Raw genomic sequence first — 144,179 nt, 5'->3', positions numbered from 1 at the left:
CGACTTCCCTGCTCAAGCCTGGGCTATAAAACAATCGGCGTCCCGTTGCAGTAAGAGAACTCCGATTTGCATTAATTCATAGAATTACATAGAATTTACAGCACAGAAACAGGCCATCCAGCCCAGCAGATCCATGCTGGTGTTTATACTTCATACGAGCCTCCTCCCACCTTATTTCATCTCACTCTATCAACATATCCTTCTATTCCTCTCTCTCTCATGTGTTTATCTAGCTTCCCCTTAAATGCATTCATGCTATTCGCCTCAACTACTCCCGGTGGTAGCGAGTCCCATATTCTAACCACTCTGGGTAAAGAGGTTTCTCCTGAATTCCTTATTGGATTTATTACTGACTGTGTTATATTTATGGCCCTTAGTTTTGGACTTCCCCACAAGTGGAAACATCTCCATGTCTACCCTAACGAAAGCTTTCATAATTTTAAAGACCTCTTACTAGGACTCCCCTCAGCCTTTTGTTCTCATCAATGTAAATCTTTTTTGCACCTACTCTCGTGCCTCTACATCGCTTTTGTAATGTGGAGACCAGAACTGAGCACAGTACTCCAAGTGTGGTTAGAATTCCTGAGGCTCCTGCCTGCTTCTGTTGGGCACTGCAGCTGCCTAACTGCAGTGAGCAGTTAAAATGGTGGCCAGCGGAAGCGAGGTGGTAAGGTAGAACGATTTATTGCGGGGTGGTTAAAATAGACTACTTGGTCATTTTTTGAAAATTAATTCCTTTGAGTAAAAAAGATTGTTAACACAAATTGCTAGGCGGGGTCTTGGTTCAACATTTCATCCAAAAGAAGGCACCTCTGACAGTCCAATGTTCCCTCAGGATTGCACTGAAGTATGAGTCTAGATTATGTGCTCAAGATATGCACACTAAAGCTTCACGCAGACAGCACTGGTACGAACAGTTTTAAACATGCAAGTACAGCAAAAATAATATTCTACCTGTTTCCAATAACCAACAAGTGTGAAGAAAACTGCATAAACAAAATTTCAGCACATGTTTCTATCATGGAACTCCCTACTGCATCTGCCCCTTTAACTGAGCTGCTGCCTTCAAGGCCACAATGGCACCTGGATTTCCTTCCCCTTGAGTCTGCACCCGGTTGTTCTCTGCCATGTGCACCCCCTCAATATGGTAATTAGTTCCTGCAGGAAATTGGGGGTAAAAAATTATCCTTCCAGCAGCACTCATTACTCATGCGCTCTACCCATACTGCACGAGGAGAGCATCCCAAGAGGAAAATCCAGCACTTTTCACTTAAGCTGCTTTACAGAGAAACAGAAAGTTCTTGGTTTTGTTTGCTTGTCAGTTTTGTGCTTATTAAGTATGGGGGATGTCAGTGATGAGCGATGGAACATCATTAACGTTTAAAGTGAATTTAACTTGTGGCCTTGTGGAGACGAAGTCCCGTCTTCACGCTGAGGACACCATCCAACGTGTTGTGTGGCACTACCACCGTGCTAAATGGGATAGATTCAGAACAGATCTAGCAGCTCAAAACTGGGCATCCATGAGGCGCTGTGGGCCATCAGCAGCAGCAGAATTGTATTCCAGCACAATCTGTAACCTCATGGCCCGGCATATTCCTCACTCTACCATTACCAACAAGCCAGGGGATCAACCCTGGTTCAATGAAGAGTGTAGAAGAGGATCAGCATCAGACATATCTAAAAATGAGGTGAAAACCTGGTGAAGCTTCAACACAGGACTACATGCACGCTAAACAGCGGAAGCGACATGCTATAGACAGAGCTAAGCGATTACACAACCAACGGATCAGATCAAAGCTCTGCAGTCCTGCCACATCCAGTCATGAATGGTGGTGGACAATTAAACAACCAACGGGAAGAGGAGGTTCTGTAAACATCCCCATCCTCAATGATGGCAGAATCCAGCACGTGAGTACAAAAGACAAGGCTGAAGCGTTTGCAACCATCTTCAGCCAGAAGTGCCGAGTAGATGATTCATCTCAGCCTCCTCCCGATATCCCCACCATCACAGAAGTCAGCCTTCAGCCAATTTGATTCACTCCACATGATATCACGAAACGGCTGAATGCACTTGATACAATAAAGGCTATGGGCTCCGACAACACCCGGCTGCAGTTCTGAAGACTTGTGCTCCAGAACTAGCTGCGCCTTTAGCCAAGCTGTTCCAGTACAGCTACAACACTGGCATCTACCCGACAATGTGGAAAATTGCCCGGGTATGTTCTGTCCACAAAAAGCAGGACAAATCCAATCTGGCCAATTACCGCTCCATCAGTCTACTCTCAATCATCAGCAAAGTGATGGAAGGTGCCATCGTCAGTGCTATCAAGCGGCACTTACTTACCAATAACCTGCTCACTGACGCTCAGTTTGGGTTTCTCCAGGACCACTCGGCTCCAGACATCATTACAGACTTAGAATCATAGAATCATAGAAGTTACAACATGGAAACAGGCCCTTCGGCCCAACATGTCCGTGTCGCCCAGTTTATACCACTAAGCTAGTCCCAATTGCCTGCACTTGGCCCATATCCCTCTATACCCATCTTACCCATGTAACTGTCCAAATGCTTTTTAAAAGACAAAACTGTACCCGCCTCTACTACTGCCTCTGGCAGCTCGTTCCAGACACTCACCACCCTTTGAGTGAAAAAATTGCCCCTCTGGACCCTTTTGTATCTCTCCCCTCTCACCTTAAATCTATGCCCCCTCGTTATAGACTCCCCTACCTTTGGGAAAAGATTTTGACTATCGACCTTATCTATGCCCCTCATTATTTTATAGACTTCTATAAGATCACCCCTTAACCTCCTACTCTCCAGGGAAAAAAGTCCCAGTCTGTCTAACCTCTCCCTGTAAGTCAAACCATCAAGTCCCGGTAGCATCCTAGTAAATCTTTTCTGCACTCTTTCTAGTTTAATAATATCCTTTCTATAATAGGGTGACCAGAACTGTACACAGTACTCCAAGTGTGGCCTCACCAATGCCCTGTACAACTTCAACAAGACATCCCAACTCCTGCATTCAATGTTCTGACCAATGAAACCAAGCATGCCGAATGCCTTCTTCACCACCCTATCCACCTGTGACTCCACTTTCAAGGAGCTATGAATCTGTACTCCGAGATCTCTTTGTTCTATAACTCTCCCCAACGCCCTACCATTAACGGAGTAGGTCCTGGCCCTTGATCCAAACATAGACATAAGAGCTGAATTCCAAAGGTGAGGTGAGAGTGACTGCCCTTGACATCAAGGCAGCATTTGACTGAGTGTGGCACCAAGGAGCCCTAGTAAAATTGGAGTCAATGGGAATCAGGGGGGAAACTCTCTAGTGGCTGGAGTCATACCTAGCACAAAGGAAGATGGTAGTGGTTGTTGGAGTCCAATCATCTCAGCCCCAGGACATTGCTGCAGGAGTTCCTCAAGGCAGTGTCCTAGGCCCAACCATCTTCTGCTGCTTCATCAATGACCTTCCCTCCATCATAAGGTCAGAAATGGGGATGTTCACTGACGATTGCACAGTGTTCAGTTCCATTCACAACCCCTCAGATAATGAAGCAGTCCGTGCCCACATGCAGCAAGACCTGGACAACATCCAGGCTTGGGCTCATAAGTGGCAAGTAACATTCGAGCCAGACAAGTGCCAGGCAAAGACCATCTCTAACAAGAGAGAGTCTAACCACCTCCCCTTGACATTCAACGGCATTACCTTCGCCGAATCCCCCACCATCAACATCCTGGGGTTCACCATTGACCAGAAACTTAATTGGACCAGCCATATAAATACTGTGGCTACAAGAGCAGGTCAGAGGCTGGGTATTCTGCGGCAAGTGACTCATCTCCTGACTCCCCAAAGCCTTTCCATCATCTACAAGGCAAAAGTTAGGAGTGTGATGGGATACTCTCCACTTGCCTGGTTGAGTGCAGCTCCAACAACAGCCAAGAAGCTCGACACCATCCCGGACAAAGCAGCCTGCTTGATTGGCACCCCATCCACCACCCTAAACATGCACTCCCTTCACCACTGGTGCACCGTGGCTGCAGTGTGTACCATCCAAATGATGCACTGCAGCAATTCGCCAAGGCTTCTTCGACAGCACCTCCCAAACCTGCGACCACTATCACCTAGAAGGACAAGGGCAGCAGGCACATGGGAACAACACCACCTGCACGTTTCCCTCCAAGTCACACACCATCCCGACTTGGAAATATATCACCGTTCCTTCATTGTCACCGGGGCAAAATCCTGGAACTCACTACCCAACAGCACTGTGGGAGAACGTTCACCACATGGACTGCAGCAGTTCAAGAAGACGGCTCACCACCACCTTCTCAAGGGCAATTAGGGATGGGCAATAAATCCTGGAAGCCCACATCCCATGAACGAATAAAAAAAAACTTTTATTTTATTTTCGGGATTGTTTTCTGGAACAATATGTTCTTGAACCAACAAGAGAACAGGCCATCTTAGATTTAATAATGAGTATTGATCCTGAATTAACCAATAATCTAACAGTAAGGGAACACCGAGCTAACAGTGACCATAATAGAATTCGATACTAGATTTGAGAGGGAGAAGGGTGAGTCACAAACCATGGTTTTAAATTTAGGTAAGGCTGACTTTGGAGGGATGAGGCAGAAATTGACCACAATAGACTGGGCAGAACTACTAACTTATAAAACTAAGGATGAACAGTGGGAGGTGTTCACAAAAGTATTTGATGGAACACAAGACCTGTACATGCCCCTAAAGGGCAAGAGCTCTACTTGTGTAATTACACAACCTTGGTCAACAAGAGAAGTGAGAGATAGTATAAAACTAAAAGAAAGGGCTTTTCTGAAGGCAAAGAACAGGAAAGATCCCACAGACTGGGAGAGATATGAAGAACAGCAAAGGGATACAAAGAAAGTGTAAGAACTCAAAAAGGAATACGAGAAAAAGCTTGGGAGGGACTTCAAGGACAACACTAAAGGTTTTTACAAATATGTTAAGAGAAAGAGGGTGGCTAAGAATATTGTGGGCCTTTTAATGACAGACGCAGGAAATATTGTAATTGGAAATCAGGAAATGGCAGACTTACTAAACAGTTACTTTGTATCGGTCTTTACAGTAAAGGATGAGGAAAAGATACCAGAGATGCAAGGAAAACTAAAAATAAATCAAGGGGAGGAACTAACTAGATTCAGTATAAGTAAAAACATGGTGATGGAGAAACTAATGTTGCAAAAGATAAACAAACCTCCAGGACCCGATGGTTTCCACCCCAGGGTATTAAAGGAAGTAGATGAGAAAATTGTTGGTGCGTTAGTCATGATATCCCAAAACTCTCTCGATTCAGGAATTATCCTCTTGTGTAAAATTGCCAATGTCACTCCACTATTTAAAAAAATAAGAGAGATAAACTAGGAAATTATAGGTCTATTAGTCTAATATCAGTTGTGAGAAGTTACTAGAATCTGTTATCAGGGACAGAGTGACTGAGCATTTGGACAAATATGAGCTGATCAGAGAGAGCCAGCATGGATTTGTGAAGGGCAATTCATGTCTAATGAAACTAGTTGAATTTTTTGAGGAGGAAATTAATGTGGTAGATAAGGGAGTGCCTGCGGATGTTATTTATATGAGCTTTCGATAAGGTTCCACATAAGAGACTGTTAACAAAAGTAACAGTGCATGGAACTGGAGGTAACCTATTGGCTTGGATAGGGAATTGATTAGGAGGTAGGAGACAGAGAGTATGGATAATGGGTATTTACTCAAATTGACAGGATGTGACTAGTGGTGTCCCCCAGGGATCTGTACTGGGGCCGTAGCTTTTCACTATATTTATAAATGACCTGGATGAAGGAATAGGGAGCCGTATATCCAAGTTTGCTGACGACACTAAGTTAGGTCTCACAGCAAATAGTGTAGATGGGAGCAAAAAGTTTCAATGGGACATTGAAAGATTAAGTGAGTGGGCAAAACTGTGGCAGATGGAGTTCAATGTGGAAAAGTGTGAGGTCATCCACTTTGGACCTAAGAAAGATAGATGAGAGTTTTTTTCTAACAGTGAGAAGCTAGGAACTGCAAATGAGCAGAGAGATTTAGGAATCCAAGTACAGAAATCACTAAAACCTCGTGGACAGGTACAAAAAATAATTTAAAAGACTAATGGAATGTTGGCCTTTATCTCATGGGAGCTGGAATACAAAGGGGTGGAAGTTCTGTTGCAGCTGTACAGAGTTCTGGTTGGCCTCCATCTGGAGTACTGCATTCAGTTCTGGGCACCGCACCTCAGGAAGGGTATATTGGCCTTGGAGGGGGTGCAGCACAGATTCACCAGAACGATACCAGGGCTAAAAGGGTTAGATTATGAGGACAGGTTGCATAGACTAGGCTTGTATTGCCTTGAGTATAGAAGATTAAGGAATGATCTGATGAAGTTTTTTAAATAATTAAAGAAGTTGATAGGGTAGATAGAGAGAAACTATTTCCTCTAGTGGGAGAGTCCAGAACAAGGGGGCATAACTTTAAAATTAGAGCTAGGCCATTCAGGGATGATGTCAGAAAGCACTTCTTCACACAAAGGGTAGTATTAATCTGGAACTCTCTCCCCCAAAAAGCTGTTGAGGCTGGGTCAATTGAAAATTTCAAAACTGAGATTAATATATTTTTGTTCGGCAAGAGTATTAAGAGTTATGGAACCAAGGCAGATAGATGGAGTTAAGATAAAGATCAGCCATGATCTAATTGAATGGTGGAACAGGCTCGAGGGCTGAATGGCCTACTTCTGTTCCTATATTCCGGCTCGAGGGCTGAATGGCCTACTTCTGTTCCTATATTCCTATGTTCAACAGCAAGCATTCCCAGGCATTCCTTACAATATAACACTGGTCTTACACGGTCTCAACAACATCCATTTAACCCAGTCTTCACTGCACTTTAGGAAGAATGTAAAGGCCTTAGAGAGGGTGCAGAAAAGATTTACTAGAATGGTCCCAGGGATGAGGGACTTCAGTTACGTGGATAGACTGGAGAAGCTGGGGTTGTTCTCTTTAGAGCGGAAGAGGTTAAGAAGAGATTTGATAGAAGTGTTCAAAATCATGAACGGTTTAGATAAAGTAAATGAAGAGAAACTGTTTCTATTGGCAGAAGGATCGAGAACCAGAGGGCACAGATTTAACATGATTGGCAAAAGAACCAAAGGCAACATGAGGGAAAACTATTTTACGCAGCAAGTCGTTATGGTCTGGAATGTGCTGCCTTTAAGGATGGTGAAAGCAGATTCAGTCGTGGCTTTAAAAAAGGAATTGGATAAATACTTGAAGGGAAAAAATTTGCAGGGTTATGGGGAAAGAATGGGGAATGGGACTAACTGGATTGCTCTTACAATGAGCCGGCACGGGCTCAATGGGCCGAATGGCCTCCTTCTGTGCTGTAACCATTCTATGATTCAATCTCAAATGAACAATGTTCCTGCTGGGTAGTCGTATTTGTTGCACTTTTTGAATCCATTATCCATCAAGTGCTCACAGGTCAGTTGACTCTGCACTGCCCCAACAGAAGCCTCACTGAACAAATGTGACACTTCCGTTTCCCACATCAACCTCATTTGCCTCTATTGAGTAAGGAATTAGTAGAGAACTGGGGAAAGGTTTGTGCTGAGAGCTTGTACCCATTGGAAGCTGTTTCAGGCAGCCCAAATTAACTTCACCTTGGTATCCATGTAGCTAACATTGGGAAAGAAAGCTTATCAATATGGACTGAATTTGAAACTAGGTCTCAGTGATTAAAAGCCAGTCTACAAACTAAATATGCTACCTCAATCCTGATGTTATGTGGTCATTGTATTTTTTTAAGAACGGTAGAAAGAACTTTCTTTTATATTGCACCTTCCATGACTTCAAGCTGTCGCAAAGGGCTTCACAGCCAATGAAGTACTATTTGAAGTATTCGTCACTGTTGTAATGTTGGAAAACGTGGCAGCAAGGTACCACAAACAGCACTTAATTAAATAAATAACCAAATAACATGTTTAATGGTGTTGGTTGAGGGATAACTGCTAGACAGGACACCGGGAGAACTCACCTGCTCTTCTTTGAATAATGCCATAGGATCTTTTACATCCACCTGACAGAGCAGATGGGACTTCAGTTTAACATCTCACCAAAAAGGCGACACCTCCGACAGTGCGGCATTGAAGTATGAACCTAGATTATGTGGTCAGGTGCCTGGAGTAAGGCTTGAATCTATGACCTTCTGACTCAGGTGACACTGCCACCACTGAGCCAAGACTGACACCTAAACTGCAAAGTATTTGATTAGGACAAGAGTAGGCAAGGATGGTGCATCTGATTATGGAGAAAACAAAAGACCAACAACACATAATGGTTCTTATCCACATTTCTCAAAACCGATTTGTAGTACATTTTGAAAACCAACAGGATGCCCACTCTTACAATGGGTACAGAACTTACTAATTACCCTAGTTTCTAGAAAAAATATGATTGTAATTTATTGTTGAGTGTGTAATTTTTAAATCAACAGATGTGTTCAGCCTACCATTTACATTATGTGCATATATTGGAGCTGCCTTAGCTAAGTGCTTGTTTTCTGTAAATCGTTGCTTGCCTGCTACCCTTTAGAACATTACACAAAAGGTTGTTTTTTGTACAGGCAGCCACATCCCTTGGTATTTCCCCCTTGACGACCAGCCTCATAAAAATTAAACAGGACGACCAGCCTCATAAAAATTAAACAGAAGGTAAATAGACAACAATGGCTGTTCTGCTGTCCAGCAAGCATGTTCTTCTTCTCGATATGATCGACACAGGAATATTGGCTCCAGTCTGGCAGTGATCACAGTGTGAATGTTGAAGCCTTAGAGAAGTCTGGCTTGCCCTCCAACAACTCAGCACAGCTGTTGCCTATGTTCTGAAACTGACATTGTCACCTTATAACCATCTTGCAGCAGAGGAAAGTTATTTTTATAAACAGCATTTTTCATTGTAACCATAATATATAAAATAGTAGGGAAGGGGATTGATGAAGTGAGAGACTATTGCCTGTGGTGCTAAACTTGTGTTCTGGGAGGGACATGCTCAATATTTGATTAGCATGTGGTGAGCATTGATTGCCTCCTAGCCATTTATGTAGCTGGCAAATATTTCTTCTGATGTGCAAGCTTTGAAAGTGATATCATTGAGCTTTCAATAAGATTCAGTTCTGATATCTTCATTCTGGACAGATCAAACAGCAATTGTCTCCTCCCCAGTGTTGTTGTTCCCTGCTTTTCCACAGTAAAATAATTTATTGAGGCCCCGACTACAACAGAACACCCAAACTAATTCCCCCACGTGCTGCGTACTATTCCAGCTGTTCTATGCTGCATTAGACCAACAAAACCAATTTGTTCTTAAGATCCTCCATTGTCTCAAGTATAAGAATAGATGGTTTAATCTGAGGGTCCAGTCTGTGGTTATTTCATATTCTTTTGTCACTGAAGACACCAATTGACTCTGCTGTGATTTATCCAACAATGAGTTGGTGTCAGGGTCAACATTTCAAGAGATGCCTTTGCAGAAACCCTCCATCACAGGCACATTTCAGTTCATTGTGATGACTTGGCTGATGGCAGTCACCGCGGTGTTGAGTTTCTACATAGATGTACCAAATGTCTTCAGCAAGTTAACCAGTACCTCTTGTACAGATGACTATACCACGATCAATTGCTCTATTTTCTGCTATAAGGACATCAGAACAATGGACCATTTTTTGTAATTTATGCAGTGGTATGATTCCTTCAATTTTCATTTCCCATTCCCACACAACAGAAAAGGCAGTTTCCAGAAGCAGATCCATTTACTAAACTGGAACTTGCAGCCTTATGTGTGACACGAGTGAGATAGCTTGCCACAGGAATCAAAACAATTATCCTTTTAGCAGCAGATTATTCACTGCATACTTCAGCAACTGCTCACCATATTCTCCGGTGCACTCTGAAAGCCAGCTAACATAACACTGTCGGACAGCTAACATAACACTGTTGGACAGCTAATGTAACACTGTTGGACAGCTAATGTAACACTGTCAGACAAATACATTCAGGTTAAAATTAATCATCCAATTTATTTACAAGGAAAAAAGGTGCCTTTCAAATCATCAGGGTATCTCATAATTTTGAAATGTAATCACTGTTTTGTAGGCAAATGCAGCAGCCAATTTGCATACAAGATCCCACATACACCAAAAGAGATAAGTGATCTGTTAATCTGTTTATGGTGGTGTTGGTTGAGGGATAAAGGAGGGCACGGACATTGGGTGAATTCCTCTACTCTTCCTGAAATAGTGCCGTGGGATCATTTACACCCACCTAAACAGGTAGACTGCTTTTGTTTCACATCTCATCCAAAACATGACACTTCTGACAATGCATCACTCCCTCAGTACTGCACTGAAATATCAACATGGACTACGCTTTCAAGGAATTTGAACCACCATCCTCTGATAATTACACAGAAGCAGAACACTGCAACCTAACCAGCTGTATAATACAACAACTTGCATTTATATAGCACCTTTTAACATAGTAAAACGTCCAAAGGCGCTTCACAGGGATGCTATCAAACAAAATTTGACACTGAGTCATATAAGGTGATAATCAGGACAGGTAGGTTTTAAGGAATGTCTTATAGGAGAAGAGAGAGGTGGAAAAGCATGGAGGTTTAGGGAGGGAATTCCACAACCTAGGGCCTAAGCAGCTGAAGGAACGACTTATAAATACTTAAACCGGTCTAAAAAACAATTAAGGGCCTAAAATGTTAATAGTCATCTTCAATAACTGTCAATTGAGTTTATGATAAAATGTTACATGGATGATGACTCTATGGAGCCCCTGTTAATCACTTCAAGCGGAATAAACAGTGCAATGTATGGTACTAAGAATTACAGACAAATCCACAGATCTTATATAGTTTTCTGGGATTCTAAAGGCATATTGCTTCTGAAGATCAAATGGATTCTTCTCAGTGGTCAAGCAGTTAAGTATTAACCATTTCTAGTTCTTTTATACTTGTCAGTGCTTTTGAACAGCAGGAAACCTGACAGTTTAAATTAATAATAATAAATGGATCTCGGCAAAATGGACGATAGCGAATCGGATTTACATCCCACTCAATTTTCTTTTCTGCTGAAGTCAATGGAAAAGAAAATCAGACAGGTGTAAAATGACTGCTGATATTTGCTAAAGCTTGTTTTGTGCTACTGCCAAGACCAATTTTGCCCTCAAAGAATTTCAACTGCTTTTCTCAGTTTATGAACTCACATACATTAACATCTCCAGACACCAAAAAACCTTCTGGCGCAATTAATTTCTGAATATAGGCAAAATCAAATGAGGAAAACCAGCAGGACAGATGATGCTCATTCAAGTGCATCTGAAACAAGAGAGTTTTGTGTATTGCCTGCTTCTGACTCACAGAGACAAAGAAACTCTCTGACAATCAGGCCAGTTCTGTAACAGGTGGGCGATCCACTCTGCCATTAACTGCCCAAGCAGGGATGGCAAAAATTACCCCAGTGTCTCAGCTATAGCTAACTAAAGCCAGTCTTTAATCCATGCCACTAAAGTCATAGTGAAAGTTGATAGAATACAGAATCTTTCCTGTTTGATAGCTGGTGCACTTCTGCTTCTAACACATTTGCCTTGGTTCAAATCTAAGTCCCAGAGACAAAAGGAAATTTTCTCCCCCCAGCCCCATGCCTATCAATGCATTGAAAGAGCATTCATTTCAGAAAGGCAAATCTTGCCTGTAACCTAGAATTGCCCAAATGGAAATTGCAACCAAGATATGAATGCAGTCTTAAAAAATAAATAATAATTATCTATTGACTTGCCACCCATGTGGAGACCATTGACTAGCAGTAACCAAAAGTGAGCAAGGATGTCATGTCGAAACACCCTGAAGTCCTAAAAGTGACGTTCCAGTCCTATCCAGGAATCACTCACAGTTGTTTCCAGTATTTCTTACAGTTCTAATCTATATCATATATATGATGCACGCAATGTAAGTGTTTTCACTAACATTAATTTACAGGTTGATAAATTCCCAGCTGGCACCAATATCTATTTTTTTGGCTTACCCTGCTCTTTCCTTAGGCCTTTTATGAAACCGTGTTCATTACCCAACTGCCCTTTTGTTTTGTCTTTGCCTCTTTGGAAGCATGCAGCACATGAAACAGATGCAATGCATGAGAAATTTAACAGGAATATAAAACCAAACTGTTTTTCAAACAGACAAACTAAATTTCCAACATAACTGCACAGCAACCAGATTTAAATAATCGCTTTTCAGTCTTGCATACAGAGTCTGGAAAAGGTTAGGCACATGTGACCTATATTCAGCATATAAGTTATGGATATCAATACTTCAATAATCTTATTTTTTTCCATATGATATCAAATGTCCAACAACAAAAAGGGTTTCATGAATTTGGAAATTTATATTTTGCTGTGCCTGATGCATTATTATCTCCAGTCTGCCAGAACCTTAAGCCAGAATCTTTTATGATTTATTTTGCGTGCACAAGGGAAATGAACTGGTGATGATCCACTTGCCAAAAAATATTATTTCTAATTCAGTCACAACAGCCTTGAAGACAAAAAAAACTACACTTATGCAACAAAAGTTTAATACAAAGCAAATACTGAAAAGTTATATCCTAAACAGACAACGGTCCTCCCGGGAAACAAAAGCAGATTGTTGTTTTCTATTTACTTGTACATTATACAAAATACAATCTGATGCAATACTGGCATTAAAAATGTGGTTACCTTTTACTTAAAGATATTCCTGTTCACTTAAAACTGTGATTGTGTCAAGACTGACAGTATACTCGGAGGTTATTATGAGACAATGACCTTATTGAAAGGTTCAGATGATGCCATAGACTGCAAGATCTGAGCTGGGCCACTTTAGAAATAACTGAAGCAATAGGAACTGTCCATCCTATATTCCAAGATTCAATTCCTGCTTTGCGATTATTTTATTATATATCAATTATACATTCAAATTCTTTTGTCTGAATGCTCTTCATGTCTACAGAACCTTACTTCCTATTGGCACATTTTTAATCCCACTTTTGTGTCATTTTTTTCCATTATAAATTCCCATGTCCTCATTTATAATGGTAACTGCCTATGTAAACTTGTCATTTTGTAATTATGCTCTCCTGCCAGTGGTGGCACTGCAGCTGTTGAGTTTTGTGTCTCCCAGCTCCTCAGTCTATGCTTCAGAGAAACTCCACTGTTTCCCAAATTGCATTGAGTTTTCCTATTTAACTACCTTAATAATAATAATGGAAAGTCAAAAGTTTATTCTGCTTTTGCGTTTTTGGAAGTGGCAGGCATTATGACGGGCATTCAGTAATCCTTTCCATGCTGTTGATACGTGATGATGTCCAAACAATTTTGATGCATTCATAGCAAATCAATTGAACGAGAATGGAGAGTTGGTTAAATTTTTAATTCTGTTTTCACTCTTGTGGGTGCTGAAAGCTAAGAAAAAAAATTCTAATCTAAATGAAAATTCTAAACATGACCCAGGTATACCGAAATATTCAACAATTCAGAACGACTGCCACTGATGCCCCTCGGTATCTTATTTCTTGTTTACTTCAAGTTCACATGTAAAGGAGACTTATCCCTAATTCTTATAACCTGTGTTTCATGAACCAGAACAAGGGATGATGATTGTGTACTTCATTAAGTTGTAAATCATTACTGTTATTAGGAACATATGAACATAGGAACAGGAGTAGGCCATTCAGCCCCTCGTGCCTGCTCCGCCATTTGATAAGATCATGGCTGATCTGTGATCTAACTCCATATACCCATCTTTGGCCCATATCCTTTAATACCTTTGATTGCTAAAAAGCTATCTATCTCAGATTTAAATTTAGCAATTGAGCTAGTATCAATTGCTGTTTGCGGAAGAGAGTTCGGAACTTCTACCACCCTTTGTGTGTAGAAATGTTTTCTAATCTCGCTCCTGAAAGGTCTGGCTCTAATTTTTAGACTGTGCCCCCTACTCCTAGAATCCCGAACCAGCGGAAATAGTTTCTCTCTATCCACCCTATCCGTTCCCCTTAATATCTTATAAACTTCGATCAGATCACCCCTTAACCTTCGAAACTCCAGAGAATACAACCCCAATTTGTGTAATCTTGCCTCGTAACTTAACCCTTGAAGTCCGGGTATCATTCTAGTAAACCTATGCTGCACTCCCTCCAAGGCCAATATGTCCTTCCGAAGGTGCGGTGCCCAGAACTGCTCACAGTACTCCAGGTGTGGTCTAACCAGGGTTTTGTATAGCTGCAGCATAACTTCTGCCCCCTTGTACTCCAGTCCTCTAGATATAAAGACCCTGTAATTCTACAACTAAAAACCAAAATTAAAGTTTGGGTCACACATTTCAATCTCGTCTGGTTTCTCTAGATTTGTAGGGCAGTTACTGAAAACTATTGGACATTTAGGTAAAACTATGAGATTCTAAATTAAGCATGTCTGCAAATTTAAGGTATCATCTATATTATATTAAAAATGGTACTTAGGTCACAACATTCTGACCAATGTTTGTTAAGTCTTTCGGTCATACTGTGATAGGGCATTTCAAGTGGTTTTAACGTTACATGTTTTAAAAACACATGTGGTAGTGAAGTGTTATTTTGATTGATGAATAACTATCAATCATAATATTTTTTAAAAATTACCTTGTAGGTGGTTTTGTGTTGTAAACCCGCATCCTCAAGGAACTGGGTTCAGACTGTTCAAATTCATTTCACTCAGGATCCTTACAGCAATGGTAATTGGAAATGATCATCCCATCAGTATGGGCTGATTTGAAGTGATCTTAATTATAGCCTTTGAAGGAGAATAATACAGTGGAGAGAAGTATTTCCAAATGAAAATCAACGTTTAACTTAAAAAATATAGATTTGGGAAAAAAAATCTCCTAACAATTGGAGGAAGTTGGTTGTTTGAGTTTAGTAGGAAATAGACTTTTCTCCCAAACAAGTGGGACATCTTCTTTGAGCAGAACTTGTTCATTTCAGATTGGGTCTGGAGAAGAGCTGCCTCAATTTTGCTGTAAGAGGTCATTGATGACTCCACTGAACGTGGTCTCACTGAATATATTTGTATATAATTTCCAACCATTTCTGGTATATATTTTTTCCAAACATCACAATAGTTTTGGCCAAAATCTTGACAGGATAAAAGTAGCTACAGGCTATAAATGAGACCAAAGTAAAGCCCTTAACTGAAAGAATAACTGGAATGTTTACAGTTAATCATGTCTAACAGCAGAATCCAATCTTTGATAAATCACAATGTTTTAAATAAAATATATAGGTTACTGCGGTACTATCCGCAAACATTTGGTGAGAACAACGGGTAGTTTTGGATTCCTGATTCCAAAATGGCGGTTGTCATAATTTCATGGCGAAATCAGGTCCATTTTTATTTGTTTCATTAAGGAGCTACTGTAAGAATGAAGTAATAGGTTGTTCAGGCCAAGTCTGGAGATAGCTTTTAGTGATTTTAGTGATGGCCTTTTAAGGTCTGGTAGAATTCAGATCATTCAACTTGTTAAGAATTGTCCCAACTTGTTAATTTATTAAGTCACTGAAGTCTGGTTTAATGACGTATATTTCTTGAGAGAGATTGCAAAATGAAATATAATATCCTCTCCCTACACTTTTAATTTGAACTTCCAAGGAATTTATAGTTACTCATACTGGTTAAGACTTTGCTCCTCAAAATTCTGTTATTTTTGGATCAACTACATGTAGGCTTTTGACATATTCCCAGTAGAAATACAACCTTTGGCTCTGCGTGCCATTCATCAGAACTGTCCCAATGGCCAAATGCCTGGGTATTGTCTCATCTGTTATGACATTATCCATTCGTTCATAGTACATTCCTCTATGACGTTTCTCAAGTTCTACCAAATGTAACAGTTCCTGTGCGGCCTTCGTGTACCCACGCCATTCCTGTCGCATTAGTCTGCAGATCTATTCAGTCATCTCTGCCAGATACTAAGAAGTGTTTTGTAAATAAACATTGAGGTTAGATTGACTTGCCTTTAATGTACCACTGAGTTGTTATTGCATCATTCAAACAAGATTCCATCCATGTGAATGCAGTTAGCAGGTACTTATCTATGGAAAATCTTAAACAAGTTGATGTTTGTTGGTATAGGTCAGTGGGTGACTGTTTCAGGGATTATTTTAGTGCATTTTAATACAAAGACTCACTCAATATTTGGAAGCCACAAAAAAGGACATTGGTGAGAAGTGTATTACAGAGAGGCTACTTTATATAATTGCAGTATTAGTCAGGGACTCGTAAACAGTGTGTAATAGCAGAGATTACAGGATATCAATGGGGATTATAGTGACATGTGTTATATAGAGGATATTTTATCCTATTGACTGAACCAAACCTGGATCACCAGATGATTTGAGTGAAAAGATTTAAAAGCCTTGTTATGTCTATGATAGATTTTTATGTTCAAGAAAATCTGAGCCTAAAATTACTACTTGAGTCCTAAATAAGAATTCATTGTGCCTAAATTTAGGTTCATGAGCACTATTAAGTACACAGCTGAAGGTGTAAAAATGCTGTTTTTTCCCACGTGCACTAATCTGTGTACTATTGCACTTGCACAATGGAGCGACCAGCCAGATGGTGACTGCAGTCTAGCTTTAAGCAGCATTTTAAGGGTCTTAGTGGACAGTTACTGCATTTTAACAGTATATGCAAGAGTAGCACTTGTTTGTGGCTAATAGGTTGGTAGCATAATTGAAGTGCAGAAGAAGGAGAAAGTGCAGATTTCATGACAAGGCTCTGGAGACATAGGTCCAGGGAACAGGAGATCAATGGAAAATTATATATTGAAGAGAAGGGCAAACCCCATCCTCTTCCCTGGTGGTGCCAAGTTCATCAGGATTGGCAAGAAGTAGTTATGTTCGTGAATGTTGTATCCACCACCCCCAGGCTGTAGAGTGATACAAGGAGGAAGATGGCCGGCTTGAAGAAATCAAGCAAGGTTAGTTGTCAAAGATTTTTAAATTTGCTCTCCAACTATCAGACACTATAGAACTGTGGAACCATAGAAGTTTACAGAACAGAGGAGGCTGTTCCTCCCATTGTTTCTGTGCTAACACTTGGCTAGAACAATCCAAAGCTGATCCCACTGCCCTGCTCTCCTATAACCCTGCATTATCTTCTGCTTCAAAAGTTTATCTACCCTCCCTTAAAAAGTGCTGTGGTCTGTGCCTCAACTACCCCCTGTAGCAAAGCATTCCATGATCTAATAATTCACTCTACAAATACATTTCTTACAACCTCTCTCCTCACTTGGTGACAAATCTAAATTGATTACCAGAGGAAATAGTCTTTCCGTATTCGCCCTATCAAAACCCTTCATAATTTTAAAATCTCTATTAAATCTCCTTTTAACCTTCCCAGTTTCAGTGGAAATAATCGCAGTATCCCAAATCTCTCCTTATTACTATAGATTCTCATCACTGATATCAGACTTTTGAATCTACGCTGCACCCTCTGTTTGATTTTTATGCCCTTTCCATTAATGGAGTAGACAAATCTGTACACAGTACTCTAAATGTTAGCTAATCATTGCCTTGTACAAATTTATTACCTCTTCACTCTTGTAATCCGTACCTCCATGTATAAAATCCAAAATATTATTGACTTTTTTATGGCATCATCTCCCTGCCGAGCCGAGCGGAGGGAGCGTCCGATAAAAGGCGGGATTTCAGAGCGCTGAGAACAGCTGAGAGGAGCCGAGCCGAGCGGAGGGAGGGTCCGATAAAAGGCGGGATTTCAGAGCGCTGAGAGGAGCCGAGAGGAGCGGAGGGAGGGTCCGATAAAAGGCGGGATTTCAGAGCGCTGAGAACAGCTGAGAGGAGCCGAGCCGAGCGGAGGGAGCGTCCGATAAAAGGCGGGATTTCAGAGCGCTGAGAACAGCTGAGAGGAGCCGAGCCGAGCGGAGGGAGGGTCCGATAAAACGCGGGATTTCAGAGCGCTGAGAGGAGCTGAGAGGAGCGGAGGGAGGGTCCGATAAAAGGCGGGATTTCAGAGCGCTGAGAGGAGCCGAGCCGAGCGGAGGGAGGGTCCGATAAAAGGCGGGATTTCAGAGCGCTGAGAGGAGCCGAGAGGAGCGGAGGGAGGGTCCGATAAAAGGCGGGATTTCAGAGCGCTGAGAGGAGCCGAGCCGAGCTGCGACCGAGTTCGAAGTGACGTCAGGAATCAGATCGGGACGCGACACAGGGGAGGCACCTGATTGGTGAGTAGGTTCAGGTGAGTATTTCTACTTATCGACAGTAACTAAAGTAAAAGGAAAGGGAAGGTAAGGTCTGCAGGTCTTATAGGAAGTAGCGTTTATTTTTTAGTGAATCAAGGTCCCTAGTGTAGTTAACATTCTCTAAATTGAGAACAATTTAAAGGAGTAAACTCCTTAAAGGGAGTGGTAAGTAGTTTTTCTTTCCTTTTTTTTTCTCTTGACATTGCAGTTGTTCTTAAGCTAATTTAAGGGTTAAGTCATGGCAGGAGATCCCAGGGCCGTGTCATGTTCCTCTTGTGGGATGTGGGAATTCAGGGCTCCTTCCTGTATCCCTGATTCCTTCACCTGCGGGAAGTGTGTCCAGCTGCAGCTATTGTTTGACCGCTTGACGGCTCTGGAGCTGCGGATGGATTCACTTTGGAGCATCCGCGATGCTGAGAAAGTCGTGGATAGCACGTTCAGTGAGTTGGTCACACCGCAGATAAAAATTACTGAGGGAGATAGTGAATGGGTGACCAACAGACAGAGGAAGAGTAGGAAGGCAGTGCAGGGGTCCCCTGCGGTCATCTCCCTCCAAAACAGGTATACCGTTTTGGATACTGTTGGCGGAGATGGCTCACCAGGGGAAGGTGGCAGTGGCCAGGTTCATGGCACCGTGGCTGGCTCTGCTGCACAGGAGGGCAGGAAAAAGAGTGGCAGAGCTATAGTGATAGGGGACTCGATTGTAAGGGGAATAGACAGGCGTTTCTGCGGACGCAACCGAGACTCCAGGATGGTATGTTGCCTCCCTGGTGCAAGGGTCAAGGATGTCTCGGAGCGGCTGCAGGACATTCTGGAGGGGGAGGGTGAACAGCCAGTTGTCGTGGTGCATATAGGCACCAACGATATAGGTAAAAAACAGGATGAGGTCCTACAAGCTGAATTTAGGGAGTTAGGAGTTAAACTAAAGAGTAGGACCTCAAAGGTAGTAATCTCAGGATTGCTACCAGTGCCACGGGTTAGTCAGAGTAGGAATGACAGGATAGCTAAGATGAATACGTGGCTTGAGAGATGGTGCAAGAGGGAGGGATTCAAATTCCTGGGCCATTGGAACCGGTTCTGGGGGAGGTGGGACCAGTACAAATTGGACGGTCTGCATCTGGGCAGGACTGGAACCAATGTCCTAGGGGGAGTGTTTGCCAGTGCTGTTGGGGAGGGTTTAAACTAATGTGGCAGGGGGATGGGAACCGATGCAGGAAGTCAGTGGGAAATAAAGTGGTGACAGAAACAAAAGGCAGTAAGGGAGAGTGTACAGAACATGACCGGACAGATGGTCTGAGAAAGCAGGGCAAAGACCAAGGGAAGTCTAGATTAAACTGCATTTATTTCAATGCAAGAAGTCTGATGGGCAAGGCAGATGAACTCAGGGCATGGATGGGTACATGGGACTGGGATGTTATAGCTATTACTGAAACATGGCTAAGGGAGGGGCAGGACTGGCAGCTCAATGTTCCAGGGTACAGATGCTATAGGAAAGATAGAGCAGGAGGTAAGAGAGGAGGGGGAGTTGCGTTCTTGATTAGGGAGAACATCACGGCAGTAGTGAGAGGGGATATATCCGAGGGTTCGCCCACTGAGTCTATATGGGTAGAACTGAAAAATAAGAAGGGAGAGATCACTTTGATAGGATTGTACTACAGACCCCCAAATAGTCAACGGGAAATTGAGGAGCAAATATGTAAGGAGATTACAGACAGCTGCAAGAAAAATAGGGTGGTAATAGTAGGGGACTTTAACTTTCTCAACATTGACTGGGACAGCCATAGCATTAGGGGCTTGGATGGAGAGAAATTTGTTGAGTGTATTCAGGAGGAATTTCTCATTCAGTATGTGGATGGCCCGACTAGAGAGGGGGCAAAACTTGACCTCCTCTTGGGAAATAAGGAAGGGCAGGTGACAGAAGTGTTAGTGAGGGATCACTTTGGGACCAGTGATCATAATTCCATTAGTTTTAAGATAGCTATGGAGAAGGATAGGTCTGGCCCAAAAGTTAAAATTCTAAATTGGGGAAAGGCCAATTTTGATGGTATTAGACAGGAACTTTCAGAAGTTGATTGGGAGAGTCTGTTGGCTGGCAAAGGGATGTCTGGTAAGTGGGAGGCTTTCAAAAGTGTGTTAACCAGGGTTCAGGGTAAGCACATTCCTTATAAAGTGAAGGGCAAGGCTGGTAGAAGTAGGGAACCTTGGATGACTCGGGAGATTGAGGCACTAGTCAAAAAGAAGAAGGAGGCATATGACATGCATAGGCAGCTGGGATCAAGTGGATCCCTTGAAGAGTATAGAGATTGCCGGAGTAGAGTTAAGAGAGAAATCAGGAGGGCAAAAAGGGGATATGAGATTGCTTTGGCAGATCAGGCAAAGGTGAATCCAAAGAGCTTCTACAAATACCTAAAGGGCAAAAGGGTAACTAGAGAGAGAGTAGGGCCTCTTAAGGATCAACAAGGTCATCTATGTGCGGAACCACAAGAGATGGGTGAGATTCTGAATGAATATTTCACATTGGTATTTACGGTTGAGAAAGGCATGGATGTTAGGGAACTTGGGGAAATAAATAGTGATGTCTTGAGGAGTGTACATATTACAGAGAGGGAGGTGCTGGAAGTCTTAACGCGCATCAAGGTAGATAAATCTCCGGGACCTGATGAAATGTATCCCAGGACGTTATGGGAGGTTAGGGAGGAAATTGCGGGTCCCCTAGCAGAGATATTTGAATCATCCACCGCTACAGGTGAGGTGCCTGAAGATTGGAGGGTAGCAAATGTTGTGCCTTTGTTTAAGAAGGGCGGCAGGGAAAAGCCTGGGAACTACAGACCAGTGAGCCTGACATCTGTAGTGGGTAAGTTGTTAGAGGGTATTCTGAGGGACAGGATCTACAGGCATTTGGAGAGGCAGGGACTAATTAGGAACAGTCAGCATGGTTTTGTGAGAGGAAAATCATGTCTCACGAATTTGATTGAGTTTTTTGAAGGGGTAACCAAGAAGATAGATGAGGGCTGTGCAGTAGACGTGGTCTACATGGACTTCAGCAAAGCATTTGACAAGGTACCGCATGGTAGGTTGTTACATAAGGTTAAATCTCATGGGATCCAAGGTGAGGTAGCCAATTGGATACAAAATTGGCTTGACGACAGAAGACAGAGGGTGGTTGTAGAGGGTTGTTTTTCAAACTGGATGCCTGTGTCCAGCGGTGTGCCTCAGGGATCGGTGCTGGGTCCGCTGTTATTTGTTATTTATATTAATGATTTGGATGAGAATTTAGGAGGCATGGTTAGTAAATTTGCAGATGACACCAAGATTGGTGGCATTGTGGACAGTGAAGAAGGTTATCTAGGATTGCAACGGGATCTTGATAAATTGGGCCAGTGGGCCGATGAATGGCAGATGGAGTTTAATTTAGATAAATGTGAGGTGATGCATTTTGGTAGATCGAATCGGGCCAGGACCTACTCCGTTAATGGTAGGGCGTTGGGGAGAGTTATAGAACAAAGAGATCTGGGAGTACAGATTCATAGCTCCTTGAAAGTGGAGTCACAGGTGGATAGGGTGGTGAAGAAGGCATTCAGCATGCTTGGTTTCATTGGTCAGAACATTGAATGCAGGAGTTGGGATGTCTTGTTGAAGTTGTACAGGGCATTGGTGAGGCCACACTTGGAGTACTGTGTACAGTTCTGGTCACCCTATTATAGAAAGGATATTATTAAACTAGAAAGAGTGCAGAAAAGATTTACTAGGATGCTACCGGGACTTGATGGTTTGACTTATCGGGAGAGGTTAGACAGACTGGGACTTTTTTCCCTGGAGAGTAGGAGGTTAAGGGGTGATCTTATAGAAGTCTATAAAATAATGAGGGGCATAGATAAGGTCGATAGTCAAAATCTTTTCCCAAAGGTAGGGGAGTCTATAACGAGGGGGCACAGATTTAAGGTGAGAGGGGAGAGATACAAAAGGGTCCAGAGGGGCAATTTTTTCACTCAAAGGGTGGTGAGTGTCTGGAACGAGCTGCCAGAGGCAGTAGTACAGGCGGGTACAATTTTGTCTTTTAAAAAGCATTTGGACAGTTACATGGGTAAGATGGGTATCGAGGGATATGGGCCAAGTGCAGGCAATTGGGACTAGCTTAGTGGTATAAACTGGGCGACATGGACATGTTGGGCCGAAGGGCCTGTTTCCATGTTGCAACTTCTATGATTCTATCCTTAAGCCTTCCTGTTCCCCAGGCCCCTCAGTGTCTTTCTAGCCATTACTTTTTTATCTCCCAAAATGCATCACCTTACACTTCTCTGCATTAAGTTGCAACTGCCACCTGTCTGCCCATTCCACTCACCCTGTCTGCCCAGTCCACTCACTTGTCTGCCCATTCCACTCACCCTGTCTGCCCATTCCACTCACCCTGTCTGCCCATTCCACTCATTTGTCTGCCCATTCCACTCACCCTGTCTGCCCATTCCACTCATTTGTCTGCCCATTCCACTCACCCTGTCTGCCCATTCCACTCACCCTGTCTGCCCATTCCACTCACTTGTCTGCCCATTCCACTCACCCTGTCTGCCCATTCCACTCACCCTGTCTGCCCATTCCACTCACCCTGTCTGCCCATTCCACTCACCCTGTCTGCCCATTCCACTCACTTGTCTGCCCATTCCACTCACCCTTTCTGCCCATTCCACTCACTTGTCTGCCCATTCCACTCACCCTATCTGCCCATTCCACTCACTTGTCTGCCCATTCCACTCACCCTGTCTGCCCATTCCACTCACCCTGTCTGCCCATTCCACTCACCTGTCTGCCCATTCCGCTCACTTATCTGCCCATTCCACTCACTTGTCTGCCCATTCCACTCACCTGTCTGCCCATTCCACTCACCCTGTCTGCCCATTCCACTCACCTGTCTGCCCATTCCGCTCACTTATCTGCCCATTCCACTCACTTGTCTGCCCATTCCACTCACTTGTCTGCCCATTCCACTCACCCTGTCTGCCCATTCTGCTCACTTGTCCGCCCATTCCACTCACCTGTCTGCCCATTCTGCTCACTTGTCCGCCCATTCCACTCACCCTGTCTGCTCATTCCAACTCACCTGTCTGCCCATTCCACTCACCTGTCTGCCCATTCCGCTCACTTGTCTGCCCATTCCAACTCACCCGTCTGCCCATTCCACTCACCCTGTCTGCCCATTCCACTCACCCGTCTGCCCATTCCGCTCACTTGTCTGCCCATTCCGCTCACTTGTCTGCCCATTCTAACTCACCCGTCTGCCCATTCCACTCACCCTGTCTGCCCATTCCACTCACCTGTCTGCCCATTCCGCTCACTTGTCTGCCCATTCCAACTCACCCGTCTGCCCATTCCACTCACCCTGTCTGCCCATTCCACTCACCTGTCTGCCCATTCCGCTCACTTGTCTGCCCATTCCGCTCACTTGTCTGCCCATTCCAACTCACCCGTCTGCCCATTCCACTCACCCTGTCTGCCCATTCCACTCACCCTGTCTGCCCATTCCACTCACTTGTCTGCCCATTCCACTCACCTGTCTGTCCTCTTGAAAACTTTTTACTGTCCTCCTCACTGTTTGCCAAACCGCCAGCAAATACCGTGTCCCCCGTGCCCAATCCGAACCATCTTTATATATCAAGAACAAAAATGGATTGAGCACTGAACTCTGGGGGTCGGCTTCTTCAAACCTTTCTCCAATCTGAACACCCACTTACCCTAACCCTTTGTTCCTGTCCATCAACCAACTTTCTATTCATGCTGCTACATTGATACATCTGGCCTGAATTTTTGTAACAAATGTCCTGTGAGACAACTTAGCAAATTCCTTCTGAAAATCCATGTACACTACATCTTCTGTATTCCTTTTATCTATACAATCAGTCACTTTTTCAAAAAACTATATTAAATTTGTCAAACATGACTTACCTTTTACAAATCCACGCTTGATTGATTGTCTCAGGCATCTGTAAGTGCTTGCTAATTTGAAGTGTAATTTGAATTCTAAGAGTTTGCTTACAACTGATTAACTGGCCAACAATTAACTTGGTTATCCTTCTCTCCCTTCTTGACTAGTATAACTTCAAGTTAGCCTGAACAACATCTTATATCTTGCTGCTACAGCATTCAGGTTAACGTATTATGACATTAGCCATTGCACTTCTGCTAGAAACACAATGGGCCAAAGTATGCGCTCACAAGTACAATTACTATATTATGTGCACAGCAAGATACCTCCCAATCGGACAATTCACCATTAACGTGGCTTTGCACACACAACATTTAAATGCCCACAAACTATGCAGCTCAGTGACATTTTTAATATCTTTTCCCTCTAATATGAGTCTTCCCCTACTTGCAGGATACAATGACATTCAGTGGAAGGGAACAAGTGCACACTGGGGGAGGACTGTGAGAATATAGGCTCCTGAATATGTTCAAGGAGACTTTCCTACATATCGTTGGAAAGAAAACCACTGAAGGAATAAGGGATGCCAATGTTGTGGGTCACCACAGAACCCATGGTTGGTAACCTCATCTATTATGCTTCTGTCATGTCATGCAGCATGATACCATATCAGTGCCATACATCATCGGAAATGTTATGTATCCAAACTTCCAATATACATATGGGCTCCTCAGTCAGAACATTACCTCACTATCTCAAGGGAAGATGAAAAATGAAATGATCTGGCTAACTAGTTGGATACGAAATAGTTAGGGTACCAGTGGGATGAGCTGCAATGGGTGTAGTGGCCTTTTCTGGTCCTTAACTGCTCTTATGTCCACAAACTTTCTGGATCAGGTGCTGTTCCTCATTGGTTAATAAATGGAAACAACTTAATAACGTTTTTGGTTTTTTTTGTTTGTTCTATTCTTCCAATTTCTCCTGTATTTGAGATTATGGACACTCACATGCCATAAATCTAAAGGAGGTCCACTTTCCAGACAACAGGACTGGTAACTTAAAAAAACATTGTTAAAATTAGAGCTAGGCCATTTAGGAGGGAAATCAGGAAGCACTTTTTCACACAAAGGATGGTAGAAATCTGGAATTCTCTCCCCAAAAGGTTGTGTATGCTGGGACAATTAGAGTTTTGAAGACTGAGTTCGATAGACTTTTGTTAGGTAAGGGTATAAAGGGATATGGAGCTAAAGTGAGAAAATGGAGTTGTGGTATCGATCAGCCAGATCTAATTGAATGGGCACGAGGGGTTGATTGGCCTACTCCTAACCCTGTGTTCCTATGGTATTGCTTCCTTTGTCCTCAATCCCTTCTTCCATCCAGTTTCCTAAAGTGGAATACCCTGATAATGCGGAGTGTTCCTTTATTTAGCTTGGCTCACAACGAACAATAGAGGCCAATTTAAATCATTTCCTGACATTTAACATTGGATGTCAATTAAATATGTTTGGATGTCAGTCTAGCGGCAAACGGTTAGTCACTGTTCTAGGAAGCAATTAAAAACCATAATAATTTGATGTAGAAAAAGCTCCTTCTATTGAACTAAATGGCTTGTCTCAGTGGTTAACACAAATTGTCCGGAAGCATGTCATGTTTACAATAACATCTGCATGTGTCTACAAGAAGGCAACACACATTTTCAGAGAAAAGCAGTTAGAAAAGCACATGGGATCCTGAGCTTTATAGATAGCGGCATAGAGTACAAAAGCAAGGAAGTCGTAATGAACCTTTATAAAACACTGGTTCGGCCAGAACTGGAGTATTGTGTCCAATTCTGGGCACCGCACTTTAGGAAGGATGGGAAGGCCTTAGAGAAGGTGCAGAAAAGATTTACTAGAATGGTTCCAGGGGTGAGGGACTTCAGTTACGTGGATAGACTGGAGAAGCTGGGGTTGTTCTCCTTAGAGCAGAGAAGGTTGAGAGGAGATTTGATAGAAGTGTTCAAAATCATGAAGGGTTTAGATAAAGTAAATAAAGAGAAACTGTTCCCATTGGCGGAAGGGTCGAGAACCAGAGGACACAGATTTAAGGTGATTGGCAAAAGAACCAAAGCCGACATGGGGAAAAATCTTTTTACGCAGCAAGAAGTTACGATCTGGAATGCGCTGCCTGAAAGGGGGTGAAAGCAAATTCAATCGTGGCTTTCAAAAAGGAATTGGATAAATACTTGAAGGGAAAAAATTTGAAGGGCTATGGGGAAGGAGTTGAATGGGACTAACTGGATTGCTCTCACAAAGAGCCAGCATGGGCTCGAAGGGACAAATGGCCTCCTTCTGTGCTGTAACCATTCTATGATTCTAACCATGCTATACTATAAAACTCAGCAACCATAATCACAAAGGCAATGGAACAAATGCTGTCTGTAATGCGAGGTACATTTTTTTTCATTCTTGGGATGTGGACATCGCAGGTAAGTCCGGCATTTATTGCCCATCGCTAGTTGCCGATGAGAAAGTGGTGGTGGGCCTTCTTCTTGAACTGCTGCAGTCTTTGTGGTTTAAGTGCTCCCACAATGCTGTTAGCTAGGGAATTCCAGGATTTTGACCCAGCTATATATTAGAATGGAAGGAATGAACATAAGCAAAACCACAAGATTGTGGGAATAATAAACAATGAAAGTTAGCCAGCAATGTGTTACAGGCTACAACACAATTCCAGAACCCTGAAAATTCTTTCACATTTGAGTTTCTTGCTCACAGATCTTATTCTTTTCAAAGCCTTTTAACAAGCATGTGACTGATGCCGTGGTTACAAGAGAAAAACCTTCATCACTTTCCCAATGGAAAGGAGACACCAGTTGGAGACGGTACAGATCTTTTATTGCCTGGTAGTTTCTCAAGAGTCCATCACATTGTGAATGGAGCCCATGTAGCCATCAGGACTCCACATCTGAACCCCAGTGCATACATCAACAGGAAGGAGTACCAACCCACAAATGCACATCTGCTTTCAGCCAGAGAAATGTCATCCTGCACCTCAATGCCACGTATCTCATCAGCCATGATGTTTTATTCTGCAAAGATCCACAGTGCCTGGCATAATTTAACAAGCCCCAGAGCAGGATCATGTGCTTGCTCCAACCTTTGTGGCCAAGGCTGAGGACCCCCAATCAGAAAGCTCCATAACAGCAGCAGACTGCAGATACAATGAGGCCCATCCCACCGCCCGAGATAACGCAGCACACATGATAAAGGTGCTAATACAATGATTCTGTAGTTTGAGAGGGCTTAGGCACGGTGCTACAGTACAATATTATGTTGTCATTTCAGTTAAATCTATGTAATCACCGTCTGCTGCATGCTGCACAGTTTTGCTATCCAAAGAGGAGAGAGCAGCTCCACAGGAAAGGGATGAGGGAGAGGAAGAGCATGACTTGGACAGGAAGGATGTTCTAGCCGGCAGCTCTGTTATGGACAATTGCTTCCAGTATTAGATACCTCTAGTCACTGACAGACTTTGTTTTTTCATATGAACACCCACGCCTAGTAGCCTCCAGACGTGAGGCCCATTCCCTGTACTCAAGCTGACTTTGCATTGAGGTTGCCCTCTCACTGAGGGAATTTTACTGGGCACGAAAAATCAGGGCTAATGTCTTCCCTTTATGAAGATGTCTCTGATAGATTGATTTCTTAAAATATACAATCTGCCTCATTCTACTTCATTGAGATGAAAAATTTGAATAAGTCATCCTTGGTTCTGCAGTTTGAACTATATTCCAGCACTTACTTCCATGTTTTGGCATTTTCTATAAGCAGACCAAGTCACTAATGAACCAAAACCTGTCACCTCATACACCGCTGTGTATGGGCTAGTGCACAGAGGTATAATGATTAATAACTAATTGCAGGAAATCATTTACCGACGAGTACATGGAATGCCCACCATATTCTGCCATCACCCTTGAAGGCAGAAAATATGTCACCAGACCAATGCATACAACAACAATAGTTTATATAGCACCTTTAATATAGTAAAACATCCCAAGGCGGTTCACAGGAGCGGTATCAAACAAAATTTAACACTGAGCTACATAAGGCGATATTAGGACAGGTGACCAAAAGCTTGGTCAAAGAGGTAGATTTTAAAGAGCGTTTTAAAGGTAGAGAGGTAGAGAGATGGAGAGGTCTGGGGAGGGAATTCCAAAGATTAGGGCCTAGGCAGCTGAACGTATGGTCGCCAATGGTGGATCAATGAAAATGGTGGATGCGCAAGAGGCCAGAAATGAAGGAGCGCAGAGACCTCGGAGGGTTGTAGGGCTGGAGGAGGTTACAGAGATAGGGAGGGGCGAGGCCATGGAAGGATTTGAAAACAAGGATGAGAATTTTAAACTCTAGATGTGGCCGGACCGGGTGCCAATGTAGGTCATTGAGCACAGGGGTGATGAGTCAACGGGACTTAGTGCGAGTTAGGATACGGACAGCAGAGTTTTGGATGAGCTCAAGTTTACTGAGGTTGGAAGTTGGGAGGTTGGCCAAGAGAGCATTGGAACAGCCCGCTTGATGGTACCCCATCCACCACCCTAAACATTCACTCCCTTCACCACCGGCACACTGTGGCTGCAGTGTGTACCATCTACAGGATGTACTGCTGCAACTCGCCAAGGCTTCTTCGACAGCACCTCCCAAACCCGTGACCTCTACCACCTAGAAGGACAAGGGCAGCAGGCACATGGGAACACCACCACCTGCACGTTCCCCTCCAAGTCACACACCATCCCAACTTGGAAATATATCACCATTCCTTCATCGTCGCTGAGTCAAAATCCTGGAGCTCCCGACCTAACAGCACTGTGGGAGAAACTTCACCACATGGACAACAGCAATTTATGAAGACGGCTCACCACCACCTTCACAAGGGCAATTAGGGATGGGCAATAAATGCTGGCCTTGCCAGCGACGCGCACATCCCATGAACGAATAAAAAAAGTCTAGAGGTAACAAACACATAGATGAGGGTTTCACCAGCAGATGAGCTGAGGCGGGGCGGAGACGCGCGATGTTATGGAGGTGGAAGTAGGCGGTCTTGGTGGTGCCAAGGATTTGGGGTTGGAAGCTTATCGCAGGATCAAATAGGATGCCAAGGTTGCGAATGGTCTGGTTCAGCCTCAGACAGTGGCCAGGGAGAGGAGTGGAGTCGGTGGCTCGGGAACGGAGTTTGTGGCGTGGACCGAAGACAATGGCTTCGGTCTTCTCAATATTTAGTTGGAAGAAATTTCTGCTCATCCAATACTGGATGTCGGACAAGCAGCATGACAAATCAGAGGCAGCGGAGAGGTCGAGAGAGATGGTGCTAAGTAGAGCTGGCTCTTGCCAGCGTACATGTGGAACTTGACGTGTTTTCAGATGATGTCGCCGAGGGGCAGCATGTAGATGAGAAATAGGAGGGGGCCAAGGATAGATCCTTGGGGACTCCAGAGGTAATGGTGCGGGAGCGGGAAGAGAAGCCATTGCAGGTGATTCTTTGGCTACAACTGGATAGATAGGAATGGAACAAGGCGAGGGAAGTCACATCCAGCTGGACGACGGAGGCGAGGCATTGGAGGTCAATGGTGTGGTCAACCGTGTCAAAGGCTGCAGACAGGTCGAGAAGGATGAGGAGAGATAGTTTACCATCGTCACAGGATGTCATTTGTGACTTTGATAAGGGCCATTTCAGTACTGTGGCAGGGCAGAAACCTGATTGGAGGGATTCAAACATGGAGTTGAGGGAAAGATTGGCCCAGATTTGGGAGACAGCAACACATTCAAGGACTTTGGAGAGAAAAGAGAGGTTGGTGATGGGGTGGTAGTTTGCAAGGACAGAGGGGTCAAGGGTGGGTTTATGAGGAGGGACATGATGACAGCAAATTTGAAGGGGAGGGGGACAATACCTGAGGAGAAGGAACCCTTAACAATATCAGCTAACATGGGTGGTCAGCAGTTTGGTGGGAATAGGGTCGAGGGAGCAGGAGGTGGATCTCATGGACAAGGTGAGCTCGGAGAGAGCATCAGGGGAGATAGGAGAAGAAACTAGAAAAAGATGCAAGTTCAGAGCTAGGGCAGGGGGGAACCAAAGGTGAAGTTTGGCTTGGTGGCCTAGGGGAATGGGGGCAAGCAGCAGAGGCAGCTGAATGGATGGTCTCATTCTTAGTGACAAAGAAGTCCATGAGCTCCTCGCATTTGTTGTTGGAGGTGATGGTGGAGAGGGCAGGGGAGAGGGGTTTAAGAAGATGAAGAGAAGCCAAGGGTTATCTTTGCATACAGGCTAAAACTCCTTGGTCAAATTTACTTAGAGGTGAAATAATATACAGAAGCAAAAAGATATAGTTAAGATACTAATATAGTACTTAAAGGACATCAGAACTAGACTCAGTGCTCAAAGGGTTAACATTCCTTTTTATGATATTGAATTGTACAGGGTCTGACAAGCAGTTGGGTCTCTTTCATAGACCTTCAAGATGGAATGGTGTGGGTGGATGACATAAGTTTCATTTCATCCGTAGACTTTATTACTCTCATATCTGAACTGAAAACTTGAAGCCAGAGCGGCCATGGACATCCATGTTGTTTGAACTAAACAAACCTTTGAAGGTGAGGTGTTAATGGATGGAAATAGCAGCTTCATTCAGTAACTTCCCACCAGACTGAGTTCCACACCTTAAAATGGATTTTCCTCAGTGATCAGAGAGAGAGAGAGAGTGGTCCTGTCTGTCAAGCTTGTCCACAGAATAATTTGAACTTTTGTTCCCCAGCTATCAATAGGATCAAAGGCAATTATTTTATCAGCAATCTGTTTTTCCACAAACTGAACGTATGTCTGGCCATTCTGTGACTTAGCGGCAGTCTCTGTTTTAGACCCAAATATTTAAAACAATGTGAAATAAAAACAGAAATTCACAATTCAGTGACAGGGTGTTTCAACTTACTACTGTTCGTGAGTTAAGGTCGCCAATTTTAACTCTACCCACCCAGCGGAAATCGGTAAAAGGGGCAGTTAAAATAGCCGCGGCGACTTACTCCCTCTGATCCTGCCGTCCTCCTGCACTTTTGAGCAGGCAAGTACATCACTCTTCTTTAAATATGCAGGTCGGGCTCTGATGATGTCATTGGGGCCCAACTGTAATTTTAACCCGAGGTCTGTACAGGGAAGCCATCGTGGTTTCCCCACCAGGCCAACCTGGAGGCCAGCGGATCCAGAGGCAGAAGAGGCTCAGAAAGATAAGCACTTGTTGCATTTTTTTGGTTTCTTTGAGCTGAAGTGCTCCTGCAGACCCCACAAGGAAACCTTGGGCGTCCCCTACCCCGGGCTTCCCTCCCTCTCTCCTGACCGCAATGTCCTCCCAACCCCCCTCCCAAACACTTAACTGACTGCCGGAGACCGTTCGTTCAGGTCCCCGGCAACCGCCCCCTGCCGCCCGAAATCCCGCTTCCGCCCGCTGACCCGCTAACACTTCCCACCATGTTCGATCAGGAGACGGGATCCATACAGATGAGGCCCTAGAGTTAAAATCTCCGGGCCTCCATGCTGCGGAGAGCTGGACAATTTCCCATCCACCTCAGCACCTGCATGCACAACTCCCATCGGCAGTTAAAATCTGAGCCACTGTTATCTGCAATTTGCAGTGTCCCATTGAGACAAAATGTATATTTTCAGCACTTCAGAACAGACAGAAAAACGTAATTTAAAATTTGGCATCGGCCACTTGTATCTCTGAGTGAAGCCCCACTGTTTCTGTGGCAGTGGTGAAAAACACTGTAGAACTAGCTGCACAGTCAGACTGTGGCAATTGGAGATGTCGGTCCTCAATGGATTTTCTTTGCTTATGTTCCAAAACTAATTAAGTCGAAAGTTGCTTGAAGGCTAGAACAGTTAATGGTTGTCAGTTAACAGACTTTGGAACTGACTCTCCACCATTAAAGTGAGATGTTTGCTGGAAAATTGTAATAGCAAGACAGTTACATGCCACCTCACAAAGTGGGAAACTGACTTCAAAGGCATGGTTTGATGTGGACGGATCTGTGTGGCACAGGTCTGGTTGCTCAGCTTTAATTCTGTCTGGAGATCTGTATTCCAGGGATAATGAGGAGAACTTTTACCCAGTAGTGCTCATGGAGGACAACTGAGATCTAAATGGTCCATCCCACACCATTGCACAACTATTGCTGCTCTTTAACTGTTACTAGGAGGTCTAAGAAAACTAAATTGGTCATTTTTTCTAATAGCATCTATTTAGCATCACCCCTGAAATTTCTAGTTGGACGACCTACCATTCCATAGTACGGTTTGTTGAAGGACCTACTCGCTGCCAACCTTTGTTTTAAGGTATAACATTTACTGGACTCTGGCCAGTTAATTGTGACCTCAAAAAAAAAATAAGGACATAAGAACATAAGAAATAGGAACAGGAATAGGCCATATGGCCCCTCGAGCCTGCTCCGCCATTCAATAAGATCATGGCTGATCTTCGACCTCAACTCCACTTTCCCGCCCTATCCCCATATCCCTTGAGTTCCTGTGTCCAAAAATCTATCGATTTCGGTCTTGAATATACTCAACAACTGAGCACCCACAGCCCTCTGGGGTATAGAATTCCAAAGATTCACAACCCTCTTAGTGAAGAAATGTTTCCTTATCTCGGTCCTAAATGGGCGACTCCTTATCTTGAGACTATGACCCCTAGTTCTAAACTCACCAGCCAGGGGAAACAGCCTTTCAGTATCTACCTTGTCAAGCCCTCTAAGAATTTTATACATTTCAATGAGATCACCTCTCATTCTTCTCAAATCCAGAGAATATAGGCCCATTCTACTCAATCCTCACAGGACAACGCTCTCATCCCAGGAATCAATCCAGTGAACTGTATATCCTTGCAAGTGTATCCTTCCTTAGGTAAGGAGACCAAAAAGGTGCACAGTACTCCAGGTGTGGTCTCACCAGAGCCCTATATAGTTGCAGCAAGATCTCCTTACTCTTATATTCCAACACCCTTGCAATAAAGGCTGACGTACCATTTGCCTTCTTAAATGTTTGCTGTACCTGCATATTAACTTTCTGTTAATAACTGGCATAAGTCATGATTTTCCAGAAAATGGAATCCTGGGGTTGTTTATAAAATATTCTAAATTCGTAATTCCAAAAGCAAAATTATAATTGCATCTCACCAATCAGAAGTCTGCGCCTTCCTTTCCCATGTGTGCAATTAAACGCTTTAGTCTAGAAATGACTATTGGCGGCATTAACTCATTGGTAGGGCAGTTCTTTGACTGCTATTTTAGCAGAGGTGTTAACCCGTTTAAAATAAAGGTCTGATAATATCGCCAACAGTCATTCTTAGGTTTGTTAGTTTAGATTCATAGATTCGAGGATCACAGTAGCAGTCTTCTCTGGCTCACTCTGACCATCATGCTTAACTGTCCCATCTCAACCATCTCAATCCATTGCTACAAACTGACACAGGGCATGGGGAGCGATTTTTAAGCAGCGCCCAAAACGGGCATGAAGCGGGTGGAGTGCTGGCATAAAGCCCGAGCCATTTTGAGGCCTGAGCCTCATTAACATGTTGCCGGTGAGCTGGATGCACCGAGCAGGAGCCTGGCTGCAGGTCGCCGGGTTATGGGAGGGCAGGAAATCGGCCGTCTCCTACTCTGAACCTGGACACGCCTGGGGGAGGTGATCTGGGGCACGGGCCTTGAATGGCCAGGCAGTGGGCCGGGGTTGTGGTAGGGGTTTGGTGGCCCATAAGGAGCACTCCTGCTCCTCTTGAACCCATCAAAAAATAATTAAAAGCTTCCTGGGTTGTTTTCTGAGCAGCCACTGGTGATCCCTTTAGGGACCAGTGGTTAGGCTGCTCAGCACCTGGCACAAATGGACAGAGCCTGCATGGCTCGTGCTCTGCCCATTTTTACCTGAAAATTGCAACTGGGCTCATACAAGCGGCGTAGGAATCTGATTTGCATATTTTAACAGTCTCCTGCCTGTTTCAGGTGGGCAGGCTGCTCGACCATTTACAGGCCCATCTGAAAACTGTCTCAGGTGAGCCTTGATCATTAATGGGGTGACCGAGGGACTTCTTCACCCCGCCCTCTCCCACCAGTTTTCAATTGATGGCCTCCTGTTTGTCAGGTGAGAAATGGGTGACCGGCAGGTGAAAGTAACCCCCGGTGTTTTAACAGTTGATGTCAAACAGTCATTGACCTATTCATCATTCAGAATGCTGCATTGCATATCCTCGTTTTCTCCAGACAGTTAATTCCACTTATATGCATGGGTGCCAATAATGCAGCCTGGAGTTGTTCAGATGCCATCCAACACTGTCATTTAAACATCATTGACACTTGAGCACAAAACCTGGGAAAGCCATTTCAACAAGTCTTCCTCAGCAGCTTTCTAACCTTGGAAACTGCTCTGCCCTAGTGTCTCATGTCTCCCACACCAACCTCACACGAGCACATACCATTCCCTACTGTGACCAAACCTTAACATGTTTCCAAATAGCCATGGCGAATAAAAGGCATCACCACCTGAGTACTCTTCATCAATACCCATGGACAGTGCCAATAATCACCTGCTACGATATTTCTAAAGTTCTTTAATTAAATACTGATTACTTTAACAAATGAAGAGCTTCAGGATAATCAGTTAACAAACTATGTAGCTGTAGTTCACCCTGAGACCTGATGTGCAACATTTTTGGATGTATCCCAATTTTTAGTTTATCATCGACTCATCTTTAACTGGTTGACTTCAGATGCAAAGCACTTCCCACCCAGACTGAGAAACAGAAAATCTCAGCCAAGCCTTAAGATAATTCTCAAGTTACAGATACTGATTTTTGATTGAATCTACTTCACAAGTTCTCAAATGGCATGAACGCTGGATAGTTGAGAAATGAATGCGGGGCGGGGGAATGAACACAATTGCACTCTACAATTACTTCTGTGGAGGAGGGCTGTGATATCTTTCTCCACCTAAATAGTTTCAAAATAAAAAGACATGTTAGTGATCTGGTTACTATCACGCAATGCTAACAATGATGAATGTCACGAATACTTGTGGTTTGTGCAAGTTTCTCTTCCATCGACCACATTAACAAACAAGGTCTTACACCACTGCTGCCAACTTACCGTCCTGCTGAAATAAACTGTATAATAATCAAGTTCTGGCTTTTGTTGCTATTTGACTTTTTCGGTGTGATTTTTTTTTCCTTTTTATCGAACCCAATTTTCCTAATAGGGTTTATTCGAATATTGATCTTTATTAGTAATTGGAATTCTTCCATTCGCCACTCCCTGTCCCAGCCCTGTATCACGTCAATCCATTTCTTAATGGGACACACTCATTCTCTCCAACATTCCATCCAATTATTTTATACTGCACTGCAAATATCAGGTACGGTCGCATAGTGGTTATATTACTGGACTAATAATCCAGAGGTCTGGAATAATAATCCGGAGTCATGAGTTCAAAACGTGCCACGGCAGCTGGAGAATTTAAATTCAATTAAATAAATAAAATCTGGAATAAAAAAACTAGTATCAGTAATGGCAGCCATGAAACTACTGGATTGTCATAAAAATCCATCTGGTTCACTAATGTCCTTTAGGGAAGGAAACCTGCCATTTTACCCGGTATCGCTTATATGTAACTCCAGACCCACAGCAATGTGGTTGGTTCTTCATAGGCCTCTGAAAAGGCCTAGTAAGCCTCTCAGTTATACAATCTCGCTACAAAAAGTCATAAGAATAAAGCCGGACAGACCACCCGGCATCGGACCACTAGGCACCGGACACGACAAAGGCAAACCAAGCCCAGTCGACTCTGCAAAGTCCTCCTGACGAACATCTAGGGACTTGTGCCAAAATTGGGAGAGCTGTCCCACAGACTAATCAAGCAACAGCCTGACATAGCCATACTCACAGAATCATACCTTTCAGCCAACGTCCTAGATTCTTCCATCACCATCCCTGGGTATGTCCGGTCCCACCTGTGGGACAGACCCACCAGAGGTGGCGGTACAGTGGTATACAGTCAGGAGGGAATGGCCCTGCGAGTCCACAACATTGTCTCAGGACCTCATGAACTCTCATGGCATCAGATCAAACATGGGCAAGGAAACCTCCTGCTGATTACCACCTACCGCCCTCCCTCAGCTGATGAATCAGTCCTCCTCCATGTTGAGCACCACTTGGAGGAAGCACTGAGGGTAGCAAGGGCACAGAACGTACTCTGGGTGGGGCACTTCAATGTCCATCAACAAGAGTGGCTCGGTAGCACCACTACTGATGGAGCTGGCAGAGTCCTGAAGGACATAGCTGCCAGAATGGGCCTGCGGCAGGTGGTGAGCAAACCAACACGAGGGAAAAACCTACTTGACCTTGTCCTCATCAATCTACCTGTCGCAGAAGCATCTGTCCATGACAGTATTGGTAGGAGTGACCACCGCACAGTCCTTGTGGAGACGAAGTCCCGTCTTCACACTGAGAACGTGTTGTGTGACAATACCACAATGCTAAATGGGATAGATTCAGAACAGATCTCGAAGCTCAAAACTGGGCATCCTTGAGGCGCTGTGGGCCATCAGCAGCAGCAGATTTGTATTCCAGCACAATCTGTAACCTCACTCTACCATTACCGAGAAGCCAGGTGATCAACCCTGGTTCAATGAGGAGTGTAGAAGAGCATGCCAGGATCAGCACCTGGCGTACCTAAAATGAGGTGCCAACTTGGTGAAGCTACAACACAGGACTACATGCATGCTAAACAGTGGAAGCAACATGCTATAGACAGAGCTAAGCATTTCCACAATCAACGGATCAGATGAAAGCTCTGCAGTCCTGCCACATCCAGTCATGAATGGTGGTGGACAATTAAATAACTAACGGGAGTAGGAGGCTCTGTAAACATCCCCATCCTCAATGATGGCAGATTCCAGCACGTGAGTGCAAAAGACAAGGCTGAAGCATTTGCATCCATCTTCAGCCAAAAGTGTTGAGTGGATGATGCATCTCGGCCTCCTCCCGAAATCCCCACCATCACAGAAACCAGTCTTCAGCCAATTCGATTAATCCACGTGATATCAAGAAACTGTTGAGTGCACGGGATACAACAAAGGCAATGGAACCTGACAACATCCTGGCTGTAGTGCTGAAGACTGGTGCTCCAGAACTAGCCGCGCCTCGAGCCAAACTGTTCCAGTACAGCTACAACACTGGCATCTACCAGACAAAGTGGAAAATTGCCCAGGTATGTCCAGTCCACAAAAAGCAGGACAAATCCAATCCGGCCAATCTACTCTCAATCATCAGCAAAGTGACGGAAGGTGTTGTTGACAGTGCTATCAAGCGGTACTTACTCACCAATAACCTGCTCACCGATGCTCAGTTTGGGTTCCGCCAGGAACACTTGGCTCCAGACCTCATTACAGCCTTGGTCCAAACGTGGGCAAAAGAGATGAATTCCAGAGGTGAGGTGAGAGTGACTGCCCTTGACATCAAGGCAGCATTTGACTGAGTGTGGCACCAAGGAGCCCTAGTAAAATTGAAGTCAATGGGAATCAGGGGGAAAACTCTCCAGTGGCTGGAGTCATACCTAGCACAAAGGAAGATGGTAGTGGCTGTTACAAGCCAATCATCTCAGCCCCAGGACATTGCTGCAGGAGTTCCTCAAGGCAGTGTCCTCGGCCCAACCATCTTCAGCTGCTTCATCAATGACCTTCCCTCCATCATAAGGTCAGAAATGGGGATGTTCACTGATGATTGCACAGTGTTCAGCTCCATTCGCAACCCCTCAGATAATGAAGCAGCCCGTGCCCGCATGCAGCAAGACCTGGACAACATCCAGGCTTGGGCTGATAAGTGACAAGTAATATTCACGCCAGACAAGTGCCAGGCAATGACCATTTCCAACAATAGAGAGTCTCACCACCTCCCCTTGACATTCAATGGCATTACCATCGCCGAATCCCCCACCATCAACATCCTGGGGGTCACCATTGATCAGAAACTTAACTGAACCAGCCACATAAACACTGTGGCTACAAGAGCAGGTCAGAGGCTGGGTATTATGTGGCGAGTGACTCACCTCCTGACTCCGCAAAGCCTTTCTACCATCTACAAGGCACAAGTCAGGAGTGTGATGGAATACTTTCCACTTGCCTGGATGTGGGCAGCTCCAACAACAGTCAAGAAGCTCGACACCATCCAGGACAAAGCAGCCCACTTGATTGGCACCCCATCCACCACCCTAAGCATTCACTCCCTCCACTACTGGCGCACCATGACTGCAGTGTGCACCATCCACAGGATGCACTGCAGCAACTCGCCAAGGCTTCTTCGACAGCACCACTCAAACCCACGACCTCTACCACCTAGAAGGACAATAGCAGCAGGCACATGGGAACAACACCACCTGCACGTTCCCCTCCAAGTTGCACACCATTCCGACTTGGAAATATACGCCATTTCTTCGTCATCACTGGGTCAAAATCCTGGAACTCCCTACCTAACAGCACTGTGGGAGAACCTTAACTACTGGACTGCAGCGGTTCAAGAAGGCGGCTCACCACCATCTTCTCAAGGGCAATTAGGAATGGGCAATAAATGCTGGCCTCGCCAGTGACGCCCACATCCCATGAACGAATAAAAAAAAAATGAATCAATATGCCAGTTCAGCCATGTGAGACGGCAACTCCTCACAGCTAGTTAAATAGAAGATGTACCTCTGGCTGTTGATTGGGATAGAAAAGACACAAGCCACTGAGAAGTTCTGAACACACCATAAATCTTGTCAATAACAATGAGCCATAAGTCTTCATTTGCTGGTGGTCCCCCAAACACCATTTTAAATCAAGCTTCTGAGACACCTCAGTCCATTTTTCCTTGTTTTCAAAAAGGTATCATAATGTTATTTCACGCTTTTTTTCTTATTTCATTTTCCAATTTTATGTGTAATCTACGTTCTATCTTCCAGCTTAATTAAAATTCCTTTATCGTCAATAGTTCCTTGACCATGTGTCAAGGCAGCCATTTTGGGAGTCACTCACAGAGATTGAACTGGGGGCTTCCTCAGTGTAATTATTTCTGAGGTACAAGCTTCAAATTTGTGACTAATTAATAGAAAACACATATTATAAAAAGCCTTTTGCTCAGTGGTACCATTTCCACCTCTGAATCAGAAGGTGCAGGGTTCTAACCCTGGTCCAGATAGTCCCAGCGAGCGAAGACCAGAGCTCCAGCTCTGAATTCTGGGTTGACATCCAGTGAGATAATCACATCTGGTGGATGCAGGCGTTCCCCCTCTTCGTATGGGTTGGGGAGCCCATGAAATCCTCCTGCCATAAAGGACTAACCAGCCTATCGGCTGGTATAAAGATGATTACAGCCAGGGAAGGCCTGTCAGACTGTTAATCAGTCTGCAAATCCTTCCACTACTTCACACTATTCTCCAAGGGAAGAGTGTGAAGGTATGAAAACAACAGCATTATATAAAGCCCAGGGAGAATACAATACTGGAGTAAGAAACAGATTTACTGTAAGTCTTGAGACTGAAATTATTGTGGATTTGAACTCAAGAGTTAGACAGGAAAGTCATGTTGCTATTTCAGGTGAACATCTACTTCTTCCTTTCCAGATGTCCTGAATAGAACCTGCAACAATACCAGCAAAAATGGACACATCTTAGAATTATATGGAATGGAAAATGGATAGTTTAATTATATATCAGTTTGAACATGAGAATTTACAGATGCTTCTTTAATGATTCAATTAAGCACAACTGTTTTAAAACCAGACTGGAGAAGTAGATCAGCCTGCAAGGTAGAAGTTGTAAGTAAAACTTGTTCTGCTGAATCTTGCCTGAAAGCAAGATTATTTTTAACTGTAACAGTTCCAATTGTTGTTCCTTTAACATCCAACAATGGGTTATTATGAACCCAAAGCAGAATATAAATATAAGTACAACAACATACTCCTGAGACAGAATCATAGGGCTCGATTTTCGCACCCCCGATCGGGTGCGTTCGTGGCGGGGGGGGGGGCTGCGAAAATCGGGGATTCCCGGGGTGGATTTGGAGCCCGGCTCCAACCTGCCCACTTCCGGGTTCCCCAGTGACGCGCTGACATGCGCACGCAGCCCCCGCATGTGGGACTCCTGCCGGCTTGTGCCACTTAAAGTACTTAAACAGGTACTTCAGGTTGTTTACAGACCTGATTGACCTGATATTTTAGGAGGGCTGGGATTTTGAAATTAACTGAAACTGGTTCCCGTACTGGGGGAAACACTCCCAGTTCAAATGGACGTGTTGCAGCCATCCGCCTGTGGCAGCTGCAAAGGTCCATTTGACAGGTGGGGGGGGGGAGACCCTCACTCATTGCAGGAGGCCATTCTGTCACTTTGGACAAAGTTTGACCTCCACCACCCTCCTCCTAACAATAAAATTCACCAACTTGCACACTTACCCCAGTGTCCAGACACATTTACCTACCTTGCGGACCCCCTCAGATGTACATCTTCCGGATGGGGGCCGCCGTAGCTGCAGTCATGACCTCCTCGGAGGACGAACAGCATCACCAGCCTCGCAGGCCACGCCGTCCACCTCTGACACATGGAGCTCCACAACACAGTGCTGTGACACATCCACCTCCACAGCAGGAGGGAGGGCAACCGCAGAGAGAGATGCGTCACAGAGGGCACTACCCTCGGCACAGGGTCTACAGACCGAGGCTCAGCTTCCTGGACTCTCTGAGCAGCAGTGCACACGGAGGCTCAGAGTCACTCAACATGTAGTCGTGGACATCTGCAGCCTCCTTCATGCGGAGCTGCTCCCGGCTGGCCCGAGCACCATCTTCTTACCTATCGCTGTCAAAGTCACCACTGCCCTCAACAACTTCTCCTCCGCATCGTTCCAGGGTGCCACCGGGGACATCGCTGACGTCTCTCAGTCATCTGCACAAAAGAGCCCTGCAAATATACCTACACCCACTTTGCAGTGACACAATGGGTGGCATCAGTTGTGGGTCTTCATAGTGAACCTCAGGAAAGGGCATTATTGCACAAACCAGACAAGATTCGCAAAGACGTGGCAGTAGTGGTGCCAATATAATATGTGATGTGAGTTGATCAGAAATTAAATATAAGGAGAAACCATGACAAACCCTCAAACACCCTTGTGCATCCCCTTCATGCTCACGACACGTTTGCCTTACGCTTCCTACTGCACATATGTGATGCATGCCCTGTGGCTGCAGCACAGGTAGTGGCAGGTTGAGTGAGGCTGACCATGAAGGAGATGCATGAGAGGGTGAGTATGAGATAGAGCCATGAGATTGTATGAGGATTGGGTTGAGTGGTAGTGGCGGGATGAGTACTGGCGAGGTGAGTAAGTGCAGGTAAGATGAGGATGAGGTTTGAGTGGGTGTGAGGAGTGGTGCGACACAGTAGTGTTGGCAGTGCAGAAGGAGATGTGGGGTGGGGGCGGTGATGTGGCAGACGGAGTGTAGGGGAATGAGTAAGTGTACTCACTTTGGCTGACCTACTTAGGTCATTGGAGGCCCTCCTGCACTGTATGCAGGTGCGCGATATGTTGGTGGTGCAGGTGACCTCCTCTGCCACCTCAAGCCAGGCCTTCTTGGTGGCAGAGGCAGGCCGCTTCCTCCCGCCCGCTGGGGGGGAAGATCTCTGTCCTCCCCCTCCTCCTCACCCCATCCAGTAAGACCTGGAGTGAGGCATCATTAAACCTGGGAGCAGCCTTCCCCCTGGGCTGCTCCATGCTGTAATTTTGCCTATTTTCTGCAGCATCAGTCAGTGGAGGACTGCCCCTTTAAATAGGGCTCCTCCAGCTGACAGCCTATGCTGCGCATGCGCAGTCCGCCCGCTGCGCAGCTTTCCAGCGGGAAACCCGGAAGCACAGGTGAGTGGCTCCAATCAAGCTGCAATCGCATGCAGAGCACCCGATTTCACTGGGCGCGTTACCCACGCGCCCAGTCGACCCCCCGCTGAGAACCCGCCGCCCTCTAATATCGAGCCCATAATTTTTTTTCTGAACAATGAGGTGAACTGCACACCGATACATTTAGGGCAGAACTCTCTCTCATACACTTGTCAAGTGCTATTTATGCAATCGCATTTCCCTGTGGATTTAAGCAGAAGTAGCTTTATTGCTCTTGATTTTGTACATTCAATTGCACGCAGCAGTTTTTAGGCTTTGTGAATGTGCTAATTAGGAATGTAACCAACCATTTTGTGGACTTCATGCAATTTACTCCACCAGTGTTGTGTACACATTGTGTGAGCAGTTAAGTTAAGATTATGTATTACGTGTATATAAAAAATACAGAGGCAGCTCCAGCACTGAGCAGCAGAGAAGGTAGAGCAGGAATCTATTTCTTTGATGAAATGCAGAGACAGGACAAGGAAAGAAGGTGAAGAAAAAAAAAGATGGGACACGATCCAGAATATGTTTGAATGTGTGGAGGAATTTTGCTAAATGTTTGATTAATTTAAATGCGTTCGGCTAATGGAAACCACATGAAAAAACATTGCACAATATGCAGATTTGTTCATGCTGCTCCTCCGCCGTCTCCAACTGCTTACCTGACATTAATACCTGGATAAGGCAGCTCAGTGTTGGCAGAGCTGAAGCCCTCCTCTTCAGCTCCTGCAAACACCTATGTACCTCCAGCCTCACCTCCATCTCCCTTTCCAGCAGCCACCTCAGGCTTAACACAGAGGTTTGAAACCTTAGCATGTTGCTCAACTCCAAGCTTGGCTTTCCCCCCCCACCCCAATCCGATCTGTCATCCCAGACCACTCCTCTGTAACATTGCCCACCTCTGCCCCTTCTTCTCCTCCGCCACCAAAACCCTAATCCGCACTTTTATCACCCCGTGGCTGGACTTCTTCAACATTCTCTTTGCCCACTTCTACCATTCATAAACAATGGGCTCGATTTTGAAAGGGCGGAGGGATGGCAGCAGGGTGTGGGGGGGTCAATGGGCGCGCGGGTAACCCGACTTCAGAAATCTCACCGTTTCCCACGCAATCGCAAGTTAATTGGTGGCCCTTTACGTGGCTTCCGGTTTTGCCGTCCGAAAGCTGCGCAGTGGGCGGACTGCGCACTCACATGACAGGCTGTCAGCTGGAGCGTCTAGATCTAAAGGGCCATTGCTCCAACACACAATATGGAGCAGCACAGGGGCAAGGCTGCTCCAAGGTTCAATGATGCCTCACTGCAGCAGCTACTGGCCGGGGTGAGGAGGAGGAGGGAAGTGTTTTACCCTGCGGACAAAAGGAAGTGGCCTGCCTCTGCCACCAAGAAGGCCTGGCTCGAGGTGGCAGAGGAGGTCACCAGCAGCAGCAACATCTCCTGCACCTGGGTTCAGTGCAGGAAGCGCTTCAATGACCTAACTAGGTCAGTAAAAGTGAGTACACTTACTCATTCTCCTGCATTCCGTGTTCCACATCACTACCCACCCCCCTCAATTCATTCTGCACTGCCAAGGCTACTCCATCACATCCACTTAAGGCTCATCCTCAACGTACCTGCATTTCCTCAGCACTCCTCACCTCCCCATTAGTCACCCCACCACTACCACTCGTCCCAATCTCCACCCATTGTGATGCCTCTGTCTCATATGCACCCCTTTCATGGTCAGCCTCACCCAAAGCAATGCACTCATTGGCTGACCACTTCACCATCACTCACTCACATGTCTGTACTCTCTCCCCTTCTAGGAGAAGAGAGCACAAAATGCACGTGAGAGGGCGAGGACTGGAGGGGGGCTATAACAACTAGTGGTCCTCATAGACGCGGAGGAGGAGACCCTGCAGATCAGCTGCACCATCGAGTGCCTGTCCGTCGGGGACGCCGAGAGTGGCACCCCACAAACGTCTGGTGACACAACTTTAACATTCATCACATACAACGTGAATTGATCTTAACAATGCTTGCCATGTTGAACACTTCATCGCAACATGACACATCTATGATGATGCTTAATATTGCCTTCTGTTCTCTTACAGGCCATTCAATGACCACAGTGACGGCAGAGGGCGATTCCTCAGAGGAGCTTAGCGAGCCATCCACCAGCACAGATACTCACACCTCGGTGGGTCCTAGTAGTCAGTTAGTTGGGTTGGCACCTGGTGAGCCACCACACACAAGTGAGCATGAGCAGTCACTGGTGTCAGGGGCAGCAATGGAGAGTCCGTGTCGGTGAGCGCATTCCTCTCCAGGCTTTGCTCAGCTGGACGCAGATGCTGAACCCTCGGGGCCATCCTTTAAAAGGACAATGATCGAGGGACAGCAGCACATTTGCGAGGTACTGGAACAGGTGCCACACGCACTCTCCACAATAGTGCAGAGGATGGAGGAGTCCAACTCGTTCATGAGTGGAATGGTGGCACAGGTATGGGAGGGAATCTCTGAGTTACTGTCACAGGGACATGTGCAACTGTCTGAGACAGTGTCGCAGGTAAGTGTGGGAATGTCTGCGATGAAGAGAAGGCTAGCCTCCATTGAGCTTCAAGAAGGCTTACAAATGAGTCCATTTAGGCCCTGACAACGACCGTTCGGACTCAAGTAAACAACATTCACCGCCTTAAACAGGCTGACAGATACTTTAGAAGTGGCCTTACAAGACACCACACATGTCTTCCAAACTGTTGTCCAGCAGAGTGGTAGGAGTGATGTGGGTGTGGCCCAGGAGAAGGATGATGGCGAAAAGGGACATGGAAGTGGGGACGCCACTCAAACGCTCCCACATCTCACCCGTTGCCCCCTTTCAACCAGTACCCTCAATGCTGCCTCCTCCCCAGGTGGCCGAGTCTGCCCCTGCACAGGTGCAGTTGGAGCAGTCTTTGGAGGGGCCCTCACAGGCTCCAAAACCCAGTGGGTGGAAGCCCAAAGCATCTAATCAGTCAGGGCATGAACATGAGCAATCTGCCACTACCTCTGCTGCAGCCACAGGGGATGCACCACGTAGAAGTAGTAGGAAGAGTAAGGTACGGTTTTGTGATCATGAAGGGTTTGCACAAGGGTGTCTGACGGACTGTCATGTTTTTCATTTATATTTGTTTTTTGTTATATTCACATTAAATGTTATCATTCTCACCACTACTGCCACCTCTTGCCCATTCTTGACTGGCTTTGGTGACCGCGTCCTTTCATGAGCTTCACCATGCACTGCGACACTTGATGCCACCCATTGGGTCACTTTACAATGGGTGTATGTGTAGTTGCAGGACTGTTTTGTGCAGGGCGGGGTGGGGGGGCAGGTGTTGGTGCTGCTCTTTCCAAATGGTCTGAGGACTGGACTCGTCACACTTTCTGATGTTTGGAGAACTGTTCACGTATGAGTGACTCCCTGGCCTCACGAGCAGCCAGCTGAGCCATTGCTCTGGCCATGGGTTCATCCTCCTTCTCCGCCTCCTCCTTCTCCTCATTGTGGATGGCAGATATGGATGGGGCCTCCTCAAGTGGCACTCCTCTCTGTTGTGCCAGGTTGTGCAGGACACAACACACGACTAAAATGCGTCGCACTCTATCTGGTGCGATTTAAAGTGCTCCCCCAGAACGATCAATGCACCTAAATCGCATCTTAAGCAGCCCTATAGCATGCTCAATTGCAGACCTGGTGGCGGTGTGGCCATTGTTGTATCAACGCTGTTGCTCGGTGATGAGGTGCCTCAGAGGTGTCATGAGCCACGTGTGCAGGGGGTATCCCTTGTCCCCCAGGAGCCAGCCCTTAAGTGTGTTCGGTGCGTGAAAGAGGGGCGGGATGTTAGACTTCCGGAGGATGAAGGAATCGTGACAGCTGCCAGGGTATCTGGCGCACACGTGAAGGAATCTTTTGCGGTGGTCACAAATGAGCTGGGTGTTGATGGAATGATACCCCTTCCTGTTGATGAACAGTCCTGGCCCGTGTGGAGGTGCTCATATTCCTATATGTGTGCAATTGATTGCTCCCTGTACCCCTGGGAAGCCAGCCACAGAGTGGAACCCCACTGTCCTCTCTGTCTGGGTGATGTCGTCCATGGGGACGTACTGCGAGGCCCTGTGAAACAAGCCGTTGGTGACCTGCCTTATGCACTTGTGTGCAGACGACTGAGAGACGCCGGCGATGTCACCGATGGCACCCTGGAATGATCTGGAGGCGAAGAACTTGAGGGCAGTGGTCACTTTAACATTGACAGGCCATGAGATGCCGCCAGGCCCAGCCGGGAGCAGAACGGCATGAAGAAGGCTGCAGATGTCTTCGACTACCTGGCGACTCATGCTGAGCCTCCGTATGCACTGAGGTCCAGGAAGCTGAGCCTCGGTCTGTAGATCCTGTGGTGAGGGTAGTGCCTCCGGCAATGGCACTCCCTCTGTTGTTGCCCTCAGTGCTCTTGTGCAGGTCCCTGTGGTGCTGCACTGTGTTGTGGAATTCCAAGTGGTGGATGTGCACACCGTGCCTGGCGAGGCTGGTGATGTTGTTCGTCCTCAGATGTACTGATATGAATGCAACCATGGAATGATTGTGTCAGTTTGAGGGGGTCCAGAAAGTTGGTTAAAATGCATAAACAGAAGAATTATGAGTGTAAACCAAGAATTTTCAGTCTAAACACAATGATCTCCCAGCCAAAGGTTTGTCTGAGACGTCTGAGTGCCCTGCTGTAATAACTTACCTTTTATCACCATCTGTCAAACAGGCATTTAAATGTCCAACTGGCTGCTGCCTGAAACACATCTCCTTGAACATGGAGTGTTTCCCACAGCACGGGAAACACACTGAGGTTGAATTAAAATCACACCCCTGCCTCAATCTCCACAAATTAACAACTTAAACAAGATCAACGATATCAATAAGTGGTTTAACAAAAGCCGGTGGGACTTCCAGATTCGTAAAGCGCGCGCACACACAGGTACGTATGTGGCAACCCTGGAAGTCAGCGGGTTGGAGCCGGCTTCCGAACCCGCTCGGGATTTTCCCGATTTTCGCAGCCCCCCGCCCCCAGTGCACCCGCAATTTGATTTTAAAATCGGGGCCAATAAGTCATCCAGAATCCCATGGCCTGTGAACTCCCCCACACCAAGACCCACATTCCCATCATCCCTGTCATTACCGAGCTCCTCTGGTTTGTGTTTTCTGTTCCAGGTGTATTTGCTTTTTTTAATGGCTATCCCCTCTGTGCACCTCACTTCTTTTTTTATTGTGAAGAATTTGTTGGATGATTGCCACTGCTGCTGGAGGACTTCTCTGGAAGACCCCTGCACTTGTGAAGACAGAAGCATAAGGCCAGAAATTTATAAAACCAATTACCTGACAAGTTTGTTCTGGCCCCTTAAGCAGAATAACAGGACAAATCTCCTACACTCAGGTGTATGAGCAAGTGTTGCAAGAGCCCCATAACTCTATTGTTTAATCAGTCTATGCCTGCTCATTGAAAATTGGCTAGATTACAAAATCAAAATTAATGGAATAGCACTATTCTCGTCCTCCACATCATTATCCATAGCTCCCTCCAACTACATTACAGTCCAGCCCACTCTCTCCGAGCTACTTTCAGGGTAGGAGATGTTCTTTCCTTGCCAGTAGATGAGTAGGATACTTCATCTGTAGCAAAGTGGAATCTAATTCATCACACTGGAGAGGTATTTGGCTGGGTGAAGGAGCTTGTGGATATTTGCATGTGAGCCATCACATCCGTGAAGAAGAAACCAATTACTAATTGAAATGTTACAAGGTGCAGTTCTCATTTTAAATGATGACTGTCCAAATGTCAATATGGATTCTATTACTTAATAATGGCCAAAGTGGTAAGATCTTTGTTTGACTTCTTTACAAAGATAATATTACATTTGAAAGTTAACTATACCTCCAGCAGATTTGGCCATAATGCCCCTTTTGGACCCATGTCAGTGTTTTGACCAATATATTTGATAATGATAGAAATGATATAGTGCTGAAAAACTGGATGAGACTAAACTTGTGCTCCTTTTTGAATTATTACAGACCATTCATTTAAATCTGTGAGTCAGTTTCTGTCATTTGTCTTTCACCAGGGTATTGAATGATTTTCACTCGCATTTAATACACTGAAATGTGGGAGGAGCAGATTTCATATGATAAGGAAATCTAAACCTGTTCTTAAAGAATCCGTTTTTGATTTCCTTGCATTTGGCACACAGAGGAAGTCTTCCCCAGGGATAGCGAACAGAAGTCGACTGTACGAATTGATTGTGCAATTATTATTACAACATGTACTGTACTGTTTGTATATGTAATAATATGGTGCACACTCTCTGCTTGGTCTATGCATTATAACAGTACACATTCTCTTGTTTTTATCATTATCAAATATATTGGTCAAAACACTGACATGAGTCCAAAAGGGGCATTATGGCCAAATCTGCTGGAGGTATAGTTAACTTTCAAATGTAATATTATCTTTGTAAAGAAGTCAAACAAAGATGTTACCACTTTGGCCATTATTAAGTAATAGAATCCATATTGACATTTGGATAGTCATCATTTAAAATGAGAACTGTACTAACACCTTGTAACATTTCAACATTTTGTGTAGTATAATGGATAAAGAGAGGAGGGATTTTGCTCCGCAGTCCTGCCCGAAATCTACCGCCGTTTCACCACCCTGACCACCTGACCAGGATTTCCCTCCCTCCACCCCTGCTGGGACCATCCCTACCTGCTACTTCACTACCTGGTGCTGGCAAATCAACGGGAGGGGTGAGATCCCCAAAGGATTTCCCTCCTATCCCTATCCCCGCTGCAGCACCGTCAAGATTTCCCAACCTCGCATTGATGGCTTCCATCTTGATGGCGAGAAACCTGCCACAAATCGTCAATGAGCCCCCCCCCCACAACCCCGCAACCCAGGGAAATGGGTCAGAGTTGGGGCGGATCCAGAGGGACTGACGGAAGAGGAGAATCCTGGCAATGGTTTCTTGTTTCTCCATGTAGCAAAATGCTAGTGTCAGCTGTGGCTCAGTGGTAGCACTCTTGTCTCTAAGTCAGAAGGTTGATGCGTTCAAATCTCACTCAAGAAACTTGAGCACATGGTCTCAACTGATGGAGTGTTGCACTGTTGGAGGTATCATAATATGTTACAGCACAGGATAGAGGCCATTTGGCCCATCATGCCTGTGCCAGCTCTTTGAAAGAGCTCACCTGCTCTTTCCCCATAGCCCTGTAAATTTTTTCCCTTCAAGTATTTATCCAATTCCCTTTTGAAAGTTATTATTGAATCTGCTTCATCCATCCTTTCAGGCAGTGGATTCCAGATCATAACAATTCGCTGCGAAAAAAATGTTTCCTCATGTCGCTTCTGGTCCTTTTGCCAATTTGTGTCCTCTGGTTACTGACCCTTTTGCCACTGGAATCAATTTCTCTTTATTCACTCTACGAAAGCCATTCATGATTTTGAACCTCTCTATCAAATCTCCTCTTAACCTTCTGTGCTTTAAGGCGAACAACCTCAGCTTCTCCAGTCTCTCCACATAACTGAAGTCCCTCATCCCTGGTACCATTCTAGTAAATCTCATCTGCACTCTCTGTAAGGCCTTCGCATCCTTCCTAAAGTGTGGTGCCCAGAATTGAACACAGTACTCCAGCTGAGGCCTAACCAGTAATTTATAAAGGTTTAGCATAACTTCCTTACTTTTGTACTCTATGCCTCTATTAATAAAATCTATCAGCCTTCTCAACTTGCCCTGCCACTTTCAAAAATTTGTATACATGCACCCGCAGGTCTTTTTGTTCCTGTACCTCCTTTAAAATTGTACCATTTAGTTTATATTGCCTCTCCTCATTCTTCCTACCAAGATGTATCATTTTATACTTCTCTGCGTTAAAATTTATCTGCCATGCGTTTGCCCATTTCACCAGTCTGTCTATATCCTCCTGTCTATGTCCTCATATCAGAGTTTACTCAAGCACAATATATTTGAAATAAAAATCTGAGGCAAGACTTAAAAACTAAGGAAAAGGAAGTTGATTACTGCTGACTTGCCTTTAGATGCCGTCTTTCAGATGAGATGTTAAACCGAGGCCCCCGTCTGCCCTCTCAGGTGGACGTAAAAGATTGTACGGTACTATTCAAAGAAGAGCAGGGGAGTTCTCATTGGTGCCCTGGCCAATATTTATCCTTCAACCAGCATCACTAAAAAAAACAGATTATCTGGTCATTATCGGATTGCTGTTTGTGAGATCTTGCTGTGTACAAATTGACTGCCACGTTTCCCTACATTACAACAGTGACTAAACTTCAAAAGTACTTAATTGGCTGCAAAGCGCTTTGAGACGTCCTGAAGTCATGAAAGGTACTGTAGAAGTGCAGGTTCTTTCTTATAGGTTTCTGTAACTGTAAATATTCTCTTGTTTCATATCCAAGTTTATTCAAGCACAATATGTTTGAAATAAAAATCTGAGGCGAGTCTTAATAACTAAGGAAATGGAAGTTGATAACTGTTGACTTTCCTTTAGATGCTTGGCTTGAAGCCATGACCTTTAACTAATCTGTATCCCACCTTGGCAGTCAAAACCTCCGGTTTGAGGAACTGGATGTTAATTAGGCAATCTTTGTACCTTGGATTACTTCCTTTGGCTCTTCATGAAGACTTGATGTTCACCAGTTTATTGTTTCGTCAGTTTCTAATGTTCATCCACCTTCATTTCCAAGATAGCTTCACTCAGGGACAAGGGCATTTAACAGATTCACAATGTTCTGCCACATAACATTTGCCTCAATATCTTGGGTTAATTCAGTCTTACTGAGCAGATGAATGTGACTCCTCACAACAAAAGGAGCTATCCACTGCCAGGAAACTTCTTAGTGATGTGCAGAAGAATGCAAGGGAGAAGAATGTGCAGGAGCATTGTAAGCCAGGGCTTGAGCCCTTAGCAGTCATCTCGTGAAACATCTTGATATAATGGATTCACATTAAATAAAGGAATCAGGTGTTGACTGCGTGAAGCTGTCAGATGATATTATGAGTGATGATACCATCTACGTATTCAGAGACTATAACCCTTTGGGTTGCTGTATGATGTGGTATTGTGGCTTAATGCTCATATATCCACTTGAACAACTCCCAGAATCCCTCGCACTCATACCAGGAACTATTATTGTGTTGCGACATCTTGCTTTTTAGATTTTGGAAAATAACCCAGCCTGGAGATCTACTGATGAGCCCATCTGTAGCCATCTGAATGCAGTTACATATCATTAACTACAAGATACCAGTAGAGCCATCTTTTGGTATCTGAAAAGAGCCTTTGACATAAAAATTCATAGCTGTAGTTACAGGTAATGCACTTGCGAATAGTAAGACAAGAGTGATCGTAGGTCAGTATTCAACTCTAACATGTCAGAGATGCCAGCAGAAGTGTCTTTTCTGAGTTGGAATTGACCCAGATACAGCTGCTCTCACAAGATTAAGTAGTTAGTTAGAAACCTGTAAATCTAGATCTGTAAATATAGATAACTGTGAGGTGGTGCATTTTGGTAGGAGGAATAAGGAGGCCACATAATCCTTGGAAAATAAGAGTTTAAATGGAGTAGAGGAGCAAAGGGATCTAGGGGTACAGATACACAAATCATTAAAAGTAGCAACGCAGGTTAACAAAGCCATAAAAAATGCAAACAAAGCACTGGAGTTCATTTCTAGAGGAATTGAATTCAAAAGCAGAGAAGTTAGTTAAACTTATGTAGAACCTTGGTTAGGCCACACTTAGAGCACTGTGCTCAGTTCTGGTCTCCATATTGCAAAAAGGATATAGAGGCACTGGAGAAGGTGCAAAAAAGATTTACAAGGATGATATCAGAATTGAGAGGTTATAACTATCAGGAAAGACTGTACAAGCTGGGGCTCTTTTCTCTCGAAAAGAGAAGGCTGAGAGGTGACCTGATAGAAGTCTTTAAAATTATGAAGGGGTTTGTTAGAGTAGACATAGAGAAGATGTTTCCAATTGTGGAGAGTCCAAAACTAGTATAAGATAGTCACTAATAAATCCAATAGGGAATTCAGGAGAAATGTCTTTACCCAGAGAGTGGTTAGAATGTGGAACTTGCTATTGCATGAAGTAGTTGAGGCAAATAGCATAGATGCATTTTAGGGATAGCTAGATAAATACTTTCCCCTGCAAAACACGCACTCTGCACAAATGTGGAAGCAGTCTTGGGTGTGTGTGGGTGATATTTAAATCTACTTTAATTGAAACACCCAGGGTATGAGGTTTCAAATGTGGATAATCAGACCCACCTCCCAGTAATTTGTTTAATTGGTGCTTCAGTCATTCTGCGGTAATTCATTACAGCTGCTTTTAATTGCATGCAGAAAGGTAGGCTTTGGTAATTACCCGATACCTCAAATGACCACCGTTGGTAAGATACCGCAACACCACACGTAGGCTGGTGCCAGCAAGAGAACTTTAAAACCTCATAGTTTTTAATTGTGGCTTACTGTTCCATTTTGTTTCGCTTTTTTGTTCGTTACAGTACCACAGCACGCAAACTATTTTTTTATATAGTATATCGCAACAGGCAACAGTTCTCTCATGTGTTATTGGTTTGTCACAGGATGTAAATTAATAAAATGGATTTCAACAAATCATGCAGTTTTCACCTCAAGTTGGAGGGAGATTAAGTAGGGGAAATTGGCTGACCGCCTTGCTCTTTGTTTGGCATCGCAAACGACGGGCTGTTGCCAGGCCGCCATAAGGAATGCCTCAGTCAGGTGAAATCTGCTCCAGCAGCATCTTTGAAGTCTGACTTAAGAAAGAAACAATTGTGTTGTTGGAGCTGGTCAAATTGCCAGAGAATCTTCCATGTTAACTAGCGCTGTCCTACATTCCATAAAATTACCTTTGTAACTATTTCCTGCCTATAACAAGAACGTTTACAGCTGTATGTGAAAGGTATTGCACTAAATCTGCACCATCAGATGAAGCAATGCATCACGTTAAAATGACATTCAATGCCGGTATATTTAGTCCATTTTCTGCCCATCGTACCCATATCTGTAACACCAATCTAAAAGTAAGGCAGTCGATAGAGGGAAAGGTTTTGAGGCTTTTGTGCATTCCTATGATGTAAGAAGTGCTGAGTGTTCTTACAGTGTTTTTTTTACACATGAATCCTTGGTGAGTTTTTTTTCTTGATCTCTTTAAAGAGCAGGATGTCAGTTATGGGGAAAGATATGTATATTTTCCACTTTTTTTCCTACCTGACATTAGTTATAGCAACTGATTGGAGATAGGGAGAAAACGTCCTACTTTAATCTGCTTCTCACAAAACCACCTTCCATGGTCCCAAATATGGCGGCCTGTCTGGCTCCTGTTGGTTGAATCTGGCATGTAAGGATATGATTGGCCACAAAGGATGCTGTTTGTGTTACTGCGTGGTAACTTTTCAAAATCAAGGGATTTCTTTCCAAATTTTTTAAGTTTGTTTTTAATAAATATGTTGAAAATTGCATCTAGCAGCATGGTGGCATGGCAGAATGTGAGAAATATCATTCCTAGGTTTCAGTGGTAAATCTAAACATCCTTGGTCAAAACACCCATACACAGGAGGAATCCACATTTCTGGTAGGAAGCAGCTTCCCCCAACAATTTGCAGTGTGTTTAGCATTAAAACTGTTGATGCTCTAAGATCAAAGCACTAACATGAGAGTCTTAATTCTAGACTTTTCAATATTAATATACCAATGGAGGCATTAGATCAGCTAATTCGACCAGGTTAGGGCTCCAATAAAATAGCAGACAAAAGAATTTCATAAACATGCATTACGCTCATTTCCAAAAAGCATAATTTCAAGACATACTGAATCTAAAGTGTTTTCTTTAAGGTAGTTTTGCCGTTATATCTATCAAAAGATTTTGAGGTCAGGTTGTGTTAGGTTTGATTTAGTTGGAATCCAAGTATCACAACATAAATTTTATACATTACTGTCCCCTTGCTAGGGAGAATTCAGCCAAGGGTGCTCTCTGAGTATATATCACTGAGAATAAATATAAAATTGATTCATCCTGAAGCCTGTCTTAATGACTGTAATGAATAAACTTTGAATAAATTCATTGTCTCCTCACTCACCTTGTGCTTTGATTACATGTTTGTCCCTTATTGCAACTTAAACCCTGTCCTTATTGTACATCATTCACTGTTCCCTTTTAATAGGAAATTTTTATCACATCCTAAAGGGTCTGGGACCAGGAAATGTGCTAGTGACAGGTGGATATGAGCAATCAATTCTGCAAATTTCAACTTGATGTGCTAGTAAATGGAGAAAGTACATTTTATTAATTTTACATTGATGGGAATGATGAACCTCAGTGGCACAAGGGAATCGATGTAGAATCACTGTGGTCTATCTGTGAAGAAATCAAACATTGTTTATTATTATTATTTATCCAGAACACAACCAATGCTTCAAAATACCATCTGCGGAAACTCTGCATACTGTTGAACCCCAAGCTGAAATTCCTCCCTTCATCTCTTCAGTTCCCTAGACCATTCTCTTCCAACTCCACAATATTGCCTGATTCCTTCCCTCCCTCTTCCCCACTGCTACTTTAATCATCTCAGTTGCTACATCTTTAATGGCCTTGTAGCCAGCTCTCTGCCTCCACCCTCCACAAATTATGACTCGTTCAAACCCACAGCCCAAACCTTCACCTGCATTAAGTTCCACATTCCAATTGCCGCCATCCTCTCCAAGCTCCACTGGCCCCCTGTGCCAGTAAATTGACTTCAACATCTTTATCCTTGCTTTCAAATCTCTCTATGGCCTCGCCCCACCCTACCGTTCTGATCTCCTCCAGCCATATATTCACACGTGCACCCTCTGATACCAGGTAGGTGCTCTTTCAGCCACTGTGCTTCTGCTCTCTACACTCCCTCTTTAATTCTCTCTTCTATCCATCTCCTTCCCTGCTTTCAAAAACCTCCTGGAAACGCTTCTCTTTGATCCTGCTTCTGCCTCCCCCAACCTTCTATGTTTTCCCATTTCACCTCCTGCTTCGCATCAACTGTTTCCCCTCTGTAATGTAAAACTCTTTGAGACTTCTTCCTACACAAGGGGATTGCTTTAGAAATGTAAGTTCTTGTTGCTGTAAATATCTGGCAATGATTCATCATTTATGTTTGAATCTGTTGAATGCTATCAAAATACTGTTGTCATTTGTACTCTTATTTGAAAGAAAAACTAAGTGCACTCCCTGACCAACACATACTGATGCAGGAATATATATCATGACTTAAATGTAACCTGACTGAGGAAACTTAACAGATTCATTCCATTTAATCATTTACCTATGAAAGAACAAGATGCTTCCATTTACTATAACCACAAAAAGGAGAAACGAAAGAAAGACTTGCACTTATATAATATAAAATAAAAACAGAAAATGCTGGAAAAGCTCAGCAAGTGGAGAAAGAAACAGAGTTAACGTTTCAGGTTGAAACCTTTGTCAGAACTGGCATTTATATAGTGCCTTTCATGGCCTCAGGATGTCCCAAAGTGCTTTACAGCCAATGAAGTACTTTTCAAGTGTAGTCACTGTTGCAATGTAGGAAATGCAGCAGCCAATTTGCACACAGCAAGGTCCCACAAACAGCAATGTGATAATAGCTAGATAATCTGTATTAGTGATGTTAGCTGAGGGATAAATATTGGCCAGGAGTAGAAGTACCCATATTAAGAAAGACCTAGAGTTTTTAGAATGTAATTTTCCATTATTTTACAGTTATGGTGGCATTGTAAAATGCACCCAGGAGCCACACATGACATGCCTATAATCCCATCCAGGCTGTATGGGGCAGGGGCCATCCAGAGGTTGAGTAACTGCTGTCAGCTTCAGAGCACCTCCAGCATCTGGTAACCAAGTGGTAACAGAAGAAGTGCTTGGACCAGGCCAACTGCCTGAACCTCTCACCTAAGGAATGATGCGTGGAGTGGAGGAAAGGGGAGTGCGTTAAACGAGTGAGGAAATAAATTAGAGATACAAATTGAGAATAAGCTATCCAACATTTTAAATTGTTTGCATCTTAAAAATGATGGGGCCAGAATTTGCTGCAAAAATAATGGGGTGTGAACGATGAATGCTGTTATTAATGCGCAAATCGGCCAGCAACTTGCGGCGAGGAAGAGACACCCCGTGATTTGCAAATCGCCACAAGTTGCTGGACGATCTGCGCCGCTCCACCATTAGCTTCATGAAAACGGCATCTCGCACTTAATCTCTACGTGAGCTTCGTGAAGTTGCTGCATTTGCCCATTAATTGTCCATTAAACTTGCCACAGAAAGTTAAGTCTAGTAATTAATAGTGCAAGTACCCTTTTAACGCTTGATAATTGTTAATGATTGCCAATCAACCTCTCTGGCTCAGAAAGTGAATAATTAAACGTGTGACGTCTCATTCCTTCAGGTAGTGAATTGCTATTGGAGATTTTAAAAATGTCAGATTTAAAATCTTTACATTTTTCTTCTTACTTTTTCTTTCTGTCTCTTTTTTCTCTCTTAATCCGATCTTTCTTTCCCTCTCTTTATTTCTCTTTCTGTACCTGATTTGACATTGAATTCACCTACTCTAATTCACCCTCCTTCTCAGTCCTTCTTCTGTTTATCTCTCAATCCTTACATCCCATTGGTTAAGGAGATAGACTGTTGGTCCCGTCGTTCACCAAGGTCCCAGAAGCCCCGTTGCCCTCACTGTGCCGTTGTCAGCTCACACTTCCAGCAAATTACAGGGCAAAATATTTTTGGGCTGAAGGATGCAGGAAAATGTGTGTCTAACCGGGCGAGATGACTTGCTCCAGCAAATTCCAGCCCTCAATCTCTAAAGCTTGCCAATGGAATCAGAAGGGGGCTCAAAGGATAAATAATGCACTGACTTTGAAGGCACATGGTTGCATTTCCATCTATGGTATTCAAGCAAATCTACGTTGCACTGAAATCAGTTTATATAGTTTTGAAAAGAATCTATGTAGCCTCTAAGAACAAATTATGAAGGGAATAAGTGGAAGGATTGTTTATCCCATCCTTTGTTGATTGTATTTGGCAGAATGGTCAGAGCATCAGTTCATAGTTCCAACCCACCAGATGGGGACATGAGGTGGAGTTATTTCACACTAATTGTGCAAGGAGTTCTGATCTTATGGTGAGGTGTTAATTGAGCGGGGTTAATTTCTGCACACACTTCAATACTTGCTGCAAGGAGTAAATATTTCTAGTGTACAGGCCTGATGTTAACTCCTCTTTGTTTGTTAACTGCTTGTTATGAGCAACGTGCAAATTTACTCCGGGATTTGCTTCATTCCCGCATTGCATCACTTTCTCCCATTTATAGCCGGTGATAAAGCACCTGAGGGGACTGGCAGAATTCCAGCGATGAGCAGAGCGGGAGATCAGAATCTGAAGTGAGTGGTGCAGTGTGTTGGTCACTGGCCTTTCGAATCTGGGACTTGGGTTTGAACCCAGGCCAGAGTGAGGGGGTGAAAGTCTCTTCAGTCTGCTGGTTGTCAGGGTCCTAAGTGTTCAGGTAGTTTCAATCCACCGCACAAAACCATCCCCAATTTGGCACTAATTGACAGTCGCACTCAATGGTGTATATAAAAAGGCCGCACTGAAGCGGTAGCAGGAGCGTTTCTGAAGTTGAGGCTGAGACATGTTATTCGAGGAGAGGGATCTATAGCCTGCATTTAGCTGAGTTATACATGAACTGACGGTGCTAGACACTGACACTGGGTGGGGAAATTTTCACTTCTTCGCGGCGCTGGGCAGTTAAAAATGAGTGGCTGTTTTTGGCAGCGGATATAACGCCTGCCTAAATCACTCAGGGGCCTCATGTACATTGGGGTCCTAATACGTCAATGGTCTTTTACCTGCTGTCTACGTGGGGTGCCCACCACAACGGCCTCACTCAGTAAAAGCTGCTCTGAAGACTGAAGAGGCCACGGGAGGTATGTGTTAAACTTTCCTTTGTGCGGCCAGGAGGAGAAGGAGAGCTCCTCCGGGCCCCACAAGGAAAGTCTCAGGCCTAAGCTGCCCTGGACTCGCCTCCCACCGTCTCACCTGGAGACCCTGCCGAAACCCTCACCCCATCACTTACCTCTATATCTCCCACCATGTGCAGGGACCAGAACTGGACACAGTATTGTCAAAGGTCAGAGCATGTGGAGTCAGGGGACAGGTAACAGAATGGATAGCAAGCTGGCTACAAAACAGAAAACAGAGAGTAGGGGTTAAGGATAGCTACTCAGACTGGCAAAAGGTGGGAAGTGGTGTTCCACAGGGATCAGTGCTGGGACCACTGTTGTTCACAATTTACATTAATGATTTGGACTCAGGAATCTGAAGCGCAATTTCAAAATTTACGGATGACATCAAATTGGGGGGTGTAGTTAATACAAAGAAAGAATGCGTCAAAATGCAAGAAGACATTAATAAACTTGCAGAATGGTCATGCAATTCCATTCAATATAGGTAAATGTGAGGTGGTGCATTTTATTAGGAAGAATAAGGAGGTCACACACTGCTTGGATAGTAAAAGTCTAAATGGGATAGAGGAGCAAAAGGATCTGGGGGTATAGATATACAAATCACTAAAAGTAGCGACGCAGGTTAATGAGACCATAAAAAAGGCAAACCAAGCACTGGGATTCATTTCTAGAGGGATAGAATTGAAAAGCAGAGAAGTTATGTTAAACTTGTATAGAACCTTGGTTAGACACACTTGGAGTGCTGTGCACTGTTCTGGTCTCCATGTTATAAAAAGGATGTAGAGGTTTTAGAGAAGGGCAAAAAAGATTCACAAGGATGATACCAGAACTGAGAAGATATACTTATCAGGAAAGACTAAACAGGCTGGGGCTCTTTTCTCCAGAAAAGAGAGGGCTGAGGGGTGACCTGATAGAAGCCTCTAAGATAATGATAGGGTTTGATAGAGTAGACGTAGAGAAAATGTTTTCACTTGTGGAGGAGTCCAAAACTAGAGGTCATAAATATAAAATAATTGCTAATAAATCCAATAGGGAATTCAGGAGAAACCTCTTTACCCAGAGAGTGGTTAGAATGTGGAACTCGCTACCACAAGGAGTAGTTGAGGCGAATAGCATTGATGCATTTAAGGGGAAGCTAGATAAGCATGAGAGGGAGAAAGGAATAGAAGGGTATCCTGATAGGGTTAGATGAAGAGGAGTGGGAGGAGGCTCGTGTAGAGCATAAATGCTGGCATAGACCAGTTGGGCCGAATGGCCTGTTTCTATGCTGTAGACTCGATGTAGCTTGACGTAACTCAATGTATTCCAGATGAGACCTGTACAAGCCTGAGATCTTGTACAAAGATACTATGGTGCTTTTTGTTTCATATTGGATCATCCTAGCAATACATCCTAATTTGCTTTCACTATAGCCTCTTGGCACTGGTTGTCAACTTTTGGGGACTCATGCACTATAACATCTAGAGCTCTTTCCCACTCAACATGCTTTAATTCAGAACCCAGAACGGTATATACATGCTTGGCATTAGTCCTACCTACATGTGTAACACTACATTTATCTATATTAAATGTCATCCGCCAGATGCTGGCCCATTCCCCCATCGCATCTCGATCTGATTGTAATCTTTGTTTCTCTTCCATTGTTCTGACACTGGCACAAATCTTTGTGTCATCCACAAACTTGCAGATAGTATGCCCAACGTCTTAATCCAGATCATTACTATCGGTATTGAAGAGCAACGGTCCTAACATTGATCACTGCGGGACTCGACTAGTAACTGGCCTTCAAGCAGAACCACAATCCTCTGCCTACAAGAACAAAGAAAGATTGCATTTATTTAGCACCTTTCATAGCCTCAAGACATCACACAGCCAATAAAGTACTTTTCACTGTTGTAGGAAGGCAGGGTAGCCAATTTGCTCTCAGCAAGGTCCCAAAAACAGCAATAAGGTAATGGCCAGATAATCTGTTTTAACAATATTTGCTGAGGGATAAATATTCACCAGGACAAACCCGCTGCTCTTCTTCGAATAGACCGTGGGATGTTTTGTGTCCACCTGAGAAGGCAGACGGGACCTTGGTTTCACATATCAGCTGAAACACTACACCTCTGACAGTGCAGCACTCCCTTGGTACTACATTGAACTATCAGCCCAGATTAAGTGCTGCTGTGGGACTTGAACCCATGACTTTCTGATTCAGAGACAAGTGTGCTGCCACTGAGCCAAGGCTGACACGTGACTGCAACTAATTGCCGATCCAACCCAGGCCGTTCCTGCAAACCCACGCGACTCTCATATAGTAACCTATTGTGTGCCACTTTGTCAAAAGCCTTCTGAAAACCCAAGTGGACAATGTCTACAGGGCTATCTTTGTCCATCAGCCTAGTGACCTCCTCAAAAAGTTTAACCATGTTGGTAAGACATGACCTTCTTTTCCAGAAACCGTGTTACGAGTCTCTAATGACTCCTTCTCTGTCCATGTGGTCATACAGAGTGGCCCAGACTTTCCTGGAGGTTTGCGCCATTACAATGGCGCATCTACAGCAATGGAGTAAAAGAGAGAGGAAATTATAGAGTAAGTGGCTTACGCCATTAATTATTTCACTGCTGATTTTCCTGGGCCTTTTATGCTGCTCCACCGTTACCCTTGCTGAAAGCAGAAGGTAATTATCATAACTCCGCCCCCATTTAAATTAATGGCAATCGTGATTTTCTTACATTTTAGCCAGTTTTCACACCGCTGCCACTTAAGACTTAAAAATAATGGCGCTGGACACCTGGCAGCGGTGTGATTGATTGACTTTAAATAATTCTGCACAATTCCTCACAAGCTCAGTGCTCCATTTTGGACATTGCATCGGGGAGAGGTGACAAGCAATAACCCAGGCATCAGAAATGACGGAGGTGGGGAAATTTGGAGCGTAGCTCACCCATGCCTGCTTGTGTTTCCTTCCCAGGAGTTGGACTAAGGGCAGCTTTGGCAGAGGTTTAGCAGCTCCCATAGCCGGAGAAACAGTACGTGTTATGGAGAGGCCTGAGGAGGCCCAAGAAAAATGACATACAGAATGAGACAAAATAAGACATTTTAAAACATTAATTGCCAGCTAACTCCACCAGACTGTTTCTCCCCTTCTGTCTACATAATGCTTACTGCCGTTCTGCCCTTAATTTAATCCCAAAGAAATTAAGCCTTGACTATAGTTACAGAGAGGAGCTGGAAGGAAAGAGACAAAATTAGGATTCCGTTCACTTTGAAGGGTCAGGATAGAAAATTCTAAAAAGGAAAATAAAAGGCTGCCTGAAAAGCAGGAATGTAATATTTTCAAAAATCAGCGAAGCTGACAGACAAACACAGAAAGATGAAATCGAAAGATAATGAAAATCAATTACAGCTGAGTGAATACATTTCAAAATGGCAAAAGACAGGCTCTAGCGCCCTCTGTTAGACTGCAGGCAGTTACTGCAGCTCTGCCAACCTAATGGGGAAAATACAGGCATTATCGCAAGCACAGCTCACCTTGTCATTAAAAGTTAAAACAGGGAATACAGGGACTGCACAGCAGCTCCATCGCCACATCGTTCACCTGAGGAAGGAGGTAGCCTCCGAAAGCTTGTGAATTTAAAATAAAATTGCTGGACTATAACTTGGTGTTGTAAAATTGTTTAGAATAGAGAAAAGGCAGGCTTACATTTCTGGTCGAGCTCCTTCTTCAGAAATGCTCAGTCTGGTGAAGGGTCTGGACCCGAAAGGTGAGACTTTCTTTTCTCGTTATACACACTGATGGAACATGCTGTGTATTTTCAGAATTTCCTTCGTTTTATTCCAGATTTGCAGGTTTTATCATCTTATCATTACCTCGTTGGGTGGTATTGAAAGGTGGAAAAATGCCTGGTATTGGGTGTTTCAGTTTCGCAATGTCGGGACCGGTCCCTGTGGCAAGCAATCTGGCATATGTTCAATCATGAATTTATATATCTACCTACAAGTATTTAACTATGCATCTGTCCCTTGTGAGAGAGGAAATGAGCAGCATTGAAAGCTTAATCAGGCATCTTGACTTTTTTCACAGTGTCATCACTGTAGCTGATGGGTGAACAACACAATGCCTTAAACACATACACACACCAACTCCCCACACACTTACACACACTCACACACACACACACTCACACACACACACACACTCTCACATACAGACATCCCATACATAGACCACACACATACACATGCACCTCATACACTCACAGAGGTCGCACATACACACATAGAGACACCACACACACATCCCACAAACACATCCCACATATACACACTCACACATCCCACATATACACCACAGACGCACACACACACACAGATTGATCACACACACACATCTTGCACACAGGTCTCACAGACACACAAACATCACACACACACAGACACAGATCTCACACATCACACACACACAGATCTCATACACACACACACAGATCTCACACACACACACACACAGATCTCACACATCACACACACAGATCTCACACATCACACACACAGATCTCACACACATCACACACACAGATCTCACACATCACACACACACAGATCTCACACACACACACACACAGATCTCACACATCACACACACACAGATCTCATACACACACACACAGATCTCACACATCACACATACATCACACACACAAATCTCATACACACACACACACACACACGGATCTTACACATATCACACACACAGATCTCATACACATCAAAAGCCCCCTCAAGATGCAGATTGTAGAACTTTCATAACGCCTGCAGTGGTTTATAAGAGATGAGATCCAGTGCCGATGGGCAGGTTATATTGTATTTTGTTTATTTTTTTTGCAAGAAACGTTCTTGTGATGTGGGTAACACTGATAAGTCTCTATTATTGCCCATCCCTGTTTACCCTGAGGGCATTAAAAGTCAACCACATAGTGGGGGACTGGAGTCACATGGAGGCCAGACTGGAAAGTTCCCCTCCCTGAAGGATATCAGTGAACCAGTTGAGTTTTTATGACAACCCAGCAGATTTCGTAGTCACTGTCTGGTGCCAACTCAGAAATTACCAGATTTATTGAATTCAGTTAAAAAAACTTCCTATGGGAGAACTTGTACTCACAATCTCTGGGTTGCTAACTTAGTACAATAACCACTAGGTTACTGTACCCTTATTATACATATGTACGTCTGTGTGAACCCAAGGAATGATTTATGCAAAGTTTCAATTATTAAATGTTTGACAGACTAACGAATATTTTACTGTATTTCATTAAATTTACAGTTAATTTCTTAATGTTTTTGGGTGAACTTTGTATTATCAAGGTAAGAGATATCAGTGCTGGAAATGGAACAATTTGCTACTTTTTTTTTGATCTCAGTGTCAGGTGTAGAGTGAACTGAAATCATCTGCCCAAATGCAGAGTAAAGGTCCCTCTATTCCACCCCAGCAATGTGCCATTACCCCAACCTCAGAGGACTGCTTCTGTATGATATTGCCATTTACCAAACTACTAACCATATGCGAATTAGTACCAAACTATAGATGGCTTTTCTGCCCTGCACTCAAGCCCACTAGGAATTGACCCGAGGCTACCCTAAACCCATTTCCCACAGGAATTTTTAAACTGGCAGAGAGTGGAGGAGTTCATCCCAGCGTTTGGACTGTGTTGTTGTTGAAAATGTTATGTAAAACCGTAAACCAAAACTTTAAACTCATTGAGAACTTCTTTTTGCAAAGACAGCATAGAATTGGACCGGATTCAAACCTAGGTGCCAGAGGTCAAAGGATTTTGTGTTGAATGTACCACAGTCTTTGATCTTCCTACCTATATTTAACTACTGGTTGAATCAATCAGAGTGCCATATTTTCCTACAGCAGCAGTGGGTGGGGAATATCTGGTTTTGTGCCTAGTCATCCTCATGCACCTCCAAGTGATTATTGACAGAATTATATTGCCAGTGCTAGTCAGGAAATAGCGTGCATTGCAGGGAAGCTTAAATTGAGAAGGGGAGAGAATAAAAAGTGAAGGAAGCAAGGAAATGTCATTCCATTCATAATCGGTAGATAACTAACACATTTATTTCAATTTCAGTTGAGTAATCCTCTGTTTACCACTTTGTACATGGAAAGACTTTCCTTTAGCTTTTGAGACACACATTTGTTATGCTGTCTAAGTGACTCCAAGTAGCATAATTCAATACATGGGCACCTGGCCCGGCATCAGTCAGTGTGTATGTGGTGGATGTAAAAGTTCTCACGCTAAGTAAAGAGAAGGGAGTTCTTCCGGTACCTTTTCCAATATTTATCCCTCGCCAGCACCTCCAAATCAGATTAACTCGTCATTTTTCTTATTGCAGTTTGAGGGATCTTGCTGTGTGCAAATTGGCTGCTGCATTGGCCCGCATAACAGCAGTGACTGCACTTCAAAAGTAATTAATTGGTTGTGAAGCATTTCTGGATGTCCTCAGGTTGAATAAAAGCTCTTTCTTTATTTCTTTATGTGTGATGTGATGTGAGATCATTTGAAACCCAATGGTATCATGTCTGGATTCTATGCTGTCTTTGCAAAAAGAAGTTCTCAATGAGTTTAAAGTTTTGGTTTATGGTTTTACATAACATTTTCAACAACAACAGCTTGATTGGCACCCCATCCATCACCCCAAACATTCACTCCCTTCACCACCGGCGCACTGTGGCTGCAGTGTGTATCATCTGCAGAATGCACTGCAGCAACTCGCCAAGGCTCCTTCAACAGCACCTCCCAAACCCGCGACCTCTACCACCTAGAAAGACAAGGGCAGCAGGCACATGGGAACAACACCACCTGCACGTTCCCCTCCAAGTCACACACCATCCCGACTTGGAAATATATCGCCGTTCCTTCATTGTCGCTGGGTCAAAATCCTGGAACTCCCTACCTAACAGCACTGAGGGAGAACCTTCACCACACGGACTGCAGCATTTCAAGAAGACGGCACACCACCACCTTCTCAAGGGCAATTAGAGATGGGCAATAAATGCTGGCCTTGCCAGTGACGCCCATATCCCATGATCGAATAAAAGCTTGCATTTCAACAACAGGAAAGCAACTTGCAGTCCTACGGCACTTTTCACGTGTAGGAACGTGTTTCAAAGTGTTTAACTTTAGGAGGACAAATGGATGCTGAAAATGGAGAGTGTTGGATGGGGAAACCAAAGGTATGATTGAAGAGAAGGGTTGTAAGAAGATGTTGAAACGCAGGGAGGGAGATAGAAAGGTGAAGAGAACCATGCAAGAAGTATCATAGCAGGAGCATGGTATCTAAACAATTGGCCACCAATGGTAGAACATAGGGGTTGTAGGACAAGGAGAAGCCCAGTAATAGAGAAACAAAAGATATTTTGGGCATGAGGCAGGAGGAGATCACTCAGATAAGGCGGGAAGGATTTGAAAGTGAGGATGTAAATTTTGAAGGGAGCTAGCAGAGTGTGGAGAGGGCAGGGATGATTGGCGTGTGGGACTTTGTGCAGGAGTTGCAAAGCTTTGAATGTGTTGTGTCTTGTGGAGGGAGGTCAGCTAAAAGAACATTAGAGAACTTGAGCCTCGAGATAATGGAAACATGGACTAGGTTTACTGCAATGGGACAGGCGAGAGGTAAGGGCAGAAGCAGACAATGCTGTGGACGTGGTAGAGAGCAGTTTTAGTTTTGGAGAAGATGTAGGAGAGGAATCCCAGCTTAGGGTCAAGCAGTAAGCCAAGGTTCTGCACTTCCTGACAACCACGGAGGTTAATGGAGTCAAGATCAGAAGCACATAAATGCTGGCAGGAGTCAAAAAATGGCTTTAGTTTTGTTAACACTGAACTGGAGGAAATTTTGACCGATTGAGTTCTTGATGGCAGACAATGAGTTGGAGGTATAGCAACAGCCTTTGTATTGTAGGAAGGAAGCAGAGAGGTTTAGCTGGGTGAATCAGCATACACATGAAAACTGGTCCCAAGCTTCTTGATAATGTTGTTCAGGGATAGCATGTAGATTGTGAAGAAGAGGGGACCAATGGTTGACTCTGAGGTTCACCAGAGAGGTCCATGCTGGCAGTGGAGGAGAATCCATTAAAGGCAATGCATTGCCTGTATTGTAATGGATGTGAGCAAAATCAGAAGAAAGCAGTGCCTTGGAGCTGAACTTAAGAGGAGAGACATTGGAGGTGGATGGAACAGTCAAAGGTGGAAGAGAGATCAAAGAATATAAGGAAAGACAGAAAGCCAGAGTGGGAAACACATAGGATGTAATTTGTGACTTTGACCAATGCGGGTTCAATGCTGTGAGGAAAATGACAGCCAGATTGAAAGATTCGACTAAGGAGAGGTGGGAAAGCAGTTATAATTCAACAACGTGTTTCAGGACTTGGAGAGAAAGGGAATGTTAGAGATAGAGTGATGGTTGAAGAGAGAGGAGGAGTTAAGGGCGGGTTTCTGGAGTAGCGAATGATAACGACAGTATTAAAGTAAGTGGCGACAGTCCCAGGGAATTGAGACAGGTTGATGGCATTATTAAGCATGGAGCTGAGGAAGTGAAACCAGTTTACAAATTTTGCTGGTTAGACTTGAGAGAGGATTAATTCAAACTTAAACAATGCAGTGTGATTGGTTCTGTTTCAATATGACTGACAGTTGCTTTTTGAATTTCTGTGGCCAATTATTCAAAATCCAGTAAATTTCAGTAACTCTTTTTGGGACATTTTAAGGAGCTGTTGTTCAAACCAGGGACATAGTTTAAAAATCTCTGTGAGAAGGGTGAGTTGAGTGTGTTGAGGCCTAAAATTCAATTTGAAATTCCAGAGAGAAAATTAGTTGAAGCTTGCGAGGGATTGTTTCGATCAGAACAACAACAACAACAACAACAACCACCACCACGACGACGACGACGACGACGACTACTACTACTTTCATTTAAATAGCATCTTAAACATAGTAAAAGGTCCCACGGCGCTTCACAGGAGTGATTATCAAACAAAATTTTAAACCGAGCTACATGAGGAGATATTAGGACAGGTGACCAAAAGCTTGGTCAAAGAGTTTTAAGGAGCATCTTAAAGGAGGAGAGAGGTAGAGAGGCGGAGAGGTTTAGGGAGGGAATTCCAGAGCTTAGGGCCTGGACAGCTGAAGGTATGACCGCCAATGGTGAAGCAATTAAAATCGGGGATGCCAAGAGGCAAGAATTGGAGGAGCTCACAGATCTCGGAGGGTTGTAGAGCTGGAGGAAGTTACAGACTTGTTTTCAAATCCCAGTGGAGGGATTTGAAAACAAGGATGAGAATTTTAAAATCGTTCCCGGGCCAGGAGCCAATGTAGGTCAGTGAGCACAGGGGTGATGGGTGAACGGGACTTGGTGCGAGTCAGGATACGGGCAGCAGAGTTTTGGATGAGCTCAGGTTTTTGGAGGGTGGAAGATGGGAGGCTGGCCGGGAGAGCATGGGAATAGTCCAGTCTAGAGGTACCAAAGGCATGGATGAGGGTTTCAACAGCAGATGAGCCGATGCAAAGGCAGAGACTCGCGATGTTACGGAGATGGAAGTAGGCTGTTTTGGTGATGGAGCGGATATGGGGTCGGAAGCTCATCTCAGGGTCAAATGGGGCATCACGGTTAGTGGCCAGGGAGAGGGATGGGGTCGGTGGCTAGGGAACGGAGTTTGTGGCGGGGACCAAAGACAATGGTTTTGGTCTTCCCAATATTTAGTTGGAGGAAATTTTTGCTCATCCAGTACTGGATGTCGGACAAGCAGTGTGACAAATGAGATACAGTGGAGGGGTCGAGAGACGTGGTTGTGAGGTAGAGCTGGGTGTCATCAGTGTACATGTGGAACCAAACGTGTTTTTGAATAATGTCGCTGAGGGGCAGCATGTAGATGAGAAATAGACGAGGGCCAAGGATAGATTCTTGGGGGACTCCAAAGGTAACGGTGCGGGAGTGGAAAGTGAAGCCATTGTTGGTGATTCTCTGGCTGTGACTGGATAGATAAGAATGGAACCAGGCGAGCGCAGTCCCACCCAGCTGGATGACGGAGGAGAGGCATTGGAGGAGGATGTTGTGGTCAACCGTGTCAAAGGCTGCAGACAGGTTGAGAAGGATGAGGAGAGATAGTTTACCACGGTCACAGTCACATAGGATGTCATTTGTGACTTTGATAAGGGCCGTTTCAGTGCTGTGGCAGGGGCAGAAACCTGATTGGAGCCATGGTGTTGTGGGAAAGATGGGCACAGATTTGGGAGGCGACAACACATTCAAGGACTTTGGCGAAGAATGGGAGGTTGGAGATGGGGCAATAGTTTGCAAGGACAGAGGGGTGAAGGGTGGGTTTTTTGAGGAGGGGGTGATGACAGCAGATTTGAAGGGGAGGGGTCAGTACCTGAGGAGAGGGAACCGTTAACGATATCAGCTAACATCTGGACCAGCAAGGGAAATTGTGTGGTCAGCAGTTTGGTGGGAATAGAGTCGAGGGAGCAGGAAGTGGGTCTCATGGTCAAGATGAGCTCGGAGAGGGCATGAGGGGAAATAGGAGAGAAACTAGAGAAAGATGCGAGTTCAGGACTAGGACAGGGTGGAACATTAGGGAAAGTTTAGCTTGGTGGGCTAGGGGAAAGGAGGGAAGCTGAACAGATCTTAGTGACAAGGAAGTCCATGAGCTCCTCGCACTAGTACAAACTCCCGCAGTGGTAAGAAATATTTTTTTTAAATTATGCTTGTATATAAACAGATTCTACAAAAGAATACTTTATTATTCGATTGCAAGCTTTTATTGTTTTAATTTTGGGGAGACAGATGGAAAGATTTATACTGTATCAATGTGTATTATATCACAATTCGTTTTTCACTTGTTCATCTTTTGTAAAATAAATTTGCTTCATAATTTAAACTTAAACAAGATCTGATGTTGTGATGCTCTATTGTTCACTGAAGACTGGAAAGAGATTCTATGGGGTCATTGTATAATTCAATTAGCTAAAAGCAATTAACAGAAAGGTTGTTCTGCTCATTAACCTAGATATCAAGGCTAGGTAAGATATTCTCGGAGGCAGAGGCAGTTGGGACTCACCTTAGCCTTCAGGAATATCACACCTGGCTGCTGGTTTAAGCCGTCAGGTTTGTATACTTACCATCATCCTTAGCTTTCAGCCCTCTCCAAGGTAGCACTGTTCCACAGGACTACCCACCTCATGCTTGCTCCCGATTGCAGGCCTTCCCTCACCCACGACCTGATGCAGCTTGTAGCCCTAGCCATACCTCGTCCCCCACTTGCCAGCCACCACCTATGGCCTGAAAGGCACCTGCGATACCCTCGGTTGCAGCCCTGGCAGATCCTTCCCCACACCCCCCATCAGAAATTGCAGACTGCAGCCCAGATCCTTCCAGCTATAACCTGCAGCCCCTGGCCAGATCCCTTCCCCAACCAGCATCCCAACCCCCCACCCCACCAAAGAAAATGTAGTCCATGGCCCTCAGCAGCTCACCTCTCTATCTGATTGACACCCTGCAGACACCACCTGCAAAAATGCAGCCTCCGGCCTCAGGGGCTCCCACCCTCACTGTGCCTGGTCACCCACCACCCCCTACCCGAAAGGGCAAAAGGAGAAAAAAAGGAGAACAGAAAAAGTGGCAGAAAAGAACAAAGAGAGGAGTAAAGAAGACAGGCAGAAGTGGTTGAGGACAGAGAAAGAGAGAAGCAGAAAAGAGGAGAGAGAGAGATAGGGAAGCAGCAATACAAAGTACGTGAGAATGTATCTCCCGACTTACCATTAGCAATGCCATGGGAGATCCACTAGTAATGTATTCGAGGTCTTATGTATAGTGTGTGGCATTACACACTTCCTGTAACTCTTTTGTGTAATATTTCTTGTAACAGTTCTCTGGAACACTCCTCAGTCACACTTAATCATTGTCAAATTTATTCAACGACCCCTGGTTTTGGGTCACTCTTCCTCTGTGATTGATTCCAAAGGCCTAGTCCTGAGAGTTCTTCCCCATTTTCAAGAGCTGCATCAGACAATGGGTGAGTAAGTAACAAAGTTTACACTTTTCAAAGTTTCAACTTTTTAAACAATGATTCTTACAATCAGGATAAATGACATTTACTACTTCCTGCTCTCAGCTTTCTTTCATAGAGATACAAAGCTATTCTTAAAATATGTGTTTTAGTTCCCTCTCTCTTAGAATATTACTGGTGTCTCCCAAATTTTTAATTGATCTGTCAATCAAACAAAGCTGGGGTGCTGATTTGCAGACTGAGCCCAGCATTCATTTCAAGAATCTACAGTGATTAAACCTTTTAGCCTTAAAGTGACACACATCTACATTTTATTTTAAACGGTATAATGTTCCAATCCTTAAAACAGAGCATCTTCTAAATCACTATATGCAGTACCACGGGAGAACCATTCTTTCTTTACGTATATTTAAGAAAACTTGAATCCTGTCACTGCTATCCTGGCAGAGTCGCCTTTTTAAAGGCTGAGAAGACTGTAGCTGTGTGTTAGTGCTGACTTATTGCCAAGCCTGTTATATAGGAAGTCCATAGTACAGTTATGCAGGCGACATGCTCATTGTCGTGTCTGACATTCCAGATAATTTGGAGGGAGAAAACACCACGGCAGAGTTAGAGAAGTAATTTATTAAATGAAAGTTTAAAATCGTCCTCACAACTTGCTGCCTTGTGCTAAAATTTACTTTCTTTTGACTCTTTCTGAATAAAACTCATCAAATTCACTGCATATATTGCTCAGTAAGGCACATGAAGAGTGTTTTAGTCCCTAACATCTGGAGTGAAAATGAAGACTGACATTGGGGTTTAGTCCCCCTTGTCCATTAATCTCGCTGAAATTACTTTTGAGAACTTGGCACCTCCATTAACCCAATGGAGTTGGATGTATATTTTTTAGCGAGACACAAACGGGTTACTTTTTTTTTGTTAGTTCCAATATTCTCCCCTGCCTTCAAGGAGTTGCCTCTTTTCTGGAGAAATGATTCTATGGGCACAGGCCACCCTCCAGTACCTTGCTGAAGTGATTATTATTCAGGTGTTGGCTTGAAGTTGCACTGGCAGAATATTTAACTGTGGGGAATCGCAACTGAGCCCAATCCTGTTCACACATGCACACCTCCCAGTAGGGGACACTGGATAGTGATTCAAGAACAGGAAACATGGATGATTTTTCCCCCCCTTAACCTGGGATGCAGTACAGCAAATTTTAGACCCCCATTGAGGTCAGGGGTTCAAGCCCCACTCCAGAAACTTGAACACATAATCTAAACTGATATTTCAGAACAGCACTGAGGTAGTTGGAGGTGTTGTCCTTCGAATGAGATGTTAAACCAACGTTCTGAGAGTCTGCCCTCTCAGGTGGATGTAAAAGATTTGATGACACTGTTCGAAGAAGAGCAGGGGAGTTCTCCTGGTTTCCTGGCCAACTTTTATCTCTCAACCAACATGACTAAAATAGATTATCTGGTCATTGTCTCATTGCTGTTTGTGGGATCTTGCTGTGTACAAATTAGCTGCAACTTTTCCCTACATTAGAACAGCAACGGCACTTCACCAGTGCTTCATTGCTGTTTAGGTTAAAAGAGAGAAAGGACTTGAATTTATAGAATCATAGAATCATAGAAGTTACAACATGGAAACAGGCCCTTCGGCCCAACATGTCCATGTCGCCCAGTTTATACCACTAAGCTAGTCCCAATTGCCTGCACTTGGCCCATATCCCTCGATACCCATCTTCCCCATGTAACTGTCCAAATGCTTTTTAAAAGACAAAATTGTACCCGCCTCTACTACTGCCTCTGGCAGCTCGTTCCAGACACTCACCACCCTTTGAGTGAAAAAAATTGCCCCTCTGGATCCTTTTGTATCTCTCCCCTCTCACCTTAAATCTGTGCCCCCTCGTTATAGACTCCCCTACCTTTGGGAAAAGATTTTGACTATCGACCTTATCTATGCCCCTCATTATTTTATAGACTTCTATAAGATCACCCCTTAACCTCCTACTCTCCAGGGAATAAAGTCCCAGTCTGTCTAACCTCTCCCTGTAAGTCAAACCATCAAGTCCCGGTAGCATCCTAGTAAATCTTTTCTGCACTCTTTCTAGTTTAATAATATCCTTTCTATAATAGGGTGACCAGAACTGTACACAGTACTCCAAGTGTGGCCTCACCAATGCCCTGTACAACTTCAACAAGACATCCCAACTCCTGCATTCAATGTTCTGACCAATGAAACCAAGCATGCTGAATGCCTTCTTCACCACCCTATCCACCTGTGACTCCACTTTCAAGGAGCTATGAATCTGTACTCCTAGATCTCTTTGTTCTATAACTCTCCCCAACGCCCTACCATTAACGGAGTAGGTCCTGGCCCGATTCGATCTACCAAAATGCATTACCTCACATTTATCTAAATTAAACTCCATCTGCCATTCATCGGCCCACTGGCCCAATTTATCAAGATCCCGTTGCAATCCTAGATAACCTTCTTCACTGTCCACAATGCCACCAATCTTGGTGTCATCTGCAAACTTACTAACCATGCCTCCTAAATTCTCATCCAAATCATTAATATAAATAACAAATAACAGCGGACCCAGCACCGATCCCTGAGGCACACCGCTGGACACAGGCATCCAGTTTGAAAAACAACCCTCGACAACCACCCTCTGTCTTCTGTCGTCAAGCCAATTTTGTATCCAATTGGCTACCTCACCTTGGATCCCATGAGATTTAACCTTATGTAACAACCTACCATGCGGTACCTTGTCAAATGCTTTGCTGAAGTCCATGTAGACCACGTCTACTGCACAGCCCTCATCTATCTTCTTGGTTACCCCTTCAAAAAACTCAATCAAATTTGTGAGACATGATTTTCCTCTCACAAAACCATGCTGACTGTTCCTAATTAGTCCCTGCCTCTCCAAATGCCTGTAGATCCTGTCCCTCAGAATACCCTCTAACAACTTACCCACTACAGATGTCAGGCTCACTGGTCTGTAGTTCCCAGGCTTTTCCCTGCCGCCCTTCTTAAACAAAGGCACAACATTTGCTACCCTCCAATCTTCAGGCACCTCACCTGTAGCGGTGGATGATTCAAATATCTCTGCTAGGGGACCCGCAATTTCCTCCCTAACCTCCCATAACGTCCTGGGATACATTTCATCAGGTCCCGGAGATTTATCTACCTTGATGCGCGTTAAGACTTCCAGCACCTCCCTCTCTGTAATATGTACACTCCTCAAGACATCACTATTTATTTCCCCAAGTTCCCTAACATCCATGCCTTTCTCAACCGTAAATACCGATGTGAAATATTCATTCAGGATCTCACCCATCTCTTGTGGTTCCGCACTTAGATGACCTTGTTGATCCTTAAGAGGCCCTACTCTCTCCCTTGTTACCCTTTTGCCCTTTATGTATTTGTAGAAGCTCTTTGGATTCACCTTTGCCTGATCTGCCAAAGCAATCTCATATCCCCTTTTTGCCCTCCTGATTTCTCTCTTAACTCTACTCCGGCAATCTCTATACTCTTCAAGGGATCCACTTGATCCCAGCTGCCTATGCATGTCATATGCCTCCTTCTTATTTTTGCAGCGCTTTTTATGTTGCCCAGATGTCCCAAAGTGACATCTGGGCAACATAAAAAGCGCTGCATAAATTCAAGTCCTTTCTCTCTTTTAACCTAAACAGCAATTAGAAATAAGAAATAACTGACAGCAAGATTGAAAGCAACAAACCAGTCATGTCTTCTTTATTTCCAGTGACGTTTTTCGTGTGGGGGAGACTGTAACAACTTCCTCAAGTCCCGTTCACCCATCACCCCGGTGCTACAGTGGCTCCCAGTCCAGCAAAGCCTCGATTTTAAAATTCTCATCCCTCCATGACCTCGCCCCATCTTATCTCTGCAAACTCCTCCGCCCCCTACAATCCTCCTAGTTCTCTGCGCTCCTCCAATTCTGGCCTCTCGCACATCCCTGATTTCCTTCGCTCCCCCATTGGCGGCCGTGCCTTCAGCTGCCTAGGCCCTAAGCTCTGGAATTCCCTCCCTAAACCTCTCCACCTCTCTCTCCTCCTTGAAGTCGCTTCTGGTCACCTGTCCTCTAATATCTCCTGATGTGGCTCGGTGTAAAGTTTGTCTGAGAACGCTCCTGTGAAGCGCCGTGGGACGTTTTACGATGCTAAAAGCGCTATATAAATGCAAGTTGTTGTTCCATCTGCTCAGCCAATGTAGACTTGTTTCATTCTAAATGGGCTTGCTGCAATTTCTGTGATTGGAAAATGTCACTGATTTGATTGATGACCTCAGCAACAAGCAATTTGGAAACTGACTTGTGCAAACAAAAATTGACACATAATAGTTCCAAAAATATTAATATTAAACTGTTTGCAACTGCGAGGCCCCCCCCCCCCCCAACCCCAATACCCAATACCCAATACCCAGTACCCAGAGCACCCCGTGCAGCAGCTCCGCCCACGTGGCTTATTTAAAGCCCCATTTCCCGCGCGTCGCAGTTTGATGACGTGTGCGGCAGCGGTCGCAGGGTGATTTTGTCAGAGCGGCCACGCGGCGTCTAACGGCCGGTGCTCGAGCTCCAGGATGGTGAAAGCTCAGTACAAGGGTCGCGGCACCGTCAACCCGTCCACCTCCAGCACCAACCCGGGTAAGTGCAGGCGGCGGCGGCGGCAGCGGCAGCGGCAGAGTCCCTCCCCCGCCCCGGGGCCTAGCCTAGCCTGCCGTGTGAGCGGATCCCGGGCTCGGCAACCGATCCGCTCGGGGCCGACAGCGGGATCAGTCTGCCTCGGGAGTGATTGACAGACGGGCCCGTTAAAGGGGTAGGGGGAGGGGACAGTGGAGGGAGAGGGGACTGGGGGGGGGGGGGTAACTGTGGAGGGACACTAGGGGGTGGGGGGCTATTGACCGTCGCGATGATGTCACTCGGACTGTTGACACCACTGCTCGGGTGTGGCAGCTTTGGGGTTAAAGGCTGGGGTCGGCTGCTTTGGGGTTAAAGGCTGGGGTCGGCTGCTTTGGGGTTAAAGGCTGGGGTCGGCTGCTTTGGGGTTAAAGGCTGGGGTCGGCTGCTTTGGGGTTAAAGGCTGGGGTCGGCTGCTTTGGGGTTAAAGGCTGGGGTCGGCTGCTTTGGGGTTAAAGGCTGGGGTCGGCTGCTTTGGGGTTAAAGGCTGGGGTCGGCTGCTTTGGGGTTAAAGGCTGGGGTCGGCTGCTTTGGGGTTAAAGGCTGGGGTCGGCTGCTTTGGGGTTAAAGGCTGGGGTCGGCTGCTTTGGGGTTAAAGGCTGGGGTCGGCTGCTTTGGGGTTAAAGGCTGGGGTCGGCTGCTTTGGGGTTGGGGAATTTAGATTTGAGGGCTTAGGGTTTTGGAGCTATAGGGATTGTTATAGCTGAGCATTTTACAATATATGTGAGTAAGTAATCATTCTTTACATGGGATCCTTTTGTAGTGTGCTATTTGACTGTGGAGGGAATCACAAGGTAACCTGATTGTGCTCTCTCCTGACGTTCACACAGATGAACTTCCAAAAGGGGTGATTGGAAATGAGAATGCTGGCTGATTTTTATCACTTCATATCCCAGGACTGTTGAAGCCACTTTTAGCGTCCCTACTGAAACTCTGGTTGAGATCAGCTAACTCAACACAGACTGGTGGATCAAACCTGTGACCACCTTGGTCTGTATGGGTCCACTCCACACTGAACAGAGAATTTAAAACTGAGACATGTGAATAGCAGTGATGAGCAGAGTCACTGGAAAATTGTGGGGAATATATCATTCTTGCTAAATCAGATTATAAAATTAGTTTGTACATTTGCCACAGTGATTAAGCATCTTTCACTCCTCCCTATTCTTAATTCATGGAGGCGCTCTTCCCCTCCCATCCTTCGTCCCACTTTACAAGGGTACGTCCTTTCCCTCCCAGTTCACGAAGGCACTCTTCTCCCCTCTCCTTTCACGCTGACACTCTTCTCTGATTTGGCTTCACTGCTGCTCCTGGCTTCAACCTGATGCTGCTGCTTTACCCTGGGGATTGAATTCTACTGAACGCTGTGGATGGGAATTTCTTTTCTCTCAAAAGTACTGCAAAGCGGCAGCATCAGCTTGGGGATGGGGAGGGCGCACCTTTCACAAATTCCACCATAAAAGTTTGGTCACAATCTCCTGGTAGCCCTGATGTTGAGAGTCCTTACAGTACAAACTTCAACGGGAGGAGAACTTTTAAGAAGCACTGCTTATAGTTTTAGTGACACTCAACGTTCCTTTATAATGAATGAAAAAGCACAATTTCTATTTGCACTGACAATTGTGACTTGGGTGTTATGTTTTTCCAGTGATGCATCTGACAGAATAAATATGGCACTGTCTTGCTTTTTTGTTTATAATTTGGGATTTCAATTGAAATAATTCAATAATTACATCCAGACTGTTAAGATTAGAAAAATAATAGCATAGTCTCACTGAGGATGATGGTGGCACAGACTAGTTCAGGCTGTGTGGTGTTTACACCGTGAGTGGGTGACCTCGGTCCACTTTTTGGTATGCACGAGTCTGCAGCATAAAACTATCTTCAGCAGAGCGTTCACTGTTCTTCTCTAAGCTCGTAGCGAACTTCAAAATTTGACGACTATTTGAGATCAGCATCTGAGAATGAAGTGGATGCCAGTCTTGGCTGAATCGTTGTCGGGTTTTTGTGGAGTTTCAAGTCAAATTTAAGTTTTCTGCAAGCTTGGAGAGAGATTATTTCAAGTAAAGGTTTGAAGCAGCTGAGGAGAAAGGCTGTATATTCCACTAAAGGTACTCTTCTTCCAGCTCTCTCTTTCCAACCCCGCCCCCCCATGAAAAGCAATGTTCTATTAAATCATGCTCATGGCACCAACTAGTCATAGAATACACATTGGCTACAGAATATTGCACGGGTTACAGAGATAAGAAACATCTTTAAAATCTTAGACTGCCCTATACAGTCTGCGCCTCTTTGTTGAAAGTCACTTAATTCAAATTATCTGATAATTAAACATTTTCAGTACTCTGTTTCTACTTTGCTGTATTGATTACATTCCTTAATTCAAATAATTGGACAATTCTAATTTTTTTAGTGCAAGAACGATCTTTGAATTATCAAGAGTAGACTGTAATCCACATAAGGGCAGTTTACAATGTGGAATTTTAGTCAGTTGTATTTTATTGGTACTTTTGTTTCTGTGCAGATCGGCCCAAAGATGCAGGAGGCAACAGGAGGGACAGGGCGACTATTAAACGTCTTAATATGTACAGACAGAAAGAGCGAAGGTCGGTATCACATTTATCTTGTCATAAAATTCAATGCACTGTTTGTGGAATTGATCTGTACAATTGATCTGTCCAACTAGGGGGAAAGGGAGGGCAACCAAAGCCAGAGCTCTCTGGATGACGAAAGAGATAGAGTAAGATGAAGCAGAAAAAGGGGGTGTATGACAGATGTCGGTTTGATAACACAAGAGAGAACCAGGCTGAATGTAGAAAGTTCAGAGGGGAAGAGAAAAAGGAAGTAAGAGGGACAAAGAGAATAGACTGGCAATTAACATAAAAGGGAATCCAAAAGTCGTCTTTTGGCATATAAATAGTAAACGGGTAATAAAAGGAGCAATGGGACTGATTAGGGACCAAAAAGGGGACCTACGCGTGCAGGCAGAGGGCATGGCGGAGATACTAAATGAGTACTTTGCATCTGTCTTTACCAAGGAAGAAGATGGTGCCAAAGTTACAGTAAAAGAGGAGGTAGTTGAGATACTGGATGGGCTAAAAATTGAAAGAGGCGGTACTAGATCGGCTGGCTGTACTTCGATAAGTCACCTGGTCCGGATGAGATGCATCCTAGGTTGCGGAGGGAAGTAAGAGTGGAAGTTGCAGAGGTACCGGCCATAATCTTTCAATCCTCCTTAGATATGGGCATGGTGTCAGAGGACTGGAGAATTGCAAATGTTACACCCTTGTTCAAAAAAGGGTGTAAGGATAAACCCAGCAACTACAGGCTAGTCAGTTTAACATCGGGTGGGGAAACTTTTAGAAACGATAATCCAGGACAAAATTAAGTCAGTTGGACAAGTGTGGATTAATTAAGGAAAGCCAGCACGGATTTGTTAAAGGAAAATCATGTTCAACTAACTTGATTAAGTTCTTTGGTGAGATAACAGAAAGGGTTAATGAGGGGCAATGCAGTTGATGTGTATATGGACTTCCAAAAGGCGTTTGATAAAGAGCCACATAACAGGCTTGTCGGCAAAGTTGAAGCCCATGGTATAAAAGGGGCAGTGGCAGCATGGATTCGAAATTGGCTAAGTGATGGGAAACAAAGAATAGTGGTGAACGGTTGTTTTTCGGACTGGAGGAAGATATAGAGTGGTGTTCCCCAGGGGTCGGTACTAGGACCACTGCTTTTCTTGATATATATTATTGACTTGGACTTGGGTATACAGGGCATAATTTCAAAATTTGCTGATGACGCAAAACTTGGAACTGTAGTAAATCTGAGGAGGATAGTGATAGACTTCAAGAGGACATAGACAGGTTGGTGGAATGGGCGGACACGTGGCAGATGAAATTTAACGTAGAGAAGTGTGAAATATTACATTTTGGTAGGAAGAACGAGGCGAGGCAATATAAACTAAAGGGTACAATTCTAAAGGGGGTGCAGGAACAGAGAAACCTGAGAGTATATATGCACAAATCGTTTTAAGGTGGCAGGGCAGGTTGAGAAAGTCGTTTAAAAAAAGCATATTGGATCCTGGGCTTTATAAATAGAGGCATAGAGTACAAAAGCAAGGAAGTTATGATGAATCTTTATAAAACACTGTTTTGGCCACAACTGGAGTATTGTGTCCAATTCTGGGCACCGCACTTTGAGAAGTATGTGAAGCCATTAGAGAAGGTGCAGAAAAGATTTACTAGAATGGTTTCTATGTTCCAGGGATGAAGGATTTCAGTTACGTGTATAGACTGGAGAAGCTGGGGTTGTTCTCATTAGAGCTGAGAAGGTTGAGAGGAGATTTGATAGAGGTGTTCAAAATCATGAGGGGTCTAGACAGAGTAGATAGAGAGAAACTGTTCCCATTGGCGGAAGGGGCAAGAACCAGAGGCCCCAAATTTAAGTTGATTGGCAAAAGCACCAAAGGCGACATGAGGAAAAACCGTTTTACGCAGCGCATGCTTATGATCTGGAATGCATTGCCTGAGGAGGCGGTGGAGTCAGATTCAATCGTGGTTTTCAAAAGGAATTGGATAAGTACTTGAAGGGAAAAAATTTGCAGGGCTACGGGGAAAGGGCGGGGGAGTGGGACTAGCTGAATTGCTCTTGCAGAGAGCCAGCGTGGGCTCGATGGGCCGAATGGCCTCCTTCTGTGCTGTAACTGTTCTATAATTTTATGAATAGATACTCCCAGTTGTGTTCAGTAAGGATTAAAAAAAATCATACCTTATCAGGTAAACCCCTATTCAGAATGATGGCACAACTCCATCATTTGATCTTACCAAATCTTTGTTGATCTGCTGTTTCTTTCTGAAAGGGTGAGAGAGGAGTGGGACATTGATAGGATTCTTGTTGTGACATCAACTGAAGAACTTTCCACCTGGGAAAGAAAAACCCTCCACAACTTTTGTCACGATTGAAGTAATCAGTGACGTCATAACATGAAGCATTAATGCATGGTGCCGCAGAGATGTGGGTTTGATTTCGACACATAGTGCAGAATTTCTGAATCTTGGCTGCATCCCTGTGTGAAATTGCAGTGATGGCTGGATGGAGGGTCCATTGCCGTCAACTCAGGACAATGTTGGCAGATACCTGGCAGATGATTACTGGGCTATAGTTCGTGTTCAACAATGAGATAAAAATCACTGAAGTGATGTCCCTGCAATTTTTGGTTTGGGATGGATAATAGTTATTAAGCCACATTCAGAAATTGCCACCATTATGGCTTGTCCACTTTGTGGTTTTGTTTCATTTTATGATGGTGCAACTTTTGTGAAGATTCACCATCAGCCCCATCTGCTTATCATGAGTCCAATTTGTTTGTTTACACTATTTCATGGTGTACATGCAGCTCTCTTCCTTAGCAGTGTGAAATTTTTAATGCACACCTAATCCTTTTTCTTCTCTCTCAAGAAACAAAATTGGAAAGGTCATCAAGCCCCTGCAGTTCCAGTCAACAGTTGCATCTGGCACAATAGCCCGAGTAGAGCCAAATATCAAGTGGTTTGGTGAGTTCACATTTTCCATGCAGAAAAAATATAGCTATAGTTTTCAGGATTTGACACACAGGCTTTACCTACATACAAAACTTAAATGTTCACATTGATCACCAGCATTGGGTGGCCAGAGTCAGTGGCAAACTTGTTGCCTAGAGTTCTACAGTAACTGCAGCAAAAGACAATCTCTTGCATTGTTGGGTAGGTGGCAGGGATCTGAAGCAGTAATACAAGTCATGGGGATTCAAAGGAAATATGAGAATATTTGATCATTTTCTGTTAAGACTTTGGTGTTTATACGACCTACAAAGTAACATTTGTGATCTAGATAAATGTATGATATTGATTGAGTAATACGGTATTGCACATGTAGGACTCCAAAGAGATAACTTCACAGAAATGCTAGGGAGCCAAGGGACTAGTGAGAAAGAGGAATTAAAGGAAATTAGTATTAGTAAAAAAAATAGTGCTGGAGAAATTAATGGGACTGAAAGCTGATAAATCCCCAGGACTGAATAATCTGCATCCCAGAAGACTAAACGAGGTAGTCATGGAAATAGTGGATGCATTAGTTGTCATCTTCCAAAATTCTATAGATTATGGAACAGTTCCTGCAGATTGGAGGGTGGCGAATGTAACCCCACTATTTAAAAAAGGAGGGAGAGAGAAAACGGAACTACAGACTGGTTAGCTTAACATCAGTAGTAGGGAAAATGCAAGAGTATTATAAAGGATGTGATAACAGGAGAAAATATCAATGGGATTAGACAAAGTCAACATGGATTTATGAAAGGGAAATTATGTTTGACAAACCTGGAGTTTTTTGAGCATGTAACTGGTAGAATGGATAAGGGAGAACCAGTGGATGTGATTTATTTGGATTTTCAGAAGGCCTTTGATAAAGTCCCATGTAAGAGGTTAGTGTGCAAAATTAAAGCACATGGAATTGGGGGTAGTATACTGGCATGGATTGAAAATTGGTTAACAGACAGGAAACAGAGAGTAGGAATAAATGGTTCTTTTTCGGGGCGGCAGATGGTGACTAGTAGGGTATCACAGGGATCTGTGCTTGGGCCCCAGCTATTCACAATATACATCAGTGATTTGGATGAGGGAACCAAATGTAATATTTCCAAGTTTGCTGACAACACAAAACTAGGTGGGATCGTGAGTTGTGAGGAGGATGCAGAGCGGCTTCAAGGCGATTCAGACAAGTTGAGTGAGTGGGCAAAAGCATGGCAGATGCAGTATAATGTGGATAAATGTGAAGTTATCTGCTTCGGAAGGAAAAACAGAAAGGCAGAGTATTATTTAAATGGTGATAGATCGGGGAATGTTGATGTACAAAGGAACCTGGATGTCCTTGTACACCAGTCACTGAAAGCAAACATGCAGGTGCAGCAAGCAGTTAACAAGGCAAATGGTATGTTGGCCTTCATTGCAAGAGGATTTGAGTATAAGAGCAAGGATGTCTTACTGCAGTCATACAGGTGAGTCCGCACCTGGAGTATTGTGTACAGTTTTGGTCTCCTTACCTAAGAAAGGATATACTTGCCATCGAGGGAGTGTAGCGAAGGTTCACCAGACTGATTCATGGGATGGCAGCACTGTCATATGAGAAGAGATTGGGTCGACTCGGCCTGTATCGAGTTTAGAAGAATGAGAGGGTATCTCATTGAAACATATAAAATTCTGACAGGGCTAGACAGACTGGATACAGGGAGGATGTTCCCCTGGCTGGGGGGTCCAGAACAAGGGGTCACAGTCTCAGGATACGGGGTAGGACATTTAGGACTGAGATGAGAAGAAATTTCTTCACTCAGAGGGTGGTGAACCTGTGGAATTCTCTACCACAGAAGGCTAAATATATTTAAGAAGGAGCTAGATAGATTTCTAGACACAAAAGGCATCAAGGGATACGGGGAGAGAGAGCGCGAATCTGGTATTGTGATAGAGGCTCAGCCATGATCATATTGAATGGCGGAGCAGGCTCAAAGGGCCGAATGGCCTACTCCTGCTCCTATTTTCTATGTTTCTATAATGAGGTTATTGGCTTTTACATATGACTAACTGAGACCCTTTTGTTAAAAATAAACACAAGACCTTTTGGGGCCTATTTTGGTGTGAGCTGAATGTACAGTACATTTTGATATATTAGAAATTTAGTAGCAGGAGTTGTTGAGAGCGAAAGAATAAGGGAGCTGAATTAATGATCAACCTAAGATGCTTTATAGATTGTGTGATTTCAACAATGCATATGAATGACATTTTGCACTGCCTATTTGAATTGAACCTTGCACATGATTTTATTTGTTTATTTTCCCTTGGCACAAAGTGTTGGTGCTCCTGGGTAATAGGATGCAGACTTGCATCCAAGATTTCCTTACTTTGTAAGTGCCTGACCTCAGCTCCTCCATTAGACAAAATGTTGAGCAAAGTCAATCACTTCTGCAAGGAATATCTCCCACCCCCTGGGGGCCTGATCCAAGAGCAGAAACTTGGGAACATATTGCCTGTGTGTACCCTCTGTCTGGGATTGGCACACTGCGCAGGAAGACCTAACCGAGGAGTGGGAAGATATTTTCCAAATACTGATAGACTTTTTTTTAAAAAAAGGATCTAATGCTCTCAAATCTTTTTGGTTTGTGGACAGCTAACACTCGAGTCATAAAGCAGTCGTCACTGCAAAAATTTCAAGATGAGATGGGCAACGTTATGAAAGACCCTTATAGGGTAGTTATGAAACAGACCAAGCTTCCAATGTCTCTTCTGAATGACCGAATCAAGCCTCATGTAAGTTACTAACCTTCTTTTGTTGATTAGATAGAAATTTAGGAACCTGACAATCAGTTGGTAGCCATCATTCATAGTAATTTTATTTTTTTTAGTAAATGGTTGCTCGTTCCAGTTTTTAATGCAGCACTGAAGTGGACAACATTTGCAGCATCCAGATCTCTCACTGGCTTATGCTTAAAAGTCCAAATTTCAGAAATACTTGCCAAAAAAGATGCTCTGGTTCTTTCACGTCTCAGTCAATCTACAGTTGAGTGTGATTTCTTGGGAGTATAGACTCTGCTGTATTGTAGCTTGCTGTTCAGGTTTCTGGCTGTGGTGATGCAAATTTTGATGGCACATTCCTGATGCTGGGTATACTCAGGAGGACGTGCAGTGCCAAGGTTCGTCTTCTAGTTTCTCAGTGGGAAACTAAAAGTTAAATAGTGAATCCTAATTGAGAAAAGCTCAATTCACCCTTCTGGGATTACCTAAATACAGTGCTGGCAGAAATGATTTAAACTCTGTTCTCCATCAGCAGTTCAACTTGTGGGTTCTGGACTGCTATATATTTGAATGCATTTTTATGAGGCTGTTCAACAGTATCATAAGCTTTATCCTTGCAAAGGTTATATCCTGTTTGAAGTCGCTTTCAGTATTAGTATTTGAGGATCTTATTCTGATGCCGGCACATTTGGAATGATTCAGTAGGCTCCTATCTTTAGAGCGTGACTAATTCCTTAAAGCAGGGTTTTCTTTCAAAGGAATTTGTGGGACTCTTAAGATTTTTGTTTTGCCCTTCAGCATTTGCCACAGTTTAATCAGAAACATAAATAAATGAGGAGTTCTGATCCTTTCTGGCAAGACTTCTTTTCATCAGTCATGGGGGTCCTTGACTTTTGGCTATCAGAAATAACTGAGCTCTGTATTTGCAGGGGTGACACTGCACTAACTGTCCATATATAGAACTGTGCAGTAAAGTGATACTGAGATCCAGTGCTGTAATTCAGACTTTTCAATCAGCAGTTGCTGGTTTTAGAAGAGCCACTCTGATTAGAGTCAAATAATTTTGCAGTATCTGCACTTCATGCAAACCCTGCAAAAATATTTTGATCGCAAAACTAATGAGTATGCACTGTGACAAAAGCAGAGTCTTGTCCTGTGCCAAATAACGAAATCTTCTGTATTGTATTTTTAAGCCCGTAGATATACACTTCAAAATGTATTTCAGAAATAAGGCATTAAAGTGGAAGCTGTCTTTTCTTGCTGATCTTCAAGATGGAGACCAGAGCTTGGCTCTGCAAGGCCAAAGCAATTCTTTGATCTGTAGATTAGGCACGATACAGAAGCTTTGTCCTAGGTGCTGCTAAAATTGCTGATTGTCAAAACATTTAGAAATGAGAGGGGCCTGGACAGGGTATGAACAGCTGCTCGTCAAGCAGTTTCGTGCACTAGATACGCTGTTGTATCTTTGAACTTTATTGATCGTCTTTATTCAGATGCTTTTGGACTAGAATATATATGCAGTCTTTGCATTGACTTCAATTTCTAGAATTGACACTTGGACTTTCAGGATTGACTTAGAAATTGAATCGCCCAAATTTCAAGTTGAAATCTATGAAAGATTGTTTTCTCCAATAATTTTGCAGATTATCAGACTGCCTGAGGAAGATATTTTAACCCCTTGTGGAGTAATTGTTTTTCAAAGCATTTGTGCCATTAGTGGCATGCAGTGACAATTAGTTTTAGCCTGAAATGTAATGATCTGTTGCCATCTTCCAGTGTAGGTAGAAGAACTTGGGCTTGGATATGTTATATAGTAATTAAGGGCTAATGGTTAGTCCCATGGCATGTCATCTCACTCACAGCACGTATTAAAGGTGCATGTTTCAGTTGATGAGAGACTGTCAGCTTATGGAAAGTACCTTTTTGCCATGAACACAACTTAAAAGTGTAGAGAGAAAGCCCAGACTAATAATATGTAGTGTGTTGGTTACAGTCTGTAAATGTTTTATAGTAATTTTGCAAAAATTGAGGAGTGACGTGGGGATTAAGCTTATGGGTTGGCTGTCAGTTTGTATTTATAGACTTCCAGATCAACACTGGGTAAGACCTATCCATGAGATGGGTCTTATTGATATTGTCAAGACATCACTTTCGTGGGAAAGAACTATATTTTTGTATTAAAAGGCTAATAACTTGGAGGAAGTGGGATAATGTCTAGATACCAGCTTTCATCTATTTCTTGTATAAATCCCAGTGCCTCCCTACCAACAATTTCAATTATTGAGTGTCTCCCTAAGTGTTAATTTATATTTAAGAAAATAAGAAATAGGAGCAGGAGTAGCCCATACGGCCCCTCGAGCCTGCTCCGCCATTCAATAAGATTATGGCTGATCTTCGACCTCAACTCCACTTTCCCACCCAATCCCCATATCCCTTGATTCTCCAGGAGTACAAAAATCTAATCTGTCACAGCCTTGAATGTACTCAACGACTTGGCATCCACTGCCCTTTGGGGTAGAGAATTCCAAAGATTATTTTCTGGCTGTCTTTCTCTCAACCTGAGTTAACATCCATTTGAGTTTTATACCATATGACTGAAATCCCAGCCTCGCTCAATTTCAGGCAGTCAGTCATGTCATTACACAGGCGATGTGATTTGGAGCGTGCAGTTTATTTCACCCGGTGAGCTTCTTCACTCAATCAAAATTTTCTCTTCTAGTCTTCCCAGTTTTGTTTATCATTCCTGCCATTTTCTCTGATGCACTTGTCAATTGTCTACGTTGATATTTGCCCCGCTCTACAATGATTTTTCCCATCATGGCTTCGTGGACATCATGAAAACTGTTTAGGGTGAGCATCCCTTCATGATTTGAAATGAGGGATTTAAGAAGATTTTTGGATAGCTAGGTTGGCATCCACGCAGTATCTCAGAAGTTGTGGAAATCTCCTTAAATCCTTAGACTCCTGGCATTCCAAGATGTATGCACCTTTTTTATGTAACACACAGATTATGATTAAAACAAAAGGAAAACATTACCTCAAGTACGAATTTCTGTTTTTGCTCCAGGGCGTATCTTGACATAGATGGCTATTATAAAAACTTTTTTTGTACCTAAGCCATAGTTTATTTTAAAGTTTATAGTCAAAACAAAAGGTGATTGTAAAAATTCCTCCTGACTTGAGCCAAAGCAGATGGGAGAAGTCTTCAAATTCCTGTGATGCTCCCGGCACAATGCTTTCTCCAGTTAAGGTTGGCTATTTCATGTAGTAATTTCTTTAACATCTTTGAGTCTTAAGTTCTTGTGCTTAGAATATTCATCTTGTTTATAAAAGCTGAAAACTTTTTGTTCGTATGAGGAATTATACTAAATGGAGATGTGCCCATTTGCAAGATTATAAATAATTACAATGGTTTTTTCCCTTCCTTTTCTCTGCTTTCTTGATGGTGGCAGCTTCTGCAGAGGAACTGTTTCACAGGCACTCCTCGAGTACCTTGTCCAAGTGACCATTCTTCATGTGTGAGCTTAGGCAATGAGTGTTGGCAAGCTATTCAACTATAGAGACATTGTAGCCAAGTTCAGTTCTTTCCTCTCATAATGTCCACTGATGCGATTTTTCGAGCCGGGATCACTGGATAGTTATCAGGAGTGTGAATCTTAACTACTTTATAACCTCCCTAACCCTGAAACATTGGGGTAGATTTTTGTTTTCACTGTTTGGGCAATAATCTGGTGAAGCAGGTTTCCCATCGTAGAGAATCTGCCTGAATTTCATTCCGTTGATTAAAAATCTTCTGTTGGGGGAGGGGGGAATCAGATTACTGCCCAGGCAGTGTAGACTAAAATCTACCCCATTAATTACTTTGTAGCCTCCCAGCATTATCCTGGTTAAGATCTGTTGGGAGCTCCCTGATCCATATGGCTTAGTATCTCACTGCAGTGTGTTATCCACTGAGCCTGGGTGGGGAGGTCGTATTTACTTCTGTTGATGTTACATATTTAGTTAGGTATATATCTTGTCTCAAAAGTGATGAATGCTTAAAGCAAAATTATTTGCTTGCAGAATTCAAAAGTACATATTCTGGACACAGAAACCTTTGAAACAACCTTTGGCCCTAAAGCACAGCGAAAGAGACCAAATCTTAGTGTGTGTGATATGCAAAGCCTGGTGGAAAAAGTTGAAACATTGGCAGAAGAATATGATCTGGAAAAGGACCGAGATCTGGTTGTGGAAGATACTGGAGTAAGGTGAGTGGATTCTAGGCACGTAACCTGTTAGGATACACAAATGTGGCTATTATTTTTGAATATTGCAGGTTTATTATTGGAGTTGTCATCGTCCCTTTGGAAGACTTGAATATTTTGGTCATTTAAAAACCAGAATGTAACATGTCAAATTTCAGAGATACTGCCTAAATATTTTTGCAATTGCTCTCCAAGATTTAAAGGTAAAGCATGAATCTTCAGGTATTTCAGAATGTTTTTGCATCTTTGTTCTCGAAAATAGCACATCAGTAGTAATTAGATGCTATATTTCGCTCGTTAGATTTTCATAATTTACTTACCCCTGTAGCCCTGGTGAAGTAAATCTTATAGCTGTTGCGAAGTCTGAAGCAGGTAGTAACTCTCAGCACATTGCAGCATTACCACAATATGGCTAGGAGTGGTACGATGTGTGACAGCCTGAGTTCCTGATCTCAGCAGGGTGGTTGTGGGGAAGGTGCTAAGTGGAGGCCAGTCATTTCCTGACTGGACAGAAAGTGACTGAGAGTCACTCTGAGCACCGTTGGTGGGTTTGAGTACTGGTGCCACTTTGGCCACTGATAGTGATTGATGGAAGAAACAATCTTTTTATAATAATCTTTTGATGCCTATAAAGCCCTCCTTTTTTAAAAAAAAAAATCATCTTTTGGATGTGGGCATTGCTGGCAAGACAGGTATTTATTGCTCTTCCCTAGTTGCCCTTAAGTGGTGGTGGGTCTTGCTGAATGGCAGCAGTCCATAGGTATTCCCACAATGCTGTTGGGTAGGGAGTTCCAGGATTTTGGCCTGCCAACGATGAAGTAATGACGATTATATGTCCAAGTCAGGATGGTGTGTTACTTGGAAGGAAACATAGAGGTTGACTGTAATATTATTGGTGATTTAAATAGTGTTAATTTCAATTTTGTCTAGGGATGAAGTCCGGGAAGAAATCTTCAAAAAAGGACAGTCTAAAAGAATATGGGGTGAGCTATACAAGGTAAGTGTTTTGATGATGAATGATACCTGTGGGTGTCTTGGGCATTTGTGGTTAACGTGTTTTTAAATGATGTGGAGATGCCGGTGATGGACTGGGGTTGACAATTGTAAACAATTTTACAACACCAAGTTATAGTCCAACAAATTTATTTTAAATTCCACAAGCTTTCGGAGGCTTCCTCCTTCCTCAGGTGAACGGTGTGGATGTTATTATTGTAAACAGAATAAAAGATTTTTGCTGTCAACAAAGTAGTGAGTATCACTAAGAATTATAGTGGACATACAAGCAAGTTGTGTGCCATCCATTGTTTTTCTTAAGTTTTATTCATACGTTCTTCAAAAGTAATTTATATCTGTTATAAAAGATTCACCCTGCTTATTTTGTTTGTCTATAAATGGGGTCATTTAGGAAGTGAGTTGCTTAACCAATTACTTGCTGTTCTGTTTGCACGATGAAAGATCAAGATGCCTTGGTTATATCTCCCGTGGCGGTTTTTTTTCCCCCTGTTTTATATAAATCCTGTGCAAAAGTTACCAGTTAGCTTTAATTGTACACCAGTTTAATCAATATTTTTATAAAATATTATAATGGTTCTGTATAGGCAAGGATAAGTGTGTTTCTTTGCTTGAATATTGGAAATCTATTAACTTGACGTTGGTTTGCAAAATGTGATTTTCTTTGTACCTTTTTAATAGAAATCTTCTTTGTTAAGGTAATTGATTCATCAGATGTAATAATCCAAGTGCTGGATGCCAGAGATCCACTAGGAACACGCTCACCCCGTATAGAGACTTACATAAAGAAGGAAAAACCGTGGAAACATTTAGTGTTCGTGTTTAACAAGTGTGACCTTGTACCTACCTGGGCAACTGTAAGTTTTTATTTTATATGTTGCTTAAAAATTCATCATTGGAATATGATTATCTTCCCTTTTGTGTGAGGAAAATGCATACCTCTGTTTGGTACTTGGCTAGCTGAAAATGCAAACTCTCAAAATGGGAATTGTGAATTCAAAGTCCTGTTCTGTCTTTTCTTTTAGTGAAGCACTATGTAATGCAAGTGGGTTGAAATGACAATCTGCAATATTAGCAACCCTGCATTAAACTGTTTGTTACCTATTGCGAATTGGTGACCTTGCAAAACAATCATGAGACCAGGGATCTGCAGCTGCAGCACACACCAGAGTCAGATCCCCAAAGAAAGTGGCAGGAAGGAATAAATGAAGTGGGGAATCAGTGGACACCTATTTTTGTGGAGAGAATTTCGGAGTCCTGATATGAGGTCTTTTCAGCCTGGATTCAGACTGTAGTGCACTATTTAAGCAGCTCAGTTCTGAATAATTCTGTGTTGGAAGCCCAGAAACATCAATTTGTTAATTGAACCATTCTTAAAAACGTCACTGATTACTGAAGTGGTTGCAGGGTCACTATAACTTAGGCAATGTGGTGATCAATAGGACACTACCATGGATAGGTTTAGAACAAAGCTGTATAATATTTGTTGACTAAAGACATTTTTTAACATTGAAATAGTTTTTAAAAAATGATTCCATGTATTGTACGTTTTCTTTAAATACAACATTAAAAGTGAACAGTTAAACTTTCTATATCCTAGAAACGATGGGTTGCAGTCCTATCCCATGAATATCCAACTCTTGCCTTTCACGCCAGCCTCACCAACCCCTTTGGAAAAGGAGCTCTCATCCAACTTTTGCGGCAGTTTGGGAAGGTAAGAGGTCTTTTCAAAAAGAAAATATTGAGTTGGATGTTAACAAAAAAGGGAATTGGAAATAAAATTCAAAAATAATCACCTTGAGAGTCTGTTGTGCACAATACTTAATGGATAAAGGTTTGATGATACACATTTATGGGTCTGCTCTTTGCTTGTATAGCAACATGCAGTGAGATAAAACCCACCATCACTAGTTCAGATTACGCAATGCGGTTACAGGAGGTTGCTCTGTCAGCATCAACTCAAAAACTGAATTAAGACCACTTGCTTAAATTCTTCTGTAAACAAACTAAAGATGGATCATGTCTGAGGGCTGTGATGTAAGGTGAACTAATGAGACTTAGCTGGCAGATTGTGGTTATTGCAAAGCTTTGTTATGTTATTACCTTCGCAATGACCTTGTAACACATCCCAGTCTATGTGTTTTCTTGTACTCTCTGACTGTTATGAACCTCTTGTCATGCTATTGAGGGGAGACGTTGAATGTTGTCATAGAGAGTTCACAGCAGAGCCCATATTGGCTGCCTTCTTGTCAGTTAAAGAATAATAAGAAGCAGCAGAGGGAGCTGGGTGAGACACAAAGCAGTGAGAGATTTCTTTTTAAAACTTGATATTGTGAATTTGCTAAATCTGCCCAGATGTTAAATATAATCTGTATAAATTACTCCCTTGATGATTTAGTGAGTAAAGGCATCATCTGGCGTATCGTTAACAATACAGACCAGAAGGCAACAGATTCAGTTCTTGGCTTCCGAAGAATTAGCTAATCTCAGCTGGGGAAGCTGTTGGGCTGTTACAATTGGCCTCAGTGCCCCGGGCCTAGGAGGAAGAAAGATCTGTCCGAGTTCCCACTCCTGCTCACTATCCAGTAACTACTGCTCAAAAATGTGCATTTTAGGTATCATGTGAGGATGGGATCAGGTTTGGCCATGATACTCTCTATTAGGGTTTTGGTGTCCCTCCAGCACCTTTTTTCCATTGTTCACAGCACAGAGGTGTTTCCATAAGCAGACTGAGTCTCCCATGAACTGAAACCTGTCCCCTCATACATGTGTGGGATAGCAGCCCCAGAATGAACAATTACTCACTGCAGTGTCGAATACGGGCTATCACGTTGGATGCCCACTATGTTCTCCTGACCCTACTGAAAGGTGGAAAATATCACACAGATAGACCGATGCCTGTAGGCTATAACTACTTGGTGAGATTTATTTACAGGTAATTAATGCACAGAAACCAAATGATGCTGTAAGATATGTATCAGTGCAATAATTAGAAACAAAACTGTAATTTTATACGGCATTAAGCTACTCTTTAGATTGTGTTTCCTATAGCCTTTGACAAGTGACTGGATTTTTGGTTGTTGTGAATTAGCTCGTACACGATGCAAAGTTTGGTCCATCCACAGATCTCTAGCCAGAACTGAAATCCGTGGGATAATTCCTCCAGTACTTGAACAGTTCAAAAGCCTTTGAAGTCAGAGTTGTCAATCATTCATGATTGACAACTCATGAATCACCGGCATCTCCACATCATGATTAAAGACACAGTGATGCAAACTATTGTATAAAACACTGCTGAGCAGGTGCTTATACATTGAATATCCTCTAACGCTGTCTACATTGTATTTAAAGTCTGAATATCCTGCACGCTGGTGCCTGTTTTTAATGAATTAAAGTTTTGCTTTGTGAGTAGATACTAAATGGTCATTGGCTTTTTTTCTATTTTTTTTCTGAAATAAGAGGTAATTTTTCAGTACATTGGAAAGATAATGCCCAAGTCTCATTCTGCATGCTGCATATGAAGAATTCTTTGGTTACTCTGGATTTCTTGTTGCTAACATGTTCAAAGACTGCCTGTGGTGTTAGTAACGGATTAACACTCCAGCTTATAAAGATTAATGTGTTGGAATGAGGCTCAGATTTTCCATCTTGTTGAAATTCATTATTTCTATTCTTTGGAAGTTAGAATATTGTAGCTTGATCTGTAAAGAGAGAACTTTTAACTATTTGTCATTGATTTAACCATGTTAATAGTATACTAATAAGAATCTAACTGTAACTGTTTAAGCATTGTTTAGTAAATCAGTTCACAACTGCTGGATGGGATTCTAATGGTCTATTGTCTCATTGCTGCACTTAAGAATTTGAAATATAGAACAGAATTTCAGTTTTGGAATGTTTTTTTTGCAGAGGTACAGGTCATTACTTAATGTAATGCAATTAACCTTTTTTAATCTTGGCGTTTTGTTTGCTCTCTCGTTTGCTCTCTTGCTGTCTTTCTTCTTTCCCCTCTTTTTTCTCTGTCCTTCATCTTATGCTCATTGTCTCTTAGGGGGCGAAGGTCATTTTTTGTAAGACCTGCAGCATATAAGGAGACTCTGAGGGTTAATGTATCATATTACATCTACAAATTATCAAAAAATTCAGTGTTTTGATTTTAGAACTGTAATCTACCCTATTGCAATCAAGAGAAAACTAATATTATGAAGGTGTTAATGAGTGTGTGTGTGTGTAATCTGTCCCCTTTTTTAAACAGCTACACGGTGATAAAAAGCAGATCAGTGTGGGTTTCATTGGCTATCCTAACGTTGGCAAGAGCTCTATCATTAATGCACTTCGATCCAAGAAAGTCTGCAATGTTGCGCCTATTGCTGGTGAAACAAAGGTAGGCAGCATAGATCTCAAGATCTTCTGAAATTAAAACTTTGAATCCTGTAATAGGAGAAATTGAATCAATGACCTTGCTGTGTATATGAGGCCACCAGAACTTTCAATTGTGTAGAACCTTTATTTAGTCTGTCTTTTCTATACTGAGGACAGCCATCGTCTAGTTAATTTTTGTGTCATTCTTTTTGTTGCATCCCGTCAACTTTGTATCATAGAAAATCTTTGAAAAAAACTGATATAACTTAATACATTTTCCCTCTCTACCCATCTGTCCAGATATTTCAGTAAGTGTAATGATCATGTCATCAATGCAATTTGCTCTCTGCTCTAGACAATGACTCAAGGTCAAACAGTCACTGGTTGTTACTGAATGAACTGGCCTAGGTTAAGTTGACCAGTGTTCATTTTGCACCCTATTTTTTGCAAGAAAATTATTTATAAGCTTACGTTCTGGCTGATCAAAAAGGTTTATTCTGCATCCAGTCAGTGAGATGCAGTGTCTTCCCGGATCCACAAAGGTGATTGTTATTAGAAGATGATAGGTGGGTGGACAGGTTTAATTTGATCCTAACCGAGAATGGGTGGGGAGTCAATAATTTGCAGCCCAGGTAGTTAGCTCATTCTCCATGTAGTGATTGTGCCTGGTGATAGCATAACCCTAACGGTCAATCAGATTTCATAAAATGCTCACATAGCGAAACATAGAAACACTCGAGGCTGGAAAAGACTGTAGGTCCCTTTTGTCAACCTTCCAGCTGCCTTAGCAGTTGCAACTGCCAGTGTGTTTCTCTCCAAGACACTTATCCAATTGGATCTTGAAAAGTTAAGCTGCTTATACCTCCAACCTCCCATGATATTGTAGACTCAGTCATCTTCAGTTCAGTTGTATTTGTACATTCAGTCCCAGTCTCCTAAAGATAGCTGATGTGGGAAATGAATATGTCACACAAGTACAAAGTTGAGATTTAGAGTACATTTTGGGGAAGTGGAGAAATAGCTTGAGACTATATCTAATTGGCCCATACCTGATCCAGGAATGCTTAACCTGGACCCTCCCCAACACTTGCCATCCTTCACTTTGAGCATCAAGACCCCAAAAGAACTAACTTGCATGAATTCATAGCCTTTGACAATTGTCTTAAATATGTTTCTCTTGGTGATTTGATTTTGTATAGTTCAAGTGGAACTGATGACTCCTTGTATTTTTCAATTCTAGTTTAATGTGAGAACAATTTCATGATGTAAGATGCTACAATAATTTCTCTCTTCCGTCCCTGTTATAGGTCTGGCAGTACATCACTCTGATGCGACGCATTTTCCTAATTGATTGCCCTGGTGTTGTATATCCATCTGGTGATACAGAGACTGAAATTGTGTTGAAGGGAGTGGTGAGTCTGCAACCTTGAAGTAACTTAGCTCTAGAAAAACAAGAGCACCAAAACACAAAGCTGTGAATTGTGTCGATTACTTCCACCAAGGTTGATATGACCTAATAAGCAGCAGTTGGTAACTTAAGAAGCTGTTCTTTTTATAATCCCATTTACAATAATTCATTACATTGAGAGAAAAGTTTGTAGCAAAATTGCAAACATGTTTATAAAGGAGGCTGCCAATTTAGGGACAGCTTAAAAAAAATAATTGTTACAAAAAATTTGTTCCAACAATATCTCTCTATACTTGATCATGAATTTTTATTTTCTTTTAAACAAGCAATTAGGAAAGCAGATGGTATGTTGGCCTTTATTGTAAGAGGGTTGGAGTACATGAGTAAGGAAGTCTTACTACAATTGTACAGGGCTTTGGTGAGACCTCACCTGGAGTACTGTGTACAGTTTTGGTCTCCTTATCTAAGGAAGGATATACTTGCCTTAGAGGCGGTGCAGCGAAGGTTCACTAGATTAATTCCTGGAATGAGAGGGTTGTCCTATGACGAGAGGTTGAGTAGAATGGGCCTGTACTCTCTGGAGTTTAGACGAATGAGAGGTGATCTCATTGAAACATAAAAGATACTCAGGGGGCTTGACAGGGTAGTTGCTGAGACGTTGTTTCCCATGGCTGGAGAGTCTAGAACTTAGAGGGCATAGTCGCAGGATAAGGAATGGGTCATTTAAGACTGAGATGAGGAGGAATTTCTTTACTGGGGGTTGTGAATCTTTGGAATACTCCAACTCAGAGGGATTGTGGATGCTGAGTCGTTATGTATGTTCAAAACTGGAATAGATAGATTTTTGGACTCTAGGGGGATCAAGGGATATGGGGATCAGGCAGGAAAGTGGAGTTGAGGTTGAAGATCAGCCATGATCTGATTGAATGGCGGAGCAAGCTCAAGGGGCCGTATGGACGACTCCTGCTTTTTTTTTAATGTTTTACCTCACTTTTTTGGGTTGGGCTTGCTGCTCCCCAAAGTAAGACCTTTACGGTGCTGCTATTGCCATCAACCCATGTGGTAGGGTTTTAAATATGCTAATTCGAGCTGTTTATATATTGTTGTTCAGCTTCTGGCTCTCATAGTCTGGGTCTCCTGCAGTCAATGAGCAGATGAAGGTAAAGCATTTGAATTTTGTTCGTGCACAGCTAGGAAGACCCATTTTCCCCTGGATTATAATGCTTGCTACTGGTCTAATTGTGCCTAGTGAAAGTACTGCACCAGCAGCAGTACACACCCCTTGGTGATGCCATGCTGTTACATCATGATCTCATTGGATGCCCTAGTCCTATGTATGTTTTAGGTGTTATCTCATTATTTGATGCCATGCATTACATTGTAGATGCGCAATGGCCAATTTATCACAGCCATTCTGTACCTGTGCTTCCCCTCTGCCGCTGGCTCAGAGACTTACAGCACGATTTAAAAGTAAATTAGAGAGATTGACACTCTTGGGCTGCTCTGCCTACACCGCCCTATAACATAAAGGGCCTTTTCAGATGACACAATGTCTGCACGTATAGAAACTGCACTCGCTGTTCCTGCAAAGCACATATAAAAACTGCACTCGCGCTTCCTGCACGCCACGTATTGAAACTGCACTCGTTCTTCCTGCGTGGCATGTATAGAAACTGCACTCACTCATCCTACACACAGCACATCCTCTGTTTTTAAAGAAAAGTTAGTGGTATGTTTGCATTACTAGGTTTTGTCCTTGTATATCAGACTTGTGGGAAATTTCGGTCTCCTTTACAGCTGCCTGGAAGTAAAAAAGTAAAATCCCTGAGAGAGGGGATTTTCTGTAAATATATTAATGCTAAGAATAATGGATACATGGTAGTAATTATAAGGTAATAACCCAATTGTGAGGTTTAATTTACATAATAACCTCATCTCATCTGACTGATGAGAGCAGATTCCTTGAGAGTGTGGCTTGTAGTCATCCATGGGTGGCTGCTTTGTTCAATTTAATTTGGGGTGTTATTTTGTGTTGATGCTGTTAATGCTGACCACAACTATCACTCTGATCCAGATCATTGACACCACATGATTAATAATTGTGATGAAGACACTACAGGTTTATTGAGGATTAACTTGCAGTTGATTCCCAGTGACATTCTATGAGCTCCCTATTTTGTTGATCCGACCCCACTCGGAGCCATGTTAAGAGAGAAGCTCAACGCTGACTGAGTTTGAGAGACCCCGCTTGCTTAACTTGGTTTCTCATAGAATCATAGAAAATTTATGGCACAGAAGGAGGCCGTTCGGCCCATCGTGTCCGCGCCGGCTGAGAAACGAGCCACCCAGCCTAATCCCACTTTCCCGCATTTAGTCCGTAGCCCTGCAGGTCATAGCTCTTCAGGTGCACATCCACGTATTTTTTAACTGAGTTAAGGGTTTCTGCCTCTACCACCCTCTCAGGCAGTGAGTTCCAGACCCCCACCACTCTGGGTGAAAAAAATGTTCCTCATTTCCGCTCTAATCCTTCTACCAATCACTTTAAATCTATGCCCCCTGGTTATTGACCCCTCTGCTAAGGGAAATAGGTCCTTCCTATCCACTCTATCTAGGCCCCTCAGCCGCCTCTGTTCCAAGGAAAACAACCCCAGCCTATAATAGAATCATAGAAATTTACAACATGGAAACAGGCCCTTCGGCCCAACATGTCCATGTCGCCCAGTTTATACCACTACGCTAGTCCCAATTGCCTGCACTTGGCCCATATCCCTCTATACCCATCTTACCCATGTAACTGTCCAAATGCTTTTTAAAAGACAAAATTGTACCCGCCTCTACTACTGCCTCTGGCAGCTCGTTCCAGACACTCACCACCCTTTGAGTGAAAAAATTGCCCCTCTGGACCCTTTTGTATCTCTCCCCTCTCACCTTAAATCTATGCCCCCTCGTTATAGACTCCCCTACCTTCGGGAAAAGATTTTGACTATCTACCTTATCTATGCCCCTCATTATTTTATAGACTTCTATAAGATCACCCCTTAACCTCCTACTCTCCAGGGAAAAAAGTCTCAGTCTATCCAACCTCTCCCTATAAGTCAAACCATCAAGTCCCGGTAGCATCCTAGTAAATCTTTTCTGCACTCTTTCTAGTTTAATAATATCCTTTCTATAATAGGGTGACCAGAACTGAACACAGTATTCCAAGTGTGGCCTTACTGATGTCTTGTACAACTTCAACAAGACATCCCAACTCCTGTATTCAATGTTCTGACCAATGAAACCAAGCATTCTTCACCACTCTATCCACCTGTGACTCCACTTTCAAGGAGCTATGAACCTGTACTCCTAGATCTCTTTGTTCTATAACTCTCCCCAACGCCCTACCATTAACGGAGTAGGTCCTGGCCCGATTCGATCTACCAAAATGCATCACCTCACATTTATCTGCCATTCATCGGCCCACTGGCCCAATTTATCAAGATCCCGTTGCAATCCGAGATAACCTTCTTCACTGTCCACAATGCCACCCAAACTTACTAACCATGACTCCTAAATTCTCATCCAAATCATTGATATAAATAACAAATAACAGCGGACCCAGCACCGATCCCTGAGGCACACCGCTGGTCACAGGCCTCCAGTTTGAAAAACAACCCTCTACAACCTCTGTCTTCTGTCGTCAATCCAATTTTGTATCCAATTGGCTACCTCACCTTGGATCCCGTGAGATTTAACCTTATGTAACAACCTACCATGCGGTACCTTGTCAAAGGCTTTGCTAAAGTCCATGTAGACCACGTCTACTGCACAGCCCTCATCTATCTTCTTGGTTACCCCTTCACAAAACTCAATCAAGTTCGTGAGACATGATTTTCCTCTCACAAAACCATGCTGACTGTTTCTAATCAGTCCCTGCCTCTCCAAATGCCTGTAGATCCTGTCTCTCAGAATACCCTCTAACAACTTACCCACTACAGATGTCAGGCTCACCGGTCTGTAGTCCCTGCCGCCCTTCTTAAACAAAGGCACAACATTTGCTACCCTCCAATCTTCAGGCACCTCACCTGTAGCGGTGGATGATTCAAATATCTCTGCTAGGGGACCCGCAATTTCCTCCCTAACCTCCCATAACGTCCTGGGATACATTTCATCAAGTCCCGGAGCGTTATCTACCTTGATGCGCGTTAAGACTTCCAGCACCTCCCTCTCTGTAATATGTACACTCCTCAAGACATCACTATTTATTTCCCCAAGTTCCCTAACATCCATGCCTTTCTCAACCGTAAATACCGATGTGAAATATTCATTTAGGATCTCACCCATCTCTTGTGGTTCCGCACATAGATGACCTTGTTGATCCTTAAGAGGCCCTACTCTCTCCCTAGTTACTCTTTTGCCCTCTATCCAATCTCTCATCACAGCTAAAATTCTCCAGTCCTGGCAACATCCTCGTAAACCTCCTCTGCACCCTCTCTAGTGTAGTTACATCCTTCCTGTAATGTGTTGACCAAAACTGTGCACAGTACTCAAGCTGTAGTACTTGAGTTCCAGCATAACATCCCTGCTTTTATATTCTATGCCTCAGCTAATAAAGGAAAGCATTCCATATGCCGCCTTTACCACCTTATCAACCTGTCCTGATACCTTTAGCGATCTGTGGACATGCACTCCAAGGTCCCTCACTTCCTCGACACCTCTCAGTATCCTCCCATTTATTGTGTATTCCCTTGCCTTGTTTGCTCTCCCCAAATGCATTAACTCACTCTTCTCTGGATTGAACTCCATTTTCCACTTTTCTACCCATCTGATCAGTCCATTAATATCTTCCTGCAGTCTACAGCTTTCCTCCTCACTATCAACTACACGGCCTATCTTTGTGTCATCCGCAAATTTCTTAATTATGCCCCCTACATTTAAGTCCAAATCGTTAATATGCACCACAAAAAAGAAAGGACCTAGTACCGAGCCCTGCGGCACCCCACTGGAAACAGCCTTCAAGTCCCAAAAACACCCGTCGACCATTACCCTTTGCTTCCTGCCACTGAGCCAATTTTGGATCCAATTTGCCACATTCCCTTGGATCCTATGGGCCTTTACTTTTTTGACCAATCTGCCATGTGGGACCTTGTCAAAAGCCTTGCTAAAGGCTCTTTTTCCTCTTGCAGGTTCAAGTGGAGAAAATCAAATGTCCTGAAGATCACATTGCTGCAGTGCTGGAAAGAGCTAAAGCAGAATATATCAGCAAGACCTACAGGATAGATTCTTGGGACCATGCAGTGGATTTCTTAGAAAAGCTTGCTTTCAGAATGGGGAAGCTTTTGAAGGTGACTGGGTTTTTTTTAATCATTCATTTCAACATCACTAATTACAATATCTCTCATATTGAAATACACTCAAAATCAATAATACCTTGTTTAAAATTTAGTCTGCAGTGAAGTCTTATATTCTATGCCTCAGCTAATAAAGGAAAGCTCGGTACTAGGACCTTTTGTTTTTTGTGGTGCATATTAACGATTTGGACTTAAATGTAGGGGGCATAATTAAGAAATTTGCGGATGACACAAAGATAGGCCGTGTAGTTGATAGTGAGGAGGAAAGCTGTAGACTGCAGATAATCCACTAACCTACTGGCAGAGAAGAAAGATGCAATTTAAATTAACCAGATTAAAATGGAAGTTCAGAAAAACAAGTAACTGTCAAACTATTTTCAGTTTAGGACACGATTTGTGGGGGGGAAAAATGTCTTTTCCAAATTTTAACAATCCTTGTGATTCTAATTGTTGTGTGACCTAAGGTTTCATGTTACCAGCTGTTAATATCTTGTTTAGCATAAAAGGACATCTGATTGATACACTAATTTTGACCAGAACAGCAGTAATAACAACTTGCATTTATTTAGCATCTCTTAATGTAGAAAAATGTCCCATGGTGCTTCATAGAGGTGTAATCAGCCAAACATGGACGCTGAGCCCAAGAAAAGAGAATGCAGTTTTGCAAGCCAGTAGTTTGGTGAGGGTGGGGGATAGTCTTCACTGCCCCACAGAACAGATTTCCTCCTGCTTGCCTTCCAGGCTCTGCAGAAACTGTTGGAAGAAATCTGAAAGTATAGTTTTGAAAATGACTGTATTGCACTAATGCTAAATACTATGGAGCAGTGATGGATGCAGTTTCATGTCCTGTTGCTTTTGCTTTCCAATCTGACCACTGCAATTGCAGGCTGCAGCAACTCCCTGTGGATGGGATGATAGTTGGGTAGAGTCATGCCTGGGTGATCTGACACAGCCTGGGAGCAGGCTCTATGTATTAGACCAGGCAGACATGGAATAGAGGATGAAAATACAAAACAGCTACATTTATGTTGTGTTTAGTAGGATGCTGGGCTGCCAACTCTTGACTCATGGGTCTCCTGCTGCCAGTGGTACCCCAGAGAAAACTTGCAGAATCCACAAAGGCTGGCTGCCAGGAAGTCCTGTTTTGTTTTTTTAAACAGGGGAATTTGAAAGACTGAAAAGAAAGGGCCTCATTATATCTCTCAAAAATGTCCCCAAGTACTTCACATACAATGAATTGCTTTGAAAGTACAGTCACTGTTATGCAAGCAGCCGTTTTGCATTGAGCAAGATTCAAGAAGTAGCAAGGAAACTAATGACCAGTTAATCTATTTTTGGATGGTGATTGGCTGTGGCCTGTTGGCCAGGACACTGGGAGAACCATACGCTCTTCTTTCGAATTGTACCGTAATATCTTTACCATCGACCTGAGCAGGTAGACTGGAACTTGGTTTGATGTTTCATGTAATCCGGGATCCCCAATGATGCACCACTTCCTCTAATGCGTTGGCGTCATCCTAGAATATATACTCAAGTCATGGAGTGAACTAGAAAGAAACATTTTTGCATGTGGATTGAGCATCTATATTTGCAATAACTTAATTTTTAAAAAATGCTTTATTCTGCCGGTAACTGTGTTAGTACCATATTAGGTATGTAGCCTGGTATTGTTCTGTGTCGAGGAGTGTCTGCGAATTCTTCTTCTAATTCGGTTTCATCCTGTTTGAGCTACTAAATAACTAAACTGACAGATGTTGATTCAATAAATTCTGTATTTAGAAAAGTTTGGCATGTACTGTATTTATCACGCAGTGTTTTACTATGTTAAAGGCGCTATGTAAATGCAAGTAGTTTTATCGTGATTATTCCTCTGTTTTCTTGAAGAATGTTCTTTAATCAATAGCTGCACCTGGTTCACTGCTGGGCTCACCATGTACAGAATTTGGTTCCTTCTGTTGATGAATATTGTACTGAATTTGAATGATTTAAAGTGACTGGTTGAGAAAGCAGTTAAAAAAGCATATAGGATCCTGGGCTTTATAAATAGAGGCATAGAGTACAAAAGTAAGGAAGTCATGGTGAACCTTTATAAAACACTGGTTCGGCCACAACTGGAGTATTGTGTCCAGTTCTAGGCACCGCACTTCAGGAAAGATGTGAAGGCCTTAGAGGGGGTGCAGAAGAGATTTACTAGAATTATTCCAGGGATGAGGGACTTTAGTTACGTGGATAGACTGGAGAAGCTGGGGTTATTCTCTTTGGAACAGAGAAATGTAAAGAATCTTACAACACCAGTTTATAGTCCAACAATTTTATTTGAAAATCACAAGCTTTCCTTCGTCAGGTGAATATGGGAATCCTTGAAAGTTTCGCATTTATATTCAGAGAACAATACCTGGTGATTACAGATAATCTTTCCAACTGCCCGTTGTCAAGGCAATCAAAGTGTTCAGACCGAGAGGTGTTACCTGCAGGACCACCAAATATACAAACGGCCAGAACACAAGACAGAGAGAGGGAGAAACATCCGAAAGGCAGAGAATGACCCATTGTATTAAAAACAGATAACTTTTATTCGCTGGTGGGGTTATGTGTAGTGTGACATGAACCCAAGATCCCGGTTGAGGCCGTCCTCATGGGTGCGGAACTTGGCTATCAATTTCTGCTCGACGATTTTGCGTTGTCGTGTGTCTCAAAGGCCGCCTTGGAGAACGCTTACCCGAAGATCGGTGGCTGAATGTCCTTGACTGCTGAAGTGTTCCCCGACTGGGAGGGAACCCTCCTGTCTGGCGATTGTTGCACGGTGTCCGTTCATCCGTTGTCGCAGTGTCTGCATGGTCTCGCCAATGTACCATGCTCCGGGGCATCCTTTCCTGCAACGTATGAGGTAGACAACGTTGGCCGAGTCACAGGAGTATGAACCATGTACCTGGTGGGTGGTGTCCTCTCGTGTGATGGTGGTATCTGTGTCTGATCTGGCATGTCTTGCAGAGGTTGCCGTGGTAGGGTTGTGTGGTGTCGTGGACGCTGTTCTCCTGAAAGCTGGGTAATTTGCTGCGAACGATGGTCTGTTTGAGGTTGGGTGGCTGTTTGAAGGCGAGTAGTGGAGGTGTGGGGATGGCCTTAGCGAGGTGTTAGTCATCATCGATGACATGTTGAAGGCTGCGGAGAACATGGCGTAGTTTCTCCGCTCCGGGGAAGTACTGGACGACGAAGGGTACTCTGTTGGTTGCGTCCCGTGTTAGCCTTCTGAGGAGGTCTATGCGATTTTTCGCTGTGGCCCGTCGGAACTGTCGATCGACGAGTCGAGCGTCATATCCCGTTCTTACGAGGGCGTCTTTCAGCGTCTGTAGGTCTCCATCGCATTCCTCCTCGTCTGAGCAGATCCTGTGTATTCATAGGGCCTGTCCATGGGGGATGGCCTCTTTGACGTGGTTAGGGTGGAAGCTGAAAAAGTGGAGCATCGTGAGGTTGTCTGTGGGCTTGCGGTAGAGTGAGGTGCTGAGGTGCCCGTCTTTGATGGAGATTCGTGTGTCCAAGAAAGAAACCGATTCTGAGGAGTGGTCCATGGTGAGCTTGATGGTGGGATGGAACCATCATGAAAAATCGCATTGACCTCCTCAGAAGACTAACACTGGACGCAACCAACAGAGTACACCTTCGTCGTCCTGTACTTCCCCGGAGCGGAGAAACTACGCCATGTTCTCCGCAACCTTCAACATGTCATCTATGACGACGAACACCTCGCTAAGGCCATCCCCACACCTCCACTACTCTCCTTCAAACAGCCACCCAACCTCAAACAGACCATCGTTCGCAGCAAATTACCCAGCTTTCAAGAGAACAGCGTTCACGACACCACACAACCCTACCACGGCAACCTCTGCAAGACATGCCAGATCATCGACACAGATACCACCATCACACGAGAGGACACCACCCACCAGGTACATGGTTCATACTCCTGTGACTCGGCCAACGTTGTCTACCTCATACGTTGCAGGAAAGGATGCCCCGGAGCATGGTACATTGGCGAGACCATGCAGACGCTGCGACAACGGATGACCGGACACCGCGCAACAATCGCCAGACAGGAGGGTTCCCTCCCAGTCGGGGAACATTTCAGCAGTCAAGGACATTCAGCCACTGATCTTCGGGTAAGCGTTCTCCAAGGCGGCCTTCGAGACACACGACAACGCAAAATCGTCGAGCAGAAATTGATAGCCAAGTTCCGCACCCATGAGGACGGCCTCAACCGGGATCTTGGGTTCATGTCACGCTACACGTAACCCCACCAGCGAATAAAAGTTATCTGTTTTTAATACAACGGGTCATTCTCTGTCTTTCTCTTCCTTTCGGATGTTTCTCCCTCTCTCTCTCTGTCTTGTGTTCTGGCCATTTGTATATTCGGTTGTCCTGTAGGTAACACCTCTCTGAACACTTTGATTGCCTTGACAACGGGCAGTTGGAAAGATTATCTGTAATCACCAGGTATTGTTCTCTGAATATAAATGCGAAACGTTCAAGGATTCCCACATTCACCTGACGAAGGAGAAAGCCTCCGAAAGCTTGTGATTTTCAAATAAAATTGTTGGACTATAACCTGGTGTTGTAGGATTCTTTACATTTGTCAACCCCAGTCCATCACCGGCATCTCCACATCATGGAACAGAGAAGGTTGCGAGGAGATTTGATAGAGGGATTCAAAATCATGAAGGGTCTAGGTGGAGAGAAACTGTTCCCATTGGCAGAAGGGTCAAGGACCAGAGGGCATAGATTTATGGTGATTGGCAAAAGAACCAAAGGTGACATGAGGAAAAACTTTTTTACACAGCGAGTGGTTAGGATCTGGAATGCACTGCCTGAGTGGGTGGTGGAGGCAGATTCAATCATGGCCTTCAAAAAGGAACTGGGTAAGTACTTGAAAGTAAAATATTTGCAGGGCTACAGGAATAGGGCGGGGTAATGGGACTAGCTGGATTGCTCTTGCATAGTGCTGGCGTGGACTCGATGGGCCGAATGGCCTTTCTATGATTCCATGACTGCTACTATTGTAAGATTTTGATTTACAATAAATTGCAGAAAGATGGTGACTAATTTTCAAATGACACTGTGCAAGTAAGGGTTAAATGTGCAAACAACACATTGTTGCACATTTAAAACTTAGTTCAGGAGAGCAAGCTATACTTGGTAAAGAAAAGGTCAATCACCAGGGAACAGAAAGGAATATGTAAAAGAAGAAACGTGGAGCAACTGCACCTTGTATATTGTAGTATTGTACCTGAGCTGGATCACCGTTTGAATGTGATCTTGGAGATCTTTGTCTCTAGTCCAGTGCTTTGCCTTTTGATGTGGGAGATCAATAATAATTAAAATAACGTGTTGTTGCTGACTATTTTTATGTTTTCTCTCTTCCCAAAGCAGGTTTTAGTTCCCAATTTACCACCTTTTGTTGTTTTCCAGGGTGGAGAACCTGACATACAAACTGTAGCCAAAATGGTACTAAATGATTGGCAAAGAGGAAGAATACCTTTCTTTGTAAAACCACCAAATGCAGAAGTAAACTCACAGGTAATGTGTTTTTGGATTATAAAACTTGTGTGTTCACTAATAGAAATCCACGTTGATGCTCAGTGTGAATTGCTAATACAAAATTACATTCAATTGTATAATTTTATAAAGCTGAAATACATACCATATTAAACTGGCCAAAAATAATCCAAAGTATAAAGCTTCAGAAACTGAAAATTTAAAAATTACATTAACTCTTAAAGCAACAATAGCCATTTTCAGGTGCTTGTTGAGCTACTGCTCAAAATTACACCATACTAAATACTACAGTACTATTTGCAGAATGAGGTCCCAGTGGTTTGCATGTCCAATGCAGCAGGTAAACAAGAATAAACTTGTAATTTTGCATCTTTAATGCCTTACTGTCATTGGCCTGGACCTTCCTGGACAATTCAGGTGGTATAGAATTTCCACATTTGCTGATTGTCTTCATTATGTCCTATTACTTTTTCTTATCACCGTGCCTACTGCTGTGCCTAAAATGCTTTTTACATGGGAGCCGAACCTCTGACACCTGCATGGTGCTACTTCAGTGTCAGGAGGATATGGGGTTTGTTGTTAGGACTATACCAATGGAGCCCTTGAGGTGGCGCTCATCTCGGTGATACTGATGTCTTTGCAGGACCTCGATACAGCGTTATGTCACTTGTGCTTTTAATGCCTACCTGATCTAGGCCAGAAGCTCCCTCCTGTGCTGGCATTGGAGGGGGCTGGGTTGATACAACCACATTAGAACCATAGAAAAGGTACAGCACAGAAGAGGGCCATTCGGCCCATCGTGTCTGCGCCGGCTCGAAGAACAACCAAGTGCCCATTCTAATCCCACCTTCTAGCACCTGGTCCGTAGTCCTGCACCTTACAGCACTTTAGGTGCAGGTCCAGGTACTTTTTAAAAGAGTTGAGGGTCCCTGCCTCTACCACCAATTCAGGCAGCGAATTCCATACACCCACCAACTCTGGGTAAAAAAAGTTTTTCCTCATGTCCCCTCTAATCCTTCTGCCAATCAGCTTAAATCTTTGTCCTCTTGTTCTTGAACTCTTCACTAGGGGAAACAGGTACTTCCTGTCTATTCTATCTGGGCCTGTCATAATTTTGTACACCTCAATCAAGTCTCCCCTCAGCCTCCTCTGCTCCAAGGAAAACAGCCCCAGCCTATCCAATCTCTCCTCCTAGCTGCAATTTTCAAGCCCTGGCAACATTCTTGTAAATCTTCTCTGCACTCTCCAGAGCAATTACGTGCTTCCTGTAATGTGGTGACCAGAACTGCGCACAATACTCAAGCTGTGGCCTTACCAGCATTTTATACAGTTCCATAACTACATCCCTGCTTTTGTATTCTATACCTCGGCTAATAACTGAGAGCATTCCGTATGCCTTCTTCACAACCTTATCTACCTGTACTGCCACCTTCAGGGACCTGTGCACATGCACTCGAAAGTCTCTCACTTCCTCTACCCCCTCAATATATTCCCATTTATTACGTATTCCTTTTTACTGTTTGCCCTCCCTAAGTGCATTATTTCACACTTCTCCGGGTTGAACCCAATTTGCCACTTTTCCGTCCACTCCACCAACCCATTGATATCTTCTTGGAGTCTACAGCTATCCTCTTCACTATCAACTACATGGCCAATTTTTGTGTTGTCTGCAAATTTGCCAATCATGTCCCCTATATTCAAGTCCAAATCATTAATATATATCACAAACAGCAAGGGACCCAACACTGAGCCCTGTGGCACACCACTGGAAACGGATTTCCATTCGCAAAGACATCCATCGACTTTTACCCTTTGTTTCCTGTTACTGAGCCAATTTTGGATTCAATTCGCCACATTTCCCTGTATCCCATGGTCTTTTACCCTTCTGACCAGTCTGCCATGTGGGACCTTGTCAAATGCCTTACTAAAATCCATGTAGACAACATCCACTGCACTACCCTCATCAATCCTCCTGGTCACTTCCTCAAAGAATTCAATCAGATTTGTACGGCATGACCTTCCCTGAACAAATCCATGCTGACTATCCCTGATTAAACCATGCCTTTCCAAGTGACAGTTTATCCTATCTCTCAGTATTGATTCTAATAGTTTGCCCACCGTCGAGGTAAGACTGACCAGCCTATAATTGTTCAGCCTTTCCCTTGTACCCTTTTTAAACAATGGTGCTACATTTGCAGTCTTCCAGTCCTCCGGCACCTCCTCTGTATCTAGTGAGGATCGGAAAATGATCTTCAGATCATCCACTTTTTCCTTCCTGGCTTCCTTCAATAGCCTAGGAAACAATCCAGCCCTGGTGACTTATCAACTTTCAAGGATTCCAGTCCCTCTAGTTCCTCTCTCATTATGTTTACCTTATCCAATGTTTCACACCTCTCCTCTTTAACTACTACGTCTGGATCATCCCTTTCCTTTGTGAATGGGGAGACAAAATATTTATTTAAAATCCTACCCACATCCTCTGCTTCTACATACAAGTTGCCCTTATCCCTGATAGGTCTTAGCTATCCTCTTGTTCTTAATGTACTGATAAAACATCTTTGGGTTTTCTTTAATCTTACTAGCTAATATTTTTTCATGCCCTCTCTTTACTTTCCTTATTTCCTTTTTTACGTCATCCCTGTACTTTCTATACTCCTCTAGGCTTTCTGCAGTATTTAGTTTTCTGCGACAGTCATAAGCTTTCTTTTTCTGCTTTATCTTGTCCCATATACTTCTAGACAACCAGGGGGCTCTAAATTTGGCAGTGCCACCCTTTTTCTTTGAGGGGACGTGCCTGCATTGTACCCTTAGAATTTCACTTTTTAGTGCCTCCCACTGACTTGCCACTGATTTCTCCTCAAGTAGTTGTGTCAGTCCACTTTTGCCAAATCACCTCTTAGTTCTGTAAAATTTGCCTTCCCCCAATTTAAAACGTTTGCTCCTGATTTAACTCTCTCCTTTTCCATAATAATGCTAAAACTAACTGAATTGTGGTCACTATCCCCAATATGGTCATTTCACCCACTTGCCCATCTTCATTTCCCAGGACTAAATTTAGAATTGCATTCCCTCTTTTTGGGCTTGTCACATACTGGCTAAAAAAGTTCTCCTGGACATCGATCAAGCATTTTGCGCCCTCTGTGCCCCTCACACTGTTTGAATCCCAGTTGATGTTAGAGTAATTGAAGTCCCCTACTATTATTGCCCTCTTATTTTTGCACTCAGAAATTTGCCTACATATTTGTTCTATCTCCCTTTCGTTATTCGGGGGTCTATAGTACACTCCTAGTAGTGTGACTGCCCCTTTTTTTATTTCTTAGCTCAACCCATATGGCCTCGATTGATGACCCGTTTAGCATATCATCCCTTCTCACAACTGAAATTGATTCTTTAATCAAAAGTGCTACCCCCCCCTCGTTTTTTATCACTCACTCTATCCTGCCTGAAAACTCTATATCCAGGTATATTGAGCTGCCAACTATCCCCCTCTTTAAGCCAGGTTTCCGTTAAAGCAATGATATCATGCTGCCATGCGTCCATCTGTGCCCTGAGCTCATCTGCTTTGTTTGTAATAGTCCTTGCATTGAAGTATGTACCCTTTAACCCTGTCAAATTCTTGTGCTGAACACTATTTAATCTTTGTTTCTTTTGCCTTTGAGTCGCTAGCTACGTCACTAACTGCTTTTCTACTTTCCGTTTCCTGGTCTGAATTTGTCCTATCTGTACCTGCCTTTTGGTTCCCATCCCCCTGCCATACTAGTTTAAACCCTCCCCAACAGAACTTGCAAATGCCCCCGCGAGGATATTTGTCCCGGTTCTGCTTGGGTGCAACCCGTCCAGCTTGTACAGGTCCTGCCTTTCCCAGAATCCCAATGCCTCAGGAATTTAAACCCCTCCCTCATACACCATCTCTCAAGCCACGCATTCATCTGATCTATTCTCCTATTTCTGCTCTCGTTAGCACGTGGCACTGGGAGTAATCCTGAGATTACTACCTTTAGAGGTCCTGCTTTTTAATTAATTTCCTAACTCCCTATATTCCGCTTGCAGGACCTCATCCCTTTTTTTTAAACCGATGTCGTTGGTACCGATATGGACCACGACCTCTGGCTGTTCACACTCTCCCTTCAGAATGTTCTGCAGCCACTCCGTGACATCCTTGACCCTAGCACCAGGGAGGCAACATACCATCCTGGAGTCACGTCTGCGGCCGCAGAAAAGCCTATCTGTTCCCCTTACGATGGAATCCCCTATCACTATCGCTCTCCCATTTTTCCTCCCCTCCTGTGCAGCTGAGTCACTCGTGGTGCCACGGTCTTGGCTCTTGCTGCATTCCCCTGATAAGCCATCTCCCCCAACAATATCCAAAGCGGAATATCTATTTGAGAGGGAGAACATTGTCACTATCAAAAGAAAAAATGACATCTGCCATCACTCCTTGTGATGGGCACGGGTGCAGTCGGGCTAATGGTCTGCATGAAAAAAGAATGATGTGGAGATGCCGGTGATGGACTGGGGTTGACAATTGTAAACAATTTTACAACACCAAGTTATAGTCCAGCAATTTTATTTTAAATTCACAAGCTTTCGGAGGCTTCCTCCTTCGTCAGGTAAATGATGAAGGAGGAAGCCTCCGAAAGCTTGTGAATTTAAAATAAAATTGCTGGACTATAACTTGGTGTTGTAAAATTGTTTACAATTGAAAAAAGAATAGCTAGTCCCAATAAGCTCTGAACTTGACTTCTCGAGGGAATGTATGGAAGCAGTCGTAACTGCCACTCCAGAAGCAGCGATTACCGTTAGAACCATCGGCTGACGTCTTTTCACTAAGAAACCTCCTCATAGTCAATTTATTGTGGAATGATCTTTTTAAAAGTATTGTGTTTTCATTGAGTCCTGAATTAATTCTGTAGCTGAATTAAACATAAAATGTTTATGGAATGCATGATGTTTGCCTAAAGGCAGCATGTAGCTAGAGCATAGTAAATACAATCACAATGGTGTTTAGCACCAAGGCTTTTGAAGTGTTTGTGCCTTATTGTGCAAAGTGCTATGTTTTGGATCCACTAGATGTCCCTGAACCATGAGACCATAAAGCTATATAACGAGGATTCTCTCCATCAGGGCTACTATTTGTTTTTTTTTCACTGCAAGTTTTCATTAATTTCAAAGAAATATTTTAATTAGTTGAAGATCTCATCGGGAGAAATTGTCTTGGGGGAATTTATGCACTTGACTGCATTTGAGAACTGAGTTAGTATATGCATTATTTATATTATTAATTAAGCTCCTTCTCAATGCCATCAGCACTCATCGTTTATAGATTGTAGCAAGCCTGGAATAACAAAGAATGTAAAATTAATGTAACAGTTTTTTTTATAGATTAGTGTTGATAGTAAAGCTCACTTTTTAAAAAAAAAGTATTGGAGACAGTGACACAGTTTATAAAGCAATTGAAGTGTTGATTTTTAATAACTGCTTAGAAATTCACTGTCTGATAATGAATTGTTTTCTTTTTAGTAACTAATTATAATTGGAGCTCCTGGTAATGTTACAGATGGCAAGAAATCGGTTTTGTTATTAAAATATAAAATGTTACAATTATTTATGATATTGCACTAAATACATGGCGAAGCAAATTGACTGAGGGGCCAATTCATTCTCTTCTACACTTCATATTTAAAATATTAGGCTGGTTTACATTCAGTTAGGGCGTGAGCAGTCAGCTGTTCCAAACTGCAAAACTTAGTCGATAAACTAGTTGTTTTATGAGTGCTCCTGAAATGACATTGAGTTATTTTAGCTTGAGCTACTCATGTCATTAAGTCTGTGTTTGGTTTTTCATGGGTGATTTGGTATCCTTTAATATGATCTGTACCTTAATGTTTTTGTGTAGAAATCACTAGATTTAAATTTTTTTGTTTGGATTTTTCTTATGGCTTATATTTGAGCTCACGTTCCACAATATGTGCACACAAAGCTTGAATCATCTTCCTCTAATATTTTTCCCTCCTGGTTTTTATAGCTATTAGATACATTGAAGGTGGACAAAGAATCTAACGACGTTAATCAAGTGAAGGAGTCATCTGAAGCAGAGAATGTAGAAACTGAGCCGGAGAAAACTGAGAAACCCGATGTGACACAACAAATAGTTGCACAAGTCAGGCAGAACTTTGGGAAAATTAATGTGGCACCTGAATTTTCTGAGGCAGACCTCCTACCTGTAAATATTTCTGACAACGAAGAACCTGAAGAGGAGGAGCAGGAAGAGGAGGATTGTGAAGAGAAAGAACCAACTGAGGCTGACCTAAATAAACTTCAAGAAAATAGTCTTCAACCTGAGGGCAAACCAAAAAAATCGAAACAAGTGCTGCAGGATCTGGATGAAAAGATTGCTAAATACAAAAAGTTCTTAAATAAAGCCAAAGCAAAGAGATTTTCGGCTGTTAGGTAAGCTTCCCACCCCATACAGAACAAATTGATTCCAGAAATTGCTTCTTAATAGCAATATTGCTGAACTTTACAGTATCTGCTCAGATAGGGACTGGACTGCCAGATCTAGTTGTTGTGACCGTCCATTGGTTAACAAAACTTTTGAGGGTGTATTTACATAACAGCAACTTGTGCTTATATAGCGCCTTTAATGTCACAGAGGTGTGAGGATGATGGATACCGAGCCACAGAAGAAATTAGGATGGGTGACCAATAATTTGATCAGAGAGGTGGGTTTCAAGAAGGATCTTAAAGGAGGAGAGGTTTGGGGAGGGATTCCGGAGTGTAGGATCTAGGTAGCTGAAGGTGCAGCTGTTCAATAGTGGGGTGAAAAGTTTAGTCATCATTGATCAATACTGCACAAAGTGGACTTGAGACTGAAATAATGCACTACACCCCACAGCTTGGGATAAACCTTCAATAATCCTACCTCTTCAACATTTTGTTTCTTTGTCATTCTTCTTTTTCATCCTGCTGTAATACTAGGTAAAAGGTGGACCTGCATTTGGGAGAATGAGGCCATCCTATCTGTTTTCCTCCTTTACCCATTTAGCAGGCGAAGGTTGATTGAGCAGTGGGCCATCACATAATATGTATGTACGTGAAACTTTTGAATTATCCACAAGAAGGGCTTCTAGATTTTTCTTGAAGAAATCTTTCAATTTTTTGAAATAAGCTTAAGGTTTATTATCTTCTTAAAAATCCAGCCTCTTGCCACGTTTAACTTTTGACAGAAGGTATTTATAGAACGTACTGCAGCTCCGACTGCTGGTACCATCCGCAGCTAGTCAACTTTAATGTAATGTTAAGACAGTGTCTGAATAGCAGGGGAATCAATGCATTATTCAAAAGGCATGTGAGACAGAACATTGTGTACTAATTTAATTAGGAAGTTGTTATTTTTCCAGTCTTTGGTGAGGGAGTGTCTTCCCAAGCTATGTCTCCTGAGTTGCAGAATGGAATTGACTCCCCTTTGCTCAGGGACTAGCACGTGGCACCAGTGTACATCAAAACAAAATACTTCATTTAAAATCTCTCTTTTTGAACCTATAATTGAGCTTTTAACAAAAAAAATAGTTCCAGGAGGATAATATAAAATACTATTCCATTACTTATGACATTGCTGAAGTGAACCATAAGACCGTCATTCTTTAGAAAGGGTTACTTGAGGATTTGACTTGTGTCCTTGAAGAGAAATTGAAGGAGTATATTAATCAGAAATGTGAGTTTTGCCCTCAGTGTGTTATCTTGTTCTTCCTTGGGCCATTTCTTCTCCCTATCCTCCACAACTGCTTGTGACATTTTTTTCCTCACTGAACTCTTGAATTTGCTGCTGTGGATTTTTTTTTACTTTTGGATCCTGCTTTTTTTCCTAGCCTTGAGCTCTTTGATAAATCTTGCTTTTGATTACTTTTGTAGGTAGAGATGGTATATTTTTTGTAGTAACCCAGCAGCTCTTTTACAGTCTAATTGAAATTTAAAACAAAAATTGCAGATGACTGCACCTACTTACAACAAACTTTCAGTAATCCAATTCTCAGTGTCAGAATGAAATGTCAAATTTAAATTTCAAGGTTTGTAAATTCTGCACTTTGCTACAGCAGAGGAGTCTGATTTTGAGGTTTCTATGTGCAAAATTCTATTATGTTTAATGTTCTAGGATTCCCAAGGGACTTACTACAAAAATGCTTACAAAGTTAGATCAAAAGGCAACTGATCAAGTGGAAGAATCAAAAGAAAAGGGTAAGTTCAGACATCCTGGGAGTTTTTTTTATAAAACTTTGCTGCAATCCTTTTCACAGAAACCAATTAAAAATATGGATTAGAATTCTAAATTGTAAATTTTGCGCTGGGATTTTCCAGTAACCAAATCTATTTAAGTTAGGTATGATGAGATGCAGGCAGTATTTTCATTTGTGGTCTTCACTTTATTTTCAGATATTACATCAAGAAATATGGTGTGTTTAAGACACTGATTCATGTAGATCACAGTGTGATGCTGTATCAAGTTTGCTATTTCCAGTGTTTTTAAAGAAACTCAATGCATCAAATGTGGCACTAACCAAGGAATCTTTAACTAAAACAATGGAATGTTTACCATTTGCAATTTGCAGTGATTTATGATTTATTTTGCTTCAAATAAACATGTGAAATCATGGCCCTGATGATGTTGGGGAGAGGGTGGATCTCCTCTTTCCTCTCCCCTCCCTGATGTCAAATCATACTTTCTCTAACACCTTAATTGTGGAATACAGCTCCTTTTCAAAGGTTTTTTGCTTTCTCGTTCTTGACAGGGTGCTGTGTGTAAAACTTTTGTTAAACAATTCACAGGTTGTACAAAAGAAAAGAGAAAAGCACAAAGTGAACCTGATGATGAACAGCCTCCTGCCAAACTCTCTTCCAAAGAGGCAAGCTTTTTTGTTTCCTATACAAGATTGAACATTAAATTTATCAGCCTGGAGCAGAGTAACAAATGTCATTGATAAAGAACCTCATTTTCTTGACTGTGTGCCAAGCATTTCAAAAGTTCTTTTCAATTTACATAATGTAAATATTCCATGGAGTTCATTCCAAAAAAACTCCACAAAAATTGAATGTGATAATGATCCAGTAAAATAAGGTGCAGTCTGATTAACTCAAGGCAGTTTCAGGTTGTCGTCGAGGCTGTTTTACGTGGTGTGCAGCTGTGATCAAAACTGAAGCCTAAATAGACGAATAAAGGGATGTCTTAGTGTGAATTTTGTATGGATGGTAAAAATATTATTAAATCTAGTGTAGAGCGCTTAGCTCACTGAGCTCTTTCACTTACCTGTGCGATTTAATATTTACAGAAGCGGAGACTGGACCGGCTGCAACACTCGAGGAAAGTTGGCGTTCGATACTATGAAACGCACAATGTGAAGAACAAGAATAGAAACAAAAAAAACAATGCATCTAAGTCACAGAAATTTAAAAAGAAACAATTTTAAAATAAAAAGACTTGGTTCTTTTAGTTAAATAAAAGTGAAATTATTTTTGCACATATACTGAACTCTATATTTCAAACTATAATTATTTGGTTGTGGGGGGAGGGGGGACTGGACTACATGGCACTGTTCTTCAGTGCAATGTCTCTTCCCCTCTGGTGCTTGGATTTGAATCCAGCCTGTAACTGATGGGACAGAAGTATCCTCTTTACAGGGATGTGGGCCCAAAGTGATGAGAGTTTCAGCAGCCTTAACCCAGTTCCTTTTGAGATTTAAGTAGTTTATTACACAAAAACTACTTACTCATTGGCGCTGATGGGCAGGCTCATTTAAACAGCCGGTGTGAGGCAATGAAGGAACCTTTACTCTGCACTTAATATTGCTAACAACTACTACTGATTGTAAAAAGTAGCAGTGTCCCTGACACTGTCCCTCATTTTGGTAAGCACAAAATTGCACAATTTAAATGTAATGACAGTTGACGTGGAGTGCTTGGCTGAAACAGAATTCACAACTGCAAGTTCTCAGAGCTGCCTGCCCTTAAACTTAACGTTCTCTGTTGGGTGAGTTTTTCTTGCTATGGAGTGTAATCCAGAAAGGTTGTGGTATTTTGAGAAAGGAAAGGAGAAATAATGCCTGGCTTGACGGGCTTAAATCACACTTCCTGCCAATTGGTCATAGAGAAGCTTTCAGCTCAGGTCTTGCTGCATATTAAATGATTAACATTCATGTGAAATTTTTGTTTTAAGCTGAAAAGTGTTCAAGTCATAAAAAAATACTAGGGTTTTCGAGTAATAATAATGTTCACCTAAACCATTCATCATTCCGACCTACTTCTATGGGCAACATCTTAACCTGGCTGGACAAGTAATAACTTCTTCAGACATCAGTGTAAAATATTTGAATATCATTATTTTCTTTCAAGCTAACAAGAATCATAATTTTATTGTATTTCACCGTTCATCCATGTCCTTTTGCGAATTCCCGATTTGCAATTGAATAATGAGATCAATAAAATTAAGACCATTTGTAAACTGGCAAACTTTTTTTTAAAAAGTGTCCTTTTTGTATTCTGGTAATTCATCATTGAAGAATAATTTTGGTGACATATTTACAGCAGATTGATTATTTTTTAATCTGGAGGGAAGTTGTCTCTGTTCATTTTGATGAAACATGGTGAAAGCTTGGGGTCTTTGAACAGAGGAGGAATACTCTGTTTCATCATAGAAGAATGATAGAAATTTATGGCACAGAAGGAGGCCATTTGACCCATCGTGTCTGTGCCGGCTGAAAAAGAGCTATCCAGTCTAATCCCACTTTCCAGCTCTTGGTCCTTAGCCCTGTAGGTTATGGCACTTCAAGTGCATATCCAAGTGCTTTTTAAATGCGATGAAGGTTTCTACCTCTACCACCCATTCTGGCAGTGAGTTCCAGACCCCCACCACCCTCTGGGTGAAAAGATTTCTCCTGAACTCCCCTCTAATCCTTCTACCAATTACTTTAAATCTATGCCCCCTGGTTATTGACCTCTCTGCTAAGGGAAATGGGTCCTTCCTATCATTGTTTATTAAACTTATGGATGTAACACACAATCTCAGGCTTCAGTGCTTTTGACAATGACTAATAACATGCTTGATGTGTTTCTGTACATGATGAGCATTTTCTTCTTGAAGGAGAATTTGCCAAAATGAGCATTATTGAAGTGTATTACTCAACTGTAAATTTACCCTATTAAATTTTGCAGTGAGTCGGTGGCACAATTTGGCTGTGACTTTTTCTTTCAATTTTAGGGCCTCTTTAATTCATATCATATTGTAGCCCAGAAGAGGCAGGTAATCTAGCCATTCGCTCAGACTGCTTTGCAATTGAGCACTGGCGTGACTCATCCACCAGTGTGAGAAGGGTCTATTTGTCACTTGGGGGCTCCCTTACACAATCTGAGAATTAGAACTTTACTGGTGGGGAGACTGCACTCCTCGTAGAGTAAATGAATTGGGGAAAGAGGCTTCAGGGAATTTGAAGAAAGCATTCGTTGAACTTAATTTTTAACAAAACAATTATAATTTGATAGCTGCCACGGGCAGTGATGTATCTTTCAATCCATTTTCAACCTGTTTAAAGGCTTTTCTAGGGGTCAATGCCTGCTAGGTTATTGGATTAAATTGCATACCAGTACAGTACAATATAAAAACATGCCTAGTGTGCTGTGCCAGATGGACTCGCATCTGTTCTGATTATGCCAACTTCCACACCAGTGTTTCCGAAATGTCTTCCTTTTTCTGAAGTAGAGAATTCCTTTCTACTGTGGCTGACAAAGCCTCAACCGTGTCCGTCCTATTTCCCACATTTACGCTCTCAGCCCTTCCCCTCCCTCCCAGAACCATGATCGGGTCTCCCTTGTCCTCGCCTTCTGCCCCACCAATCTCCACATTCAATGGATGATCCTCTGCCATTTCTGCCACCTCCAACGTAATGCCACACCAAACTCATCTTTCCCTCCCCTTTCAGCATTCCGAAGGGACTCATCTCTCCACGACACCCTGGTCCACTCTTCGGCTGCCCTTTTCCCCTGCACTTTCCCATGCAAGCACAGGAGATGTAACACCTGTCCTTTCACTTCCCACCATTCAGGGCCCCAAACACTCCTTTCAGGTGAAACAGCGATTTACCTGTACTTCTTCCAACTTGGTATATTGTATTCGCTGCTCATGATGTGGCCTCTACATTGGGGAGACCACCCCAAATTGGGTGATCGCTTTGCTGAACACCTCTGTTTAGTCTGCAAGTGTGACCCTGAGCTTCCAGTTGCTTGCCACTTTGATTCTCCATCCCACTCCCACTCTGATCTCTCTGTCCTCGGCCTCCTACACTTTTCCAATGAAGCTCAACACAAGCTCGAGGAACAGCACCTCATTTTTCTATTCGGCACTTCATAGCCTTCCGGCCTTAACATTGAGTTTAACAACTTTAGATTTTAACCACCGCTCCCATTTTCTCAGACGGCAGGTGCTGGCAATGGAGGATGGTTGCTGCAGAGCTACGGAGTGGAGGAGGTGTGGGCTGGTGCTTGGGGTGAGGATCCCCTATTGATACACTGCCAGTGTGGTGGTCTGCACACCTGGGTCTATCCACCTTTCTCCGCCACATTCCCGGGTCACGGGAGCCTTGTCCTCGCCAGATTTTCCATGCTCCCTTCTGCCTCTGCTATTCTGTAACCATTTACACCTTTGGACCCATCTTTTGTTCCTTTACTTGTCTCATTACCACCCCCTTTGCCTTGGCCCATCATCCCTTTTGTCATTTAATCACTCCTGCCCTCCACCCTATTACAGAACTTCCCTTTTCTTTCCTAACCCTGCCATTTTTCCCTGAAAAGTCATCGACCTGAAACGTTAACTCTGTTTTTCTCTCCACAGATGCTGTCTGAACTGCTGAGTGTTTTCCAACATTTTCTGCTTTTACTTAATATTGTAATGTCTTTTAAAGAAACTATATTTTAACACTCCTGAAAGGCTGTTTTTTAAAAAAAATTGAATGAAACATCTTTCCATGTGTCCATTGATGCAGTCACCTAGAATTTTGACATGTTTGAAGTTTCAAAGCTGCATCCGTGCCAGGGCCAAAAATAGAAACATATTCAACTTCCAACTCGTGCACGTGGATGGTGTTATACAAAGAGCAGAAATATGGATTCTATTATTGACACGTGATTCTCTGCTGTGACTGTCTTTCTGTGTAATTGATTTCAGAGCCTGTGCAAGTATTACAGAAGTGTGTTGTAAGAAAGCCGTGGAGCACTAATGCCATCTACTGGTGGTAGTGAGTTGCAATCGATATCTAGGCAGCTGAAACATAAGATTTAGGCTGTATGGAGTATGCAGCGAAAAGCAGTGGAATACCAATTTTTTTTTAAAAAGTCACATTCATCTTCAGGAGATGAAGAAAATAGGCAAGATTTTACAAATGTAGGAGAAATTGCTCATATTGTCAACGGATTAATAGGTTACAGTCCTGACCGTTGTAAATTGATTATTTATGTGCACCATCTAGGACAGAGTGAGTTCACTTTTTTTTTGTTTTCTCCAAGTGTGCACACTTTTTTATTCATGGGATGTGAGCGTTGCTGGCAAGGCCGGCATTTATTGCCTATCCCTGATAACACTGAGTAGCTTGCTAGGCCACTTCAGAGGGCAGATAAGAGTCAAAACACTTGGGTGTATTACATCAAAACTATAGCACAGAAACAGGCCATTCAGCCCAACTGGTCTATGCCGGCATGAGCCTCCTCTGTCCCTACTTTATCTAACCCTATCAGGATACCCTTCTATTGTTTTCTTCCTCATGGCTCATCTAGCTTCCCCTTAAATGCATCTATGCTATTTGCCTCAACTCCTTGTGGTACAGTGTTCCACATTCTAACCACCCTTTGGGTAAAGAGGTTTCTCCTGAATTCCCTATTGGATTTATTAGCAACTATTTTATATTTATGACCTCCAGTTTTGGACTCCTCCACAAGTGGAAACATTTTCTCTACGTCTACTCTATCAAACCCTATCATTATCTTAGAGGCTTCTATTAGGTCATCCCTCAGCCCTCTTCTAGAGAAAAGAGCCCCAGCCTGTTTAGTCTTTCCTGATAAGTATATCTTCTCAGTTCTGCTATCATCCTTATGAATCTTTTTTGAGCCCTCTCCAATGCCTCTACATCCTTTCTATAATATGGAGACCAGAACTCTGCACAATACTCCCTGTGGTCTAACCAAGTTTCTATACACTTTACAATCTTCCAGACTCTACATTGATTTCAATAACTTCAGATCATAACCACTGCTCCCATTTTTTCGGTCAGCTAGCGCCTTCCTTGCCTTGCACCATCATCCCTTTTGTCATTTAATCACTCGTGCCCTCTATCCTATCACAGACCTTCCCTTTTGTTCTTTCCTCCCCTCCCTCCCCACCCCCCCCCCCCTTTCCCTGGCTCTGTACTTGTTCAAAAACTTTAACTCTTTTAATATCTTCCAGTTCTGACGAAAGGTCTTCAACCTGAAACATTAACTCTGTTTCTTTCTCCACGGATGCTGCCTGACTTGCTGAGCTTCTCCAGCATTTTCTGTTCTTATTTCTATACAAGTTTAACATAACTTCTTTGCTTTTCAATTCTATCTCTCTAGAAATGAATCCCAGTGCTTGATTTTCCTTTTTTTTAATGGCCTTATTAACTTGTGTTGCTACTTTTTAATGATGTGTGTAGCTGTACTCCTAGATCCCTTTGCTTCTCTGTCCTATTTAGACTTATTATCCAAGCAATATGGTGGCCTCCTTATTCTTCCTACCAAAATGCACCATCTCACACTTACCTATATTGAAATTCATTTGCCAATTATAACCCCATTCTGCAAGATTATTAATGTCCTCTTGCATTTTGACGCATTCTTCCTACGTATTAACTACACCCCCCAAATTTGGTGTCGTCCGCAAATTTTGAAATTGTACTTCCGATTCCCGTATCCAAATCGTTAATGTAAATTGTGAATTGTGAACAAATAATATCTACAATCCCACTTTTTGGATGGAGTATTCTTGGATCTTCATAAATTTAGATATTAATCCATAAGCCACCAATCAATATTAGTGATAGTTTAAAGATTTTTTTTAAATTACAAAAAGCTGCTATACATTATTTGCATTGAACTTTTTCTGATTATTGAAGTAAGATGACTTAGAACATGTTGAATAGTTTAAGTAATTTATTTCATGAAACATTGCTGCTTTTAGAACAGAACACATTTTAAGTCTAAAATTTACAGCAAAATTAGTACTGCAATGTCAAGTGGAATTTGAAAAATTATTCAGTAATGAAAATACACAACACAGAATAATGTATTGTAGTTAAAGGAAAATATAATGTATAGAACAGTAGCTCAATGCCTAAAGAACTAAAAGGGGATGAATAATTGTCGCTTTTTACTCCCTTGTAAATCCCAAAGGAGTTGTAATCTGATCAGTAGTTGATGTGTTTTTTTAGGGGTTTTTTTGTTAACCATTTTCTGCACACTGCTATTGTGAGGTCACTTGTTACAGCTACATGGAGTCTCTAAGTTCACTGGAGATTAACATCTAATATTTTCTCAGGAAACAAAGCGAGACCTCAAACAGCACTTCAAGGAACAAATGAATTAACTGTTGCCACTATCAGTACTCCTTTTTTAAAAAAAATGATGTACTTTTTATCTATGTCTTTTTGGTGGTTTTTTTTTACTCTGTGCTGATTGCACACATGCTTCCCCCTATTGAGTTGAAAGATTTACTGATACTGACAATTGGACAGACCTGAAAAAGGTTAATTATCATCAATACTTTTGAATGAAAGGGTTTTAATTAAAACTAGCTCTGGAGTTGTTACTGTAGTAAATTTATTCCTGGCACTGGAGTGTTTTTTAGTATCATGGTGAATGTGCTGAAAACATAACATTGTCAGTGACACTTGCTAAATAAATTATATATTGTACTCACATATAACATTGTATTTATGCATTGAACGTGTCTCGGCCCTATTTCTACGACTAGCCTTTAGATCATTGAGATTCTATTCAATAGGCAGAAACCTTTGCCTGTGTAGTAACTTGTATACTGTTTAAATTACAGTAATATATTGTGAATGCATAGTATGCTCAAAAGATTGTACTGGAGAGAAAATGCAACTGTTTCATTTCCTTGGAGAAATTATGCCTTCCAGTTGTGCCTAGAACAAGAAAAAAAAATCATTTTGTAACTGATTTTGCTTTTTGGAAACAAGTACCACATACAATACACTATATCTGGGCAACAATCCTTTGAGAGCACAAGCACAGCACTAGCATGACATGCTAATAAACCCCAATCATATGTATACCTTCAAGTATTTAATTAGATTGAGACTTTTAAAAATCATGATACCCAATTATATAAATTGAACTGATACTGATTTAAAGGAACATACAAGCTCAAAAGTTTCCAATTGTAATGCTGACAGTAACCTATTTACACTGAATAGGTCACCGTTATCGTTACAATTTGAAAACCTAGGCCACCATATTTTAATAACTTAAAGCAGTGAACCTTGTGATCAACAGCCAAGGAGAAGAACATCAACATGTAGGACAGCTGATGATGATATGAGATTGTTAACTAATGTTCCGAGGGGAGTAAACTGGGAACTTTGTAATATTGTTCTGTCCCATAACAATATTGAATTGATCGCCCCATCTTTTCATTTTGGTTAGTCACACAATCAACCAATCAAAGGTTGGTGAATTTACGAGATCCAGTAGTCCTCACTTCCTCAGTCACCTGGCCAAGATTTGGAATTTAGTACATGCAGAATCCTGGACAGTAATTGCTGCAAGGTGACCCCAAAATTGGGGAAATGCAACCCTGATACTGTATGTAGACAGGTAACTAAACCAGAAAATTCCATTTCTTTTAATGTACCATGAAATAAGGATTTACAGAAGGCACTAAATCTATTTTACAACATTCAGTAAACATTACCAATGGATGATATGAAAGTTGCAACCGACAAAATATCAATGGTATCTCTGGATACTTTGACTAACCAGTTTTAATTCTAAGATGTCAGCAACAGTTTAACTTGTTTTGCTCACCTTAAGCTGCTGATTGGTTCGTTTGAGAAACTGTATTTCCTCTGCGTGCTTCTTCTCCTCCACTTGCCGCCTTTCATTCTCCCGCTTCTCAATCGCTTCAGACTTCGCTTTCTGCTCGTTCAGCTGTCTCTCCAGTTCTTTCTTTTCTGATTCCAAATCAATGATCTAGCAAGGGGAAAATACATGATCAGAAAATATTATTATGCCTTTGAACTGGAATGGTTAATGAAGTAAAATTCCAATCTCAAACATTTTATTACTGTAGTAGAGTACTTGCAGACACTGACTCCTTAGATCCCGCTTACAGAGAAAGAAATATTTAAAGATGTTTAGCAAGGTAAATGTTGGTTATTTTTCTATCTTTTTAAGCCCAGTATGGTTTGTACTGGGCTACTACACAATATTAGCTATTCTTCTGAGAAGTACTGACTGGGCAATGCTATTCCCTTAAGTGCAGTAAACAACACTCGGACAAGCAGAAGTATGTTAATAATAGTGATAAACTAAAAATCAGATTGTTTTAAATTACCAATCCACTCACATGGACCACTGACTGATAACTTTTAACCAACAAATTTTTACCTTTTTCTCCATATCAGTTTTGCCCTCTTCTGCTTGCAGAGCTTTCCTCATCCCAAAAGCTACACTGCTTTCGTATAATGTCTGATAGGCAGAAATGGTCATACGGATCTCATCGCGGACTCTCAACAACAGTAATCCACGCTCGGCACAGTTGATGGTGACCTGTCTGATCAGTTCATCTATGAATGTAAAAAGACAATGCAACTCAGAAAAAAATGCCGTTTTATGCCTTACACAGCCCACATTCCCCATTGATGTCACAGGAGCAGAACTTCATGACGTTGCATCACAGGTCAGTCCATATAAAGTGTCTATTCCCAGTCTTAGTTTAATTCTGAGTTGTTTTTAAGTATAAACACGTTAATATGGAATGTGGGCACGTTTTTAGTGCTTCTATACATGCCTTTTATTACATTTAAGATAATATGACGATTCAATGGAATACTGTTCCACTTTAAGAAACTGTAGTCAGGGTTTGGCTATGATGCCTCATACAATTGAATAGCTTGCTTATTGTCACAGCTCACACATGACGTACCTAAGGGTTATCCATGCATACGGAACTGTACAGGACCACATGTGAGTGTATTCCCAAGAGAAAATTGGAAGAAAAAAAACTAGGGGTTACTTGTTTAATTAAACGTCATTAGTCATAGTGGTAACATAGATGTTGAGTTAGTGGACACAAGAAGACCTCCTTTAGCTGCTGTAAACCCCTCCAGTGATTGGTACAGGTGGAAACAAGACCCACCTCACGGGCAAGTCTCAAACCAGTGCCGATTCAGGTACATACAAATAGCTGTAGCTAAATACCGGCAGCTGGGTTAGTGACCTGATTCTGACATGTGGCTCCTCTTGTTTGCGGCAATCCCCTGCCAATAAAAACCACAATTTTAAATCTGTGTGGGCAATTTGCTTCTGTACGCATTGCCTAAACTGTGCAGTATGTGTGTTAGATTTTTGTTTTTGCGGGTGACAGGAAGGGATTCTGATGATGAGAACTTCTGTAACAGAAGTCAAATTACTGAATAATTGTTCTTAATATTTACGCATTTATTTATTAATTAAGCAAAAGATGAGCAGTCCTGCAGAGACTTACCAAAACATTGCGAGTAGAGCTCCCTGCGGACTGGGCAAATTCCAGTCTCTCGAGCTTGCCGCTGCTGCAGCTTGAGATCTAGTTGTTCCTGCAGATGGACAACATCGATCCGAGTGCAGGGAGTGCTGGATACCTGCTGAACCCACAGCTGTGCGTTTTCCGTCCATTCTCTGCAACACAACATAAATTGGCCCAGGGTTATAGCACTAATGAACTAGCACTGTGCATGTATCTTTCTCTCCCTCTGGGAATTGCTTTGTGTCTGTTTTGCATCTTTTCCCTCACTGTCCACCAACTCCCACTGTGCATCCAGTACATTCAATGTTTTTGTAAGTTTTTGTGTCCTTCAAGGTCAGTCCTGGAATTGGAGTATTTTTAAACACAGTGTCAGGATTGAACACTCTCACGTCAGGTTGGTATAGCATAGAACAGATGCACAGTAAAGCTCTCTCCATCCTACCCCAACAGTTGTGCCTCAACTCCATCTTAGAAGAGCACTGGTTTCGCTAATCAGCCATCCTTGTGATATCTTGAGTGAGAATGCCAATCCAGTAACAGATTACGAACAGTTCTTTGCTGTGGCTTTATAACCATTGGGGACTGGGTTGAGACTCTTAAAGCCAACAGCGAAAGGAGTAATTCACCCAATGGATCAATATCAATTCTCAAGGGTGAAAGGGCAGTTTCTAGGTTACTGCTTTCCAGTCCATCTGCTGTGTTTTGAAGTTATTGAAATTCAAGTTACTGTTCATAGAAAGCCACAACCTATCCTCCATCTCCACTTTTCTAGCACAGCAAAGGGGAGGCAGGGTGGGGGGAGGGGGTGGTGAGCGAAGAGAAACAAAGGGACTACCAATGTTATTTAAACTCTAGAAACTCTCATGAAACAAGCTAATATGATTAGTTGTACAAAGCTTGGGGGGCCAGATTAACCTGTGCCTCATGTAGACTGATTAGCAAAAGAAATTAAAGTGAGAAATACTTAGCAAGGTTAAGGGTGATAGATCACATCATGGCATCATAGAAGAAGTGACACTAAGAAAAAATATGAATCTTTTTAGAATTGGTCATTTAATTATAGTATATAAGTTATGTGTTTTTTCCCAGTGAATCAGTGTGCTTCACATTTTGTAGCTAACAGTTCTGCTCCAATTTATTCTAATTTCCCAGCAGGACTATTTTAAAATAAATAGTATGTATGTGTACTGCAGTACCATTTAAAATATTTGTGAATTGTTGTGTACCTACAGGCTTCAACTGAAAGTTTAATTACTTGGCTCTATCGTGGCTGGCAGTCGGACAGGTTCTTGGGGAAGTCAAACTCCCTTGTTCTGTTCATTGAATTTTAGCTGAGGGATGGGAACGAGCATTGTAAACATAGTGTTGCATGCTCACATGTTTCAGTCTTTTTCATAGCCATATTTTTTAATCTGATTATTTTTTGGATGCTGCTGCTTGTTCACTGTAATAATGTATTCTGATGTAGCTGTTGGGAATTTAAGTACTTAGTGAGCACTGTTATACCCGTTATTTGAAACAAAAATATTTAATGGTTTCACCTTGCCGCCAAGTGAGTGAAAGAGCTTGGATATTAAACCACTATCACTTTGCTTTTGCCTTCCTTTTATAAGTAGGGAAAGGTTTTTAAATTTTGCTCCCCAAAGCCTCAGTTGTAACTGAGCCATATGGACCAGAAGGTGTATGGTTCAAATCCTAAACTGTGCAGCGTTAGCTGTTCTCATCTGAGGTGGCAGTAGGGTATTATCTTGGCCTGGTTGGTAGCACTCTAGCCTCTAGTTGTAGATTCAAGTCTCACTCCCGGACCTGAGCATGTAATCTAGGCTGACAATCCAGTGCAATAGTAACGTGTGCTGCATTTTTTGAGGTGCCACCTTTGCGATGAGACATTAAACCAAGGCTTCATCTGCCTGTTCAGGTGAATGTAAAAGATGCCATGGCACTTTTCGAAGAGGAGCAGTGAGTTCTCTTGGTATTCTGGCCAATTTTCCTCCCTCAACCAACAACTACTTGTATTTGTATAGCACCTTAACATAGGAAAATATACCAAGGCACTTCACAGGAGCTTAATCAGACAACAATTTTGACAGCGAGCCAAGGAAGGAGACATTAGGACAAGTGATTAAAAGCTTGGTCAAAGAGGTAGGTATTAAGGAGGCTCTTAAAGGAGGAGAGAGAGACTGAGAGGTTTAGGGAGGGAGTTCCAGTGCCTAGGGCCGAGACAGCTGAAAGCACGGCCATCAATGGTGGGGCGAAGGGATTGGGATATGCACGAGGCCAGAGTTGGAGGAACAGAGAGTTCTTAGAAGGTTGTAGGAGTGGAGGAGGTTACAGAGATAGGGAGGGGTGAGTCTGTGGAGGGATTTGAAAATGATGATGAGAATTTTAAAATCGATGCGTTGATGAACCGGGAGACAATGTTGGTCAGTGAGCAGATGGGTGATCAAGACTTGGTGTAGGTTAGGATACGGGCAGCAGAATTTTGGATGAATTCAAGTTTATGGAGAGTGGTGGATGGGAGGTTGGCCAGGACGTGATAAGGTGCTATATAAATGCAATTTCTTTTGCCTTTTGGGCTGCCAAGGTTCGAGCTTCTAATCATAATCCATTGGCACCGCTGGAAAGTATGCCTGTCTAGATATTGCATGCGGCTGGGATTGAGCTCGGCTGTCTTGTCTTTCTTTTAACATTCACTGTCCAGATATTCACATGACACATTTATGTTGCTGATATTGGGGATAATAGAACGTACAGTTATATTAGGTCTACGTCATCTGGGTGGCACACAATGTTCCCTCTAATTTTTTTCGGCCATGTGCGGTTTGAACTTGGATTTGTGCACCACCGTAAAAAAAAATCACAACCCTGAACTGAACATCTTTTTTGTAAAACATTATTCAGGGTATATAACAAACAGAAGAAATGTACAAAATAATGCATAATTCTAACAATTTAATGTTATATTGGCTGATAAATTTATATAATTTATGAAATGGGTTTCTTAAGTTGCAGTAGGATTGAGCAGACCAATCTCGTTATATTTTATTAAAAATTATCTGATGGGAACGATTCCAATCAGCTTTTTGTTGAATCAGCTTAATGACTCCAATTCAAACAGAAATAAATCGTGTGCAATCAGAATTTTTAAATTGAGTCCGAAATATAAAACAGCTGTCAAATAAGTCAGTGTGAATTTGGGAATAGGAAACAGTTTAATTAAAGCGCTCCCCCCCCTCCATTGAATCCTCAGCAGGGATTAAAAAATTATTGCATTGCAATTGTACATCTTGCAGGTCTCATTAGTTTTGTTGCCTCTATGTAAGGCAGGGTGCAGTTTGGTCATGCACACTGTTTCCCCATTTGTTTCCAAAGGTTGAAGTTGTATATTTAAGGAAAGGAAATGTAAGGACTTGCACTTAGATAGCACCTTCCGTGACCTCTAGACGTGCCAAAGTGCTTTACAACCAATTAAGTACTTTTGAAGTAGTCACTGTTGTAATGTAGGAAACGCGGCAGCCAATTTGTGCACAAACAGCAATGGGATAATGACCAGATAATCTGTTTTAATGATTTTGGTTGAGGGATAAATATTGGCCAGGACACCGGGGAGAACTCCCCTGCTCTTCAAAAAGCGTCATGGGATTTTTTTTTTAAATTATCCGAGAGGACAGCCTCAGTTTAACGACTCATCCAGAGGACAGCACCTCTGACAGTGCAGCACTGGAGTGTCAGCCTGGATTATGTACTCAAGTCTCTGGAGTTGGACTCGAACCCACGGGCTTTTGACTCAGAGCCAAGAGTGCTATCCACTGAGCCACAGCTGACATGAATGCTATACAGAATCTTGGGGCCTGTACAGATCCACAATGACCACCTCCTGTAACAATCCCTGACCAGAGGCAGCACATTCTATAAAACAATCATTTATTACCAGTCAGCCATTCAGATTTGACTTTGTGCATTTGAAATGTCCTGTTAATGGCCAAAATTGTTCTAAATGTCTAGTTTAGAGTCTCCCTGCTTGTAGTTCTGTGAATTAAAGGTATCTCACAGGCAGGAGGGGAGCAATTCCATTGTCCCTGTGTTACTGAAGATTCACACAAACATCAGTTGTACACCGCTAAGGGCACTGTCTCTTTAAGAAGCCAGCGATTCCCTGTGCAAATACAGGAGCGCTGCCAAGTCTTGAGTGATGGGTTAACGGAGCAGTGCTGATAGTGGGGAACAGCCGACTTGTGTCACACAGGATCGCACTCAGCTAGTTTTTTTTTTATTCGCTCATGGGATATGGGCGTCGCTGGCGAGGCCGGCATTTATTGCCTATCTCTAATTGCCCTTGAGAAGGTTGTGGTGAGCCGCCTTCTTGAACCGCTGCAGTCTGTGTGGTGAAGGTTCTCCCACAGTGCTGTTAGGAAGGGAGTTCCAGGATTTTGACCCAGCAACGATGAAGGAACGGCGATATATTTCCAAGTCGGGATGGTGTGTGACTTGGAGGGGAATGTGCAGGTGGTGTTGTTCCCATGTGCCAGCTGCTCTTGTCCTTCTAGGTGGTAGAGGTCGTGGGTTTGGGAGGTGCTGTCAAAGAAGCCTTGGCGAGTTGCTGCAGTGCATCCTGTGGATGGTACACACTGCCATGTAACCAAATATCTTTACAAGCCAGACTGACTCAGGACGACTGACCTCTCGCTGTCTACTGTTAAACCTCGTTACAGAGCAGCCCGGGTTATCGTGAGACTTCCAAACCTGCCTGGGCCGACTCTTCGTTTGCCCTTGTAAGTTTCTCTCTCCCTCTTCTGAAGGTGTCGACTCTCACCGGCCGAAAGTGCCACAGAAAACCCTCCAGTGCTTCACCCACCAGCCATTCTCTACAGGTGCACCCAGGCAGTGAACGTCAGCAAGGTATCTGACCACTGAGGACAGACTGATCCAATCTTCCATCACCCGCCGGCCGTCCACAGCTTTCAGTTGGGGTCACTCGATAATGATCACGAAGAGAAACCCTCGCCCCGGGGAGACAGTGAATCACAGGCAGTGCTCCCACTGCTGATATCAGCTAATTCGACACAAATCAGATAGCACTGGTTTGATGTGCGGACGGAATGTTTAAGTGCGCGGCATACAACAGACTGTTGTGCGGTCGCGCACGCACGCAGTTTAGAGGGAACGGTGGTGGCACACAAGAGGACAAAACCTGCGATACTCCAAGCCTCGAATTTATAAAATCCTTCTTCAGACACTCAGAAGTCCACAGTATCAGTACACAGTAATACTGCGGTTTGTACCACTCTTGTGGTAGTTAACAACTATAGAATAAAACCAGTGGGTAAAAAGTCTCCTGTTTGACACAAAATACAATGCATTTTTATAGAGGTTGGGTTCAAAACATTAGCTCTGGGACTCAATGTTTACTCCAATTCTGTGAAATATCCTCTCCACGAGATACTAATGCCGGAAAGAGCTGTAATGAAATTAACTTGCAAAACATTATCAACCAATACAATAACATTATTTGTAAAATGTAATGCAATTTTTTTGCGACTGGAATCTTCAAATTTCCCTATTAAGTGCCTATTGATTTGTGAGAGAAGTTATGTTGTTTTACCTGGGTGGCAAAATTGCATTTAAAATCTCCTCAGTCTGCTTGCTGACGTCTATTGAAAGTGGTTTGGTTTTTGGAGGACTTGGAACTGGTGATGTGGACATAGGCTGCTGGGGACTCACCTTCAAGGGACGAGCCTATAATAGATAAAAAGGCAAATTAAATTGTGCGGTGCAACACTGACCTACGGTGTATTGGAATCTCCAGCAGGTACTAATCTCTGACAGTTCTGTGTTCCAGGAATGTTACTTTCAAAACTAAACAAAAAAAACTTGGACCGCTCCTGTTCAAGATGGCTATTTCTGAACTGAGGTGTCAGCTGAACAAAAAGCCCAGCGCAGAATGAATCCATTTATTGATTTTTAGTGACATTTTACAGCACATTACAACTATATGCTGCACCACTGGATGTACTTTAATTGGCTCTGTCCCAGTATTTTATCTTAAAACTGACACAATAGAGAAAGTTAATATTTGTGATCAATGCTAACGTAAAATCTTTCTCATTATCAGACTAACAAAAAAAAAATCTGTCCAGCACAAAGAAATCTAAGCAATGAAAATTTGCCTGTTATGGTAGTTTAGCACAGTTGGCAGGACTCGTGGCTCAAACCCCACCCCAGGTATTCAGTATATCGTCTAAGCTGGTACTAAGGCAGTGCTGCGTTTTTGGAGGAGCTGGGGTAAAAATTCCTTCGCGTCCCGACGATTTTTAGAGCGCAAATTCAGCATTTACAAATTTTGCAGTCTGACATCCCGCACCAGAAGAGCACACCACATGTGGCCACCGCCACACTGGTAACAGGTAACGACAGCAACTTCAGTCAGTTTGTTGTTGATGCGGCCATCAAGTAGGTGACTGATTCCCTCTTTGCATGGATAGAGCAATACATCACCTTCCCCAAAGAGACTGCTGATCAGGAGGAGAAAATGCCTGGATTTGCCTGCATCACTGAATTTGCCCAGGTGCAAGGCCTCATTGACAGCACACAGGTTGCCTTGCATTCTCCCCATCACAAACCAGCCATGTTTTATAACAGGAAGGGATTCCACTCTTTGAACATTCAGCTAGTGTGTGACCACAGACAGCAAATAATGCAGGGATAGAGTCTGTACCCAGTCTCCTGGCAGTAGTCATGACGGCTTCATATTGTGCCAGTCCTTAATCTTTCTGTCTTGGACTCAGACCAGTGGGGTGTTAGGCTGTACCGTGCAGGCACAAGAGGATCAGCCATTGTAGGAGATGTACTGGCCATGTTGGGGCAGGCAGTGCCATGGAAGAAATGCAGTGAAGGAGGTCAAAAGCCAGAGATGAGAAAGGATGATGCTCAGTGGTCACAGGCACACAGGATGTCGTTGGTGACTTTGGCTAGGATAGTCTCAGTGCTCAGGGCAGGATGGAAGCTGGACTTAAGGGATTCAAAGAGAGAGAGGTGCGCATGGAGTTGGCTGGTGACAACGCTGCAAAATCTTAGATGAAAATTTGATTGGGAATGAGACAGTAGCTTGAGAGGATGGACGGGTTAAGAATCAGGGCAGTTCTGAATAGAGCAGAGGGAGTAATGCCTATGGAAAGGCAGCAGTTGACGGTGTCTCTGAGCATTGGGCCGGAGGGGTTGTGACAGACGCACTTTGTTGGTGAGTTATTTGACAGTTTGGGGGGTGAGTAAACACAGCTGCTCCCAATCTGTTCTTGTCCAACCTCACACATGCACTTCCAGTAGGAGTCACTGGATCGTGGTCAGGAGCGGAAGGCTGGCCAATTTAACCTTCCTTAACCCAGGAGCGTCGAGGCCAATTGTGAACTTATTGGGCCCGCTGAGGTCAGTGAACTCAGTACAGACCAGGCTCACATGGGCAGGGACCAGAGAGGGAAAGCTATACCAAAACACAACCATGGGCAAGGTTGGAGGGGCGGGGGGACCAACACTAGCCAGAGCCATGGGGGTGTATTACAGGGTTAAAACTGCCAAGTCAGCCTCCCCTCACCTTGGCGGACTTTTTCTCTGTATTCCTGCTGACGAGCAGTGGATGGTCATATTTCAACAGTGAGTCTATTGGGGGGATCATCTTCTGCCTCTCCTGGTTTATCCCGGTCTCTTGGTTTTTCCCAGTTTCTCACTCCCGGCTTCTCTCTCTCCAGGTTTATCCAGCTCCCGGTTTCACTCTGTCCTGCTTTATCCCGGTCTCTCCTGGTTTCTCTGTTCTGGTTTATCCCGATCTCTCTCTGTCCCGATTGACCCCGATATCTCTCTCCCAGTTGAACCCAGTCTCTATCTCGATTTATCCTGGTCTCTTTATCGCGATCGATCTCTTTCTCCTGGTTTATCCTGGTCTCTCGCTCTCTATCCCGGTTTATTTCAGTCTCTCTATCCCGGTGTCCTTCTATCTCGCTCACTCTATCCTGGTTTATCCCAGACTCTCTCTCTCTATCCCAGTTTATCTCTCTCTCTCTCTCTCACTATCCCAGTATATCACGCGCTCGCTCTCTCTATCCCTGTCTCTCTATCTTGGTTTATCCCGCTCTCTCTCTCTATCCCGCTCTCTCTCTCTCTCTCCCAGTTTATCCCACTCTCTCTCTCTATCCTGGTCTCTCTCTCTATCCCGGTTTATCCTGCTCTCTCTCTCTCTATCCCGGTATATCCCGCTCTCTATCCCGGTTTATCCCAGTCTCTCTCTCTATCCTGGTCTCTCTCTCTATCCCGGTTTATCCCGCGCTCTCTCTCTCTCTCTCTATCCTGGTTTATCCCGCACTCTCTCTCTCTCCCGGTTTATCCCGCGCTCTCTCTCTATCCCGGTTTATCCCGCTCTCTCTCTCTATCCCGGTTTATCCCTCTCTCTCTCTTTGTATTCCGGTTTATCCCACGCGCTCTCTCTCTCTATCCCGGTTTATGCCGCTCTCTCTCTCTCTCTCTATCCCGGTTTATGCCGCTCTCTCTCTCTCTCTCTATCCCGGTTTATCCCTCTCTCTCTCTGTATTCCGGTTTATCCCGCGCACTCTCTCTCCCTCTCTATCCCGGTTTATGCCGCTCTCTCTCTCTATCCCGGTTTATGCCGCTCTCTCTCTCTCTATCCCGGTTTATGCCGCTCTCTCTCTCTCTATCCCGGTTTATCCCTCTCTCTCTGTATCCCGCTTTATCCCGCTCTCTCTCTCTCTCTCTGTATCCCGGTTTATCCCGCGCACTCTCTCTCTGTATCCCGGTTTATCCCGCGCACTCTCTCTCTGTATCCCGGTTTATCCCGCGCACTCTCTCTCTCTCTATCCCAGTTTATCCCGCTCTCCCTTTCTCTCTCTCTATCCCGGTTTATCCCACTCTCTCTCTCTCCCTCTATCCCGGTTTATCCCGCTCTCTCTCTCCCTCTCTATCCCAGTTTATCCCGCCCACTCTCTCTAGCTCCTGGTTTATCCCGCTTTCCCTCTCTATCCCAGTTTATCCCAGTCTCTCTCTATCCCGGTTTATCCCGCTCTCTCTCTCTCTCTCTATCCCGGTCTATCCCGCTCTCTCTCTCTCTCTATCCCGGTTTATCCCGCTCTCTCTCTCTATCCCGCTCTCTCTCTCTATCCCGGTTTATTCCTCTCACTCTATCCCGGTTTATCCCGCTCTCTCTCTCTCTATCTCAGTTTATCCCGCTCTCTCTCTATCCCGCTCTCTCTCTGTATCCCGGTTTATCCCGCTCTCTCTCTATCCCGCTCTCTCTCTGTATCCCGGTTTATCCCGCTCTCTCTCTCTCTATCCCGCTCTCTCTCTCTATCCCGGTTTATCCCGCTCTCTCTCTCTCTATCCCGGTTTATCCCGCTCTCTCTCTCTCTATCCCGCTCTCTCTCTCTATCCCGGTTTATCCCTCTCACTCTATCCCGGTTTATCCCGCTCTCTCTCTCTATCCCGCTCTCTCTCTTTCTCTCTATCCCGGTTTATCCCGCTCTCTCTCTATCCCGGTTTATTCCTCTCACTCTATCCCGGTTTATCCCGCTCTCTCTCTCTCTATCTCAGTTTATCCCGCTCTCTCTCTATCCCGCTCTCTCTCTCTCTCTATCCCGCTCTCTCTCTCTCTCTATCCCGCTCTCTCTCTCTATCCCGGTTTATGCCACTCTCTCTCTCTCTATCCCGGTTTATCCCTCTCTCTCTCTCTCTATCCCTCTCTCTCTCTCTCTATCCCGGTTTATCCCTCTCTCTCTCTCTATCCCGGTTTATCCCTCTCTCTCTCTCTATCCCGGTTTATCCCGTTCTCTCTCTCTATCCCGGTTTATCCCGCTCTCTCTCTCTCTATCCCGGTTTATCCCGCTCTCTCTCTCTCTATCCCGCTCTCTCTCTCTATCCCGGTTTATCCCTCTCACTCTATCCCGGTTTATCCCGCTCTCTCTCTCTATCCCGCTCTCTCTCTTTCTCTCTATCCCGGTTTATCCCGCTCTCTCTCTATCCCGGTTTATTCCTCTCACTCTATCCCGGTTTATCCCGCTCTCTCTCTCTCTATCTCAGTTTATCCCGCTCTCTCTCTATCCCGCTCTCTCTCTCTCTCTATCCCGCTCTCTCTCTCTATCCCGGTTTATGCCACTCTCTCTCTCTCTATCCCGGTTTATCCCTCTCTCTCTCTCTCTCTCTATCCCGGTTTATCCCTCTCTCTCTCTCTATCCCGGTTTATCCCTCTCTCTCTCTCTATCCCGGTTTATCCCTCTCTCTCTCTCTATCCCGGTTTATCCCTCTCTCTCTCTCTATCCCGGTTTATCCCTCTCTCTCTCTCTCTATCCCGGTTTATCCCTCTCTCTCTCTATCCCTCTCTCTCTCTCTCTATCCCTCTCTCTCTATCCCTCTCTCTCTCTCTATCCCGGTTTATCCCTCTCTCTCTCTCTCTATCCCTCTCTCTCTCTCTCTATCCCTCTCTCTCTCTCTCTATCCCTCTCTCTCTATCCCTCTCTCTCTCTCTCTATCCCGGTTTATCCCGTTCTCTCTCTCATGGTTGTCGAGCTGCAGCGAGCGCGTTGTTTCTATGGGAACAAAACTTGGAAACGGCGCAGGTTAACGTGCGGGTGCTCCCCCGTCAACTGTCCGGAAGGAAACCATCGCAGACATGGGGAGCGAGACCTGTAACACAGGGATAATAATAGACCTGTAACACAGGACTAATAATACACCTGTAACACAGATACAGTAATAGACCTGTAACACAGGACTAATAATACACCTGTAACACAGATACAGTAATAGACCTGTAACACAGGTACAGTAATAGACCTGTAACACAGGGAAAGGGCAGACATGTATCACAGGTCTAGTAATAGACCTGTACAATAGTGATAGTAATAGGTCTGTAACAGGGAGAGACCTGTAGCACAGGGATAGGGACAGAAATGTATCATAGGGTTAGGCTTGTAACACATGAATACTAATAGACCTGCATCAAAGGGATAGAGACAATAATGTAACAGGGATATACTTGTAACATGGGATAGTAATAGACCTGTATCACAGGAATAGAGACAGGCATGTAACATAGGGATAGACCTGTAACACAGTGATAGTATTAAACCTGTATCACAGTAAGACCTGTAAGATAGAGATATGATAGACTTATAACACAACGACAGGGACAGATGCAACATGGGATGGTGATAGACTTGTAACAGTGTAGTAGGATATTGATAGAGCTGTAACAGTGGGATAGTGATAGACCTGTAACAGTGTAATAGGATAATGATAGAGCTGAAACAGTGGAATAGTGATAGACTTGTAAAAGGAAGTGCTGCATTGTTGGAAGTGCTGTTTTGGATAAGAAGTCAAACCAAGGTCCTGTCTACCAGTTAAGGTGCACATAAAAGATCCCATGCATTGTTTATAGAAGAGTTCTCTTGGTGCCCTGGCCAACATTTCTCCCACAAGCAACAGCATCAAAAACAGATTCATCTCTTTTGCTGTTTATGGGAACTTGCTGTACACAAATTGGATGTCTATATAACAACAGTGACTGTACTTCAAAAGTAATCTATAGGCTATGAAGAGCTTTGGATGTTCTGAGGACATGATCAGGCATTTTATAAATGCAAGTTCCTTCTTTACAATTAAACAATATTATCGATGTACAGACATAATATTTTTAATAATATAAATAGATTTGGTACAGTGGCTTCCACTTAATTGCATGATGACAGAACCAATACTTCAAGAGTAGGGAGGAGAATAATAATAAAAAGATAATGACTCGTCTAGAGGGGGCTGCATCCCAAACTGTTAAAGCTGTACTACTGCTATCTTAACGAGTGAGAAATTAGGTGCCATTACAGTAATTGCTTACAACCTTTTTCCTTAACATTTTTTCCATTTGTGTAAGTAATTTTTTCTTCAATCTGCCTAATGTAACTTAAGCAAATACTAGTAGATGGTCCTGCACATGCAGAGCTCATATTTATTGATTTTATTTTGTGTAGGGCTCCCATCTTTTCCCAAGTCAAAAACTGAACAGAAGGTGGGAAACGGATGGGATTACGGATTGAGTTCTAAGCCTAAGTTTTCGGACAAGGTTCCTCGCCCACAGCTCGCATGTATCGGGAAATTGTGGGCAGTGCACCATTGGTTTTCCAATGCATGCTGGTGTGGACTTGAAACATTTACCCTGTAAAGTTTTCTTTGCTGATGATTATAACAGTGATAACTAAAAAAGAAAGAATTTGCATTTATATAGCACCTTACATGACATCAGGATGTCGCAAAGTACTTTACAGCTAATGGAGCACTTCTAAAGTGTGGTCACTGTTTTCTAAAGTAGGAAAACACAGCAGCCAAATTGTCTCTACATCATAACACACAGAATTAACTGGGGAAAAAAAGTGAACTTCTGTCTTACAAACTGGAGATTTGGTGTCCAGTTTACATTTTAGAAACATCCAGACAGCCATCTCCAAAAACCAAACCAAAACCAGATGGGGAGCAACTCCAGGAGAGCTCCTGAGTTTACAGAGAGTTAAAAATTCATTTTTCTCTAACTAAGAGCATACTAACTGTTACCTGACATCCATTTGAACATCACTTCCAGGGAATAACAATGTTCTTGCCTGAGGAGTAAACAAAGAAGATAATGGGATGGATGTTTCACCAGGATGTGGCATGGCGTACTGTCTGGACCACTGAACATGGAGTCTCCTAGGGTTCACCTATAACGCAGTGGATTTAGAAGAATTGGGAGAAGGTTTCCAAATATATCTATACCTAGGCATGGATCTGCCATTGAACTCATCCTTCCCTAGATACCCTGTGGGAAAACTTCACCATGCAAACTTAGAAGTGTGCACCTTCTTGGTCCGTGTGAGGTCGGGTGCGTTGTCAACATGGTTGCTTTTGGAAGCAGGGACAGCGGCTGCAGGGGTGATTCTAACCCCAATACCGGCAGGGACAAAAAGGAATCTGGTAACAATCCATCGATCAACACGATCTTCAGGCTCACAAAGAGTGCGTATTTTGAATGTTTTGAAGTGTGGCGTCAGACTGTGTCCCGTGTTTTAACTTGTAATAAGGCTTGGTTTATTGAAGGCTGTCCGTAGTTCGTAATTTGTGAGTGTCTGTGATTTCAGAGTGCCTCTAGTATATTTTACCATGCAAGTTATTTGGGTCTGTCAATAAGTGTCCGTTTTTTTTGCAGGTGTCTGTTTTTTGGGAGTGTCTGTTCATACAGGTTTCACTATACTAAAAGACTCTCTTTCAGATCCTGGTGGACTTGCCATTAATTTCCAGCATTTTCTATTTTTATTTCAGATTTCCAATATTTTCATTTAAAAAAAATATAAGTCCATTTTTTCCAATGATGTGGCGGTGTTAGTTATTAAAGTTACTGATGAATTTTCCTCTGCAAATATCAAAACTCAAGCCATCATCTCACTCCTTCCCTGCCCCCTCCTGCTTCAGGCTCTGGAACTGATGGTCACTCTGCTGCCCAGCCTGATTGACAGACCTTTAGTGAATTAATCGCATACACATCTCAATTCACCATTATCCTCACTACATGCTGGTTCATTAGTGTTCCTTGCCTCTGACAAAATTCTTCTACATAACAATTTCATCGTGATCTTTTTTTCAATTTCTACTTTTGTTCCAGCCATGGCCAGATGGCCTGTTCCAATGCTTCAGTCTATGAACAGCTACCAGAAGATACTATGGAATGGAGAGAGTGACAGCCCAGAGATGCTGTTGTCTCTGATTTTCCCACTCTCCCTGTGGAGGAAACATCTTGGCCTCGAATCAACACCCACTGTGGATGCAAACCTGTTCCTTCAAACCACCCCATTCTTCAACACCATCCCCACTTCATGTTGTGCATTGACTGGATGGTACTGATGCTCTTTAAAAAATCCCTACAAAAGTACAGTAAAAGAAAACAAATCCACAATTTATTTTTTAAATTTAAAAGCCAATTGTACAGAATGTCTGATGGTAATGGGTGTAGTATACATTTATTACACCTGCGAGGCAGGTCTACATTGCTCACAGCTGACTTTGGATTGATGGTCTCCATAAACGTGTCATAAACCATCATGACTGAATGTCCTTTTCCTTTCAGACAGTCTCTTCGTCATCCAGGAGCACTGCAACACTGAATGTCTGGGTATAGCCCCCTGTTCTCCCTCTTGCACAGGTGCCTGTCATTGGTATTGTGAATCTCTTTTGTGTTCTGCAACCATTAACTTTTAACTCTAAAGCACATACTCTGTAACTGCAGTTTCACCAAGCGCCATGGTGACTGACCAGATAAATTGTGACATTGGGATGGTCTGTAGTTGCTTTGCTGGTTGAAGATGGCAAGATCCTATCTGGAAACAGAATCAGGTCTGCACTGGGCAGTTTAATTATTATAGCCATTTTATTGATCGAATGCCTTCATGGCTAAATTTCTACATGCATTACACTCTGGAACTAAAGAAGGGGTTGTGAAAGAAAGGGAAAAGCAGCCCTGTTCCACAGATAGTTGATCACAAAAGACTGGACCATTACATTTTATCTACATTTGAAATGCTGAAGGCCACCCTCCTAAATACTGCAGTCCTGGCCCACCCAAATGTTGACAGACCTTTGAACTATTGGTTGATGAATCTCTCAATGGTTTGGGGGCCAATTGAAGTCAAGTTATAGAAGGTGAGGACGGAATCCATCCTTTGGTTTTTGCCAGCAATCCAGATAAGACAGCCAGCTCGTTAAGTTGGCAAGTGAATCATTAACTGAAGGGGAGGCTGTTCGCCAGGTGGACTGACAAGCTCTCTGACACATATTCCAACAAAGCTGAAGCTGGATTCATGTGAAAAGTGCTGGGTGTCTAAGGTTGTGTCATTTGACCTTGAACTGAAGTATTACGGGGAGTTTGCTGACCTTACATGGGATAGCAGTTGGAATCCTCAGAGACTGACCTCAGAGCCTGCCCATAGATACGATGTTGCTCAAAAATCCATCTTTTCAGGTGAGTACCCATGAGATCTGGGTCCCACCGGTCCAAAACCATAGGCAGCCTTCTCCTTGGCTTCAGTTGGGAAGGTGGCACATCTTCACCCTCTCCCCACTCCTCTGGCTCCCTCTTGCTCTGTAAGTCACTCAGTGCCACAATCTCACTAATTCTTCTAATTCCCCCAGGTGAAAATACCTGAGCTGGTGAGTGGGAGTGAGAAAGCAAATGGGGAGACACCGTGGATTACTGAACCTAAATGGCTTGTGACAACTCTCAATAGTAACCGACGATCCATCCGTACAAAAATACTTAACTAATTTAACTAATAGTTCTTAGTGAGTGAAAATTAAATTGAAGCAAAACAAAGTTTCGATTCATCAAGCTGGTAAGTAATTTTAAAAATTCATTCTTTGGCTGTGGCACTACCCTTTGCAAATTCAGGCTCTGGTGTGCATGTGTACATGAAAGATATTGGGAGTCTTCATTGGGGACTTACTCAGAAATAATGGGGGAGGTTTGGACTTTTGGCAGTAATGTAAAATGGGTGATATCAACTTAGCCGCTTGTTATACGTCTCTCCTAATTTTCGTTTACATTGATGTCGACGGAAATTAACATCAGGAGAGGTATACAACGGGCAGCTGATCCGATATTGACTGTTGTACACTGTCACCCAAAATTAAACTTACCCACCTATGGTCTTTTGTCATTTTAACAATTTTCAGGGACAGTCTCATCAGAATTCCTAAAATCTGCAATTGTGGAGCATATTCTCAAGCACATTCTTACAAACAGATAACTTCGGAAGATAGGAACAGGAGTAGGCCATTCAGCCCATCGAGCCTGTACTGTCATTCAATTAGATCATGGTTGATCTATACCTCAACTTCATTTACCCGCCTTTGCTCCATATCCCTTAATACTCTTATCTAACAAAAATCTGTCTATCTCAGTGTTAAAATTTTCAATTGACCTCGCCTCAACAGCTTTTTGAGAGAGTTCCAGATCTCCACTATGCTTTTTGTAAAGTGTTTCCTGACATCACCCTTGAACGGCCTAGCTCTAATTTTAAAGTTATGCCCCTTTGTTCTGGATTCCCCCACCAGAGGAAATAGTTTCTCTCCATCTACCATAACAAATCTTCTAATCATCTTAAACACCTCAATTGGATCCACAAAAAGCAGGACAAATTCAATCCGGCCAATTACCACCCCATCAGTCCACTCTCAATCGTCAGCAAAGTGATGGAAGGTGTCGTCGACAGTGCTATCAAGCAATACTTACTCACCAATAACCTGCTCACTGATGCTTAGTTTGGGTTTTGCCAGGACCACTCGGCTCCAGACCTCATTACAGCCTTGGTCCAAACATGGACAAAAGGGCTGAATTCCAGAGGTGAGGTGAGAGTGACTGCCCTTGACATCAAGGCAGCATTTGACCGAGTGTGGCACCAAGGAGCCCTAGTAAAATTGAAGTCAATGGGAATCAGGGGGAAAACTCTCCAGTGGCTGGAGTCGTACCTAGCACAAAGGAAGATGGTAGTGGTTGTTGGAGGCCAATCATCTCAGCCCCAGGACATTGCTGCAGGAGTTCCTCAGGGCAGTGTCCTAGGCCCAACCATCTTCAACTGTTTCATCAATGACCTTCCTTCCATCATAAGGTCAGAAATGGGGATGTTCGCTGATGATTGCACAGTGTTCGGTTCCATTTGCAACCCGTCAGATAATGAAGTAGTGAATGCCCGCATGCAGCAAGACCTGGACAATATCCAGGCTTGGACTGATATGTGGCAAGTAACATTCGTGCCAGACAAGTGCCAGGCAATGACCATCTCCAACAAGAGAGAGTCTAACCACCTCCCCTTGACATTCAACAGCATTACCATCACCGAATCCCCCACCATCGACATCCTGGGGGTCACCATTGACCAGAAACTTAACTGGACCAGCCACATAAATACTGTAGCTACAAGAGCAGGTCAGAGGCTGGGTATTCTGCAGCGAGTGACTCCCCAAAGCCTTTCCACCTTCTACAAGGCACAAGTCAGGAGTGTGATGGAATACTCTCCACTTGCCTGGATGAATGCAGCTCCAACAACACTCAAGAAGCTCAACACCATGCAGGACAAAGCAGCCCGCTTGATTGGCACCCCATCCATCACCTTAAACATTCATTCCCTTCACCAATGCCGCACCGTGGCTGCAGTGTGTACCATCCACAGGATGCACTGCAGCAACTCGCCAAGGCTTTTTCGACAACACCTCCCAAACCCGCGACCACTACCACCTAGAAGGACAAGGGCAGCAGGCACATGAGAACAACACCACCTGCACGTTCCCCTCCAATTTACACACCATCCCGACTTGGAAATATATCACCATTCCTTCATCGTTACTGGGTCAAAATCCTGGAACTCCCTACCAAACAGCACTGTGAGAGAACCTTCACCACACGGACTGCAGCGGTTCAAGAAGGCGGCTCACCATCACCTTCTCAAGGACAATTAGGGATAGGCAATAAATGCTGGCCTTGCCGGCGACGCCCACATCCCATGAACGAATTAAAAAAAACCTTAATCCTCTATACTCAAGGGAATACAAGTCTAGTCTATGCAACCTGTCTTCATAATTTAACCCTTTTAGCCCCGGTATCATTCTGGTGAATCTGCACTGCACCCCTTCCAAGGCCAATATATCCTTCCTCAGGTGCCCAGAATTAAACACAGTACTCCAGATGTGGTCTAACCTGAGCTTTATACATCTGTGGCATAACTTCCACCCCATAGTATTCCAGCCCCCTTGAGATAAAGGCGAACATCCCATTCACCTTTTAAATTATTTTTTTATACCTGTCCACCAGCTTTTAGTGATTTCTGAACATGAACCTCTAACTCTCTCTGCTCCTCCACAGTTTCTAGTTTCTCACCATTTAGAAAATACTCTTATCTATCGTTCTTAGGTCTAAAGTGGATGACCTCACACTTCCTCACAATGAACTCCATCTGCCACAGTTTTGCCCATTGCCTTAACCTATCAATGTCTCTTTGCAACTTTCTGCTCCCATCTACTTACCCTCTTATTTACAGTTTGTCAATATTGATTGTCCTCTGTAACATTCAGAACACCGTTGCTGAAGCAAAATTGTAGGATATTTAAGCAAAATGAAGCTATTTGTGTAAATTATCCCTAACCTTTGCTTTGCTCAGATTACAACATTAAAGGAACATTTTTAGACAAGGAGTTGAAAAGATGGCCAAGTTGGAATCCTAAAACAGGACTTCTTAAAAATGGTCCTTGTTTTGATTGCACCTATGCTTTGCACTAATCCCAGCACAGACTCACATCTGCCAATCCCATACATGCTGTTCATCAGCAGCATAACGCCTTGCCTCTTCTATGCCTACATAACATTTCATCGCAGGTGCAAAAGGTACATGTCCCTATAATTTATGGGGTTTCGATCAAATTTTGTTTGATCGCTCCCGTGAAGCGCCTTGGAATGTTTTACTACATTAAAGGCGCTACATAAATACAAGTTGTTGTTTGTTTAGTAGCCGCCATGCGCACAGCAGCCAAAAAGTCTGATGATGGCTCAGAAAGTGAACATTTGGCAACTATGAATTAGGAAGTGAAAACAGAAAATGCTGGAAATATTCAGCAAGTCAGGCAGCATCCGTGGAGAAAGAAACAGAGTTAACGTTTTAGGTCGATGACCCTTCATCAGAACTGGAAGAAGTTGAAGATTAAACAGTTGTTAAGCAAGTACAGAGCTAGAGAAAGGGTGGGAGGAGAAAGGGAAAGGGAGGAAAGAACAAAAGGGAAGGTCTGTGATAGGGTGGAGGGCAGGAGTGATTAAATGACAAAAGGGATGATGGTGCAAGGCAAGGAGGGTGGTAATGGGACAAGTATGAATTAGGAAGCCCTGTAATGCCGTTATTGCTGGTCAGTGGGCAAGGAAATAAAGGTCATCGCTAGTACCCCACCCCCCCCCCCACCATTAAATTCTCCATTCCTCCAGTGCTGGGCCTTTGAGCATTCACTGCTCTCTACAGCCCACCATTGGTGGCTGTGCCTTCAGGTGACTAGGCCCTATGCTCTGGAATTCCCTCCGTATCCCACTCCTCCTTTAAAACTCTCCTTAGAACCCACCTCTTTGACCAATGTTTTGGTTATTGCATGGTCTATTTGATGCAGTGGGCCTAAGGTTGCCCCTTGCCAGGCTTTGTATTGGCCAGTCTGGTTATTGAGTGGGCTATCATGAAATTTCATTGCAGTGCTGTAGGAGTGCTGGTTTGTTGGAAGTGACGTCTTTTGGATTAGGTAGTAAACTGAATCTGCCTGCTCAGGTTTAATGTAAAAGATCCCATGGCGCTGTTCAAAATAGTGCAGGGAGTTCTCCTGGTGTCCTGGATGACATCATCTTTCAACCAACACCATGCAAAATATTATCTGTCATTCATTCAATCATTTGCTATTTGTCAGACCTTACTGTGTGCAAATTGTCTGCTGTGTTTGCCCACATAACAACAGTGACTGCACGTCAAAAGAATCCATTGGCTGTAAAGTGCTTTGGGGATTCTGAGAACTTGAAAAGTGCGATATAAATACAAGTTCTTTCATAAACCGGATACCAAAGGTCTTTTTTAAAGCAAGAGTCTATTTTCCCATTTATTCTAGTGTCTTACGATGTAGAGACATTTGGTATTAAGGCTTAAAAGACTTTTAATCATCATCAGCAGCAAGAGAGCATCAGAACGCAGACCACGATCTCAGCCTCCTGCTCCCCACCCAAAGCCTGGGCAAAATAAGTGCCAAACCTAGGCAGGCTGCATGGGCGGCAAGTTCTCTTCTGCCTCTGTCCTAATGTGCAACCCAATTCTACACGTTACAAGGGTTTGGATCAACCGCGCCACTGCCAACCCCCGGTGCCAGTCATTTAAGGGCATTTAAGGAGTCAGTTGGGAACTGCCTTGAACATCAGGGGCCAGGTCTAGAAGAATCTCTTGGATTGATCAGGAACATTGGACTCAATGGTTGATGTCAAATAGATGACTAGAACCGGATGTGGTTTGCCTG

General features: G+C 43.3%; 2 protein-coding genes across 2 annotated transcripts; one reads left to right on the top strand and one right to left on the bottom strand.

The window, feature by feature from the left end:
* The first annotated feature begins 74,893 nt into the window (after positions 1–74,893).
* On the top strand, positions 74,894–116,504 carry gnl2 (G protein nucleolar 2). The gene is made up of 16 exons (XM_068006446.1): positions 74,894–75,030; positions 77,588–77,669; positions 80,521–80,615; positions 83,257–83,396; positions 87,444–87,628; positions 88,556–88,622; positions 89,335–89,493; positions 90,237–90,350; positions 92,892–93,020; positions 94,306–94,410; positions 99,572–99,730; positions 105,200–105,307; positions 111,312–111,736; positions 113,439–113,521; positions 114,110–114,186; positions 114,610–116,504. Exons 1-16 carry the CDS (start codon positions 74,967–74,969, stop codon positions 114,745–114,747), a joined length of 2,130 nt encoding a protein of 709 aa, XP_067862547.1. The 5' UTR covers positions 74,894–74,966; the 3' UTR covers positions 114,748–116,504.
* Positions 116,505–120,531: 4,027 nt separating this feature from the next.
* Positions 120,532–134,644, bottom strand: dnali1 (dynein, axonemal, light intermediate chain 1). The gene is made up of 6 exons (XM_068006445.1): positions 131,674–134,644; positions 129,688–129,821; positions 124,068–124,237; positions 122,969–123,147; positions 122,387–122,551; positions 120,532–121,485 (listed from the first exon to the last, which is right to left on the bottom strand). Exons 1-6 carry the CDS (start codon positions 131,752–131,754, stop codon positions 121,450–121,452), a joined length of 765 nt encoding a protein of 254 aa, XP_067862546.1. The 5' UTR covers positions 131,755–134,644; the 3' UTR covers positions 120,532–121,449.
* Positions 134,645–144,179: the final 9,535 nt, after the last annotated feature.

This window comes from Heptranchias perlo, chromosome 26, assembly GCF_035084215.1.
Source record: "Heptranchias perlo isolate sHepPer1 chromosome 26, sHepPer1.hap1, whole genome shotgun sequence".
In the NCBI taxonomy this organism is placed as follows: Eukaryota; Metazoa; Chordata; class Chondrichthyes; order Hexanchiformes; family Hexanchidae; genus Heptranchias; species Heptranchias perlo.
Note: the sequence above shows the minus strand (reverse complement) of the source record. Positions and strands in the feature narration are given on the sequence as shown.

Coding starts and splice junctions, on each gene's coding strand:
- gnl2 (XM_068006446.1), top strand. CDS start 74,967: ATGGTGAAAGCTCAGTACAAGGGTCGCGGCACCGTCAACCCGTCCACC. Junction 83,397..87,443: donor ATGACCGAATCAAGCCTCAT/GTAAGTTACTAA, acceptor ATTTGCTTGCAG/AATTCAAAAGTACATATTCT. Junction 111,737..113,438: donor AAGAGATTTTCGGCTGTTAG/GTAAGCTTCCCA, acceptor TTAATGTTCTAG/GATTCCCAAGGGACTTACTA.
- dnali1 (XM_068006445.1), bottom strand. CDS start 131,754: ATGATCCCCCCAATAGACTCACTGTTGAAATATGACCATCCACTGCTC. Junction 129,822..131,673: donor CAGAGAAAAAGTCCGCCAAG/GTGAGGGGAGGC, acceptor TATCTATTATAG/GCTCGTCCCTTGAAGGTGAG. Junction 122,552..122,968: donor AAACTGATATGGAGAAAAAG/GTAAAAATTTGT, acceptor TCCCCTTGCTAG/ATCATTGATTTGGAATCAGA.